The 144179-nt window shown below is 37.5% G+C and overlaps 6 protein-coding genes and 2 long non-coding RNA genes across 14 annotated transcripts in view; 4 read left to right on the forward strand and 4 right to left on the reverse strand.

Annotated features, from left to right (window-relative positions):
* The window catches only part of LOC122005619 (ARF guanine-nucleotide exchange factor GNOM-like), a 5023-nt gene extending 1057 nt beyond the window's left edge, over nucleotides 1-3966 (forward strand). Inside the window, exons 1-2 of the mRNA XM_042560727.1 lie at nucleotides 1-76; nucleotides 167-3966. The exon at nucleotides 1-76 is cut by the window's left edge and continues 1057 nt beyond it. Of these exons, the coding sequence (XP_042416661.1) occupies nucleotides 1-76; nucleotides 167-3730 (3640 nt within the window). The 3' untranslated portion in view covers nucleotides 3731-3966. The remainder of the gene's footprint in view (nucleotides 77-166) is intronic.
* A 14014-nt stretch (nucleotides 3967-17980) lies between these two features.
* On the reverse strand, nucleotides 17981-18980 carry LOC122005620. Of its 2 annotated transcripts, none has more exons than XR_006118443.1 (2): nucleotides 18908-18980; nucleotides 17981-18384 (listed from the first exon to the last, which is right to left on the reverse strand). It is a non-coding gene; the product is annotated as an uncharacterized LOC122005620 (long non-coding RNA). The 2 variants fall into 2 exon arrangements; XR_006118442.1 differs by having other exon boundaries at nucleotides 17981-18394.
* Nucleotides 18981-21913, forward strand: LOC122004277 (ARF guanine-nucleotide exchange factor GNOM-like; the record flags this gene model as incomplete). The annotated part of the gene is made up of 1 exon (XM_042559189.1): nucleotides 18981-21913. A coding segment is annotated over one exon (2472 nt), but the record flags the coding sequence as incomplete, so codon positions are not given.
* Nucleotides 21914-36954: 15041 nt separating this feature from the next.
* Nucleotides 36955-38209, reverse strand: LOC122003666. The gene is made up of 2 exons (XR_006118024.1): nucleotides 37953-38209; nucleotides 36955-37436 (listed from the first exon to the last, which is right to left on the reverse strand). It is a non-coding gene; the product is annotated as an uncharacterized LOC122003666 (long non-coding RNA).
* Nucleotides 38210-39876: 1667 nt separating this feature from the next.
* On the reverse strand, nucleotides 39877-48974 carry LOC122005621 (protein KTI12 homolog). The gene is made up of 9 exons (XM_042560728.1): nucleotides 48705-48974; nucleotides 48079-48182; nucleotides 47101-47157; nucleotides 44986-45071; nucleotides 44609-44694; nucleotides 43586-43701; nucleotides 41491-41541; nucleotides 41336-41422; nucleotides 39877-40184 (listed from the first exon to the last, which is right to left on the reverse strand). The coding sequence occupies exons 1-9, from the start codon at nucleotides 48859-48861 to the stop codon at nucleotides 40017-40019; spliced, it is 912 nt and encodes a 303-aa protein (XP_042416662.1). The 5' UTR covers nucleotides 48862-48974; the 3' UTR covers nucleotides 39877-40016.
* Nucleotides 48975-69691: 20717 nt separating this feature from the next.
* On the forward strand, nucleotides 69692-71315 carry LOC122005622 (CBL-interacting protein kinase 4-like). The gene has a single exon (XM_042560729.1). The coding sequence runs from the start codon at nucleotides 69770-69772 to the stop codon at nucleotides 71066-71068; it is 1299 nt and encodes a 432-aa protein (XP_042416663.1). The 5' UTR covers nucleotides 69692-69769; the 3' UTR covers nucleotides 71069-71315.
* Nucleotides 71316-72205: 890 nt separating this feature from the next.
* LOC122005623 (U3 small nucleolar RNA-associated protein 18 homolog) lies at nucleotides 72206-77826 on the reverse strand. 6 transcript variants are annotated; one of them, XM_042560733.1, is made up of 4 exons: nucleotides 77462-77826; nucleotides 77298-77318; nucleotides 76695-76768; nucleotides 72206-74182 (listed from the first exon to the last, which is right to left on the reverse strand). In XM_042560733.1, exon 4 carries the CDS (start codon nucleotides 74175-74177, stop codon nucleotides 72369-72371), a length of 1809 nt encoding a protein of 602 aa, XP_042416667.1. In that variant the 5' UTR covers nucleotides 74178-74182; nucleotides 76695-76768; nucleotides 77298-77318; nucleotides 77462-77826; the 3' UTR covers nucleotides 72206-72368. The 6 variants fall into 6 exon arrangements, with proteins under 6 accessions (XP_042416667.1, XP_042416666.1, XP_042416665.1 ...); XM_042560732.1 differs by having other exon boundaries at nucleotides 77156-77318; XM_042560731.1 differs by lacking the exon at nucleotides 77298-77318 and having other exon boundaries at nucleotides 77462-77825.
* A 104-nt stretch (nucleotides 77827-77930) lies between these two features.
* LOC122005624 lies at nucleotides 77931-80019 on the forward strand. Its single transcript, XM_042560736.1, has 3 exons — nucleotides 77931-78330; nucleotides 79344-79378; nucleotides 79478-80019. Exons 1-3 carry the CDS (start codon nucleotides 78247-78249, stop codon nucleotides 79725-79727), a joined length of 369 nt encoding a protein of 122 aa, XP_042416670.1. The 5' UTR covers nucleotides 77931-78246; the 3' UTR covers nucleotides 79728-80019.
* The last annotated feature ends 64160 nt before the right edge of the window (nucleotides 80020-144179 follow it).

The following is a 144179-nucleotide window of genomic DNA, read 5'->3' on the forward strand; positions in this document are numbered from 1 at the left end:
CGAGCTCATCCGATGCATCTTCTCACGCTTGCCTGATCTAAAGGCTGGTGCCGGATCTCTTTCTGTCAAGCCAGAGGTACTTACTAAGGAAATAAACTAGGAAAAAGTTTCGGTAGTTTATTTTCATGTTCCCTTTTGAATATCAAATGATGATTTGGTTTTGCAGATGGGTGCAGTTGACAAGGACCAAACTTTTGGGATCAACCAAGAAGATAACGCAAATGCTAGTGTTGGACCTGCGAGCACAGGTGAGGAAGATAGCCATTCACCAGTAGAAGAAGCTCCAAATGGAGAGCAAATTAAAGTAGAACCGTATGGAATCCCTTGCATGTTGGAAATATTCCACTTTTTATGTTCCCTTTTGAATATAGATGAGCATATCGGGATAACTCGTGGAACAAATCAGATAGCTATTTATGAGGATGTGCCACTTTTTGCTCTTGGAATGATTAATTCAGTTATTGAATTAGGGGGTTCATCAATAAACCAGCATCAGAAGTTACTATCACTGATACAAGATGAGTTGTTTAGGAATTTGATGCAGCTTGGGTTGTCCATGAGTCCACTTATTTTGTCCATGGTTTGCAGCATAGTTCTGAACCTCTATAGGCAATTGTGTACTGAACTCAAATTGCAGCTCGAGGCATTCTTCTCTTGTGTTATCTTGAGGGTTGCACAAAGCCGATATGGGGCTACATACCATCAGCAAGAGGTAGCCATGGAGGCTCTTGTGGACTTCTGCAGGCAGAGAACATTTATGGCTGAAATGTATGCCAACTTTGATTGTGACATATCTTCAAGCAATGTCTTTGAAGAATTAGCTAACCTTCTATCAAAGAGTGCATTTCCTGTTAATTGCCCTCTTGCTTCCACACATCTTCTTGCACTGGATGGTTTGATTGCCATGGTTAAGGAGATGTCCAATAGGATTGAAAATGCATCTCTTTCTTCAGAACAAACTACATTAGAACTTGAGGTATTTTCTCCCTTTTGGACATTGAAATGTGAAGACAACTCTGACCCAAACCAGTGGGTAAGGTTTGTCAATCATATGAAGCACATCAAAAGAAGATTAATGATTGTTGCTGATCATTTCAATAGAGACCCCAAGAAAGGGTTAGAGTTTCTTAAAGGAACTCACCTCGTGCCTGAAAATCTGGATCCCCATAGTGTGGCATGCTTCTTCAGATATACAGCTGGATTGGATAAAAACCTTGTGGGGGATTACTTGGGAAATCATGATGAATTTTGTGTGAAGGTGCTTCATGAGTTTGTCCGCACTTTTGATTTCCAGAATTTGAATTTGGATACCGCTCTTCGCCTTTTTCTAGATACCTTCCGGTTGCCTGGTGAATCTCAGAAGATTCAGAGGGTACTCGAGGCTTTCTCAGAGCGATACTTTGAACAATCACCAGAGATTCTTGTTGACAAGGATGCTGCCCTTGTGCTGGCTTATTCACTTATAATGCTCAATACTGACCAACATAATGCCCAGGTTAAGAAGAAGATGACTGAGGAGGATTTTATACGGAATAATCGTCGCATTAATGGTGGAAATGATCTTCCAAGGGAGTTTTTATCAGAACTCTATCACTCAATATGCAGGAATGAGATAAGGACAATTCCTGAACAGGTTTCTGGTTTTTCAGAAATGTATCACAGCCGTTGGATTAATCTTATCCGAAAGTCCAAGAAGATGTCTCCTTATATTGTTTGCGATTCCCGTCCTCTCCTTGATCTTCAAATGTTTACAATCATGTCAGGTCCCACTGTTGCTGCTATCTCAGTAGTTTTTGATAATGCAGAACATGAAGAAATTCTTTTGACATGTATAGATGGCTTCTTGACTGTGGCAAAGATCTCAGCACACTACCATCTAGAAGATGCTTTAGATGATTTAGTAGTGTCCCTATGCAAATTCACAACCCTCTTGGACTCATCTTTCTTTGAGGAACCAGTGACCATATTTGCAGATGACATGAAAGCTAGATTAGCGCTTGAGACAGTTTTCAGTATAGCAAATTCATATGGAGACTGCATACGTAATGGCTGGAGAAATATCCTTGATTGCATACTAAGATTGCACAAATTGGGTCTTCTTCCTGCTTGCATTACCAGTGATGCCGCTGACGATTCTGAAACTTCTCTAGATTTAGTCTATGGAAAGCTTGTTCCTAACTCACTTTCTACCTCTCAAGTTCAAATGGTCACTCCCCGTAAATCCTCTGGGTTGATGGGGAGATTTACCCAGCTGTTATCTTTTGACATTGAAGATAAAAGGTTGGAACCAGATGAACAGCAGCTTGCTGCTCATCAGAGGACACTGCAGATAATAGAGGAGTGTCACATTGACAGTATATTCATGGAAAGCAAGTTTTTACATGCTGATTCACTAATGCAGATTGCTAGGGCCCTTACTGTAGCCGGTCATCCTCAGAAAGTTACCAATTCACCTGATGATGAAGAAACTGCAGTTTTTTGCTTGGAGCTACTTATTGCTATCACATTAAACAATCGAGATAGAATTGGACTCCTCTGGCAAGGTGTATATGAGCACATAGCCAATATAGTTCAGTCTACTGCAGTACCTTGTGCTCTTGTGGAAAAGGCAGTTTTTGGACTCCTAAGAATTTGCCAGAGGTTACTACCTTACAAGGAGAACCTGGTTGATGAGCTTTTAAGATCACTGCAGTTGGTTTTAAAGCTTGATGCACGTGTTGCAGATGCTTATTGTGAGAATATTACTCAGGAAATCGCACGGCTTGTGAAGGCTAATGCAACCCATATGAAATCTCAGGTTGGTTGGCGGACCATAATTTCACTGCTTTCTATCACAGCTCGCCACCCAGAAGCTTCAGAAGTGGGTTTTGAAGCACTTTTGTTCATTATGTCTGAAGGAGCTCACATTTCACCGGCCAACTATATCCTTTTGATTGAAGCTTCACGTCATTTTGCAGAATCTCGTGTTGGACTAACAGATAGATCAGTACGAGCAATAGATCTAATGGCAGAATCCTTTAATTGTCTTTTTTGCTGGTCTCGTGAGACTAGAGATGCTGGTGAGGAAGCTGATAAAATTTCAGACGGAATTAGAGAGATGTGGGAAAGGCTTATCCAAGCACTGAGAAAGATCTGCCTGGATCAGAGAGAGAAAGTAAGGAATCATGCTTTGTTATCTTTGCAGAAATGCCTGGTAGGAGCAGAAGGAATGTGCCTGTTACCCTCAACATGGTTGTGGGCCTTTGATCAAGTTATATTTACTGTGCTTGATGATTTACTGGAGATTGTACAAAACCAGTCGCCAAAAGATTACCGGAACATGGAGGGCACACTTACGCATGCCATGAAGTTGCTATCAAGAGTGTTTTTGCAGCTAGTTCAAGAGCTTTCTCAGCAAAGTAGTTTCTGCAAGCTGTGGCTAGGGGTCATTGAGCGGATGGAGAAGTACATGAAAGTTAAGGTGAGAGGTAGGAAAAGTGAGAAACTACAAGAACTGATTCCTGAACTTCTCAAGAACATTCTGTTGATCATGAAATCAAAGGGAATCCTTTCAGAAAGGAGCACCACAGATGAAGATAACTTGTGGGAGTTGACATGGCTTCATATAAACAATATTGCACCTCTATTGCAGTCTGAATTGTTACCTGTTCAGGAAATGGAACAATTACATTCAGGTGTTCAGGCTGATCTGAGTAGCCCTAGGCTAGTGGCTGAGCCCTCTGTTGGTTAGGCTGGAGTTGTTGCGAGGTCCTTCTGATTCATTTTATTGTAAGAGGCATAAAAATTCTCTCAAAGGGGGCGCTCCTGTTTATTTCTCACATGTGGTGGTCATCAACTTTTAGACACTTATGGTGTCATGTTCTTTTGGATCATTGATTGCTTGAGTGAAGTCTCATTGCGGGACGATCATAGCTGAGTCTTAAGCTGAATTGGTTCTCTTTGACTACCATGTAAAGTTTGGAGTTTGTTAAAGATTTGGATGAGCAAAGAGGTACTAATGGATTAAAGGCTAAATTTTTCTGCCAGTGACTCCTCCAGATGCAATCTGTAAGATCATCTCTGCATTCATCTTTTTTACGTCGCATGCTTTTGTTTTCTCAATGTCAATATACTTCTTATAGAATGTGAATTAAAATTAATTTTTGGTATTTCTGATATCATTATATGTAATACAGGCAATTTGGCTCATCTTTCTAAGATGTCAAACAAATTTTGTCTATTTTCAGTTCATTGTATCCTGCAAATTATGGTAGTTGAATATATATATATATCCTGCACACTCCTCCTGGACAACACTCACAAGTCTGGGCGCAGTTGCCCCTATTCACTTTTGGGAATCGGGCACCCAGATGGGCATTCGGACGCCTGGACTTGTGAGGGTCGCTTAGGAGTGTTTAGGATAAGGGTGTGTTGGCTAAACAATCTTTATATATAATGTAGTTAAGTCGTATGTTAATCTAACTTGGTACGATTAAAAATATCCAACATGTCTATTGGTTTAGGTGATCAATTTTTCATTTTCTAAGGTTGTGTTACTTGAGTAGAAAGGAACATAAGTAGAGATACCCTTCCACTGTTTAATTTGGTAGATAAACAAGTCTAGCAAATGAAGAGAAACACAAAGATTTAGTGTGATGGCCGGTGGAAAACTTCCGTGGAGCTGGGCCAGTCACCCTAGGATTAGTCGGTGTAAGCTGGATACCTGGTGTCAACTAAAAAAAACACACACACAAGTGCTCCTTTCTTCTCAAGCTCTTCCTCCCGAAGGACAGGACACCTATGGGCTATGGTGCAGAAAAACATAAAAATGCAAACAACCTATAAAGCTCTGGTGAAGAATACAAAGTACAATGATTTGGTCCTTGTTTTCTCCTTCCCTTTTCTTCCATCTCTCAGGTAAAGAAACTTGGCTTCGTCCCACATCCTTTCCCCTCCTTTTCTTCTTCCTCCTTTGACCCTTCACCTTTCCCATCCACTGGAGTAAAACAGTATAAAAGTTGGTAAGGTTTAGTTGCAGTTTGAAGATGTAATTTATTAAGTAGGTAAAAGTCTTCAAATCTGCTGCCAAGTCTTGACTTACCTTACAAATTGTGGATGAGTCCCATCCTGATTATTTCAGTAATAAATTTCTTCAACTATTCTCCTCGTCTCTTCTTCATCATTTCCAACCTCTCTTAGAAACACTAGTTCTTAATGGAAAGCCACTTCTTGGTGGTTGACAATCTAAGTTGTTTGATGTGGGTTTGCTTAGCAGATTATTAATTGACATAGTTGTAGATTGTTAATCGAGGTAGTTATCAAAATCATACGATTCATAATACATATTATATGATTCGATATGATCCACATATAAAACAATACAATTCTTACATACGAATTGAAAATAAAAAGTACCATGATGATAATTTGATCATCATCTGAATCTTATTTAGACAATTCTAAAAAAGAAAAATCATTTAAAGTTAACCCGATCAAAACCAAATTCAACCTGTTAAAAAATAAATTAATTAAATGCAATATAGTATAAACTAAAGCAGAATAATATAAAAGGAAGAAAAGAATAATGGATTTTGTATTATGCTATAGAGGTATGAACACAATGAGATCTCAAAGTTGACCATGTTATAGAAGGAAAAAATATCTTATCAAATAGAGACACAAAATTGATGATAGCCAACTGTGAATTTGACACTTGAACAATTATTGAGAAGAATAATATTTTGTCATGTTATCACGCTGATATATAAAATGACAATGAAAATGATATTTTAGTAATAACCTAGAAGTAGTACCATGTCTAAGTTGCTTTCCATTTGATTTGATGACAATGATTTCTCTATGTCAAGCATTTGAAAGGAAAATTCATATTACTCATTTTATTTCAATTCTTAATGAAATGAAACAAATATTAATTTATGCTTTGTCATTAGTGGATAACATGAACATATATATTTTGGTTATGAATCAATATCAATTTTACTCAAGTTGAGTGCAAGTAGCTGGATTCAAGGTGTAGATATTGGATTACAAATTGTAATGAGTTAAGTTTTGAAGTTTGATATTCCAAATGAAAATAAAGAAAAAATTGAGACCATTGAACTTGCCCACTTAGAAGTATGTTCATTTGTTGAATTATTTTCAAAGCAAACAAAACCTGTGATTTTTAGGTACCTTGGAAACTTGATTGGCATTTATGTTTGATTCGGTACATAATGGTTGTTACAAAAACATAACACTTACAGTTGCTCTGTGTGCTTCCCTTGTTGGTGCCTTAATTTCTATGTATAATATTTTCTCAAATTATTTCTGGACAGGAACGCTTGAAAATATTCCTGCTTTTGAGAGGGCTGTATTTCAGTCCTTGAGTCAGAATATTTTTTTGACCATTTTCTGGAATTAAACATATAATTTAACCCCCTCTCTCCATGATTAAGGAAATTTTAGTAATGAAATTATCACTGGATTTCAACACAATTATTATGCAGGCGATAACTAGTTTCAGAGTATATATATTTGTAGAACAAGCCTTAAACTGAGATGGCAAGCCTGAAGATGAGAGGTTCCAACCGGAAATAGCTTCTCAGATAAAATTGTTACCATTCTTTTTAATTTTGTTTGACTCGACTATATATCGGCAGTTGCCGTAAACATTAAAGGACGACGCTTTTAAAATGAAGAATACGTATGTATAAGGCTAATTGGTAACTTTAGAATATATTTTTTGAGTTTTTAATTAAAAGGTTGTAATTTAATAAGTCTACGAATATATATATTTTTTTCAAATTCATACAAATATCTATAATTGCGATTTAGCATGTCGGATCACACTTGTTTGATGAGTCAGGACCGCACTTGTTTGATCCGTCATGCACTATATAACAATAACATTCACAGCTCATTCATATATTATAACCGTTACTATCTCATCAAAATACTTATTATAACAATAAATCTCTTTTAATCATATTCTTTTTAATATTAATTCTTATTATTTATGAATTTTACAATCCACTCAATTATTTTAAAATTATATCATATTAAATAAATATATTTTAAAATATTTAAATTATTATTATTTTTTAATAATAATCTTATTTTTTTAAAATAATTTTACTGTTTTAAAAAATAATATTAAAATTTTATTATTTCAATCATTTGACTTTTTATAAAATTCATAATTTTTTAATAAAAAAATACACAAATGTTGTAGGTCACTCCACGTTTGCTTGAACACGTTTAAGAACCCTTCATAATTGGTTTAACACCAAGAGGGTATTATAACACCTTATTAATACATCACATTGTGGATGCTCTAAGAGTATCCACAACCTATTTTCATTATAACATTCATCACATCATCAAAAAGTACGGGATCCATTGTCACATACTCATTATAATAATATATTTCATTCACCCATATTTATTATAACATTAACACTCATTATTTATAGGTCCTACTGTACACTCGATCATCTTAAAATTATATCATATTAAATAAATATATTTTAACATATTTAAATTATTTTTAATAATAATCTTATCTTTTAAAAATAATTTTACTATTTTTAAAAAGTAATCTTATCATTATTAATTTTAAATTTTATAATTTTTTAATAAATAAAATTTAAAAAAAACAGACATGGCGACTGGCCATGTTATTTGAACGCCTTCGGAGTGTTATAACACCCTTTCACATTGATATTAACTCCAAGTAGGTATTATAAATACCCCATTAATGCCTATTAAAATTTCTTATTAAGATAATAATAGATTTGTTTAAAAAAAATCAAAAAGTAAAAATAAAAAAATAATAATAATAGATTTTTTTTAAAAAAATTAAGCATCGATGTTGAAATGAAATAATAATAAAAAATTTAATTATTAACATACAATATGATTTTTATGTTTCATCATAGGCTCCCGAGGTTACAGGGTTAGGTCTCCTAACAACATCCACAATAGAAAATATTTAGAAAAAAAAATATATTTTTTAAATATCTTTTCCTCTTGAATATTTATAATTGGTCGAGCATATTTAAAAGGTATTAAAATCATCGGATATAAATTTATGCCTAATAATTTCTCTTTTGTGACATGCAATTGAGTTCGGATCCTCTGTTTTGAAATCATGTGTCACTTCTATTTTGCTCGCCGATCAGATGAATTAAATCACATCTTAAAGATGTTGCACACATCTCAAAGATATCATGACCGCTTGATTGATAAAGGAATATGAGGATATATAATTTTGACATAGAGGATCCGAACTACATGAAATTGGGTCCACATTTTGTGGACAATGGTATTTTTTAAAAAATCAATCACTTTGGAAAATTTTTAAAAAATGAACGTTGCTTTTATTTTATTTTTGAAAAATTTAATCAACGTTTTGGAAAAATCGAAAAATGAATTTGCCAACGTTCATTCTTGGGAAGGTTGTGCAACGTTTGTTCTGTGTCCTATATTCATCATTTTTTCCATTTATTTCTTATTATAAAAAAATAATTGAAGATCTAAAATTTAAAAAAAAATGGATAAAACTTTTGGTGATTATTTTAGAAATTTATTTAACTCTCTAAATATCGATGAAAATTATACTGAAGAAAATTCTTAAGTTCGTCTTAATGTCCTCCGTCTTCAATTTTCATTTCTCACTCAACACTCACCTAATTTCTAATCTTTTCCATATCCATTACCATATTATCATAATTTTTAAAGTTATCCAAATTCTTTCTGATAACTCTCGAGCTCCATTTTATGCATGCCCCCTAGAATATTGGTAGAGTAGTTAATATTGTTGGTGCAATATCCCTTAGGTCAAGGTTGACTAATTTGACCAAGCTTGAGTCTTGGTCATAGTTTCAATGTTTGACAATACATGTAGACACATGGACAATGCAGGTGCAGTTGTTCATATGGGGAGATTCTGATCAGGGACTGATCAGGGTGAATGAAGAAGAGTCAAGCAGGTCAAAAATGTGAGTGAAGCTAGGTGGAAAAGTCCTAGTGAGTGAAGCTAGGAAGATGGAAAGTCCTAGTGCTTGGCAAGGAAGGAAATCCAGATGGATCAAGGATGATCGGACATAAGTCCAAGTAGTCAAAGGATTAACTGGATACTTGAGGAAATCCAGATGGGTCAAGGTTGACCAGACATGGGAAAGTCCAAGTGGGTCAAAGGGATTAACCGACACTGGTGGAGAGTTCTGCAGTCAAAGGAGTGACCGAGAATGATGTACCAACAGTCAAGGTTGACCGGATGTTGGTTCGAGAGGCTTGGGACTTGGTTTTGGGCTGGATCGATCGCTGGATCGATCCAGCCTTCCTAGTGAAAAGAGCCTCAATCGATCGATCGATTCAGAGGTCCCAATCGATCACCGATCGATTGGGAATCGATCCGTGGATCGATCCAGCGTCGATCTGAATCGATCCATCCCGATTGATTGGGAGTTTTTGAATCGACGGATCCGACATCTCTTCACCGATTCATTTTAGATCTCCAAGCTCAGATCGCCAGTTCTTGAAGGATCTTGGAGGTTTTCCAAGTCAAGAGGCGGATCAAAGCCAAGAAGAGAAGTTAGGGTTAGGGTTTTCTGTACTCATTGTAAGCTTTGTGCTTGTATTTTGTTTCCCTTTCCTTTCTTCTTGTACTGAGAGTATTGTAGGGCTTCTCCGCCTTTGGTAGTTACCATAAAGGAGTGTTTCATAGTGGAGGTGTGTGTGTGTGCGTAGATCCTTGGACTAGTCACCTCTTGTGAGGTGGATACCAAGTAAAATCCCAAGTGTTAGCGTTGTATGTTGTTTCTTTGTATTTCCGCTGCGCATTCTTGAAGAAACAAGCAATGAAATTAATCTCGGTCAATCACTAGAGATTCAATCAAATGAATCGAAAAGATCTAGCGTTGATGCAACTGGCAGTGATAAAGGTACACCTTATGCAACCCCCGATTCACAATTTCCTCCATTCTCATATGAAACTACGAACGCCGATATTATTTTCAATCAAGTACCAGAGATGGGCAACGAGTCAGATGAAGACCATAGCAAGCCAACAGTCATGGAGCAAATCACATTTGGCTTCAGTGAAAAAGATCATGAATAGATATAATAGAATCTACAATAAATAGTACAATGATCAACCAACTGGATAGAGGGACGATGATTTGATAGTGCAAGTTCATGAATATAAAAGTACTTTTAAATCTACTTTCCAATATAACATGTGTCGAGGATTGTGAAAGATAGTCTAATATACGCACCTTAATTCTCAGAACAACGGACTGCAAAGAAAGCAAGAACATCAGAATTATCAGATACACATACTGATTCTTCTAATCCTAACACAATTGTTGATGTGGATGACAGAGAAGCCCGATCTCATCCAATAGATTAGAAGGTAGTAAAGAGGAAAGATAAAGAAAAAGTAGGCATAATTAATGAATTGAATCAGGCTATGCAATAATCAGTAGCACATTTGGAGGAGTATAATAATAATAAGAATGGATCAACTCATCCAAGTACATCAACTTCTCATAATGGACGCACGAGATATAAGATAAACAACTTTAGAATCATCTAGTGATATGTGAATAACCGAAGAAAAGATTGAACATGTAATGAATTTGTTTATTGTATTAATTCTTTGTTTATTTTATTAATTGTGATTTCTTTGATTTATCATTATGTGTCTTATTAATTTAATATGGTTTATAACTTTGTATTTTAATATAGAATTTCTAAAATATTTGTATTCCGATGCTATGCTATTTTTTTTAATTGGTAGGTTTTGTATTATTTTTTAATAAAATATTAATATTAAAATATTTATATTAAATAATTATTATATTATATTAAATAATATGTGAAAAATATTTATAGATAAATAATAGAGAAATATATTAAATTAAAAAATATAATTAATTTTATTTAAATATAAAATTAGATATAGATTAATAAAATAATTCTAGACTTATAAATATTTGTTGATAAAATATTTGATTATGAAATTAGAAATATTTAATGGGTGAGATCATAAATATTTAATTGGTAAAATATTTGACGATGAAATTTCGTATATTTAGAGAATGAAATATTTAAAAAGTAAAGTGGGGGTCTAAGTTTGAATTCCAACTACGGTATAAGTAGATGTTTTTTTAATTTTTTGAGATCATTGACTAATTAGATGGCCTGTTTTCTAATTACAACAAACATTTTTTTTCCTTTTTCCTATTCTACAGTCTCACATCTCAATATTCGAAAGAAAAAATAATACAAAACTACTAATTATAATCATAAAATTTAAATTTAAAGTTCCTAAATTTAACACCGTAAAAACTCTTACAGTATAAATATTGGGAAGTGAGATTTGGTACGAACAAATTTAATTTGTTGGTTCAAGATCAATAACTTTGTCTTCCTTTCCCTCTGGGAGGCATAGCTTAAGGGCAAAGGCAACAGTGAACTGTGATTGCAAAGCATAATCAATGTAGCTAAGTTTTTAAATAGTTGTGCCAAGGATTGTAGGATCGAAAAGAATTTAGATATTTCCATAATGACATGATATTGTCCACTTGGGCTCTACCCAAAAGGCCTCATGCCAATGGAGGTATCTTTTTCTTATAAATCCATGATCTTTTCTATGTGTTTTCAATATGGGACTATGTTTGTAACCTTGCAACCCCAACAATCCCCCCCTCAAACAAAGGACCATGGGCTTCCCACGTCCGATCCTCGACCCACCAGGTCTTCCTGCCCCTCGGTCTACTCGACCTACTAGGACTTCCTGCCCCTCGGTGAGCCCACACTTTCTTTTTTCGAGGTCAATATTGTACTCACATGGTTCAATCAGACCATAGCTCTTGTGCACAGTCGGCGGTTAAACCTTCTGGCAGTCCGGGCTCTGATACCAATTGTAGGATCGAAAAGAATTTAGATATCTCCACAATGACATGATATTGTCCACTTTGGGCCTAAGCCCTCATGATTTTGCTCTTGGGCTCTATCCAAAAGGCCTCATGCCAATGGAGATATCTTTTTCTTATAAATCCATGATCTTTTCCATGTGTTTTCAATATGAGACTATGTTTGCAACCTTGCAACCCCAACAAGGATGCCATAGAAGAAGCTCCGGGGGTTGGGTGTCGTTGTTAGGCCTTCCAACAATCGACTAAGTATATGGAATTCAAGACTCAACTACAGCATGACTCGATAATGCTGACTATCAAGATTAGTTTCCACGTGAACTTTCTTGTTTTATCCTGGTAGTTGGTGGAAACTTTCATGTACTCGAATCGATCATCTCTAGAATCAGTCGATCTGAAAGCATGAATATCTTATATCAACTAAGAAAATGCCATAGAAGAAACATGCTTAACACACCTAACAAATTTTGGAGTAAATCCGACTTTATTTGTGTTAAAACATGAAAAATATAAAGATGAAAATGATGAAAAATCATGTGCTAAAAGAGAGAGGAAAAAAAAAATAAAGGGTGTTTGGTTTGAATATTTTCTATTTTTATTTTCTGTGAAAATAGAAAACATGTTTGGTTGATAATTTTTACATCTATTTTTTAGAAAATGAGATATCGTTTACCATAAAATTAGAAAAATATCTAAAAGTCATTTTCTGATAAAAAAAGAAAATGCAGTTGAAAAAAAGGCAAACGTGGTCGAAAAAAGAAAAATGCGGTCCTCAGCTTATCACACATTTTTTTCCGCCTCTCCCTTCCTCCTGTGCCTCCCATGCCCTAAAACGCCGCTTCCGCCACTCCTCTCCCAATTTCTTCTCGTGCCCTAACTTCCTTTCCGTCACACTGCCGCTCCTTCTTCGTCCCCTGTTGCTCACGCACCGCCAACCCTTGGTCGATCCCGCCTCCCCATCTATCGAGCTTACCTCCTCGATATTTTCACGCGGTCCCTTCCGTCTGTCGCCTCCTCGACAAATTGCGTAAGCATTTCCTTTCGTCTGTCGGGTTCACCTTTTTCCTTCCATCACTATCTTCTTGCGGTGTCGCAATTCCAACCACAAGCATTTATCTACATCCACCTCTATTTAATTTATTCCGGAGCGTGTAAGCATCAAAGCCATATTTGCAGTTTGTTCCATGGCAAATTTTCAACCTTTGACTTAATCTCGTATGCTATTAATCTTTAACATCATGCATCTTGTTCCTTTGGCTCAAACAATTACTTCTCTAATGCAAACTGATTATGTTTTGAGTTTCCACATGAAGATGAGAGTGGATCAAAGTTGAATGATAACTTTTGCTTTCTGAATTTTTATAGCCCGTGAACGAATTGCCAAGTTTAATCGTTTTGTAAAATATCGTCATGACTTGTAGAGTTAATCTTGTATTGAAATTTGAATCATACTATTGCCATGCGTTGTTTAGAAAGAGATCCGACCTTTTCCCCCCATTTTTCCTTTTGTTGTTCTTGTTATTCTTCATTTCTATTTGTGCCCTTAAACATGAAGGCAATTTTTTTATTGAAGACATTATGGGAGGGCATAATCCCGGTATTGAAGTGGAGAAATATGAGTGGTCAAAGGCTAATGTTACCATGTTTGTTGAGATCATTTACGATAAAGCGAAGCAAAATAAGTTACAAGCATCTACCTTTAGTAATACGATTTGAGAGGAGATCAACAAAGAATTATATCTAGCTACGAAGATGAATTATGGTGTAGATAGGCTCAAAGGTAAATGGAATCATCTACGCACCGGACAATGACTTTTTACAATATTGCTTGCTCATACTTGTGTGACAATGGATCCAACCGTCGATAAAGTGAATACTCCAAAGGAAATGTGGGCAAAATTTTATATGGTAAATGCTTTTATCCATTCAAATATATATTTTTATTGTATGCTAGTGTATAATAAAATGCTTTCCTAATCAATGGTATAGAAAAATAAAAAGGAGTACTAAGGCAATACGAAAGGAAGGCTGTGATCATTTCCACATTCTTAATGAAGTTTTCGGTGGGACAATTGCAACAGGTGATATAGGCAGGGCTTTTACTCAATTACCTCCCACATCTGATGAAGAGAGAGAGCTCGAAGAAGCATTCAGTAATAGAGGTGTTAACTCATATGTTGAAGTCATTGATGATGATAATGAGGATGTTAAAGGGGAACCTAATAATTGACAGCGTCATGTTGCAGAATCATCCAATAGTCGTCGACATAAAGATCCTAAACTTTCATAAATTGAAAAATATGAGGCTTGTATGGACAAGTGGAGTAATATCATGCAATAGTTGAGTGGAGAATTTATTTTTAGGCAAAAATACCTAGAGTTGAGGGCTGCTAAGTTAGAACGTTAATAAGATATATCTTGCTCTTCTGAACTATCGCTCAATGATCTTTACTCTATAGAGATGTGCATGCAGATTTTAACTGAGATGCATAATTTATCTATCAAAGCGTACACAAAAGCTATATGTGTTTTCCTTAAACTTGGTCTGCATGAAATTTTCATGAAAATTCTATCAAATAGGAGAGCTGAATGGTTGGATTGCTCAATCTTAAGCACGGTTGATTACCTAGTCAAGACTATTTAATGTTAATGGAATTTGTTTGATTTCATGGTTTGAATATTTAAGACTTGTTTTATGTTTTGGAATTTAATGTTGAAGTTTAGTTGCTTTTCAATATGAATTGTTTATTGGATGTTTATGAGATGAATAAAAAAGGCAAACGCCATGCGGGGTCCTAAGGATCCATCAGACGCAATTTTACCTTGCTTTTTGCAAGAGGTCGCTTCAGGATTGAACCGTGACCTGGCCACAAAACAACACTTTTCTGCTGCACCAAGGCTCTTCACTAAAAGGACAGCGGTGCACGAAGCTCCCGCCATGCAAGGTCCCGGAAGGATCCATTGTACAACCTTACCTCGCTGGTAAGACGTTGTTTCCAGGATTCAATTTATTAGTAATTTTATACATGTGTGTGTTGATTTTAATATTGGTTTGTTACAAATCATGTCAAGTTCTGATGATGAATCTAATGAATTGGGTTGTTATATCAATTTGCTAATAGTTTTGGGTATCACAAATGATTTTTTCATGACATGATGACTGAATATCTTGGATACATTAATCGAATGTCGTGTTAGACTTTATCTCTTATTAGGAGGATGTAGATACAAGAAATACTTGATGGTAACCCCAAGTTTGCTTTCACAATTTTCGTATGTCAAAATATGTGTTTGTGAATTTTTGTAGAACATTAAAAGAGATGAATCTATTGCAAGATGACAAGAAAGTTATAGTTGAAGGTGTCGCTATGTTCTTACTAATCATCGGCACAACACACGACATCGGATATGCGCAAATCGATTTCAACATTCATTGTACACCAGTAGCAAGTGGTTTAAACAAGTTCTACCATATGAACACAATGACGTCCATCCTCACATATTGAACAATCCAAAGTAGTTTTTGTATTTTAAGGTACATATTGTACACAAATGTGTCTACTTACATTAACAATATATCCTTAGTAACACATTGTGCATTTTGGAACTATCGATGGGACTCACGTGTCGGCATGGGTACCGATATCAATTCAGACATCTCTTCGTGGTAGAAAGGTTATTGTTATATAAAATGTGATGCTTGCATACGACTTAAATATGCTTTTCACATTTGTGTATATTAGTTGGGAAGGGACATCAAATGATTCCAGGGTATTCATAGACGTATTGACAAGGCATGAAAATAATTTTCCTAAACCTTGCGATGGTAAATAGCATATAAAACTCTCTACATATATTCATGTATGTTGATGTTTTACATCATTATTATGGAAACACTATTGCAGATCAATTTTATCTTGTTGATTTTGGTTACCCAAACATGTCGGGGTTTCTCGCTCCGTATCAAAGTCGATGCTATCATTTGCAAGATTATCGGGAACAAGGCAAACCAAGGGGGAAGGAAGAGTTATTCAATTATAGATACAGTATATGTCACAATATTATAGAGTGGTGCATTGGGGTACTCAAAGCAAAGTTCCACATTTTAAAAGATATGTCAAACTATCCAATTACTAAGGCAAAGATTAATTCCAGTTGCATGTTGTACTATGCATAATTTTATACATCGATATCATGTAATGGATAATTTGTTTATGAAATACTCTTATGATGATATGCTCACGTCAGGAGTCGAAGGTGATTTTAGTGATCAAGAGCCAATTCCAATTGATCTAAGCCAAACAACTTAGATGGGGCACATAGTGATGAATTTGCAAGTCATATGTGGAATGATTATATGGAGCATCATCCATAATTAGCTTTGTATTTATGTTGAATATATTTGAATATGTAAAACTAAAAACAATATGTTAGGACATATATATTAATATATGATAGAGTTTTTATATAAAGTGGAATAGACTCAACCTCTTGTTGATTTTATATTTATATACAAGTCAACTAATTCACTCCATTTGTGATTTTTTTAAATACTAAAAATCATTTCAATTAAGAAACTGAAAAAAAATAATATTCCATCTTTGTTTTTTTTTCTCATAATATTTTGCTTACCATTTTCCATACTAATATACCAAATACATTTCCAACTTTCTTTTCTATAAAATAAAAATACAGTCTATCATACCAAACGTATTTTCTATTTTCTAAAAACTATATTAGAAAACACAAAAATAGAAATAGAAAATAAAAAGTAGAAAATAAATTTTTTTTTACAAACCAAACGCTCCATAAGTAACCCCAAAGAACTTAATTTTGAACAATGAATATAACATATAAAAGAAGTCTGGTGCATGAAACTCCCACTAATGCAAGGTCTCAGACAATGATCGGATCATACAATACAAGTCTATTATACGTTACTTTATCCTACATTGAAAAAAGTGATTTCTACGACTCAAATTTGTTATCATAAAGTCACATAATAGCAAATTTACCGTTGTACTAAGACTCTCCTTAGATAATGAATATAGCACATAATAACAAAAATATACTAAGTAACCATGCTTTGTAAGTACAAGATTCAGTAAATTTATATGTTGGCTAGCTATTTGGGTAACACAATTTCCTAGTAACTCGTATAGTTGTCAATATTGTTTCTTTGTATAGTTTATTGATTCTAGGGAAATTAACAGTTATGTTATTAATATATGGTTTGTGTCATTAACACAAGATAAATCCTTATTATGATGATTGAATATCCTTGGTTATGACATATATGAAAATTTCATTGTGGAGGAAAAAACAAGCTTTCTACATTGGCATTTCTGCTTGAATTTTTGTCCCCAGAGGGAAAAACTATCAAGTGTTGCTAAGTGCCACAGGTAGAAAGTTAAAAAGACTTCCTGGAATTTTTTGGAATAGTATATGGTTGTTAAAGACAAGATAAACTGCAAACATCTCGAATTGATTGTTATTACTGAACTGCAGCTAAGGTATTTAAATGATCTGGTTCAAGGATCTCATTCTATGTTGTCCAGAAATTTGAAATCCAAAATACAAAAAACACAGATATAGATATCCATAAATCCATAGGATGCCTGTAACACTTTTCTTGTTTTAACTTCCTTTGGCTCTGACATCATCACAATACAAATATACCAATAAAAACAAAACACTCAGTTTCATACTCAAATGCCAAAAACTCAGTCTTCTGTTTGACCTGGAACTATGTACCAAATGCAGATGTTATTGTGTACCAATTTTCAAAATAGCATAGTTCCTAAGCAAACATAGTTAGTAAAGTGATCGAATGGAGGCATCAATTTCATGTGAAAAATGCAATAATATGTTTTCCTTCCATTTCATTTAATCACTCACTTTGTAAGTTTTTGTGCTTTCCTGTTAATTCAAGTAATCAAAATTGTCATTCTTGCAGTTGTACGGAAGTTAACTACAGTAATCAAAACCTTTAAATAGACTGAAAAGTTCAGACCTGTTATAATTGCTGTCTAAATCAGATGGGAGATAGTCAATTTATACATCATGAATGAATGGCTTATTTGAGATTAATGATGATGAAAAATAAAACACCCAGTTTCAGTCAAATTATATTCAGCTGAGCAGCATTTGCAAATCATACAAAGAAAGGACACACACACTAAACATATAAACTGAGAGACAGAGAATCCAAGTGATAAACTGAAAATGTAATAAGATGGCTTACCTCTGCTGGGTCAAGATGGAGATCGTCCTTCTAACAAAAGCTTACAGCAAGCCTTGCAAGGCCTAAAACAACAAAAATATACAATTGCAACTGCCAAGTTGCCAGGGGCCATATCCATCTCAAAACATGTTAATCTGTCAGCCTTGGATCAGCTTCTCTGAGGATTCTGGAATCTGGCCAGATAATTTATCTTATTTGACTACAAGTAATTGATTCCCTGATCTGGAAGTCCCTACAATAGTTACACAACAATATATTAGGACTAGTACCAATACCAAGAAGCTTTAGAACGATTGAAATGCCTACTAAAATTCTTACAAATAGAATTAAGCAAAGCCTATATAGGACTGTCTTTTGAAGCTGAACAACTAATGAGAAAATTTTGTGTATAAATTATATAGAGAACAAACTCATTGAGAATTTCAAAAAAAAATGAGGATTTTTCCCCCATCGATAGCTAATGTTAGAATTGACAAGTGGAAGTTTTTCTTTGTATCTTTCTTTCTTTTTTACTTTCAGTATTTTTATTTTTTTTAAAACTTTCTTAGCTTTCGTTTCACCCAAAATTTCAGAAGAGTTGAATGCATTTACCATATTGACTCGAAGAGGATAGGGATCTTAAATTACTTCCTCAAAATAAGGAAATTCGGGGTTAGAAAGAAAAGGGGAATTTTCAATGAGTCGTAGATTCACTCTGCACTGAAACAATTGAAATCGCTGATACTAACAGTGAAAAGAAACGCACGGATGGCGCGGTCGTAGGATGAAATTCTCGATCTCGGCTAGATCGTGCTGCAGAGGACGCAGGGCTGTTTCTTGTGCTTCATGAGTTTGTCCGCCCTTTTGATTTCCAGAATTTGACTTTGGATAGCGCTCTTCGCCTTTTTCTAGATACCTTCCGGTTGCCTGGTGAATCTCAGAAGATTCAGAGGGTACTCGAGGCTTTCTCAGAGCGATACTTTGAACAATCACCAGAGATTCTTGTTGACAAGGATGCTGCCCTTGTGCTGGCTTATTCACTTATAATGCTCAATACTGACCAACATAATGCCCAGGTTAAGAAGAAGATGACTGAGGAGGATTTTATACGGAATAATCGTCGCATTAATGGTGGAAATGATCTTCCAAGGGAGTTTTTATCAGAACTCTATCACTCAATATGCAGGAATGAGATAAGGACAATTCCTGAACAGGTTTCTGGTTTTTCAGAAATGTATCACAGCCGTTGGATTAATCTTATCCGAAAGTCCAAGAAGATGTCTCCTTATATTGTTTGTGATTCCCGTCCTCTCCTTGATCTTCAAATGTTTACAATCATGTCAGGTCCCACTGTTGCTGCTATCTCAGTAGTTTTTGATAATGCAGAACATGAAGAAATTCTTTTGACATGTATAGATGGCTTCTTGACTGTGGCAAAGATCTCAGCACACTACCATCTAGAAGATGCTTTAGATGATTTAGTAGTGTCCCTATGCAAATTCACAACCCTCTTGGACTCATCTTTCTTTGAGGAACCAGTGACCATATTTGCAGATGACATGAAAGCTAGATTAGCGCTTGAGACAGTTTTCAGTATAGCAAATTCATATGGAGACTGCATACGTAATGGCTGGAGAAATATCCTTGATTGCATACTAAGATTGCACAAATTGGGTCTTCTTCCTGCTTGCATTACCAGTGATGCCGCTGACGATTCTGAAACTTCTCTAGATTTAGTCTATGGAAAGCTTGTTCCTAACTCACTTTCTACCTCTCAAGTTCAAATGGTCACTCCCCGTAAATCCTCTGGGTTGATGGGGAGATTTACCCAGCTGTTATCTTTTGACATTGAAGATAAAAGGTTGGAACCAGATGAACAGCAGCTTGCTGCTCATCAGAGGACACTGCAGATAATAGAGGAGTGTCACATTGACAGTATATTCATGGAAAGCAAGTTTTTACATGCTGATTCACTAATGCAGATTGCTAGGGCCCTTACTGTAGCCGGTCATCCTCAGAAAGTTACCAATTCACCTGATGATGAAGAAACTGCAGTTTTTTGCTTGGAGCTACTTATTGCTATCACATTAAACAATCGAGATAGAATTGGACTCCTCTGGCAAGGTGTATATGAGCACATAGCCAATATAGTTCAGTCTACTGCAGTACCTTGTGCTCTTGTGGAAAAGGCAGTTTTTGGACTCCTAAGAATTTGCCAGAGGTTACTACCTTACAAGGAGAACCTGGTTGATGAGCTTTTAAGATCACTGCAGTTGGTTTTAAAGCTTGATGCACGTGTTGCAGATGCTTATTGTGAGAATATTACTCAGGAAATCGCACGGCTTGTGAAGGCTAATGCAACCCATATGAAATCTCAGGTTGGTTGGCGGACCATAATTTCACTGCTTTCTATCACAGCTCGCCACCCAGAAGCTTCAGAAGTGGGTTTTGAAGCACTTTTGTTCATTATGTCTGAAGGAGCTCACATTTCACCGGCCAACTATATCCTTTTGATTGAAGCTTCACGTCATTTTGCAGAATCTCGTGTTGGACTAACAGATAGATCAGTACGAGCAATAGATCTAATGGCAGAATCCTTTAATTGTCTTTTTTGCTGGTCTCGTGAGACTAGGGATGCTGGTGAGGAAGCTGATAAAATTTCAGACGGAATTAGAGAGATGTGGGAAAGGCTTATCCAAGCACTGAGAAAGATCTGCCTGGATCAGAGAGAGAAAGTAAGGAATCATGCTTTGTTATCTTTGCAGAAATGCCTGGTAGGAGCAGAAGGAATGTGCCTGTTACCCTCAACATGGTTGTGGGCCTTTGATCAAGTTATATTTACTGTGCTTGATGATTTACTGGAGATTGTACAAAACCAGTCGCCAAAAGATTACCGGAACATGGAGGGCACACTTACGCATGCCATGAAGTTGCTATCAAGAGTGTTTTTGCAGCTAGTTCAAGAGCTTTCTCAGCAAAGTAGTTTCTGCAAGCTGTGGCTAGGGGTCATTGAGCGGATGGAGAAGTACATGAAAGTTAAGGTGAGAGGTAGGAAAAGTGAGAAACTACAAGAACTGATTCCTGAACTTCTCAAGAACATTCTGTTGATCATGAAATCAAAGGGAATCCTTTCAGAAAGGAGCACCACAGATGAAGATAACTTGTGGGAGTTGACATGGCTTCATATAAACAATATTGCACCTCTATTGCAGTCTGAATTGTTACCTGTTCAGGAAATGGAACAATTACATTCAGGTGTTCAGGCTGATCTGAGTAGCCCTAGGCTAGTGGCTGAGCCCTCTGTTGGTTAGGCTGGAGTTGTTGCGAGGTCCTTCTGATTCATTTTATTGTAAGAGGCATAAAAATTCTCTCAAAGGGGGCGCTCCTGTTTATTTCTCACATGTGGTGGTCATCAACTTTTAGACACTTATGGTGTCATGTTCTTTTGGATCATTGATTGCTTGAGTGAAGTCTCATTGCGGGACGATCATAGCTGAGTCTTAAGCTGAATTGGTTCTCTTTGACTACCATGTAAAGTTTGGAGTTTGTTAAAGATTTGGATGAGCAAAGAGGTACTAATGGATTAAAGGCTAAATTTTTCTTGCCAGTGACTCCCTCCAGATGCAATCTGTAAGATCATCTCTGCATTCATCTTTTTTTACGTCGCATGCTTTTGTTTTCTCAATGTCAATATACTTCTTATAGAATGTGAATTAAAATTAATTTTTGGTATTTCTGATATCATTATATGTAATACAGGCAATTTGGCTCATCTTTCTAAGATGTCAAACAAATTTTGTCTATTTTCAGTTCATTGTATCCTGCAAATTATGGTAGTTGAATATATATATATATCCTGCACACTCCTTACTCTGCACACTCCTGGACAACACTCACAAGTCTGGGCGCGGTTGCCCCTATTCACTTTTGGGAATCGGGGCACCCAGATGGGCATTCGGACGTCTGGACTTGTGAGGGTCGCTTAGGAGTGTTTAGGATAAGGGTGTGTTGGCTAAACAATCTTTATATATAATGTAGTTAAGTCGTATGTTAATCTAACTTGGTACGATTAAAAATATCCAACATGTCTATTGGTTTAGGTGATCAATTTTTCATTTTCTAAGGTTGTGTTACTTGAGTAGAAAGGAACATAAGTAGAGATACCCTTCCACTGTTTAATTTGGTAGATAAACAAGTCTAGCAAATGAAGAGAAACACAAAGATTTAGTGTGATGGCCGGTGGAAAACTTCCGTGGAGCTGGGCCAGTCACCCTAGGATTAGTCGGTGTAAGCTGGATACCTGGTGTCAACTAAAAAAAACACACACACAAGTGCTCCTTTCTTCTCAAGCTCTTCCTCCCGAAGGACAGGACACCTATGGGCTATGGTGCAGAAAAACATAAAAATGCAAACAACCTATAAAGCTCTGGTGAAGAATACAAAGTACAATGATTTGGTCCTTGTTTTCTCCTTCCCTTTTCTTCCATCTCTCAGGTAAAGAAACTTGGCTTCGTCCCACATCCTTTCCCCTCCTTTTCTTCTTCCTCCTTTGACCCTTCACCTTTCCCATCCACTGGAGTAAAACAGTATAAAAGTTGGTAAGGTTTAGTTGCAGTTTGAAGATGTAATTTATTAAGTAGGTAAAAGTCTTCAAATCTGCTGCCAAGTCTTGACTTACCTTACAAATTGTGGATGAGTCCCATCCTGATTATTTCAGTAATAAATTTCTTCAACTATTCTCCTCGTCTCTTCTTCATCATTTCCAACCTCTCTTAGAAACACTAGTTCTTAATGGAAAGCCACTTCTTGGTGGTTGACAATCTAAGTTGTTTGATGTGGGTTTGCTTAGCAGATTATTAATTGACATAGTTGTAGATTGTTAATCGAGGTAGTTATCAAAATCATACGATTCATAATACATATTATATGATTCGATATGATCCACATATAAAACAATACAATTCTTACATACGAATTGAAAATAAAAAGTACCATGATGATAATTTGATCATCATCTGAATCTTATTTAGACAATTCTAAAAAAGAAAAATCATTTAAAGTTAACCCGATCAAAACCAAATTCAACCTGTTAAAAAATAAATTAATTAAATGCAATATAGTATAAACTAAAGCAGAATAATATAAAAGGAAGAAAAGAATAATGGATTTTGTATTATGCTATAGAGGTATGAACACAATGAGATCTCAAAGTTGACCATGTTATAGAAGGAAAAAATATCTTATCAAATAGAGACACAAAATTGATGATAGCCAACTGTGAATTTGACACTTGAACAATTATTGAGAAGAATAATATTTTGTCATGTTATCACGCTGATATATAAAATGACAATGAAAATGATATTTTAGTAATAACCTAGAAGTAGTACCATGTCTAAGTTGCTTTCCATTTGATTTGATGACAATGATTTCTCTATGTCAAGCATTTGAAAGGAAAATTCATATTACTCATTTTATTTCAATTCTTAATGAAATGAAACAAATATTAATTTATGCTTTGTCATTAGTGGATAACATGAACATATATATTTTGGTTATGAATCAATATCAATTTTACTCAAGTTGAGTGCAAGTAGCTGGATTCAAGGTGTAGATATTGGATTACAAATTGTAATGAGTTAAGTTTTGAAGTTTGATATTCCAAATGAAAATAAAGAAAAAATTGAGACCATTGAACTTGCCCACTTAGAAGTATGTTCATTTGTTGAATTATTTTCAAAGCAAACAAAACCTGTGATTTTTAGGTACCTTGGAAACTTGATTGGCATTTATGTTTGATTCGGTACATAATGGTTGTTACAAAAACATAACACTTACAGTTGCTCTGTGTGCTTCCCTTGTTGGTGCCTTAATTTCTATGTATAATATTTTCTCAAATTATTTCTGGACAGGAACGCTTGAAAATATTCCTGCTTTTGAGAGGGCTGTATTTCAGTCCTTGAGTCAGAATATTTTTTGACCATTTTCTGGAATTAAACATATAATTTAACCCCCTCTCTCCATGATTAAGGAAATTTTAGTAATGAAATTATCACTGGATTTCAACACAATTATTATGCAGGCGATAACTAGTTTCAGAGTATATATATTTGTAGAACAAGCCTTAAACTGAGATGGCAAGCCTGAAGATGAGAGGTTCCAACCGGAAATAGCTTCTCAGATAAAATTGTTACCATTCTTTTTAATTTTGTTTGACTCGACTATATATCGGCAGTTGCCGTAAACATTAAAGGACGACGCTTTTAAAATGAAGAATACGTATGTATAAGGCTAATTGGTAACTTTAGAATATATTTTTTGAGTTTTTAATTAAAAGGTTGTAATTTAATAAGTCTACGAATATATATATTTTTTTCAAATTCATACAAATATCTATAATTGCGATTTAGCATGTCGGATCACACTTGTTTGATGAGTCAGGACCGCACTTGTTTGATCCGTCATGCACTATATAACAATAACATTCACAGCTCATTCATATATTATAACCGTTACTATCTCATCAAAATACTTATTATAACAATAAATCTCTTTTAATCATATTCTTTTTAATATTAATTCTTATTATTTATGAATTTTACAATCCACTCAATTATTTTAAAATTATATCATATTAAATAAATATATTTTAAAATATTTAAATTATTATTATTTTTAATAATAATCTTATTTTTAAAATAATTTTACTGTTTTAAAAAAATAATATTAAAATTTTATTATTTCAATCATTTGACTTTTTATAAAATTCATAATTTTTTAATAAAAAAATACACAAATGTTGTAGGTCACTCCACGTTTGCTTGAACACGTTTAAGAACCCTTCATAATTGGTTTAACACCAAGAGGGTATTATAACACCTTATTAATACATCACATTGTGGATGCTCTAAGAGTATCCACAACCTATTTTCATTATAACATTCATCACATCATCAAAAAGTACGGGATCCATTGTCACATACTCATTATAATAATATATTTCATTCACCCATATTTATTATAACATTAACACTCATTATTTATAGGTCCTACTGTACACTCGATCATCTTAAAATTATATCATATTAAATAAATATATTTTAACATATTTAAATTATTTTTAATAATAATCTTATCTTTTAAAAATAATTTTACTATTTTTAAAAAGTAATCTTATCATTATTAATTTTAAATTTTATAATTTTTTAATAAATAAAATTTAAAAAAAACAGACATGGCGACTGGCCATGTTATTTGAACGCCTTCGGAGTGTTATAACACCCTTTCACATTGATATTAACTCCAAGTAGGTATTATAAATACCCCATTAATGCCTATTAAAATTTCTTATTAAGATAATAATAGATTTGTTTAAAAAAAATCAAAAAGTAAAAATAAAAAAATAATAATAATAGATTTTTTTTAAAAAAATTAAGCATCGATGTTGAAATGAAATAATAATAAAAAATTTAATTATTAACATACAATATGATTTTTATGTTTCATCATAGGCTCCCGAGGTTACAGGGTTAGGTCTCCTAACAACATCCACAATAGAAAATATTTAGAAAAAAAAATATATTTTTTAAATATCTTTTCCTCTTGAATATTTATAATTGGTCGAGCATATTTAAAAGGTATTAAAATCATCGGATATAAATTTATGCCTAATAATTTCTCTTTTGTGACATGCAATTGAGTTCGGATCCTCTGTTTTGAAATCATGTGTCACTTCTATTTTGCTCGCCGATCAGATGAATTAAATCACATCTTAAAGATGTTGCACACATCTCAAAGATATCATGACCGCTTGATTGATAAAGGAATATGAGGATATATAATTTTGACATAGAGGATCCGAACTACATGAAATTGGGTCCACATTTTGGTGGACAATGGTATTTTTTTAAAAAAAATCAATCACTTTGGAAAATTTTTTAAAAAAATGAACGTTGCTTTTATTTTATTTTTTTGAAAAATTTAATCAACGTTTTGGAAAAATCGAAAAATGAATTTGCCAACGTTCATTCTTGGGAAGGTTGTGCAACGTTTGTTCTGTGTCCTATATTCATCATTTTTTCCATTTATTTCTTATTATAAAAAAATAATTGAAGATCTAAAATTTAAAAAAAAATGGATAAAACTTTTGGTGATTATTTTAGAAATTTATTTAACTCTCTAAATATCGATGAAAATTATACTGAAGAAAATTCTTAAGTTCGTCTTAATGTCCTCCGTCTTCAATTTTCATTTCTCACTCAACACTCACCTAATTTCTAATCTTTTCCATATCCATTACCATATTATCATAATTTTTAAAGTTATCCAAATTCTTTCTGATAACTCTCGAGCTCCATTTTATGCATGCCCCCTAGAATATTGGTAGAGTAGTTAATATTGTTGGTGCAATATCCCTTAGGTCAAGGTTGACTAATTTGACCAAGCTTGAGTCTTGGTCATAGTTTCAATGTTTGACAATACATGTAGACACATGGACAATGCAGGTGCTGTTGTTCATGGGAGATAATGGCGATCCATCAATGAAGAAGAGTCAAGGTCAAAAATGAGCACAGATGGAAGTCCTAACCGAAGGTTAGGCGGATGGAAAGTCCTAGTGAGTGAAGCTAGCGAAAATCGTGAGTGAAGCGGTGAAAGTCCTAGTGAGTGAAGCTGTCGGATGAAAAGTCCAGTGAGTGAAGCTAGGCGAAGGAAATCGGTGAAGCGGTGAAAGTCCTAGTGAGTGAAGCTAGGAAAACCCAGTGAGTGAAGCTAGGTGAAAGCTCCGGTGAGTGAAGCCAAGGAAATCCAGATGGATCAAGGATGATCGGACATCCGGTGTTGGGAAGTCCAAGTAGGTCAAAGGATTAACTGGATACTTGGCACGAGGAAATCCAGATGGGTCAAGGTGACCTGACATCCGTGGAAGTCCGCAAGGTCAAGGAGTGACCGATACTTGACACGAAGAGAAAAGTCCAAGTGGGTCAAAGGATTAACCGACACTTGGTGGAGAGTTCTGGCAGGTCAGGAGTGACCAGATGTTGGAACGATGTCAAGGTTGACCGATGTTGGTTTGAGAGGCTTGGGACTTGGTTTTGGCAAAGCGAGCCGGATCGATCGGTGGATCGATCCGTGAACCTGAGATCGATCGATCGGTGGATCGATTCAGAGGTCCCAATCGATCACCGATCGATTGGGACGCTAGCCAATAAGCGCTGGATCGATCCGTGATCGATCCAGCGCTTAGCGCGTAGGCGATCGATCCGTGAATCGATCCAAAGCCTCCCGATTGATTGGGAGTTTTCGAATCGATCGGGATCCCACCGTTTTTAGCTGTTGAGCGTGCGTCCTTCAAGATCTCTTCACCGATTCATTTTAGAGCTCTCGCCACTCCTCCACTCTCAAAGCTCGGATCGCCAGTTCTTGAAGGATCTTGGAGGTTTTCCAAGTCAAGAGGCGGATCAAAGCCAAGAAGAGAAGTTAGGGTTAGGGTTTTCTGTACTCATTGTAAGCTTTGTGCTTGTATTTTGTTTCCCTTTCCTTTCTTCTTGTACTGAGAGTATTGTAGGGCTTCTCCGCCTTTGGTAGTTACCATAAAGGAGTGTTTCATAGTGGAGGTGTGTGTGTGTGCGTAGATCCTTGGACTAGTCACCTCTTGTGAGGTGGATACCAAGTAAAATCCCAAGTGTTAGCGTTGTATGTTGTTTCTTTGTATTTCCGCTGCGCATTCTTGAAGAAACAAGCAACGACGAGCACCTAGCACACGAAGAGCTATTCACCCCCCCCTCTAGCTACTTTTCGGTCCCAACAAATATTTCATGTAACTTTCATCTCATGAAATTAATCTGCTTCCGTCACTGAGGATTCATTCAAATGAATCGAGAAGAGCTTAACGCAACTGACACTGATAAAGCTATAGAAATATCTCATGCAGTCCCCGATTTATAATTTCTATCATTCTCATCTGAAATATGACTTGATGATATTATTATCGATGAAACAACATCAGATGCAGATTATAGCAAGCGAATAATGTGGACAATAGCAGATGATAAGCTCATTGCAACGGCTTACATAATCATGAGTGAAGATTCAGTTGTCCCCAGGGCGTAGCACAGATGGGGAGTGCATAGTTCTGTGGCTGAAAGGTCCAGGGGTCGATCCCCGGGGTGTCACTGCTTGGGGTTAACGTCTCCGCTATGCACTTTCCACCTGTGTACCTGCATTTACCTCCCTCCATATCCGTGGGACCGGCTCTAGGGGGGCCGCTGATGTGGCGGTTCCACATGAGTGAAGATTCAGTTGGTCCTCTCGAGGTGGTGCGATGGTTAAGACATGGGGTGTTGCCACATGAGGTCTTGGGGTCGAAACTCGGCGTGACCGAGCATAACCTCCCCCATGTCTTGGCCATTTGCACTAATGACTAGTAGTCACCCGTGATTTACCTCCTCCGTGTTGGCCTAGGGACGGGTTGGCGGGGGCGCTGGGGGCGAGCGAATCGCCTTTTGCCACATGAGTGAAGATTCAGTTACCTCCCTCCATATCCGTAGGACCGATTCTAGGGGGCCGCTGATGTGCGGGTTCCATATTTTTTTTATGAGTGAAGATTCAGTAGTTAAGAATGCCTAGAAGAGTGGGTCTTTTTGGAAACGAGCGATGACATACTATAATACCAATCGATATAAGGGAGCTAAAAAGAGAGCTGCGGATAAAGTAAAATCACATTTGGCTTCAGTGAAAAAGATCATGAATAGATATAATAGAATCTACAATAAATAGTACAATGATCAACCAACTGGATAGAGGGACGATGATTTGATAGTGCAAGTTCATGAATATAAAAGTACTTTTAAATCTACTTTCCAATATAACATGTGTCGAGGATTGTGAAAGATAGTCTAATATACGCACCTTAATTCTCAGAACAACGGACTGCAAAGAAAGCAAGAACATCAGAATTATCAGATACACATACTGATTCTTCTAATCCTAACACAATTGTTGATGTGGATGACAGAGAAGCCCGATCTCATCCAATAGATTAGAAGGTAGTAAAGAGGAAAGATAAAGAAAAAGTAGGCATAATTAATGAATTGAATCAGGCTATGCAATAATCAGTAGCACATTTGGAGGAGTATAATAATAATAAGAATGGATCAACTCATCCAAGTACATCAACTTCTCATAATGGACGCACGAGATATAAGATAAACAACTTTAGAATCATCTAGTGATATGTGAATAACCGAAGAAAAGATTGAACATGTAATGAATTTGTTTATTGTATTAATTCTTTGTTTATTTTATTAATTGTGATTTCTTTGATTTATCATTATGTGTCTTATTAATTTAATATGGTTTATAACTTTGTATTTTAATATAGAATTTCTAAAATATTTGTATTCCGATGCTATGCTATTTTTTTTAATTGGTAGGTTTTGTATTATTTTTTAATAAAATATTAATATTAAAATATTTATATTAAATAATTATTATATTATATTAAATAATATGTGAAAAATATTTATAGATAAATAATAGAGAAATATATTAAATTAAAAAATATAATTAATTTTATTTAAATATAAAATTAGATATAGATTAATAAAATAATTCTAGACTTATAAATATTTGTTGATAAAATATTTGATTATGAAATTAGAAATATTTAATGGGTGAGATCATAAATATTTAATTGGTAAAATATTTGACGATGAAATTTCGTATATTTAGAGAATGAAATATTTAAAAAGTAAAGTGGGGGTCTAAGTTTGAATTCCAACTACGGTATAAGTAGATGTTTTTTTAATTTTTTGAGATCATTGACTAATTAGATGGCCTGTTTTCTAATTACAACAAACATTTTTTTTCCTTTTTCCTATTCTACAGTCTCACATCTCAATATTCGAAAGAAAAAATAATACAAAACTACTAATTATAATCATAAAATTTAAATTTAAAGTTCCTAAATTTAACACCGTAAAAACTCTTACAGTATAAATATTGGGAAGTGAGATTTGGTACGAACAAATTTAATTTGTTGGTTCAAGATCAATAACTTTGTCTTCCTTTCCCTCTGGGAGGCATAGCTTAAGGGCAAAGGCAACAGTGAACTGTGATTGCAAAGCATAATCAATGTAGCTAAGTTTTTAAATAGTTGTGCCAAGGATTGTAGGATCGAAAAGAATTTAGATATTTCCATAATGACATGATATTGTCCACTTTGGGCCTAAGCCCTCATGGTTTTGCTCTTGGGCTCTACCCAAAAGGCCTCATGCCAATGGAGATATCTTTTTCTTATAAATCCATGATCTTTTCTATGTGTTTTCAATATGGGACTATGTTTGTAACCTTGCAACCCCAACAATCCCCCCCTCAAACAAAGGACCATGGGCTTCCCACGTCCGATCCTCGACCCACCAGGTCTTCCTGCCCCTCGGTCTACTCGACCTACTAGGACTTCCTTGCCTAGCAGCAACTAGGACTTCCTGCCCCTCACCACTCGACCTACTAGGACTTCGCCCCTCGGTCCACCCGACCTACTAGGACTTCCTTGCTAGCCGCAACGACTTACTAGGACTTCCTTGCCTAGCTGCAACTAGGACTTCCCTGCCTGATGTCTGGTCCTCTTGATCCGAACATGAGAGCCCACACTTTCTTTGTTCGAGGTCAATATTGTACTCCACATGGTTCAATCGGACCATAGCTCTTGTGCACAGTCGATGGTTAAACCTTCCGGCAATCCGGGCTCTGATACCAATTGTTAGGATCGAAAGAATTTAGATATCTCCACAATGACATGATATTGTCCACTTTGGGCCTAAGCCCTCATGATTTTGCTCTTGGGCTCATCCAAAAGGCCTCATGCCAATGGAGATATCTTTTTCTTATAAATCCATGATCTTTTCCATGTGTTTTCAATATGAGACTATGTTTGCAACCTTGCAACCCCAACAAGGATGCCATAGAAGAAGCTCCGGGGGTTGGGTGTCGTTGTTAGGCCTTCCAACAATCGACTAAGTATATGGAATTCAAGACTCAACTACAGCATGACTCGATAATGCTGACTATCAAGATTAGTTTCCACGTGAACTTTCTTGTTTTATCCTGGTAGTTGGTGGAAACTTTCATGTACTCGAATCGATCATCTCTAGAATCAGTCGATCTGAAAGCATGAATATCTTATATCAACTAAGAAAATGCCATAGAAGAAACATGCTTAACACACCTAACAAATTTTGGAGTAAATCCGACTTTATTTGTGTTAAAACATGAAAAATATAAAGATGAAAATGATGAAAAATCATGTGCTAAAAGAGAGAAGAAAAAAAAATAAATAAAGGGTGTTTGGTTTGAATATTTTCTATTTTTATTTTCTGTGAAAATAGAAAACATGTTTGGTTGATAATTTTTACATCTATTTTTTAGAAAATGAGATATCGTTTACCATAAAATTAGAAAAATATCTAAAAGTCATTTTCTGATAAAAAAAGAAAATGCAGTTGAAAAAAAGGCAAACGTGGTCGAAAAAAGAAAAATGCGGTCCTCAGCTTATCACACATTTTTTTCCGCCTCTCCCTTCCTCCTGTGCCTCCCATGCCCTAAAACGCCGCTTCCGCCACTCCTCTCCCAATTTCTTCTCGTGCCCTAACTTCCTTTCCGTCACACTGCCGCTCCTTCTTCGTCCCCTGTTGCTCACGCACCGCCAACCCTTGGTCGATCCCGCCTCCCCATCTATCGAGCTTACCTCCTCGATATTTTCACGCGGTCCCTTCCGTCTGTCGCCTCCTCGACAAATTGCGTAAGCATTTCCTTTCGTCTGTCGGGTTCACCTTTTTCCTTCCATCACTATCTTCTTGCGGTGTCGCAATTCCAACCACAAGCATTTATCTACATCCACCTCTATTTAATTTATTCCTGATCATGTAAGCATCAAAGCCATATTTTCAATTTGTTCCATGGCAAATTTTCAACCTTTGACTTAATCTCGTATGCTATTAATCTTTAACATCATGCATCTTGTTCCTTTGGCTCAAACAATTACTTCTCTAATGCAAACTGATTATGTTTTGAGTTTCCACATGAAGATGAGAGTGGATCAAAGTTGAATGATAACTTTTTTGCTTTCTTCGTTGAATTCTTTATAGCTCGTAACGAATTTTGCCAAGTTTAATCGTTCTTGTAAAATATCGTCATGACTTGTAGAGTTAATCTTGTATTGAAATTTGAATCATACTATTGCCATGCGTTGTTTAGAAAGAGATCCGACCTTTTCCCCCCATTTTTCCTTTTGTTGTTCTTGTTATTCTTCATTTCTATTTGTGCCCTTAAACATGAAGGCAATTTTTTTATTGAAGACATTATGGGAGGGCATAATCCCGGTATTGAAGTGGAGAAATATGAGTGGTCAAAGGCTAATGTTACCATGTTTGTTGAGATCATTTACGATAAAGCGAAGCAAAATAAGTTACAAGCATCTACCTTTAGTAATACGATTTGAGAGGAGATCAACAAAGAATTATATCTAGCTACGAAGATGAATTATGGTGTAGATAGGCTCAAAGGTAAATGGAATCATCTACGCACCGGACAATGACTTTTTACAATATTGCTTGCTCATACTTGTGTGACAATGGATCCAACCGTCGATAAAGTGAATACTCCAAAGGAAATGTGGGCAAAATTTTATATGGTAAATGCTTTTATCCATTCAAATATATATTTTTATTGTATGCTAGTGTATAATAAAATGCTTTCCTAATCAATGGTATAGAAAAATAAAAAGGAGTACTAAGGCAATACGAAAGGAAGGCTGTGATCATTTCCACATTCTTAATGAAGTTTTCGGTGGGACAATTGCAACAGGTGATATAGGCAGGGCTTTTACTCAATTACCTCCCACATCTGATGAAGAGAGAGAGCTCGAAGAAGCATTCAGTAATAGAGGTGTTAACTCATATGTTGAAGTCATTGATGATGATAATGAGGATGTTAAAGGGGAACCTAATAATTGACAGCGTCATGTTGCAGAATCATCCAATAGTCGTCGACATAAAGATCCTAAACTTTCATAAATTGAAAAATATGAGGCTTGTATGGACAAGTGGAGTAATATCATGCAATAGTTGAGTGGAGAATTTATTTTTAGGCAAAAATACCTAGAGTTGAGGGCTGCTAAGTTAGAACGTTAATAAGATATATCTTGCTCTTCTGGAACTATCGCGTTCAATGATCTTTACTCTATAGAGATGTGCATGCAGATTTTAACTGAGATGCATAATTTATCTATCAAAGCGTACACAAAAGCTATAGAAGCTTTCCTTAAACTTGGTCTGCATGAAATTTTCATGAAAATTCTATCAAATAGGAGAGCTGAATGGTTGGATTGCCTCAATCTTAAGCACGGTTGGATTACCTAGCTGAAGACTATTTAATGTTAATGGAATTTGTTTGATTTCATGGCTTGAATATTTAAGACTTGTTTTATGTTTTGGAATTTAATGTTGAAGTTTAGTTAAGCTTTTCAATATGAATTGTTTATTGGATGTTTATGAGATGAATAAAAAAAAAGGCAGCCCACGTCATGCGGGGTCCCGGGGAAGGATCCATTGTACGCAGCCTTACCTTGCTTTTTGCAAGAGGCTGTTTCCAGGATTTGAATCCGTGACCTTTTGGCCACAAAACAACAATTTTACCGTTGCACCAAGGCTCTCCTTCACTAAAAAGGACAGCCCGGTGCACGAAGCTCCTGCCATGCAAGGTCCCGGGGAAGGATCCATTGTACGCAGCCTTACCCTGCTTTTTGCAAGACGTTGTTTCCAGGATTCGAATTTATTAGTAATTTTATACATGTGTGTGTTGATTTTAATATTGGTTTGTTACAAATCATGTCAAGTTCTGATGATGAATCTAATGAATTGGGTCGTTATATCAATTTGCTAATAGTTTTGGGTATCACAAATGATTTTTTCATGACATGATGACTGAATATCTTGGATACATTAATCGAATGTCGTGTTAGACTTTATCTCTTATTAGGAGGATGTAGATACAAGAAATACTTGATGGGTACCCCCAAGTTTGCTTTGACAATTTTCGTATGTCAAAATATGTGTTTGTGAATTTTTGTAGAACATTAAAAGAGATGAATCTATTGCAAGATGACAAGAAAGTTATAGTTGAAGGTGTCGCTATGTTCTTACTAATCATCGGGCACAACACACGACATCGGATATGCGCAAATCGATTTCAACATTCATTGTACATCAGTAGCAAGTGGTTTAAACAAGTTCTACCATATGAACACAATGACGTCCATCCTCACATATTGAACAATTCAAAGTAGTTTTTGTACTTTAAGGTACATATTATACACAAATGTGTCTACTTACATTAACAATATATCCTTAGTAACACATTGTGCATTTTGGAACTATCGATGGGACTCACGTGTCGGCATGGGTACCGACATCAATTCAGACATCTCTTCGTGGTAGAAAGGTTATTGTTATATAAAATGTGATGCTTGCATGCGACTTCAATATGCTTTTCACATTTGTGTACATTAGCTGGGAGGGGACATCAAATGATTCTAGGGTATTCATAGACGCATTGACAAGGCATGAAAATAATTTCCCTAAACCTTGCGATGGTAAATAGCATATAAAACTCTCTACATATATTCATGTATGTTGATGTTTACATCGTTATTATGGAAACACTATCACAGATCAATTTTATCTTGTTGATTTTGGTTACCCAAACATGTCGGGGTTTCTCGCTCCGTATCGAAGTCGATGCTATCATTTGCAAGATTATCGGAAGCAAGGCAAACCAAGGGGGAAGGAAGAGTTATTCAATTATAAACACAGTATATGTCACAATATTATAGAGCAGTGTATTGGGGTGCTCAAAGCAAGGTTCCACATTTTAAAAGATATGCCAAACTATCCAATTACTAGGCAAAGATTAATTCTAGTTGCATGTTGTACTATGCATAATTTTATACATCGATATCATATAATGGATAATTTGTTTATGGAATACTCTTATGATGATATGCTCACGTCGGGATTCGAAGGTGATTTTACTGATCAAGAGCTAATTCCAATTGATCTAAGCCAAACAACTTAGATGGGGCACATAGTGATGAATTTGCAAGTCATATGTGGAATGATTATATGGAGCATCATCCATAATTAGCTTTGTATTTATGTTGAATATATTTGAACATGTAAAACTAAAAACAATATGTTAGGACATATATATTAATATATGATAGAGTTTTTATTTAAAGTGGAATAGACTCAACCTCTTGTTGATTTTATATTTATATACAAGTCAACTAATTCACTCCATTTGGTAGATATTTTTAAATACTAAAAAAATCATTTCAATTAAGAAACTGATATTTCCTATATTAAAAAAATAATATTCCATCTTTGTTTTTTTTTCTAAATAAGAATAATTATTTTGCTTACCATTTTCCATACTAACATACCAAATACATTTCCAACTTTCTTTTCTATAAAATAGAAATACAGTCTATCATACCAAACGTATTTTCTGTTTTCTAAAAACTATATTAGAAAACACAAAAATAGAAATAGAAAATGATTTTTTTTTTACAAACCAAACGCTCCATAAGTAACCCAAAGAACTTAATTTTGAACAATGAATATAACATATAAAAGATAGTCTGGTGCATGAAACTCCCACTAATGCAAGATGTCATACAATGATCGGATCATACAAGTTTATTGTACGTAACTTTATCCTACATTGAAAAAAGTGATTTCTACGAACTAAATTTGTTATCATAAAGTCACATAATAGCAACTTTACCGTTATACTAAGACTCTCCTTCGATAATGAATATAGCACATAATAACAAAAATATACTAAGTAACCATGCTTTGTAAGTACAAGATTCAGTAAATTTATACGTTGGCTAGCTATTTGGGTAACACAATTTCCTAGTAACTCGTATAGTTGTCAATATTGTTTCTTTGTATAGTTTATTGATTCTAGGGAAATTAACAGTTATGTTATTAATATATGGTTTGTGTCATTAACACAAGATAAATCCTTATTATGATGATTGAATATCCTTGGTTATGACATATATGAAAATTTCATTGTGGAGGAAAAAACAAGCTTTCTACATTGGCATTTCTGCTTGAATTTTTTTTCCCAAAGGGAAAAACTATCAAGTGTTGCTAAGTGCCACAGGTAGAAAGTTAAAAAGACTTCCTGGAATTTTTTGGAATAGTATATGGTTGTTAAAGACAAGATAAACTGAAACATCTCGAATTGAATCTTATTACTGAACTGCAGCTAAGGTATTTAAATGATCTGGTTCAAGGATCTCATTCTATGTTGTCCAGAAATTTCAAATCCAAAATACAAAAAACACAGATATAGATATCCATAAATCCATAGGATGTCTGTAACACTTTTTATGTTTTAACTTCCTTTGGCTCTGACATCATCACAATACAAATATACCAATAAAAACAAAACACTCAGTTTCATACTCAAATGCCAAAAACTCAGTCTTCTGTTTGACCTGGAACTATGTACCAAATGCAGATGTTCTTGTGTACCAATTTTCAAAATAGCATAGTTCCTAAGCAACATAGTAAAGTGATCGAATGGAGGCATCAATTTCATGTGAAAAATGCAATAATATGTTTTCCTTCATTTCATTTAATCACTCACTTTGTAAGTTTTTGTGCTTTCCTGTTAATTCAAGTAATCAAAATTGTCATTCTTGCAGTTGTAGGGAAGTTAACTAAAGTAATCAAAATCTTTAAATAGACTGAAAAGTTCAGACCAGTTATAATTGCTGTCTAAATCAGATGGGAGAGAGTCAATTTATACATCATGAATGAATGACTTATTTGAGATTAATGATGATGAAAAATAAAACACCCAGTTTCAGTCAGATTATATTCAGCTGAGCAGCATTTGCAAATCATACAAAGAAAGGACACACACACTAAACATATAAACTGAGAGACAGAGAATCCAAGTGATAAACTGAAAATGTAATAAGATGGCTTACCTCTGCTGGGTCAAGATGGAGATCGTCCTTCAAACAAACGCTTACAGCAAGCCTTGCAAGGCCTAAAACAACAAAAATATACAATTGCAACTGCCAAGTTGCCAGGGGCCATATCCATCTCAAAACATGTTAATCTGTCAGCCTTGGATCAGCTTCTCTGAGGATTCTGGAATCTGGCTAGATAATTTATCTTATTTGACTACAAGTAATTGATTCCCTGATCTGGAAGTCCCTACAATAGTTACACAACAATAAATTAAGACTAGTACCAATACCAAGAAGCTTTAGAACGATTGAAATGCCTACTAAAATTCTTACAAATAGAATTAAGCAAAGCCTATATAGGACTGTCTTTTGAAGCTGAACAACTAATGAGAAAAATTTGTGTATAAATTATATAGAGAACAAACTCATTGAGAATTTACAAAAAAAAAAAGGAGGATTTTTCCCCCATCAATAGCTAATGTTAGAATTGACAAGTGGAAGTTTTTCTTTGTATCTTTCTTTCTTTTTTACTTTCAGTATTTTTATTTTTTTTAAAACTTTCTTAGCTTTCGTTTCAACCCCAAATTTCAGAAGAGTTGAATGCATTTACCATATTGACTCGAAGAGGATAGGGATCTCAAATTGCTTCCTCAAAATAGGGAAATTCGGGGTTAGAAAGAAAAGGGGAATTTTCAATGAGTCGTAGATTTACTCTGCACTGAAACAATTGAATCGCTGATATTAACAGTGAAAAGAAACGCACGGATGGCGCGGTCGGAGGAGGAAATTCTCGATCTCGGCTAGATCGTGCTGCAGAGGACGCAGGGCTGTTTCTTCGTCTTCATACACCCTGATGCCGCCTCCGCAGCCGCCGCAGACTTTCCGGCGGAGGGGTCGAGGCTGCGAAAGTCCACGCCATACCGTCTCCGACGGGGGGACGGTGTCGGACTCTCCGGCGGGTGCGTTGCGATGCGGCGAAGGGCCGCCGTGATGGGTACAGGGAAGAGGAGGAAAGGGGGAAAAAACTTATAAGTTGTTTTTTCTTAAATTAATTTTTAAAATATGAAAAAGGGAAAGAAAGAAATAAACTTTAAAATAAAAATATATAAACAAATATTTCATCTAAAAAAAATAAAAAATCATTATCAATTCTTAATTATCTTTGAAAGATATATAGTTTGAGTTAAGTTTATTTGTGCTGAATATGTTGGGCTTATCATGAGATTATGGAAATTAAAGTGATTAATTAAGCTTGAATGCCATGAAGAATAAATTACTATGTAACTATATATATAATAATATGGATAGAAATTAAAAATAGATTTAGTGTAAATTAAATTCAAATCAAATCTAACAAATCATATATACCTCTCTAAACAATATAATGAAGACGTAATAACGCACAACAACATGGATATATATTTATTCAAATAATGGATCTTTAATTCAGCATTTTTTTTAATGACATTTTTTACACATTTCACAAGTAGGAATTGTTTATGTTCCACTCGGATCCTCACTTTTCTTGTCAGAAATTAAAAGTCCATATATATTACATATACATCCTGTTCTTGAGGGAAAAAACACATGCAGGAAACAAAGAACACAAACTAACTAACTGATCATCAACCTAACTCACCTGACCTGATCTAAGCATCCGGCTATATTGTTCTTCATGTTCTTATTATACGTGTGTCCAAGAACGGGGGGAAGAAGTGAGGCTGTCACAGCATGACCTAGCAACAATTAACCTCCTCAAATCACCAAATGCATGCATTCGAGATTCCAGTTACTCAAAGCTAGATCATGCTGGCAGCTTCACTCTTTCCCCTGGACACTGCACACCAAGCCAAAGGGAATGAATGGGGATAGAACAAGAGGAACGCAACCCTACACCTCCATGCAAACGTCGTATCGCAGGTGAGAATTTATAGAGCCGAAAAGAGGAGGAAGTGCACATCTCATGCATGGATGCATGCATGCATGCTCTATGCATGTGTAGTGTAGTGTAGTGCATATGATATAATTAACTAGGCAAATATTGGCTCACATGCTGGAGGTGGTTGAGCAGCGTAAAGTGGAATTCATGGCTGAGAGTAAGTAGGATGGTAGGGGTTAGGGTTCGGGTTAGGGTGGCAGTGTTACAGTGTTAAGCGTAGATAGGGATTTACCTAGGGTTGCAGCGATGCATATATAGAGAGGGCGGCCTGTTGCAGGAGTAGTGACTTAGCTGAGCATGGGTAGGGTACTTGATCGTATCCCCCTGCATGCAAATATATTGCTAATATTATACCAGTGCAACTAATAAAAATGGGCATGATGAGTAGGACATTAATTGAAGGCACAGGGATGCTCACTGTTTTGATGTGTGACCGGTGGATCATTTTGCAGAGGTTTCTTATGAGGCTTTTCTGAATCTCGGTTCGTGAATTTATTAATGATGGGCAAATATTGTTGAAGCAGACTGACTGTCCTGTTCTTGTTTTTGTATCTACCTCACTGCTCTTTTTCTTGTTTGGAGTTGGAGATTTTAAGATGTCATAATTGTAAATGGACTAGCTAGTGTAATCCCAATAATTTATTTATATTCTCAATTTACATTTTAACCTATGAACCTCCATTAAGGTGAAGTGATTATTCCACTTGAAGGTATTAAAAATCTATATGCTCTCAAAGATGACTCTAGATTCATCAAAAGATGAAATAGTCATTTTACCTTGATGTAGAAATAATAGTTCGACTACAATTGTAAAATTGTAAGATCACCAATGTGATCATAAAAGTCCCAATAACTTACTCAGCTTACAAAAGAAAAATGGGGATGGTGCTAAGCAGCACCGTTTTCCCTATTTAAGTAGTCTATGAACATTCTCTTTGCGCTCTCTGCGTCTGATGGTGGAGGAGGGCCGCTCAGGCTGTATTGCCCTGTTAGCTTAATGAAGGTGCGTCGAAGGCTGCGAAGCTCGGGCAACCCAATCGGTCGATGAACATCTATGTAGACTGAAGTCAAGGATTTTATCATCAGAAGTAATCATCACAATAAGATACAACTGTGAAACAATCTAAGATCAACCTTCTCTCTTGAAATAGTATGATCAGTCATGTATTCACTAACATTAATAACAATGAAATTTAATAAAACTCTTCTCAACCCCTAGTCATTTGACGATCGGCTATAAACTAATCCCGTGATTTACCTTTTTTCATATAATTTGAGGACAGACGGTTAGAAGTGTCTGGGTCAGCGTAATTACCTTTTGCTACAATAACCATGAAATTTATCTCTTCAATACACAACATCTTCCATTATTATATTATTGTTCACTTGGAATGGAATCATTGATTAGTTGAACCTTAGCTGGATCCTTGGTGCCAATTAAAAATAAAATAAAATACAAATTAATTAGTTGAACCTTTAGTGTGAGAGGGCCACCCTGGAGGGGTCACCAAGGTGATGATTTCACCTTTTCTACCAATTGATCAGTTGAACCTTTAGATATCAAATTTGCAAATATGATATTATCATTAAGCAATTGTTTAATCAGTTACCAAGATGGTATGCTAATAGGACCCATTGACTATAAATTTTAATTATTTGTAGCTTATGCTGAGTTATAGATGCATTGTTCAAAGTGTCCATAAGCATCCTAGCATCAAAAGTTTCCGCATGTCTCTAGAAACTTATGTTCGTCAATATCATCTAGGAAACTACCCACACAAACAACTCAAGTTGTTTTTTCTAAATACTGCATCCGTTATTTATGACGAATTGTAATGGCAATGTGAAGAATTATGTATGACTGTCTTATGCATTTTTACATTGTGAAATGACTTGCTGAATGTATTTCTATTGCCATAAAAATATAGAGAATTAATTACTTATGTGTGACCCTAGGTTGACAAACTGACAGGTCAATGTTCTAAAGTGAAACCATACCCGAATAATAAACAAAAATTCTGAAACGAGGTCACATGGCTAGCAATAATTTCTTCTGTACAAGGAAACTATGCTCAATCAATGAAAAAATGCCAAAAAAAGAAGAAGAAGAAGAAGAAGGAATTATATGCTGGGCAAGATTGAGATCAAGTCTAAATTATCATAAGGTATAAAAGTTTAACCAACAACTAAATTTAACAAAAGGATATGGCAGGTAAGTTATGGCCCATAGATATCCTATTACTTGATCCTGCAAGCCCCTGAGATTGTGCTTCAACAATTATATTAATCACCTCCTGCAAACAAAAACAAGAAAGTCCAGCAGAATATTCTAATATTTTCAAAGAATGTCTTGAAAAAGGACCTGAGTTGCTTTATCCATCTCGTATAGGGAATTGGCATCTGTTGCACGAGCCTGAAAAATTTTCAAAAATCAAAATGAATAGAATATTCTACGAAGGGATTTATTGAGACGATCAATATCGTAATTATTATCTATACCAGAACTACGACAAAACAATGCAATCATACATTATAAAAAGCTAAGAAAAAACAAAGTATTAGTTAGGTAGCCATACTGCCTACTTAAATATTCCTGAACATTTTATCTGATACATTATGTTGGAAATTTTATAGGTACAGAATTTCATGGGGAAAAAACCCAAATCTAAATTTAAAACCATTTAATGTTCCTTCCAAGAACACAATTAAGCCCGTTAGTTCAATCAGGATTTTTTCAATTTTTAAGCTTTTAATAGGTACTTAAATATTATTTTTTTTAAAAAAAAAAAATTAAACTCAGATTAGGACGGGCTTCAAGTCAAGATCAGAAATCTTATACAAGCCTAAATGTCCCAAGTAAAATACCTAAGACCTAATACGGATAAAATCCAAATTATTGGATTAGCTCAGTTGGGTTTTTCACCACCACTGACATCCATACAGGTTCTTTAATAACACCAAGTGATGTTTTCTTCACAAAAAAGCTCCCTAGTGATTGAAGCCCAAGATATTTCAATAACACCCAGCTAAAAGAGGTAGATGAACATGAAGTCCAAGACGTTTCAATAACATTTGGGTGAAAGGTGAATAAGTCTTGATCGGTAAAGAAGCGACCCATTAAAATAAAAAAAAGATAAAAAACTAATCTAGACTCTAGAGAAATGAGAATGTTAACGTGGATGTGTGTAGTTATTGGAAAATATAAAATAAAACATACTAATATGAGAGAACAATTAGGTATAACTCAATAGATGGTAAAATGAATAAAGATTGAGATGGTATTGACATGTCCAATGGCGACCAACAGATTCTATAGTTAGAAGAGTTAATCTATTATGGGAGATTATAAATGGTAGATGGAGAACAAAGAAACTGTTATGATATAGCATAGCATAGAGCTCAATGAGATGATAAGATTAATATAGTCTATGGAAAACAAGTCCTGTTGAGGATGGTTTATCAGTAGTAAACCCTCTGACAGTATATCACCAAGTTTAATATTAGCATAGTGAAGTGGCAGTTTTTTGAAGGTATGACATCCTTTATGAATGCAAAAAGATCACTATCAAAGCCAAAGATAGCTCAGAGATGGATATATGCTATGCGATTTTTGAATCATCTCTGTGATGCTTATTTTCCCTTTGAGCTAGTATGCGGTTCACCAGTGAAAATAATTTCCAGTTTGTTCCATCAGACCTAGTGATTAAACAACTCAGATTAATGTGTTGAGAAACATGGTATCCATAAAAGAATAAGCTTAAATACTTCCCAACATAGAAATATAAACAAGTGTGATAAATGGTCAACCAATATGCTAGTGCAGAGTTGAAACAAATTGAACCGGTTTGGTTTGTTTTTATTCAATATACAGAAATTTAGTGGGGGGAAATGGTCTCCTAAAATGGCATTAAATGGAGAGAAGGGTGGGAAGAAGAGATGCATGTTGATCAATCTATCAAGAAACTGTGGAACACTGTTTCAATCACTTGCCATCTCCTCTATCTACTGCTCCAATTCCAACTAGTACCATACAATTTCAGCTAGTATTTGATAAAGGCAACAGAACATGAATGACTTTTTGGGTCGTAGACTCACCAAACCTGTTTCACAATCAACTCTCCATAATGGAAGTGTTGACAATGAATTGATGGAAATTGTTGATTGTCAAGTCCATGATTTGCCATTGGTTAAATTCAATGGCTCATTGAGTGTAGGACTGAAATGATAATATGCAACCTAAAAAACTAAAGTTGTGATGTTCAGTTATTGAACTATTGAACCAATAATGATAAACCAATATATCAAGAAAAGGATAACTTTTAAAATCAGAATCCACCAACACTAATAGTGAAAGAAAAAAGAAATCTTTCATCAAAAAAAAGAAAGAAAAAAAGAAATCCTGCAGTTTGTTGATATGATGCGGTACAAGATGTCATCATTAATACAAATATACTTACAGTTTGAGTAGCAATGGTAGGTTGAAGAACTTTTACATCTCGGGTTTTTGAATCAATCTTTTTTGTAAGATGTGATACAGCATCAACAATTACCGATGATGACTGTGATATTCCATCTTAAAGGAGACCCAGGAAAAAAATATTAATTATTTTCAAGATAGGCAAGAAAAGCAACAATATGATATGCCAACAACTTGGTCAATGACTTCTCTTTACAACATAATCTATTTATAAACTTTAAGATACATGATAAGACATTTACTGGAAAACTTTTTTCAATGCAAATGCATCTAGAACAGATAGAAAAAATCAGTAAAAGCTTAAACATTTAGGAAAGAAAATACAAAGAGAATGACTAACAAAAATTAGGTTCTTGTCCTTTTGCATTATATATAGAGCTATTACAGATGGAAACCATGCAAGGCAATAAAAAATTTGCCGATGACAAACAGTAAGAGTTTTTTGTTTGCTTGCAAAAGAAACAAACTAACCCTGTTTCAGATTTAGCATTATGCTGAGGTTAGTGTTTACTTGAATAAAAGTAGAAGGAAAGATAAATGACATTATTGTTTTCTTTATTATATTTGGAAAGAAGAGGAGAGGGGGAAGAAATTTAATTCCATCCAATTGCTTCATTTTATCCCACCCAACTAGATGGAAGTGAAGCGAAAGGAAATTTAAGCCTCTATTATAAGCACAATAAATGCAAATGCTGTGATTTTTTTTTCAGTCTCATCCAAGTAAACAAGATGAATGGATAGAATAGAAGAATGCTAATATAATTCATTTTTTCCTTGTTAAACTACTTCCTTTCCCTCCTGCTTCCTCCCCTCCAAGCAAATACAACAATACAAATGTTGTCAATTGGCATCATGCCATGTTAAATCATAATCAGTGAAACAAAGCCCTTGTGTGTAATTTATAATGAATGTTAATAAGCTCTTTATGTCCTCCATCAAGCACAAACAGATATGTCAATTTGTTACCAAAATATTTAGTTCATTTTTTACAAGCAGCAAGTACCTTTAGAAGGAAATAATTCAAAAAGTGGGGAATCCCAGCGGTTCCTTCTTTCAGGTTTCTCGAATCTCTGCACCAAGTCCTCAAATCTGTAATAGAAACATTTATGAATTCATAATTGTGTTTGATGTGGTAAACAGATGGCAAAGTGTAAAGGAAAAGACAATGAAACAGGTTAGAAAATATCTTGAGTGTTCCAGACCAGCAACAAAATTAATTGGTGACAAAACATACATAAGACAATTCAGGAATTTAAATATCTACAACTTTTGTATTAAATTGTTTCATACAGGTTAAAACAATATAATGATTGGTATATAGATAGTATATGAAATGATCATGAAGCACAAATGAAATAACAGGAAGAAATCTCTTCTCACATCTTTGTTTCATATGAAGATTCCCCCATTTCTTCCCGTATTCTATTCCATTGCCTACAGGTATCATCAGCAGTATCACAGAAGACCTGAAGATCAATTGTTAAGGCATCTTCAATCTGGACATCAGGCTAAACTAATAAGAAACTGAAAAATCACAACACTAGTATAAGCCTTCTACTATCAACAAAACTAATAGCATGGCATCTTCCTTGAAGATGCAAGATTAATTTTGGCTTAAATTTTATCAATGATTAATCTCCTTAAAACATTGTATCATAGAAAAACATGTCTTGACTTCATTTTGTTCCATTGCATACAGGTAGTGACAGAGAAGACCTGAAGTTACAATTGTTAAGGAGTTTTCAATATGGACAACAGGCTACACTGATAAGAAACTGAAAAATCACGACACTAGTATAAGCCTTCTATCAGCAAAACTGAAAAGCATAGGATTTCTCTTGGCCTAAGATGCAAGATTAATTTTTGATTTAAATTGTATCAGTGATTAATCTCCCTAAACACTGTATGATAGAATATCTTTAGTTGTGACTGCTTTAACAGCAAAGCAGACAAATAAAATGAAAACAAAAAAACTTCTGCTACATCTGTCTACAAATTCATGATATAAAATTTAAGGATTCATTAGAATTCTGAAATAGCACTTAGAGTAAAGATGGAACCTGCAAGGGAAAACCAAAAAGGAATTCTTTCATATAAAGAAACACAAGCCTGAATTTTCAAAAGATATATATGCAACCTAATTAATCAAATCTGCAATGGGAACTCTCGCTAAAATTTGATAATATTTCTCTAGTAAGTAATCAATGAAATTTGGTAACCAACAATGTATTCTATAAAGCTATGGGGCTGGCCGTGTGGGGCCGCCCGCATATGACCTTTTGCAGGAATATATAGCTCAGACTTGTACATCCGGCATGTGATTTTCTCAAAATGGGGAGCAGAGGCTCAACAAAAAAGGCTCCAAATCTTGGGAAGGGAACCTAACAAATTTATTTGTCAAGATTGATATATTTGGTTAGCTAATTAAGGGTTAAATTTTTTGAATTTAGTCAATTAGAACTGAACCCAAGTTGCAGGGGGTTGATTTGTTTCTCAATGGACTATTTGTGTCTAGAAAGAAGAAATATGGATTTCCAACTAACACAATTAGGCTTGAATTGGTCAGAACTCAAGTTAGGTTTACTTTGGACTTGAACCCGAATCCGGTTTTTTAAGGTGAATCAAACTTGAACCAACTTTTACTGCATAAAAGATACTGATCCAGTTCAGTGGTAGAAAAGTGATAAGTAGGATTTCTTTGACACAATAGACAACATAACACTCATTCTATTGTTTACAATTCCCTGCCCTCACAACCTTCTTCATTTTCTCATTCAACTCTCCAGCCAGCCACCACAGACAACCTCCCATCCCATGTCAAGCAACTGATGCACTCCCCTTCATCCATGACCAGGAGATCTCAATACCTTCCTTGCTTCAAGACATGGCAGCAGAGGACCAGATCTAACTTTCCACTCTACTTCTTCCTCCTTTCTCACTTTTACATTTCTTCTTTATTTCTATTCTCCTACCCTCATGTTCCAATGTCTTCCTCTACTAGATTTGTTTGAGGAAATACAGGAACCCACCGCCTTAGACTCACTTTAATGCATGTATCTCACTTTTAATGCATGTATCTGTGTCATGTCAACACAGGTACAGGAAAGGATTTCCCTGATTCTAACAAAGAGTATAACCACACATAAGTATCATGATAAGAATGTCATATATTATTTCTTGTTTTCATCCCAGTCCTTCTCAGTGACAGGAAAGACAATAATCTGCAACATTCTCATTAATTTTCTAATTTGTAAAATATTCTACAAGAAAATCAGTCATCCGACAGCTCAACTAACAACACATTAAGAATTTCATGAGCAAATATATGGCTAGATAAGCCTAATTAGATTTTTCTTGTAGATAAGAGAGTAACTTAAAAACGTACTAGAAAAAAAAATCATAACAAAGTATTTATCTTTTTCAGTATTTATGCAATACTGGTCTAAAATAGTGAATTTACTTAAGCTCACTAGAGTAGTATTAATAAATGATTACCACGCAATATCTTATTCCAGCAGCTCGAGCAAGGCACCAGAGCTCATATCTATAACCCTGAGTATGAACACACACACAAAAAAAAACAAGGCATGTGTCAGCCATGTGTCCAGACTTTTATCCTAAATTTGCATTAGAAGTTGTGAATTAAGCATTGAAATAATGAATAAGACTAGGCTGAGGATACTACAGTACGGTACAGGAAAAACTTTTATCATGAATAACCTTTCCCATATGCAAGAAAATTTATTGAGAGTTATAAGTAAAATTAAGGATGATAGAAATTGAGTGCATGTCTGTCCCCTTAGCAGAAAATACACAAGATGGGAGATGTGGAATTAAAATTAATGTCACTTTAGTCAACTTTGCATGTTCAGAAAACAAACTTAAGGTCAGAGTAATTACAATATATAAGAATACCACTAGAAAAACATAATTAGAGAGAAAGTTCACAAACGTGTACTAGTTGATAGGAAACAATAAGAAACCAAAGTTTTTAAAGTTTTTTTTTTTTTACTTTTAGACAAACATTGTTATCATGCTTTTACTAGTCATAACAAAATAAAAAAATTTAGACCATTTTTCAGGATAATAGACTATTTTAGACCTTATTTTTAGTAGATTTGGTTATTGTTGGGTCTATAAAAGGAACAATAACTCTTTTGTTAGATCATCTCGTTTTTAATGTTGTTGCAGACCCTTGGTGAGTTTCATGGTGCTACATCATCATGCTAGTTAAGAACCCATCTTATAAATTTGACCGAATTTTATCACATGAAAAATGATTCCAAAACAGTTGGATAAAACACTTGTCTTTAATAATGAGTGCATTGTTCCTAGAGAAGAAAAAAAAAACACAAAATGTGAACCAGTAGAAAGAAACTGACAAGTAAGATAAAATAGATACTAAGTCCAGACATGACTCAGTTTAGCCAAGTTTGATAACAAGCATTAAGATCACAATAATAATGCATTCACCTTAATGTTGTTTAAAGAGTCCACAATTATGATGTTGTTTTTAGATAATGACCTATCAACTTCTGATCTAAGCACACCCCTCAGGTTTTTCTCCATTGGCATATCTACAAATAAAGACAGGAAGCATATGAATTAGTTAATAAATTTCTGAATCAAGCATTAGAAATTGAATTTTATGATATAGCATAGAGTTAGTTTGAACCAAAATCTATAGTTAAGGGTAAATAACACAAATAATGTTGTCTTGTTATACAGCTGCATGTCAAATAATGAGTACATTATACAAAATTTGAAGTTCTCAGCATCTTTCCTTTTGAGGATACAAATTGCAACAAAAACTATTAGAAAATAAAATTCAAGGAATCATACTAAATAACAAATAAAGCATTTCTGAAACCTGAAAATTCATGAAATATGTAACGAGAAAAATTGACACTCAAAAACGTGGGGGCAAAACAATGATATTCTCGTGTGTTTTATTCCCAAAAATTCGAATCATTTTCTTTAACCAGAATTATTCTTCGCCGTTTAATTCCTAAAATAACGGAACAATTGAATTTACTTTGTCGATGGAGAAACAAACCATCCGACACACACATATGTTTCAAAGGGCGCGGAAGGGATACCGGCGTAGCTTTGGTTCCGACCAAGGTGGAGGGAGGACTCGTCTATAATCCTCACCGACGGTTTGGGACCGTCCACGGACTGGATAGCGTCGGCGAGGCAGGCGGCCGCCGTCGACTTACCGCTGCAAGGCTGCCCGCAGATCACCACGAGAGCCATCGAAAAGAAACAGCAAAAACCCTAATCGCTTGAGATCGTGCAAGGGAAGGAGAACGTAGAGTTCACCGAGAGGTTACACTAGCCGACTAATTAGAACTATGAACTTAACAAAGCTTTCGATAGATTTAGTAGAAGTTATTAGGAATCCACCCAAACGCAAGGTACACTGAGGCCTGACTTGATTAACTGGCCCAATTGCATAAATACTTTAACAATTATAATAAATTTAATAAACTAAAATCATACATTTATAATAAATTAAATTATTTTTTATTAAAAAAATCCTACAAAGTTGGTAAATAGGAGGACAGATCTTCTTATTCATAGCAAAGTGGATTAGAGTGAGTAGAAAATTAGACTAAATGATGAATCATTTATAATTATGATCATGTTCACTATTCTCTTATATTATAATTTGGGTCAGGATAAGTGGTTAAAGGTCGTTGGCGGTGGGCAAGTTGCCAGGCAGTCTGGCGTCGAACGGAGGCAGCCTTCGAGTGACTTTCGACCATCCGTCCTGACTCAAACTATAATTTAGGGAGACGATGAACTCAGGAAAGAACCGTAAACAATTGTGACCGGATTGTGGTCACGATTCTATCATAATTATAAGTGGTTCATCTCCTGATCCACTTTTTTATGGATCAGAAGATCTGAGCTTTATAAATAGGAGCATAAGTAATTAACTATAATATTTAAAGTGTGGTTGGTTCAACTTATCATATATAATCTTAGTTATGTAATTATCAGATAATCACATAATTAAAGTTATGAGGAATAAAACATAATCAAATATTATTTGGTTTAATTTAGGAAATATAACAAAAAAAAAAATTGTTTGAAAATTTTAATTAATAACTTAATTTAATATTTTACTTTATTACCCTCAATTATAAAACCAACTATACATAATAATAATAATAATAATAATAATAATAATAATAATAATATTATTATTATTATTATTATTATTATTATTATTATTTAAACTCTATATTTTATTTTATTTTATTTTTTTTTACCTTTTTCTTTATGATCCGATGGTAAGAGGGGACCCGCTCGGCAGGAGGTCAAAGTGGTCAACACCCGGTAGCCATAATGGATGAGTCACTTTGAGAGGTGGCTAAGATTAAGAGTTTTAGGAGGAGCTCAAAAGAGTCTTTGGGATATATGGTAAATGAATCTCAAGCAGACCATGCTTGGGGCTCAAAATGGGTCATCAAATGTGACAAAGCGATTTAGAGACAAACTTGAGTCTCAAATCCAAGAAATTGACACAATTGGGTTGAGTATCATGCATGGAAATATGAAAAAGGTTTCATATTACATGAAAATTAATTTTGGATGTATATATGCCACATAAACCAATACTAGGGATGCATTGTGGTTTAGTATGGGCAAATACACCAAAAGAAAGCCAAAACTAAGACTTTAGGTTAAGATTCAATTGAATAATTTAATTAGTTTTAAATTTTGTGTCAATCTTGGAATATGTAATAAATATATTTTTATATATATATTTCCAAGTAGACAAGGTTAAAATAGACTTCTCTACAAAATTTTGGAAATTTTGGAGGTTTGTAGAATTTCTGGTGCATTTCTAAAGTTGGTCAGAAAAGGTTGATTTTTACAGAAATAGGGTACCGGTCAACTGGTGCAGATACCAGTCAACTGGTAACAGTATTTTTGAGCACAGAATGTCTCTGTAAGATCATTTTGATGAGAGCAGTTGATTGGTGCCGATACCAATTGACTGGTAACAGTGTATTTCGAACACAGAAGACTCTGTGAGTTGAAATCGAAAGGGACAGTCGACTGGTACCTAGTGCAATCAACTGATACCAGGCTGAAAGTATTTTTTAGCATTAGAAAGTGACCAAAAGGATGATAAACATGTATGTAATCTTATGAGAGATTAATACATGATGTTTATGGTCATTAGAGGTTAAAGAGTCTAAAAATTGGGAGATTGTTGGAGCTCTTTTTGATGTATGGAAAAGGAGAAGAAGTTTAGGTTTAAGTGGAAAACCTACACACCTTTGTAAGAAATCCTAGCTCAAGGGGGAGCTTAGGTGAAGGGGAGTGATTGCTCATTTATTAGCAAAGGAGGAGAAGTTTATCTTTGTAGGAAATCCTAGCTCAAGGGGGAGCTTAAGTCAAGAGGGAGCCTAGGGATTTAGGTTCCATTATTTATGCATGAGATGATTTACATATTTATTTGCATTGTTATTATATTTATGTTTCTCTAACTTAAACAAGTTACCAAACATCAACAAGGGAGAGATTGTTGAACAATCTAGGCGCTCTAGGTTTTGATGTTTGAACAAAGGTTTAAGTTAGATTTATTGTTGTATTTGATATGCATTGTGAGTGTATAGGATACAAGTACAACGAGGAAAATCTAAGTGTGATATTGGCAAAGGAGAAAAGTCCAAGGATGAGTCTTGGTGGTGTAAGTCCAAGTATGTAGTTTTACCAACGTAAGTCCAAGTGTGACTTGGCAATAGATAAAGTCCCGGAGATGAGGAGCCTCTTGGCAAAGGAAGACCCGACAACAAGGACAAGGCCGAAGGAAGCTCCAGAAGGCAAGATGTGAAGGATGGGGAGACATCCGAGGGACGCGAGACTGATGGAGAAGGTTAGAAGGCTAGGTCTAGGTTGGTCGAGTAAGGACGAGCGTTAAGTGATTGTACTTAGGAAAAAATCTTATGACTTTATGATTTACTGTAGCAGTACTGTAGTGACACTGTACCAATACTATAGTGACACTGTAGCAGAACTGTTGTGACACTATGGCAGTACCGTAGCAGTCAGCTGGTTACTGTAGCAGTCGACTGGTACACTGTAGCAGTCGACTGGTACACTGTAGCAGTCGACTGGTAGCCGACTGTTGGGTAATGGTCGGCTTCATTTAAAGGACCAGTGAACTGATGCATACACCAATCGATTGGTAGTGGAAAAACAACTTAGTGTTTTCCTCTCGAGCTCTATTTAATAGAGCTCGAGGTGCTTGGGCATGGTTGACGAAATAGAGGTGGTTAACCCCTATTAGTAGTCTTCCAAAGCCTCCAAGCTCTTCTTGTGATCTAAGAGTGTTTGGATCAAGGTTGTGGTGAGGTTTCTCCACCGAGAAGGAGGTTTGAGCTAGCCGAAGGTTTCCGGGGAGTCATCCACCGATGGATTAGGATCGTCCACCTTACGGACAACCCTGGAGTAGAAGTCCTAATCTCCGAACCACGTAAACACCTTGTGTTACGGTTTGTTTTTGGTTTATTGTCTTTCCTTATTGCTTATAGGGTTTAGCTTTCTTCTTGTTAGTTTGTATTTTATTTTCCGCTGTGTACTAACAAGTGTAGGAAGTGATGATTTGGATAAGACACTATTCACCCCCTCTAGCGGACGTCAAGGTCCCAACAAAGCCTTTTACATACTTTGATAGCTCAAGAATTATTAAGAAAGTTAATACCGAAGTTGTTGAATATTTCCTAACTCTAGAGGCCTTTTTATAACTCTTGGAAAATCCTATCCATGGGTGGAAGGTGCCTTTAAAAGGGTTCAAGGCACCTTTAAGTGGATAAAGTTTTATCCACAACTCAACGGCAACAAACGGTTACTTTAGGCTGCTACTGTTCATTGAAGGCATCGTCAAGCCTTTGAATGCATTTTCATATTGTTCACAGAAAGCACCTTCTAAGTCTTTGAAGGCACCTTCGTACTGTTCATCCGAAAATGGTTAACTTCCCTTGTTAACCATTTTTTGCTCCGCTCGCTTGAGTGATACTCCAACAGTCCGAAATTGAGCTCACCTGAACCCAACACCGGCCTTCTCCTCGAGCAGCCTTCCTTCTTGGCTTCTCGTCTCTTGAACTGTCGCGCACGTCCTTCTCGTTCACCGGTGTACTCTTCCATAGCATCTCGTCATTCGAATGCACTGAGCCTGTCGACTCTCTTCCCATGTCATCCTTATTGCTAGCTGCGTCTTCTACTTGACTTCTTGTGTTCCTAAGCTCTTGCACAATTTGACACAAGGATTAAACACAATAGGACATCACTGAACTTAGTTGACCATATCAAAATTACCCCGGAGTACTTACACATGCTACGATGTTATTCTCTTTACTAAAAAGAGCATATGTTTTTCTCAAATTTTAACATCGTATAGATTTTTTAATCTAGACATACCTAATATCTAATCCTGAATTCAACATATGAATATGAATTCCAATCTAGCCTTAAGCAAATTTAGTAAATGATGGGTACATTTACTCCGATCATTGCATAAATGATTTCATCTTGACACAATTATCAAGGCAACCTTAATTTATAAGTATGTCTCTATTCACAACTAAATAAGTTGTCTCATAAGTAATGGTCTTACATCTATTTATACTTAACAAATAGAGATGATTGTCCATGTGAATGGACCAATCTCAACCTGCCAACATGCTCATCGAGACTTTAATCTAAAATGTAACAACATATACATTGAATACATCATGATATTTTACAACGTGTTACATTTTATGAAGTCACAAAGACTTCCCATATCCTTGAAATGACTCTTTAGTCAATGGCTTAGTAAAAGGATCTACAAGCATAGTGCGTGTAGGGATATACTTAAAAATTATCATTTTCTTGTCCACAATATCCGTTACAAAATTATACTTAATTTTATATGCTTACATTTCCTATGATATTTGGGATCCTCAGCTTGACTATCATAGTACATTGTAACAGAACTCCCATTGTCCTTAGCAATCTTCAAATGCTTCAGGAACCTTTTCAATCAAACAGATTGTTGTACAACTAATGCGCAAGTCACACAGCTTCCATTGTCGACAAGACTACACAAGCCTCGCCATATAACTTCTATTATCAACAAAGCTACACAAGCCAAGCCACACAGTTTTCATTATCGACAAGGCTACATAAACATGCTTCTTGCTATTCCATGAGATGACGCCACCATTTAGCAAGAAGGTATAGCCAGATGTGGATTTTTTTTCATCAAGGTCTCCTGCTCAATCTACATATGTACAGCCCTTCAGGCTCATCATAAATCCTTATAAACAGATACAATAATCTGTTGTCCTTTTTGAGGTATTTTAATATCCTCTTCACCACTTTTTGGTGTCTTGATTCTGGTTTTAACTAGAAACGACTAATTAAACCAATAACATAACTTATAGCAAAATGAGTACACAACATAATGTACATTAGACAACTAATAGCACTGGTATATGATTTTTTTTCTACTATTTCTTCAAGAGTCTTGGGATATAATGTTGCAATTCGACATATTGAAGTATTATAATATCTTAGTGATATAAATCTCTTGAGACAAACCCAATAGCCTTTTTGATTGATCTTTCATGATCTTCACTCCTAAGATGTGATCAGCTTCTCTTCAAAAATAATACTCTTCATTTGGGTATATTCTTTTGCAACTAGTTGAGCTTTGTATCGATTAATCGATCTATCCACTTTCCTCTTGGTTTTGAGAATCAACTTATTCCTAATTAACCCTTCGGTCTAGAGAAAGATCGACTAAATCTCAAACTTGATTCTTTCTCATTGACTCTATTTCCTCATCCATTGCAACTTACCTTTTTTTTCTCTAACTAAGCATCTTAATGCTTCCTCAAACCATTTCCGAGGTTTAATCTTATGAACACTTCTTCGTAAGTTCGATTGTTGAGAAGTCAACTTATAACTTGGCAAATCACTCCCACTGAGTTGACTAGACTCAGACATCTCTTTTTGACACCTCTCTTGTTGATAATATCATCTCCTCCAAAAAAAAGGAATACTTTTATCAATATCACCTCTGGTTGAGAACTCTGTTTCAAAAAAAGTCACATCTCTCGAATCTATTTCAGAGATGGTTCCATCTAATTGTTCACCTATGAAAATATAACCTTTGGAGGTCTCATGATATCTAATAAAGATACATTTCTTATCCCTAGGTCCTAATTTTTCATACTTGTGAGAACTATCATGAACATAAGCAGCTGCCCCCCAGGGTCTCAGATTACTTAATCTGATTTTTTGTCTATCCAATGTTCATATGGGGTGGATGGAACTGATTTTGAAGATCCTTTGTTAAGTATATAGGCCCCAACTAATAATGCATCTCCCTAATAGGAGATCAACAAATTATCCTGTGCCATTATAGATCTAACCACAGCTAGAAGAGTTATATTTTTTCTTTCAGCAATCTCATTTTGTTGTGGAGTTTCTAGGACTATTAGCTGTTAAATAATCTCTCAATCATTATACATTGTCTAGAATTGATCAGACAAATATTTTCCTCCATGGTCAGTATGTTAGGTTTTAACCTTAATTGATTCTCAACTTCGTTCAAATAACGATTAAATCAATTTAATGCTTCTAATTTATGAGAAATCAAATATATATGACCAAAATAAGAGAAATCATCAATAAATGTAATGAAATAGGAAGCTTTATGTCTAGCTTTCACATTCATTGGACCACAAATATCCGAATGAATTAATTGCAATAATGATTCATCTCTTATAGTCTTACCAAATGATTTCCTAGTTGCTTTTTCAACAAGACAATGTGTTGGTGCAGTTTGTGTTGGGGTTGCAAGGTTGCAAACATAGTCCCACATTGAAAACATATGAGAAAGATCATGAGTTTATAAGAGAAAAGATATCTCCATTGGCATGAGACCTTTTGGGTAGAGCCCAAGACAAAACCATGAGGGCTTAGGCCCAAAGTGGACAATATCATACCATTGTGGAGATATCTAAATTATTTTCGATCCAACAATTGGTATCAGAGTCCGGACTGCTAGAAGGTTTAACCGCCGACTACGCACAAGAGCTATGGTCTGATTGAGCCATGTGGGTATAATATTGACCTCGAAAAAAAAGTGGGGGCTCCTATATTCGGATTAAGATGACCAAATACCAGGCAGGAAGTCCTAGTTGCGGCTAGGCAAGGAAGTCCTAGTAGGTCGGGTGGACCGAGAGGCAGGAAGACCTAGTGGGTCGAGGATCGAACATGGGAAGCCTGTGATCCTTTGTTTGAGGGGAGGATTGTTGGGATTGTAAGATTGTAAACATAGTCCCACATTGAAAACACATGGGAAAGATCATGGGTTTATAAGAGAAAAGATATCTCCATTGGCATGAGGCCTTTTGGGTAGAGCCCAAGAGAAAAACCATGACAGCTTAGGCCCAAAGTGGACAATATCATACCATTGTGGAGATATCTAAATTCTTTTCGATCCAACAGTTTGCACTAACGGTCTTACTCAAGTTTTGATAAATGACAAGTAAGTTAAGTTAGGTTCTGTTATGATCTAACTACATGATTAACTGTGCAGTACGAAGTCCAGATAGGTCGACGGGCAGACCAAATATCTGGCAGAAAACCCAGCTAAGTCAATAGGCCGACCGGATAGCTGGTACGAAGTCCAGATAGGTTGACGGGCTGACCGGATATCTGGCAAGAAGTCCAGCTAGGTCAACGGGCCGATCGGATAGCTGGCATGAAGTCTAGATAGGTCGACGAGTTGACCGGATGTCTGGCAAAGTGATAAGTTAAGGTAAGTCACTGGAGGAGAGTGACCAAGTGAGGACGCATCCTGATTGAAGGGACAGTAAGCGTCGATCCAGTTTAGGTCCATTTGAGATCCCTAAGCTGAGACCTTTACTAGTTCCTGGTCCTAGGAGGACAGGAACTAATTACTATCCTTTATTAATTATTATTTGTCCTAATACTTGTTTTGTAGATTATTTGGACTAACATTATTTTGTAGGACAAAAGGAGAAAAATTACCTTCGGATGTACAGTGCCGAAGGCGTCTTCAAGCAGTGAAGGTACTTTCGTAATATTCATAGAAGGTGTCTTCCATGGCTATAGAAGGCGCCTTCTGTAGGATAAATTTTGGCCGTAGTCGTGGATAAGTGTCGGATTGGTTGGGATCGAATTTGTCTCATTAGAGGTGTGTTTCATGGCTATGGAAGGTGCCTTTCATGCCTTTTATAAGGTTGTCTTGAGAAGGCATTGAGACACAACATTTATACGAGCTACTACACATTCATTTGAGGTTCTGACTGCTTCTAGGACTTCTGATCACGGCTGGCAGACTGACATCGACACGAGCACTCCCACTTTAATCTTTAAGTGTTGGTAAATTCTTTTGTAATTAATTATTGCAAAAGGACAAGTGCAGTGTGTTGCACTTGTTCAACTTTCATTATACTCGATTCTCTCTTCCGAAGGTACCTACAGAGGTCTTTTAGTGGATTACCCATCGATAGGTCTGCAGGACCTGAGTCTTGGAGTAGGAGTCGCCGAAGGCTTCGAACCAAATAAACCAACTGTGTTTTCTGGTGTTCTTGTGTTTTCTTATTCTTTTCCGCCGCGTATACTTTGATTTCAAAATCAGAAAATGAGTTTTTGAAAATCACATGATTCACCCCCTCCCCCTCTCACGTGTGTATCGATCCAACACAATGCACACATATAGATAAGTGAATCTTAGCCCGAGTGCCCAATAGACCCTCTCTAGCCAACCGATTCATAAATTCTTGTTCTATGTGTTCTAATCTAGCATGTCAAACCTCATTAGTTATATATGCATTACTAGTTAGAGTAATGTCTGAGAAACAACCCTCAAATGCACAATTGACACCTGGTTCTACATCAAGAACCATAAAACCATTTGACAAAAAAAATCATATTCAATTGACATTGAGTCAATCTTAAGTTCAACACTCCGACTATAAAATTAATACAGTACCCTAAATCAAGAAGACCTGTAACGGAAACAAGATTTCGTCAAATTTTAGGAGGATACAGGACATCATGTAGAAATGAAACACTACTACCACAGAGGTTGAGTTTGCAAGTGCTGACTCCTTTGACTATCAATTCTTGCATTGTTTCCTACATAGATCCATTTGTTGCCAGCTGGTACCCATCAGTACTCTACAATTGTAACTCACTCCCGAGCTACATAGTTGGTTGCTTCTGAATCTATAATTCACAAACGATAAGAATCAGCTAACAACACTGAACTAGCAACAAAATGCTCAGGAAAAGAAGACACTTGTATTATTGTTTCAATCTAGTCTTTTTTTTTCCTTTCTTCTTGATTGGGCCTTGTCCCACAGCAGCAACTTCTTTCTTCTTTCCCTTCCCCTTCTTGATGTTAGGATGTATACTAAAAGCCTAGCTTTTGGTATAAACATTTATCTAGAAATAAGAATCACATTAGTCAAATGTCTACATTTATGATAAATGTAGTTGTTCAATTAATTTATATTGTAGATAACATGGTGTGTGGTGTCACACACAGAGGATCATGTTATCAGTACCTTATAAATTATAAACAGTAGCTCACGACCAAAATGGAAAGGAATAAACCATTGTAAGGTCGTAGTGTAATTAGGAATTAGTTTATCTTAACTATATAATTACACTAGTACACTTAGAGTGTATTGAGTAGGACCATTAGAGGTCGTTTCTTTTATACTGACTTTATAAAGAAACAAAGACCTCAGTTATTATGGAAGTGTGTGCTCTTAATCCTAATATAATAACAAGCACATATATTTGATATTTATTTCTTTAATTTATCAATGGGTGAGATTTAGTTCGATGAATCAATAAGCCCGATAAGTTGGGAAATGATATCACTTATAGTGTGTGTTGTTGATTATAGAAGGAAACTGTGTCCTAGAGATACTAGGTTGATAATGTCCCCAAGAGGAGCTCATAAGGATTGTCATGTTAAACCCTGCAGGTGGACTTAGTCCGACATGATGATAAGGTTGAGTGGTACTACTCTTGGATTAAGATATTAATTAAATGAGTTGTCAGTAACTCACTTAATTAGTGGGCATTCGACATCTTAAACACAGGGAGACTAACACACTCATAATAAGAAGGAGCCCAAAATGTAATTTGGGATTGGTGCGGTAGTTCAATAATAGTTCTTTAGTGGAATGAATTATTATTGATGAAATTAAGTTGTGTGTTCAGCACGGGATGCTTAATTTCATCGGGAGACCAAAACCAATTCCTCCTCTCGGTCCCTATCGTAGCCTCTAGTATATAGAGATTTATACCCACCGCATACCCACCTTCTTACCCATCCAATGGGGCCGGCCAAGCTAGCTTGGAACCCAAGCTAGGGCCGGCCAAGACCAAGTGGATGAGCCATGTAGGTGGCCGGCCAAAGCTTGGGTCCCAAGCTTAGGTGGCCGGCCACTAGAATATTAAAAAGAATTTTTATTAAAATTATTTCTTATGTGGATATCATGGTTTAAAAATTAAAAATTTCCTTTTATAGCTTTCTACAAAAGATTAAGAGAAGAGATTAATCTCTTTCCTTATTTGTAGATTAAAAGGATGGTTTTAATTTTTGGCTAAAACTTTTCTTATTTGTAAATCATCTACATGTTTAAAAGAGAGTTTAAAATTTGAAATCTTTCCTTAGTTGTTGATTACAAGGTTGATTTTAAATTTTAAGAAAACTTTCCTTTTTAATCATGCTCATGATTTAAAAGAAAGTTTAAAAATTAAATATTCTCTTTTATAAGTTTTTACAAGAGATTAAGAAAATATTTAATATCTTTCCTTATTTGTAGATTAAAAGAGATTTTAATTTTTAGAGATAACTTTCTTTTTATCCACATGTTTAAAAGAAAGATTTTAATTTATTAAATTTCCTTTTTATAAACCAATCATGAAGGGATTAAATTATTGGAGAAATTTTATAAATTTCTGGAAACAAATTAGGAAGTTTTAATTCTTGTTTTAATTAAAACTTTCCTTGATTTGGGGCTTGAGATGGCCGGCCATTGTATTTGAAAAAGAAAATTATTTTTAATTAAATAATTTTTCCTTTTCAATGGAAAAAGAATTAAGGAAATTTTTATTAAATTTTCCTTATTTGCCAAGACAAAGGATTATAAAAGAGGGGGTAGAGAAGGCTTCATAGTTAATAATCTCTATTCTTTTCCTTCCTCTCCTCTTTGGTTTTGGTGGCCGGCCCTATTTCTCTTCTCTCCTCTTGTTGGCCGAAACTTATCTCTTGGTGGAGCTTTTGTTAGTGGCCGGATCAAGGAAGGAGAAGAAAGAGAGAAAGCAAGCCTCGTTTCTAGCATCCCTTGGAGCATGGTGGTGGTGGCCGAACCTCTTCATCCTAGAAGAAGTTTTGATGGCCGAAACTTGCAAGGAAGAAGAAGGTGATTGGTGGTTTCTCATCTCGGAAGATCGTTGCCCACACAACGTTCGAGGTTAGAAGAGGAATACGGTAGAAGATCAAGAGGTCTTTCTAGAAGGTATAACTAGTAATTTTTCCTTTCCGCATCATGCTAGTTATTTATGGAAATAATACCAAATACAATAGGCTTACTATTTTAGTATTTCGAATATGTTTTTCGATGATGTGTTCTTTTGTTTTATTTTTCCTTGTGATTTGATTGTTCTTTTCGATTAACCTAAAGTTATTTTAGGAAATTAAATATTAGCTTTCCATAAAAGGTTTTGTCTAGTCGGTGGTGGTTGCTCCCATATCCAAGAAGGCCATGTGCCTCGCCACGTCAGTACTGGGAACCAATTATGAAATTAATATTTAATGGAATTAATAACTTAAGGTGACTTGGGTCGAACGTGTTAAGTTCCGCAGGAGATCCAAGTTAAAAACCTAAAAGAACAAATAGATTAAGTTTTGGATCAAACATGTTAAGTTCCGCAGGCGATCCAAAATTTAATTTAAAAGAACACATGGTAGCTAGGAAAAGGTTCAGATCTTTGTACAAATTTTTTGTACAGTGGAACCTCTAGGTTTTCCGAGTAGCAACCAACACTTGAACCATTTATTTTTCTTAGATCCAGATGATCTAACAGAACCAATAGCCACATAGGCTAGTACAGAAATCCTTGCGGATTCAATTCTCTCCGCCTCCAATTTTACATGGCGTGAGACGTCAATGAAAATCTTAATACTCTCACTGTGAGTTAGGGTCTACTTTATGGTCTTCCAAAAATCTGGAAGGGAACGAATAGCTACTTGAACTTATTGTTCATCGGTAAACTCATGATCAGCAGTTTTAAGCTCCCAAATCATATTCGATATCTTCCTAAGGTGTTGAACCATTGAAAGATTCAAACGCTTCTTGTAGCTGTCAAACTTAATCGTCAGTTGTCGAAGCTTGCTCAAACTTATTCCACTGTATTTCTCCATAAGGGTTACCTAGATTGCATGAGCCGTAAAATACGGCTCATATTCAAAAACTAGGCCATCCACCATTAAACTAATCAATATTACATTGGTAATGAAGTCCTTTATCTTCCATGCCTTATAGGCATCAAGATCTCGTCTGTTCTGTGTTGTGGGACCATCTACAGGTTCTTCCATAACCTGTTTTACAACCTCAAGAACTTCTATTTTCTCAAGAACATATTATATCTTGAGCTGTCAAATTTTATAGTTATTCTCATATAATTTCTCTCTGTTATTGAGTTTAACCATGATGTTCTTATTTGCCATGATCTAATATAAATAAATATATTATTTAGTATTTAGTGTAATTCATATGCATGTAATTTATGATTGACTTAATGTTAATTTGAGTTGGTTTACAAAATCAAGTGATAACTATGTTTTTACTCATCATTTGTATAACCAATCAAATCAACATTGATCAATACTAGTACACACATCCTAACTAATGAACTTAATCATTATTCTATCATAAGCCCCCGAGGTTATGGTGCAGCGGTAGGGCATCCAGGTTATCACTCAGGCACCCGCGATTCGAGCCCCAGCTATGGCGAATTTGCAGGAATTTTTCCTCCAAATGGGGCATGCAACTAAAGGATACTAGGGTACTGGGTTGCCTGTTGCGAGCGCTTCCCGATTTACCTTAGTGGCCGGTGGGAAACATCCGTGGGGCCGGGTCGGTCTGTAAAATACCGGAAAATGGCGAATAATGATAAGGGAATTTTCTAGAATTTTTAGAAATTTTTTTGAAATTTTTCGGAGCTTGTATGGCTCAGGTTACGGGGATAAAAATGGGGTCCGGGAAAGCTTCTTTAAGCTACCCCATTTAAACGAGGAAAAGTTGCATTTTTTTCCTTTTCTTTCATTTTCTTTTTTCTTTTAATTTTCTTCTCCTCCCCCGTGCCCTCTCCCGAGCCCTCATTGGCGCCGATCCCTTCTTCCGATTTCCTCATCTCCTTCCCCTCCTCTTCATTTTCTCCATGCCCTAACTGCTCCACCAACCGGCGCCGCATGATTATTCTTCTCCTTCTTCTCCCGAAATTCTTCCCCCTCTTTTGATCTGAGCGTTGGCGCCTCATGCTAGCACCGTGATCTTTATCGCGCCGCTGCCTCCCTCTCCCTTCCAGCGACGCCGACTGGACCGCCCGACACCACCCGATTGTTGGTCGTCGACTCCCCTCTGCCCTAGCGTCGACGTCCCACTCCTGACGCCACAGCGTCGCGGCCGATCGCTAGCCACCCGAGCTCTCGTTGCCGGCTAATTCCATGTGCCCTAACCGCCAGCCACCGAGAGCCCTCCGATTTCCGCCATTGTGCCCTAGTTGCGATCCTCCTTAGCCACCGCCCCTCTGACCCGATGCCCTAGTACCATTGTTGTTCTCTGCCGGTTCACCACCACAGTAACAAGTGGAGTTCGCCTGAGAGAAGGCTGCTAATTTGGATTTGGAGTGAAGCTTGCAAGGTATTAGATTAGCAGGATTTGATTTCATGACCTGTACTGGAATTGTAAGCTATATGATGGATATTTGACCTATACAGTAGGGTTTGGGAATTTTAGTGTGGATTTGGAGGCTAGCGGCTCCACCTAGCTCCGGCCAGCATATCCGGCAGCAACTTCTCCGACTGCGATTCAACAGAGGAGGGCCAAATTGGGTAAGTTGTGCCATGGATTTATTACATTTAGTGTTGGTCTATATTAAGTTGTTGTGATTGACTATGCTTTATAGCAATTCCTAATTGGGTCGGAATAGTTGATTCAGAATTATTATGTTAGCAGGAAAAAAAAATGGGCAACAGTAGATCATCTTTCGATGGTGAAACCCTTTCAGTCGTGAGCCACCATTAGCTACGACAAATTTGGTGAGTTGGTAGGGATAAGTTAGCTATTTAGTTCATGATAGATTTAGCTCACTAGTTCATATTTGACCTAGTTGTACCATGTGTTATGTGTTTGCAGGACTTTGTTTGGAGACAACCGTCTTGATACGAGATTTATTGCGATATAGACTACGTATAAAGGCGGGTACCTCTTGACTTATCTTTTATGATATTGTCAATTGGATATGCATAGTATTTTATAGCTACAAGTAATGATCATGTTTATCTTTGGTATGTCATGGTTTGATACTCATAGCATGTTTTGTTTTGTCGCTTGTTATGTATCCATGTTTATACCTCGTGATTATTGCCATGAGTACCTTAGTTTCTAGAGTAAGTGACATACCATGCTTTACTGAGTTTAGGACTAGATTCTGGATTTTTATTATCTGGCATGTATACCTATATTTTTATATCATATCTGATCTGTGTACCTAGACCCTTTTGCTTTGATCCATGTATATTGTTGGTACATATTTTATAGAGGTGGATATGTTCAGGACCTAGGTTGTTATACCATAGAGGACCTGTATACCCTAGATCTGTGGATTTGACTTACTCGTACTAGGGTACACATTTATATATATATATGGATTTGGTTCAGGATATTGTCATGCTTAGTGTCATGCACCATTTGCATGATTGCATGTTGCGTGATAGGCTGCTCCATTATTGTAGAGCATATCGTCAGTTTCATCATTGTTCGGTGCTCCGTTGGTCCGCTCATGGGTAGCGTGACGCAGCGTGGTAGCACGTCTGTTTGGCTCTGTCGGTGCTCCGTTGGTCCGCTCATGGGTAGTGTGACGCAGCGTGGTAGCACGTCAGGGATCCCTCCCCTTCATCGTGTACCGGGAGATGAGAGCATTGCACTCCCCCACTTATGATTTGAGATAGGAGGACAGGTGTACTCCGACAGCATCCCGTCCACTCGGTCACTCATCAGGAGTAGTGACGTCAAAGTGCACGATTGTCACAGCCCTACCCACTCGGTTTCACCATTGTGTGTGAGATGGCTAACTGGTGTCAGGGGTGACCATGTCATTGGCATCATACGCATTGATGCATTTATTGCTTGTGCTTGCTGCATTTATTTGCTGCATTTGGTTGGATGCATATGTTTGACATACATACAGGATTTATGACACTCTCGGTTTGACGACCCTTTTGTTCTGGATAGGAGTTCCTGGTGAGTACAGCTTCCTCAGTTACCTTTCAGTTTTGCATTTTTCCTATATATGATTAGGAAGTTGTATTCCATGTTTATTGTTGTTAGATATATCTTACTAGACGTGTCTATTGGTATTCGCTGAGTTGTTGAACTCACCCCCGTTGACACTATCTTTTCCAGGTACCAGGTTGTTTATGAAGTCACTTGGAGTATCCTGTCTACTAGTCCCCACGTCACATCAGAAGACCTGTCTCCGCTTGTGTTTATTTTGTTTTGTTATACGAAATTTGTGTATTTGACTTTGTGTTCCGGTTTTGTTTACATAGTGTTATGTTGTTGTGTGGTGTAAGCCTAGCCGGCTAGCAGTATTTTGTTTTGTTTTGTATGGGCTTGTATTTATGTTTTTCCGCTGTGTTGGTTTTGATTTCAGCCGAGTGGGCTGATAAAAATATATATAACTGCGTGGTTGTTGTTATATTTGTCCAACCGTGTAGGCTGAGATTATTAACTGCGTGGTTGTGTATATATTCCAGCTGCATGTGGCTGATGTATATTATGTCTGTAGAAATGTTTCAGATTGTCAGCCATACAGGGGAGGTGCTGTCGAAATTTTCTTCAGACAGGGACTTCCCCGGGGCGTGAAACGGTCACCCCATGCTCGACGTTACCCAACCTGGTTAATCATTTTAATCATTATTCTATCATAATTTCTTTAATTAAATCAACTAATCATTTACTAAGATGAACTAATCATTTATTATGTATCATGTAGAGTAATCAACATATGAATGAACATATCATTCATATAAACATGCTGCATATTGCTAACATATAACAAACTAACATGAACTAAATAGACTAATATTGTTCATACATAATGACAATAACAATAACAGAACTCTAGCAAACTAGATAGGCTAACACCACTCCCACTAGGACAGACACTAGTACAGTGGCCAACATAATCCCCTTCAACCTGGACTTATTTGAGGCAATCTCAGATAGACCAACTTCAAGATTTTCAATTTGATCTATCATCGAAAGTTCTTCAGAATCCTCCTTAGATTCTTCAAGATCCTCCTCTAGATCCTTCTCAAATTCTTCAAGATCTTCCTCTAGGAACTCATGGTGAAGTAGTTCTACCCACAACTACGCATATAAGATTATCCCTTTGGAGAGCCTCCATATTTGGTGTGCTACCACCTTTGTATTCTCCGACAATAAATGAATCAATGCCCATGTCCTGTAATTATTCAGGATTGAAAACTCTTCTTGTTCGAGTTTTCAGGACTGGTAATCATCCATGTCATCTATAAATTGAAATTAAATAAGTCGGTACAAAATTAACTAACGAGTACAAAACCGGCTTAATTTAATTTATACAGGTATAGAACCAATATTATCAATAAAAAAATAAATCTTTTTGATTTTCAGGAGTCTAAATCAACTGACCTATTTGATCAGTCGATTGGGAATCTAGATCTTGAGCTTTGTCTAATGTCCTTGTTAGAACTAATCTAATTGGATAGGGATCTTCTGTACCTATTTTCTATTATTGTTTAATTTATGTCCATTTAAGTCAATCTCAGACTTATTAATCAAACTCTAATCCATTTAATTAAACCAATACCCATTGATTTAAGTCTAACCCATTAGAATAAATCTAATATATTTTAGTTAAACCAACTAATGGTTTAAATCACAGATTGGGTCAGATTGAACCAAACTAATCTGGTCAAATTAGTCTGTATAAATCAACTAATGATTTGAACCAGCTCTTGGTTTAATCAGATCAAATTGATCTGGTTGAACCAACCAATGATTTAAATCAGAACTAGGTTTTTATTGAACTAAAACTGATTTGATTAAATCAACTAATGGTTTAAATCATACTTGGATCAAAAACCCGATTCGATGGGCTGATTTGGATTAAAATAGATCTGGTTCAATGAACTATTAAATAATATATATCATATATTATTGTTATTTTCTGGTTTTTTTATATTTTGATTTTATAAAGCAAATGTGCACATAGATAACTTTTTCTTTTTTGTATTGCAAAAAAACTTTAATTACTGTGTGTGCATGAAGAAACCTTTCGTCTTCTTTGTCACTTTCGCCGCACGCCTTCACGCCTCACGAACCACAACGAATGTAGTCGTCGACCGTCGTCATCCTGGGATAGTTGTCGGCCCTTTCCGACGTCGGACATCGGTCGCTCTTGGTCCAACGCAATCATCGGCGTATGTTTGCACAAAAACAATGAGAGGCGACCCACAACTGCACGGCAGCCACGGGCGCATCCTCGGCTAACCAGGATGCTCTCGTCGATCCCAAGAAAAATGTTGCCAACGACCTTCCACCATGCGAAGCCCGACTTCGATGGAAATCGTGACACTGTCGTATTTTTTCGACCTGATGTAGCACTATTCACAACAACAATGTTTCTACCAGTGAGCGACGCGGTCGCTGACAACATCCCTCTTTCGAGATGTTGTCCCCGACAAGCAATGATCTCCCGACATAGGAGTAAGTTTCATGAATTTTTAGAACTATTGCTCATACCATTGTTGATAGTTCTAAAGTATGAAAAATATATAAATACAAAAACTGTAAAACTCATAGTGATCTCCCATAATAGATCTTGATCTTCACTTTTCATACAAAACGAAAAACTCACGGTGATGCTTGGAGGAGAAGATCGGAGAAGACATCGAAGAATAACTTGTCGTAGGAAGAATGATCATGAACGAATCGAAAAGTTCTTCATGATTCCACGAACTAAATCTCAAGTCTCGGATGTTCTTATTCTCTGCAAGACATACAATCTCGGTAGAATTCTGACAATAGTCCTATTGTGCTTCGATCTCATATGTGTACACAACATAGCAACCTTTTCCTAATGCATACATCCCTCCTTCTCTCTTGCACCACTTGTCTTGGATGCTCTTTTATAGAGGAAGATAATTCTTCCTCTACCTCCGTTAATAGAGAAAGGTGAAAAAGTTGAAAAATGAAAGGTAAGAGGCACCCTTTCACCTCTTAACACCAACAATTTGTCCACCCTTTTTTTATTCATAGATTTGTAACATTAATTGTCAGAACCTTTTTTTTAAAAAAAATAATTCTATCAAGGATTCTTAAAATCACTTGGGACCGTATTCATATCACATCATCTTTGCTGTAATTTAATTAATCTCCTGATTAATCGTTGATAATCGTTGTCAGCGGGTGAATGTTGGTTCGTGAATGATGATGATGGGCGTAACCGATTTAGTATTCGAATAGGATTTACCATCAATGAGGAATGACTTGATTTCTGACCGATGTAAATATTATTTTGAATTATCTCGTAAAGGGTGGAGTTACGATATTAGTTCAATGTAGGCCAATTGTGTCTATCGTCGATAGGCAAATTGTGGAGGGCACCTCTCTCGGTCTAGTTCTAGTGGTAGGCTCGACAGTAGTGTCATGGCTGAAGCTCTTTGCTTTGCAAGTGCGGCGTCAATACCTAATGTGAGAGAGGCTTATTTCAGTTCACAAGTCACAACAAGACCGTAAATCAAGAGATGAGATCTTCTGTCCCGAAAATGTTGTGTCCCCGTGATCCAGCGCCGATCGGACGAATATGACATTTTCATGATGTACACTACATCCTTTAGATGTGATTTAATTCGTCCGATCAGCACTGGAACATAGAGACATAATATTTTCGGGACAGAGGATCTCATCTCAACATTGGGATTTAGCCATTAAATATAGTTCGAAAGTAAATTCACTCAAAAGTAAATTTCAAATGAAGAAAGATGTCAGCGTCATCATAGGTTTAGGGAATTAGGTTTATTTTTTTATTGAACTTCCTTACTCGCTGTAGAGGGCGCCGCAAGTGCATAGGCCAAAGGTCGGAGCAAGGGCAAGACATGTACGGAGACGAAGTTTAATTAGGGCTATGTAATAATATATTTTTTTTATCTGAGTTGTGAAATATTTTATTTTTGTCCGGACCAGCTACCCACATTGGGCTCGTGCTGACTCCATCCCTATCTCGTGCTCCCTATTTTAGAAGACCAGTCGGGTAAAGTTGAATAATTCCTGATGATTTATTCCTTACAAAATATGTAGAACGGTTCTAGAGGAACTTTTAAGATGACGAGATCATCTTTTACCACCAGCTAATGACGATCGTCCATCTTTAAGAGTAAATATAGATGGACCGTCAATTTGTTTAATCAAAGGACAAATTTAAAAGTTATATTAATTCGTGACAAAATTTTAATCTGCATTAATTAAAGACCAAAGGTAATGGCCAAACAAAGATGAATAATTTGGTAACCTTTGACTCTCCCTCCATGAATATCAGTATTAAATATAAAAAGGACCTAAGTAGGACAATAATCAACTTCAGAGGTTTTTTAGATAATTGCCCAAAATAAAATTACATAATTTTAAATTATTTTTATTGTAATTTAATTTACGTAATTATAAAACTTATGCTCATCTTACCATAACCAGGTGAGTTTTAAATATATTTTTACCACTTTTGATAAAATTTTGTTGAATATCAGCGTTGAGAAACATGCTTTAAATAAAAAAGAAATTTAAAGCGAAAATAATTTATTCTAAATGTATTTTTTAGGCAAATACAATTACTTAGTTTAAAATAATTTTTATTCTAATTTAATTTAGTTTATATAATTCAAAGAGTGCTTTGCTTATTTTAATCAAAATGGCATAGGCAATATTAATCAATTTTATAGGTGTTCTAAGACAATTACCTAAGATGATTATCAAACTAATTTGAAATTTGAAGCTGCAATTATTTTATCATTAATTTTCCACCATATCATCATTATGAATATAATTGAAATTGTCACTTATGGTAATTAAAATTTGCTAACTATATATCAAGTCTAATTTTAACAAATATAATTGTTTTAAAATTCAGTCAACAATAATTTACATTTTTAGAAATCATTTTAATGTTGTTTTTATTAAGTTCAAATTTTACAATGAATTATGATTTGTGAAAAATTCATGTTAATATCCCTAAAATTTTAATGATTATATATATGTTAAGGGATCGATTTACCTTAAAAACATTTAGAATTTTAAATCAAATTACTCAATTTTAGTATTTTTTTTACTGAATATGGAAATTAGTCATTTTTATGTAGAAAATAAAAGGTGAATTCTTTTCCTATTTTTTAATCTTTTTAAAATAAGTGAAAGAGAGGAGAAAAAGACAATATATAAAAAAAATATACCAAATTCATTTTTAAAATAGTAAATTAAATATAAATTGTTGATTATTGTACTTGTATATTTATATAATAATATCCCATAGTTTATTAAACTTAAACTCTACTCAATAGTATTTTACATAAATGTCCCTTCAACGGTTATTAATGAATTTAAAGTAATAAATCAGTTAGTGGCTAATTAAAATTATAATCGTATTATAATACAATTAAAAAGTTAAGCAGCATGTAAAGGCATCTTAATGAGGTCTATAAATAAAGGACCTGAAAGAGACCCACCACTTCACCCGATCACAAATGGAGGTGAAGTGGAGGAAGTTTTAGAGCAAGCATCTGATGGGCAGCCGACAACCATCGCCTTCCATTGACACCGACGCCGACGCCGCCGCCGCCGCCAAACGCCGCCACCAAGAGGTGCTCCTCGGCAAGTACGAGCTCGGGCGCCTCCTTGGCCGCGGCACCTTTGCGAAGGTCTACCTCGCCCGCTCCGTCTCGGACGGCGCCGACGTCGCCGTGAAGATCCTCGACAAGGCGGAGATGGTGGAGACGGGGATGGCCGACAGCGTGCTCACCGAGGTCGCCGCCATGCGCCGCCTCTCCCACCCCAACATCCTCAGGCTCTACGAGGTGCTGGCGACGCGGTCCAAGATCTTCCTCGTCATGGAGCACGCCCCCGGCGGCGACATCCTCGGCCGCGTCGCCCGCCGCCGACTCCCGGAGCACGCATCCCGGCGCTACTTCCACCAGCTCGTCTCCGCCCTCCACTACTGCCATGCCCGCGGCGTCGCCCACCGCGACGTCAAGCCCCAGAACCTGCTCCTCGACCGCGACGGCAACCTCAAGGTCTCCGACTTCGGCCTCGCCGCCCTCCCCGACCGGCTCCGGGACGGCCTCCTGCTCACCGCCTGCGGCACGCCGGCCTACACCGCCCCCGAGGTCTTCCGCCGCAAGGGCTACGACGGGGCCGCGGCCGACGCCTGGTCGTGCGGCGTCATCCTCTTCGTCCTTCTCGCCGGCTCCCTCCCCTTCGACGACGCTAACCTCGCCGTCATGTACCGCCGGATCCACCGCCGCGACTACGAGCTCCCTCCGTGGATCTCGCCGCCGGCGCGCCGCCTTCTCGTCCGCCTCCTCGACCCCAATCCCGACACCAGGATGACCATCGCCAACCTATTCGACCACCCTTGGCTCAAGCGCTCCCTCAGCTTGGACTCCCAGCTCGACAACCTCTCGCCGCCCCCTCTCACCGCTGCGCATGCCATGAACGCGTTCGACATAATTTCCCTCTCCTCGGGTCTCGACCTCTCCCCCTTCTTCGACGACGCAAAGGCCAAGAAGGAGAGGCGCTTCACCTCCACGCACACCATCGACAACATCATGGACACGATCCAAGTCACCGGAAGCAAACTCGGCTTCGTGGTGGTGACAGAGAAGTCGGCGGCGACGGCGGTGGGGGGTTGTGGCTCTGTACTCTCAGTGGATGTGTCGGAGGTACTGTCGCCGCTTCTGCTGGTGGAGATGAGACTGCAGCACGACTGCGTCAGCGACGCCGCCGAATTCTGCTGGGAGGACGTGAAAGCAGAGCTCGGAGACGTCGTGTTCTCTTGGCACGAAACAGAGCAGCTAGAATCCTAGCAATCTCGGGAGGAATCCATGGCCACAAACAATGTTTCAGGAATCTGTTCTACATTTTCTTTGCAGTCCCATTTGATGTTTGATAGATTAATTAATTAGCGGAATGAAGAATTGTGAAAGGGATGTGGATTTGAGGAAAGTTCATTAGGAATCAAAAGCAAGGGATCGATTGGCGGCTCAGGCAACATTCTTCTTCTTCCTGTGATCATTGTGGGTATTAAACAAAGCTATCGCTATTGCTTAGTGATTCTCCGTGTCATGACATGTTCTTGGTTGATCACTCTGAATTGATTGCTTTAGGTGGGAACAAGCAGCTTTACTTAATTTTTGTTTTTTTTTTAAATTCAGGTGTCCAACAAATCTTAGAGGTACCCCACTTTTAATTCGTCTAAATTCTAAACACAATTTATGCAGCACTCAAGAATGATTAGATGATCAATAAATATTACAGTTAGATATGTAAAATTATAATAAATATGCACATCAAAATATATATCTATAGAGGATAAGATTTGGTTATCGTATTCAAACCAAGTGAACTTGATTGAAGAATCTATTTCTTGCTATTGTAAGTTGTTTTATAGATAATTAATGCATCATACAAGTTCAAAAAGCATGTTGATGAAAGTGAAGGGCACTAAATAACTGACCCACTTTCATTGGTTTAATGTCTAAATCTCTCATCGCCACCATCCTAAGAAGCAATGTATTGCTCCGGTGATTTGAATTTAGCTAACAAAGTGACAGTTTGCAAGAAAACTGAACACAAAAAACAAAAAGCAATAATGCAGACGACCTCAAATACTCTCAACCGTTGTATCCTTCACGATGATAACAAATGTGGAGAATAATCTATGAAAAAGTAATCAAAGGTCATGAATCAAGTAGGACCGCACTGGACAAGCAAAATTCCCACTTGCAGCAAACAGCCTTGTAGAACCACAACACTATTTTATTATGCTGGAGACATCAAAATCGATATTAGTGATAAGTATTTCTAAAAGCTAAGAACACGAGTTAGACCGATAGTAGAATCTACTGCATACAGTGGTTGCAAGCTAAGCAATCTTATTGAATGTTTCTACTTGATTTATGCAAAATAAAATGAGCAAACCTGTTGTAGTTGGGCAGAGCAAGAACGAGTCAATCATAAAGTTGATAAAATATGGCTGTCAACAAAATTACAAACAAATTTGGTTACATAATCATTAAAGAGCTCAGATGATATTTTATAAGGTTCAGAGAGAAAACTAGATCAAAAGCACAGGCAACCAAAAGCTGTAAATTTTCTTAATGCACGTCATGCATTTTGGTAATGGTGCAACTTGTAGAGAAAAACCTTTCCAGCAGCATTTCCTACTGTCATAAATCCACCTCCAGGGCTGAAATCAAGACAGCGAGGATACTGGATGCTAGATCTCGTAGGAGGATAGTTTGAGAATACATTGTACGATGGGATATGCACCAGCTTTAGACCATTCTTACTCACTCTCGAGATCATAGCCAAAATCTGACTGTCATGGTTGAACTTCATATGATCAACCATTGTTGTTAAATTTTCAATAGTCTTCAATGGCTTTTGCTTTCCCCCAAGAAACTCCTCTCTCTTGTAAACATTAACAATACCACTGGCTGAACCTGAAGCAAACATAGAACTATCTTGTGAAGCACAGAGGGCTGACCCACCTATGCTACCATCGTCAGTGCCCTTGTGAATGCACCTCCTAGTTCTGAGATCCCAGTGATAGACATGTCCATCACCTCCACCGCTCAATAGCTGCTGCCCACCGTCAGCAAAAGCCAGACATCGAGCACTTCCATTCATCTTCAAAGTCCCAATTAACTCCTTTGTTCGGGATGAAACCAAAAGGATGTAACCTTCATTTCCAATGAATGCAATGGTGTTCGAATCAGGAGAAACCTCAAAAGCCTCCAAGCTTTTCTCTTCTCTCCCAGTCAAGGGACCTATCTTACTCGCAGCTGCTTTAACCAAATCAATGCTGTAAAAGAATTTCCTCCTGCCTGAAAGTATAACCTCAGAACCATTGGGTAAAAAGGATGCCTTATGAACAGGGCAATCCTCAATAAAGATACTTTGTATTTGAGGATTGCGCTTTCCATCCACTTGGAAAAATCTTATCCGCCTATCAAGTCCAGCAGTCAGAAGTAATTGACCATTTCTGTGAAACTGAACTGAATTGATTGGACCATTAGAGGGCTCCTCGGCATTAGCATTTACCATCCTCGAGTATTCCAGTAATCCAGGTAAGAGTTTAGTATTGCTCTTTATGACAAGATCATCATTGCTACGAAGAAAATCATTAGCTTCAGCATCCTCGTAGCCATGGGCAATAGTGACACCACTTTCATCATAAGAGTCTTCATCAAAATCACTTTCATGAGCATTCTTACCATCAACATTTGCCCACTCTGTTCCTGGGTTTAGCTTAGCATGTTGAGCCCTCAACCGAGAAATGTAATCTGTACCAGAAATAACTTGCTCATTAGCCTCCTTCCTAAGCTTCCTCAACCTATTCATACGAATTATATTGACCTCTGTCCTTTCCTCCTCCTCATCTATCCATGCAGGTTTTCTCTCTTCTTTGTTGGTGTCTTCTGCAGCCATAGCATGCAGTTCCTCTTCATACACAATCATCTCATTGCTGGTGGACTTATCCATGAAAAACAATGGGGCATCTGCTTTGACCTGCTTCTTGCCATCAGCATTGAATTCCTTCCCAAACTCCAAAGGATTATAAATAACACCAAACAAAGAACTCTCAAGACTCTTCATCTTCTCTTCTGCATCTTTTTGTGCCTTCTCCTTCGAGGCATTCTTACTCTGCCGCCTTTTCATTTTCTCTTGTTCAATTTCTTGTGCCTTTTCGTTAAGTGAAACATCCATATCTATACTATTCTTTGATTTTTTCTTCTTTTTCTGAGAAAAATCATCAGTCTTAACACTTCTCTTCTTTGATTTTTTCAACTTAATTTCCTCAATCAAATCAACTTCCTGAACTTCATCATCCACAACCGCATCAGCTACCTCTGTATCAAGTTTATTGCCCTTCCTTTCATTCAGAAGCACGCTTTGGGAAATTAAGCTCATTTTAACTGCAAAAGGAACAATTTAATTAGAAATCAAACAGTATGATGCAAATATGAAAAACAATATAAATATGAAGCAAATGTAAAAAATCAAGTAAACAATAGATGTAAAAAGACATGTAAAACAGAAAAAGAAGATGCATAAGTACAGTCAATATGAAGGAATGCTAAGTCTGGCATTCAAAATCTGGTGTATCTAAACTAAATCATAACCAGTATCATGTCAAAGATGATAATTACTCGAGGAAGGCTCAGCAGAAAGCAATAAATCAAGTAGCTTTTAACCAGAAAAAAGAAGCAAAATAAACAATCATACTATTATATTCCAAGTACACAAAAAGGAAATTACAACAAAGTGCCTGTGGTTATCAACGTATCATAAGGGTTACCATGAAGAAGTGTGCCAATTTGTCTTACAAAAATCAAATGCATCACAACTGAGCTGCATCATGAAATGGGAAGTGCAGACAAGATAGGATTACAAGATCTATCAGCAAAACATTTGAAAAGGTCCAGACCTAAATAGCCACTGCATTTGGAAAATATGCCATTTAATTAACACAATCAACATGATTTCATTCATAGAAAGTAAGACATTATAATTAAGACACAAGTGTAGTTCATGATGCAAACTTTAGAATCAGCATCCAAACACTTCAGCCAGGAGCATGTTATGCCAAATACTTTATAGCCAAATAGCTTTCAGTCCATAGTTATTAAACCAAACCAGACATAGACCTGATCATAATTGGGGTCACTAGTACATTCGTCGAAATAGTTGGCTAGTCAGTTAGACTGCACGTCAGCTTGAACTTTAAAGCAATCTGACCCATTAGTCAGACAAGTGTAGGATAACTGCAGTGAAAATTTAAATTTCTACATTAGTAATGGATAAGGATCATCATCCTTATACTATAAGAGCACCCACATTGGTGCTAATGTGTGGGTGTTATAACACCCAAATGGTATTACAATCAATGTGGGCGGGTGTTATAACATGGTGACAATCAAAAGCAAATCAACTATACAACAACAGCAACAACAACCAAATTTTATCCCACTAGGTGGGGTCGACTATATAAATGTCACCAAAATTAATTTAAATTGACAATTATAAATATTTTAAATTTTTATATAATCATCTTAACTAATCTATTATGACATTATTAAATGTTATTTATAATATTTTATAAAGATATTAAATATTGCTACTAATATTTATTCACAATATAATACATTCATCAAATAATAGAAAAATTACACATTATCACAATTTAATTATCATTACAATTCCCCACTATAAAAATAGAAACGTTTTACAACAAAAATATATAATTCATTCACCACATCATCATAATTCATCTCATCATCACAAAAGTATAAATATAATACTAATGTAAAAGTATTGAATCCAATGCTAACTAAATACTAACAAAACATTGAGTTTTAAAACTAACAAAGTCTTATAAAATAAAATCTCAACTAATTTACTATCAAACATCTTCAACCATCATATACAAAATCCAAGTACCTATCACTTACAAATACAATCCATAAATTTGTATAAGTAAATTAAACAATGAAAATATAAACCTAATAAACATAATTTAAAAGATTGAATAACATACCAAATGAGAAACATATAAAGTATCATTCCATATGGACTAATAAAAATCTTCGCTTATTGCCAACTGCAAACATATTTCATATTTATTTAAAATTTTAATAACATGATAAATATAAAAAATGAATAATATTTCACTAAAAGATTAAAATCATACTAGATGATAATGTCAAGCTATTATTTCTCCAAGTGTATCCTCAAACCTTTGTAAAAGATCATAAGATCTAATTAAATTTTTTTCGGATTCTAAGACAACTAGTACTTATACTTCACACCAATTTGGTCCTAGTTTTTGTCTCCCTACTATATTTTTTTGGATCCATGCTGAGGAGCACTCCCTTTGCTATAATTTTTGTTAAATAAAATAAACTTTTGATTGAGACAGAACTTCCAATCTACCTGAAAGTGCAAAATATAGCAAAAGTTTTCAAAAGGTGTGGAACATATAATAAAATAGAAATTAAACAAATCTTCCCTGAAAGGTTGTTAAATATTAAAATGCATGTATTCTAAATTTAACACCCATAAATAAAGAACTATGCCACAGGTGAAATTTAAGTATAATAAGAACTCCCATAAATAAAGAACTATGCGACAGGTGAAATTTAAGTATAATAAGAACTGTAGGCCACAAATACAGTTTACATGAAATTTAAAGAGACACAGGATAAGTCTCTACAAATCAAGAATGAAATATCATAAGCTAAGATTTCAACTAATATTAACAAGATTTCCAATTGGCAAATAAAATTTCACAAGGAAGAGAACTCAAGATATAGAGAGATCTTTATAACATAAGGACTCAAGAGGATACAACAATATATGGTATCTCATAATTTATCTCACCTAAGAAAAATCAAAGTGTAAAAAAAACAAAAGGTAACAAGGAAAGACCTTTAAAGCTTCAAGTTTCTTAGACCAAAACTTCCACCGTATGCTTCCTTTAGTCTTTTTTGCCTCTATTGTTCCTGTGATTGAGGAGGGTTTAAGGTTCTCAAAAATAATAAGGAGAATGACTTGGTTATTTAAGGATGCAACTTGGTTAATTTAAGGATGATAAGGAGAAAAATATATAATTGAATTAAATTAAAGGCAGCAAGAAATATCTTGAAATAATAATAATAAAGCAATGCAAACAATGAACTAATACAATTACTAAACTAAAGTCTATGAAACATTTCATCGAGCACCTTGCAAGCATCATCTAAATCGAACTAGATACATAAAATCTAAAACATGGGGAATTAAAGTCAATTACAATTTAATCAACAATGAATTCAAACCAGCATTAAAACATGAACACAAGCAATCAATGAATACATCAAAGAAGTAGATAATCAAATCACACATCATACAAAATGAACCAAGCTTGCTTTGGATAGCTATGATGGAGTTTGAATGTGGGCCGATCTATTGGAAGAATGGAAGATGGACTGAATGGATGAAGAAGATGATGAAATCTTGTCTGATGCGAGAGAAGAAGCTATGATGGGTTACCTTTGAGCTCCTACTTGCTTGCTGTTGTACAAAAAAATGAAAGATAACACGGAAAGACCTTTAAAGACAGATTACCCTAAGACAAATTGACAGTACAAAAAATCGAACACAAACAAGCTAAGGTAACAAGGTAATAAGGTTAATTTAAGGATTCAAAAGCTTACCTTAAGCCTAAGGAATCACGGTGGAGGTAGTGCTGTGGAGGAATAGGGAGGACAAAGTGATGCGTGAGCGAAGGCGAGAGTGGGTTAGGGAGGACAAAGGCAGAATCACGATGGAGGCAGTGTTGTGGAGGAATTGTGGTGGAGACGCGCGATGGAGATCGCCGGCGGTACAGGTCTGCGTTGAGCGTGGGTGAGAGGAGCGGCGACGGCGAGAGCAGATTAGGGAGGAGAAAGGGAGAGGAGCGGCGCGTGAGCGTGGGTGAGAGAGCGGTGCTGGCGAGAGGAAGAAAGAATCGGCGCGGCGCGTGAGGATGGCTTAGCGTTAGGTTACAGTAGGGGGAAAAAAAAAAGATGGGCTTAAATAATTATTATTAAGAATGTTATATATATATATATATATACAGAGATTGTATGCTGCGGTATCTTGCTGCGGCGTTTTTACGGCATTGCTATTGTGGCATTGCTATTGGGGCATTGCTATTGTGGCAGCCACGTAAACTAAGGCAGCCACGATTCCACGTCAACTAAAACCAAAACTCGGCCAAAACCAAAACTCTCCCGCCGCGACACTCCACAGAAAACCCTAGCCGCCCCGACCTCTCCCCTCTCCTTCTCCACTCTCCCGCCGCGACTACCCTCCTGCCCTAGCAGAAGCGAGTCGAGTCCCCGCGCGAAGAGAACCCCCGACCTCTCCCCCCTCCTTCTCCTCTCCTGCCGCTCTGCCGCGCGAAGAGAACCCCCCGACCTCTCCCCCTCCTCCTCTCCTGGCGCGAGCCCTAGTAGAAATGAGTCGAGTCCCCTTTTGCCGCGCGAAGAGGCCTCTCCTGCCGCAAGCCCTAGCAGAAGCGCCTCTAAGTAGCTCTTTATTGGTAACTTTTCCAATATTTATGCGAACTGTAAATGAATTATCTCTGTTTGAGTCTAAGTAGGTCCTCTCCTATGAGTCCTAGCAGAAGCAATACAAGGTGACAACTCATTTCATCAGAAAATATTTTCATATTGACCAAAATTGTCCTTGATTTTTTTTTTCTCTTGCTTGCAAGCGTTATTTAAATTAGATCGTTCCCACATGAACAAATGCAGTGGTATTTTACATAACTTGGTTCCTTTCCTATAAGACAGAAACAGATTAGGTTAGCTTCGGTGCAGAATGAATTATGGTTTGCATGAGAAGGTTGAACCTTTTTTTTTAAAAAAAATATATAAATGTTGAAAGTTTAAAATTGGACAACAACTTGTCTATTGAAGGAGATTATATATTAAAAAAATATTATTTTTATTACATATTGTTCTAGTGAAAAAATATTTATCCTAGAATCATAACCATCGCCAACCGTTGATATATGGACAATCAAAATATACAAGCAATCAAGTCTATGGCGTTTAACTGCAAAGTGACAGCAAGGCAGTGAAACAATCATCAACCATAGCACTTCATCCAAATTATCTGAAAGAATGTGATAACGTTCCTGAACATTGAGTAGATTGATATCAATAAATGACAAGATTTTTTGAAGTCCAACAAGCATAAAGTTTAGGAAAATGCCATTGTACCTTCAGTATAACTGAGAGAATTTTATATGCTTTTTTCTGTAGTATCCCATCTTCATCCTATGATAAACAATAATTTACTTAAATCACATAGTTTTGAGAGAAACTTGGAAATGGTAATTATCAAGACTGTGTGGTACCTGGAAAGCAAGCTCAATAGCCTTGAGCAACGAGTAAATCTCGGTATCATCCAGTCCAGGCAGAAGTGAAGATGCCAAGTCACTTTCTTCATCATTTATTTTGACTGTATGTGCTATAAATACCTAACACCAATTACATGTAGTATTTTGTTTAATTCAACAAATTTTAATTTTTATATTGAATTAAGCAGGGTTGGTGCCATAGCTGGATTTCAATAATAAAATGGTGAGCCATTTGATTTGATTTTAGCTTCCTATTTTAATTTCACAATCTGTATTATAAGATTAGAATTTATTTTTGAAATGTTTATTTATTGTAATGTAGGGAAAAACATATGTGGTTTTTGTTGGACGGAATCCCGGTGTTTATGATAGTTGGAAAGAAACTCATACTCAAGTTATCAAATATAGCGGTGCATTGCATAGATCATATCTCAGTAAAGAGGAAGCATTTAGAGCTTTTAATTCATACAAGGAGAAACAACATGGTTTCTTTGCCCCTACTGTCCAAAAATGTTCAAGCTCAACTTTGGGTTCAACTTCAACTGCATCCTCAAGTTCTAGTGAAAAAATGAAGCAGACTGAAGAACTAGCGAAGTTGATAAAAAGTCAGCTAGATTTAGCTGATGAATATCGTCGTAATGCAGCTAAGATCACCGAGATGTGTGAAGAGATAAAAAAAAATGGACTCTGTTCATATTAGTGATTAATCGGTAGACTTCTTTATTTAGTTGGATAAATGTATTTTATGTTAGACTTTTTTATTAAGTTGGATGAATGTATTTGACAGGAGACTTTTTTATTTAGTTGAATGAATGTATTTGACAGAGTTGAATGAATGTATGTATTTGACATAATTTCCCCGTACATTGCCAAGAACCATTATGACCATATGACCAAAAGACAATCATATATTATCCAAAGTTTTTGTTTTGTGTATATAGCAGCTCCAGAACCATTATGACCATCAAATAGCTGAAAAGTAAACAGAAGTATCAAGTTAATAAATATTCTGCAAGATCACAGAAAATTGGAGTTAGAAAATGTGTTTGCTAAAACAGAGCAATTGAATGTGACATTGCCGCTGAAACTTGCCAAGATGAGATAACGAATAGTATTCAGTTTTGTGTAGCTTGCATTATGGATCTGGACTTTATAGATTAGCATTGTTGCTCCAAAATTTGGAAGGTAAATTGCACAGAAGTAACTCTTCCTGATTCCAATCAGTGCAGCAAGGATTTGAAGAGTTGCTTCTGGTAGATAATTTGCACAGAAGTAACTCTTCTTGATTCCAACAAGTGGATATAAGGAATTGAACAACTGTTGTCCAAGTACTACCTTGAGTCTCTTGACCAAGTGGCATTCAGATTACAATTATCTTGTTTGTCAAAGTTTCTCACCTTACTATCCTATGGGCCTCACTAGTTGGAGACATTAAACTAATATCTAAACACTTGGAATAAAGCAACGCATGCTTCAGGATACAGAAATTGTAACACTGTCAAAAAAAGATTTTCCAACATTAATCATGTAGAATCTGACCACATTAATGCAGAATCACACAAGTATTATGTATTTTAAGCTACCATGTTTGTGCCGTTAAATAGATAAATAGGTACAATCAAACATTTCCAACATTGTACATCTTTCTTACACGAAATAAAATAGGTACAATCAGACATCCAGCCTTAAATCTAAACAAAATCAGCATCCCATTACAGCACAGTTGAAAACGTCTCAAGATTGCATAATGACAAACGTCTCAGTTGAAATCAGCATCCCATGCCTGTAAAAATCAGGACAAATAAAGGATGGAGTTAAGTATGAAATAGATAAATAAACAGACAATCATTTAGTGCAATTTTAAATTCAACATGAATCCAAGATAGCTTGTAAATTAATGGATTACTTCTGGTTATTCATCACCAACACAAATCTCAAAATCAAAAATAGGAAAAGAATTAACCATCAGTATTTTTTTATTATCATTTTACTAGTATTACCATTGCATTGGGGATACTGAGATCAAAACAACACATTACTTTACAAGTCAAAAGTGGGCATGATTGTTTTTTTCAGTACAAGGACTAAATTTATTGGTACAAACTAAGAGATAGAGTTATTTTAGTTGGAAAATCAATGGATAAACTCAATATAAGAGGATGAACAAGTGGGCTAGAGTGTGTTGGATACAAATAATAATAATAATAAAACGCCAATGAGCACATATGGATAAACTTTATACAATCCAACTTCAACAGCCATCTCGCCGTCCACAATCATGTCCCCATTGGACAACGACGCATCTCCCTAACTCTGCAACTGACACTACAAATTTTATGCTATGCTGGATAAAGCACTCACCAGTAGCATTCAAAACCATGGCATGGGAACCTAGCATTTTCTTATATAAAGAGATGAGATTACTAAAAATTATAATTGGGATCAAGAATGTCTTCAAATCTTTGAAAATGAAGGTGTTATGAAAGATGAACAGAAAATTCGATGCCAAATGGACTTTCAAATAAAAAACCAAGGAAAATCAATTTTGATGTTTGATTTGGACAAACTGCAAAACAATTCAATGAAAACTGAATACTGCAAAAATGAATAAATCATATTTAGATGATGTTAAAATAACATATTTCCCTATATTTCCTAACAATATAAGAGTGGAATGCCAGGGGAAATCATAATGAAGTTACTTCATGAAGAGACATAATTAAGCTAATATACAATAGTAATATATGAATTGTGGAAGATATTAAACCACAAAGAAATGCACTAAAGATATCAAACATACAAAGAAATGCACTAAACCAATCAAACATACAAACAAAGAAAATAGATATACCAACCATAGATAATTACAACATCTTAGCGCATGTTATTAGAACCTGTAACAATAAAGATAATTTATTAAGTTTATTCTCTCAATAAACAATAAACCACTATAATTTAAAAAATTAAAACTTTAATAGTACCGGCTATATATCCCAAATCCAGTTCATATGTGTCGTCAAGACTGATATGATTATTATCTTCAATTGATCTGATAATTGGCACATTGTCATATACAAAAGATAATAAAATAAATTTATTTGCAAGAAAAATTGAATCGACACATACCCTTGTTGCAAATTGGGACAGTTACGCTTGTCATGTGACACTCCTCGAAGTCCGCATCCACGACAAAGCCTAGAATTTGATGTTGATTTCTCCTTTGATGATTTTAATCTCTTTCCACATCCCTTAGTTCTTACTACAGAAGGATCAATAATACTAAGAGTCTCATCCATTGAATTTTTTTCTTTGACTTCTATCACTGCATGTTGTATTAATGGACATCTCTTGAATTTTGTTGTAGATACAATCAAATTGTTCCTCCAAGAAGGTTGTTCTCTCATTACTCAAAGATGCATCATCAACTAACACTGAAGCTTTATAGGATAACCTCGAGTGCCTCGACATCAAATATCTTTCTGAATCTGGATCATCAATGACATTTTGCTCTCCTAAAGCATACATTGCTCCAACTTTTGCATATCGCGCCCATCGTTTGAGTATATACATATCAGGCAAATGAAACACTTGGTTGACACGAAAAAAAGCTAACATATGTCTACATGGAATGCCCTCAAACTCAAATTTTCTGCAGCTACACGATATGTAATCCCTTTGTTTGTCATGCATGAGCACTCTTGATTTTGAGGAAGAGGAACTTTGAAATTTCATCACGTGGTAAACCGCTGAGACAACTTCTGTAAATGTTTGTTGCACATAATAACTATGACTCTCGATCATTTCACTTTGAAACTCCAGCCATTTCTTTTTTATGTACAGCTTAACCATTTGACTTTCCATTGGCCAGGTCGTATTAACTTTGGGATTCTCATTCATATCAATATGGTCCGCAACTAACTCGTTGTGTCTTTGGTGTCTCAGTGCTCTATTAAAACGTGTGATAAAATCCATTAATGAGTTCTTATTTGAGACATATTTCTTGAAAAATGCATGTGATCCTTCAGATCTTTGGCTACTTGACATTCCCGCAGAAAATACATGACTAAAATATGCTGGCACCCATCTATGTCGCAATTCATACATCAAGGACAACCAATCATTCTTCTCTAAGTTAGCTTCCTTGATAGTCTCTTCCCATGACTTCTCAAAATCATCAGGTGTTGTAGAATTTGCAATGATGTTCTTTATGCTGTGATAATGGTTTCGAAAACTTAAAGGGTCTAATTTTTCTGGGAATTTGTTCAATATGTGTCATAAACAATATCGATGCACTGTTTGAGGCAAAACCTGTGTAATAGCTTTTGTCATTGCAGGATCCTGACCAGTGATGATAATGTTTGGTGCACCTTTAGGCATGGCTTCTAAGAACTTTGTAAGCAACCAAACAAAAGATTCAGTTTTCTCATCACTAAGAAACCCACAACCAAAAAGAATTGTCTGATGATGATGATTAACTCCTACAAATGGTGCCAAAATCAAACCATATTTGTTGGTGTTATAAGTTGTATCAAATACAATAGCATCACCAAATACACTATATGCCCTTCTTGATACATGATCAGCCCAAAAGCACCTACTAAATCTGTTATCTGAATCAGTCTCGTAGGCAAAGAAAAAAGCTGAATTCTTCTCCTGCTCAGATGTAAAAAAACTCGATAAGTGTTTCAGCATCAATACCCTTTTGTTCATCCCTTAGATTTCTCTCAAAGTTTCTAATATCAGTTTCTGTACAACCTACCCGTTCAGGGCCTCCATACTCTATCTCCAATAAACGAATTTGTTGACAAGTTGGTACATTGGCCTCTGAAAATTATTTTGTCAATGCTTTTTTGGCTGCAGAAACACTACGATGTGAGCGAAGCAAATGCACCTTTGATGGAGTTGAGAGCGGATGATTATGAGCTTCTATAAAGTTACAGATAATCCAATCGGGTCCCATCTGTTTCTTGACAAATGCAATATTTGCCTTACAACCCGTTCTATCTGTGCCACGTGCTCTTTCCCTTATTTGTTGATCAGGGTTTGGATGTTTATTGTGTCGCATTAGATCTGTATGTCCTTCTTTAAAGCATACAATTTGTTTCCATGTGACTTCATTTGTCATTTTGTTTTTCCTGCTCGTGCTATTCCTTGAACTAAATCCGGCTTCTCGTGCATATTGGTTATAGAACGAATATGCATCCTCTAAAGATGAGAATTCCATTCCAATTTTTGGCTTTCGATCATCTGCAACTTGGGGAATGAATTCCTTATCATCAACTCTATTTTCTTCCATTTCTAGACGCCCTCGCATTATATTTGACAATAGATAAATAAATAAAAACTGTTTAAATTAACAGAATAAAACAAAGGTGATTCTGATATAGACACAACATCAAATCATAAACAGGATATAAATAAAAACTGTTCCAATTAACAGAATAAAACAAAAGTGATTCTAATATAGTAGATGCATGATTTCCTAACGGAACATCAGCTAAGTTAAACATGGAATTGAATGTCAAAAATACAACTATAAGTTAAATATAGTACTGTTTAGGTTTCTAGTACTTGAATCTCAAGTTAAATGTTACCTCTCCCATTAGTGACATGACAGAAACAGATGCAATAAGTATTCACACACAATTGTTCTTTAGTTAAATCTATACAACCCAAATTGTGCCCAGGTTCATCTTACTGACTTCATGGGCTGTGCCTAGCATGGCCCCTGACTGCCTGTGCCGTGCTTCATCTGGAATGACACAGAAATGAACCAAAGAGAAATCTTTGATGGAATTACCATCAATACATCATTACAACTCGTAACTGATTATCCTTTGTTTTGCTTTTCTACATACTGTTTATTAAAGGAGCAGAGCAAATTTTCATATTGACTGTGTCCCTTGGCTCTATAAATGAAGTATTCAAATACCATAAAGTGATTATTTGAACGAGATTGGAAAGATATTAACATTTCTAATGTGAATTGCAGATAGAACTGATTTGTCTGTTAAATGCAAGCAATAATCAACATTTTCTTTCATTATAGAAACCTTAACGAAATACAAAAAGAGAGAACATTAGAGAGCAATAAAGACCTACTTAGACTCAAACAAAGATAATTCATTTACAGTTCACATAAATATTGGAAAAGTTACCAATAAAGAGCTACTTAGAGGTGCTTCTGCTAGGGCTTGCGGCAGGAGAGGCCTCTTCGCGCGGCAGAAGGGGACTCGACTCGCTTCTGCTAGGGCTCACGCCAGGAGAGGAGGAGGGGGAGAGGTCGGGGGGTTCTCTTCGCGCGGCAGAGCGGCAGGAGAGGAGAAGGAGGGGGGAGAGGTCGGGGGTTCTCTTCACGCGGGGACTCGACTCGCTTCTGCTAGGGCAGGAGGGTAGTCGCAGCGGGAGAGTGGAGAAGGAGAGGGGAGAGGTCGGGGCTGCTAGGGTTTTCTGCGGAGTGTCGCGGCGGGAGAGTTTTGGTTTTGGCCGAGTTTTGGTTTTAGTTGACGTGGAATCGTGGCTGCCTTAGTTGACGTGGCTGCCACAATAGCAATGCCGCAAAAACGCCGCAGTAAGATACCGCAGCATATACAATCTCTGTATATATATATATATATAAGATCAAGCTTTGTTTTTTTTAATTTTTTTATTTTTTATTATTTTAAATAAAAAAAATTAATTAAAAAATTAACATTTTCTTATATAAATTTCTAATACATTAATATATCCCCTCAACATATTACAATACTCAATAAATACTTAAATTAATTTTATTTTAATTTTTTTTAAAAAAACCAAACACTATAATCTAATTGAGAAACCTGAACCCCAGAGGTAAAATCTAAAAAACAAAATAACTTTGATACTATAATCCAAAGCCTGAACCCTAAAGGTAAAATCTAAAAAAAAAACTTTGATACTATAACCCAAAGCCTGAACCCTAGAGGTAAAATCTAAAAAAAAAAATAGCTTTGATACTATACCCAAAGCCTAAACCCTAAATAGTTTTGATACTATAACCCAAAGCCTAAACCCTAGAGGTAAAATCTAAAAAAAAAATAACTTTGATACTATAACCCAAAGTCTGAACCCTAAAAATAAAATTTAAAAAAAAATATTTTAATTACTTTTTTTAATTCAAAAATTAAAAACAAATAAAAAAAACTAAAACCAGTTGAATCCTGCGCGCGCGCACAGTCGCGCACTGTGTGGGCGCGCAGGATATCAACTGTGTGTATATATATATGTCTAAAATGATGTTCTTATATTTAAAATAATTTTTTTATACCATTAAAAAATATTTATAGTGATATTTAAAATTAAATGTCATAAAGAAAATATCGTAATATATCATATTTTTAGTAATGAATCAATCACTTTCTTAGTAATGCTCCATAAATTAAATCATCTATAGTCAATAGAAGATATTCCAAGATCGTCAAAATCGATGTCGACAATTTACATACATTGCGATAGTCAATTGGCAATTAGCTAGATACAAAGCTATCTTTATAATGGTAAGTCTAAGCATATCCATCGTATACATAATACCATTAGACAACTACTCTTAACGGGAGCTATCACTATTGACTATGTGAAGTCAAATGATAACTTGGCAAATCCATTAACCAAAGGGTTAAACAAAGAGTTAGTTGTAAGATCATCGCAAGAGATTGACTTGATGCCAATGGGAGATGTTGGTGCAAAGGAAACACAACCTATGCAGACTAGAAATCCCAACAACTAGGTTCAAAGGGACAACCTAATTGTACCGACAAGATTTCTCACTATGGGGGAACGACCTAATGGATCAGTGAAGGTTGGAGGTTGAGCACACGACTTTTAATGATCCAAGTAGAGTAATGTGGAATACTCTTAAGAGATCACCTATGTGAGAAAAAAGTGGAGCCGTTTCGAAGAGAATTGGAGACACAATTCGTAGAATTTCTCATAGAACCAAGTGTGTTCATAGCCAAGAACAAACACACTCATAAGAACTGAGTTGTATTAGGGAGAGTCTTGGGTGAGATATGTTAATACTTACATAGACGACGGAATAGTTCAAGGACATCATGTCTACTGTCAGCTAATAAGTAAACAGATCTTCACAAGAAAAGATTCAAAGGGTAAAACCTATCTGTCTTATACTGGACTTAATGGCTGAATGTTATTACATACCCTATTTCCATTCATGTAGGGATTGTTGGATATATGTGAATAGAGTAGAGGTGAAAGAGGAAAGAAGTCCTATTGTGAATGAGACTTTAGTCCCATATTAGGATTTTCCAGGCATATTAGTTGGTTTATATTGATTCACATACATTGATGATATGAATAAATACTTGGGGAGAGACTCTCTCTCTCTCTCTCTCTCACGCGTGAGTGCAGGGGGATTGCAAATCCAGAGCATGGATGCTGGACCGATCGGGAAAAAACCTTGCCCAAGCAAATAAACCAAGATTAATGTAGAATATGTAAACAGTCGAGTGAAATGTTGGTGTTTCAAAAGCTCAGCGAGTAATGATCATTAATCAGTCATTAAACATTGCCCATTGTTCTAAGCTCCTATATAAGGAGGCTGCGATCATAAGCAAAGAGACACACAGAAGAAACTCTATATAAAGGGGGTTCGTCCAAGGCTCAGGGGGTGTGAAATTGGGCGTTGGAGACGAGAGTAAGAGGAGAACATCCAAGGCGGCGGGATTTGGTTTGTGGAATTGCGGAGGGTTTTCCGATCTTGTGATCGCTCTTCCGATAGCGAGTTTCGCCATTACTGATTGCGGATCTGCGGGAGATCGCTGTAAGTTTTTATCGCATTTAATTAATTCGTCTATCATGCATTTAGAACATATTTTCTACATTGGTATCAGAGCGCATAGTTATTTCTAAATGCTTATAGACGAATTATAATATTGCCGTTCGAATGTTTCCTCGTTTTGTCATTTCCCGTCGCCGTTTTGCACGACTAATGTGTCGTAGCATACACGTTGTGCTCAATTTGTAAAATCGCTACCGCTGGATTTACCGGCGATGGCAGTCCGTGGCCGTCGTTGGCATCCTGGCTGGCCGGTTATGTGTTGGTGGCTAGGACAGTCAGAACCACTGTCGGCGATCTCGTCGAGCCTAAAATTGACTGGTTTTTGGTGCTGGAAAGAACCGGCTACCACCGGCAGAGGCTGGCGATAATTTCCAGTTTGACCGGCGACCGTGTCCGTCGCGGCGTGGGCGGTTTACGAGGTGTGATTGAAGAAGGCGGCGTGGCAGCGTGTGCGGCGTGCGCAATGTGTACGATGTGCACGACGAGCGGACGTGGGTGCGGCGGAGAAAACGGAGGCACGTTGTTCGTTTTTTTTAATAGGATAAGTTCTATTTTAAAAAAAATGAAAACGAAATTTTTTAATTTCGAACAGAATAGAGAATTGGTTTCATGCATAGATTTTAAAGCTTACGTGTTAAAAAAAAACGTGAGTGAAATTGCTGCATGCAATTAAATATAAAAAAAAATGAAACTTTTAGTTTCGTATATATTTTTTTTTATATGCAAAAAAAAAAAAATTTAAACTTCTGTGTTTAAAATTTTTTTTTATATGCATGGTCAAATTAATTAAAATTAGGATTATTGGTTCATTTTTTAATTAATTATATGGGTTTAAATTGGTTGGTCCAATTAGACCCGGTTTAGATTAAATCATTGGGTTTAATTAAACCAATTTGATCCAATCCCAAATTAATTTGGGTTGATTAATTAGACTTGGACCAAATATGATCAAATGACCAGATTTGTTCTAATGGGTCAGATTTTATCAAAACAATTAGATTTGTTCTAATTGGTCGGACTTAAACCAATGGGTATTTGTTTGATCAAACGGACCTGAGTTTGATCAATAAGTCTGAAATTGATAGAAATGGACTTAGAGAAAAAGTAACAGAACATAGGTACAAAAATCCCTATCCAATTAGATTAGTTCTAATTAAGGACAAAGAACTGAGCTTAGGATCTGGATCCCTAATCAACCGATCCGATGGATCTGACCAATTAGATTGGTTCTAATTGTCGACTTGAACTCCTGAAAATCGAGAAGATTTGTTTTTCTTGATTTATTATGTTGGTACTATGCCAGTATAAATTGAAATAAGCCGGTTTTGTACTGGTTAGTCGGTTTTGTCTTGACATTATTATTCTTCAATTTTAGATGGCACGGACGATATGCACAATGACTTCACGATGTGCGACTGAATGAGCTACGTGAGGAGATTCAGGAGATCGAGTATGACTCATATCATGGAGTCGGATGGCATGTTGGATGTCTTGATCGATTGTTCTGGAAACTCGAAAAGAAAGAGTTTCCCATCCTCAACAATTACAGGATCTGGGTTTTGATTCGTTCATTGCGGTAAAATTCCTAGGTGATAGCAGACTATATTTGGGGGCTCTCAGAAGGATGAATCACATATGGATAGTTATGTGAGGAGCTGCTTCATCATATGACTGAAGAGGATCCGGAAGAGTTCGAAGAGGATCCGGAAATGATCGAGGAGGAACCAGAAGAGGATCCAATTGTGGATCCAATAGAGAGCCTTGAAGCTGTCTTGCCTGGGATTACCCCAAATGAGTCCAGGCTGAGAGGGATTATATTAGCCACTGCACTAGTGTCTGTCCTAGTGGGAGTGGTAGTTGCCTATCTAGTTTATTAGAGTTCTGTTATTTTTATTGTCGTTTTGTATGAACAATAGTTAGTCCATTTCATTCATGTCAGTTAGTTATATGTTAACAATTTACAGCATAATTTTATATTAATGATATGTTCATTTAGTTATGCTGTTTGCTTGACATGATGCATGATTAGTTCATGATGTATTAAATGATTAGTTCATTTGTTGGGATGTATGTAATAGAATTGATTAATATTAATTTGATTGGTCATACGGATGATGAGTGAAAACATAGTTGTCACTTGATTTTGTAAACCAACTCAAAGTAATATTAAGTCAATCATAAATTGCATACATATGATATACACTGAATACTAAATAATTTATTTATTTATGATAGATTATGACAACCAAAAACATAATAGCTGAACTCAACAAAGGTGAAAAACTTAATGGGGATAACTATAAGATCTGGCACCTCAGGATACAATATGTACTTGAGGAACAAGAAGTTCTAGAGGCGGTAAATCAGGTTATGGAAGTACCTGTAGATGGTCCCACTGCACAACACAGACGAGATCTTGATGCCTATAAGGCATGGAAGAAAAAGGACTCCACTGCAAAGGGTATATTGATTAGTTCAATGGTAGACGACCTAGCTTTTGAGTATGAGTCATATCTTACGGCTCATGAAGTCTGGGTTGCCCTTAAAGAAAAATACAGTGGAGTAAGTCTGAGCAAGCTTCGACAGTTGACAATTAAATTTGACAGCTACAAAAAGCGTTCGAACGTATCAATGGTTCAACACCTCAGGGAGATGTCGAACATGATTCGGGAGCTTAAAACTGCTGGTCATGAGTTGACTGATGAACAACAGGTTCAAGCAGTTATACGTTCACTTCCAGATTCTTGGGAAACCATGAAGCAGACCTTAACTCACAATGAGAGTATCAAGACTTTCACTGACGTCTCACGCCATGTAGAATTGGAGGCGGAGAGAGTTGAATCTGCAAGGATTTCTAGACAAGCCTATGTGGCTGTAGGTTCTGTAGGATCATATGGATCCAAGAAGAAATGGTTTAAGAAAGGGAAGGGAAAGAAGAGAAAAACTGCTGTTGTGGGACAAGGCCCAATCAAGAAGATAGTCAAGAAGACTGGAAAGAAACCTAAAAATAAGTTGACTTGTTTTAACTGTGGCAAAAAGGGCCACTTTGCTCGGGAATGCACTGAGCAGAAAAAGGTAAATCCAAGTGTGTCTTCTTTTCAAGAGTATTTTGTTGCTAGTTAAGTGTTGTTAGCTGATTCTTATCCTTTGTGGATTATAGATTCGGGAGCAACCAACCATGTAGCTCGGGAACGAGTTACATTTGTTGAGTACCGTCGGGTACCAGCTGGCAACAAGTGGATATATGTGGGAAATAATGCAAGAGTTGAAGTCAAAGGAGTCGACACTTGCAAACTCAACCTACGTGGTGGTAGAGTTTTATTTCTACATGATGTCCTGTATGCTCCTGAAATTCGACGGAATCTTGTTTCCATTACGTGTCATCTTGATTTAGGGTATTGTATTAATTTTTACAATCAGTCTGTTGAACTTAAGATTGACTCAGTGTCAATCGGATATGATTTTTTAACAAATGGTTTTATGGTTCTTGATGTAGAACCAGATGTCAATTATGCTATTGATGGTTGTTTTTCAAACATTGCTTTAACTAGTGATGCAGATATAACTGATGAGGTTTGGCATGCTAGATTAGGACACATAGGACAAGAACGAATGAATCGGTTAGCTAGAGAGGGTCTATTGGGCACTCGAACGAAAATTCAATTGTCTATATGTGAGCATTGTCTTGCTGGAAAAGCAACTAGGAAACCATTTGGTAAGGCTATTAGATCTGAATCAACATTGCAGTTAATTCATTCGGACATTTGTGGTCCAATGAATGTGAAGGCTAGACATGGAGCTTCCTATTTCATTACATTTATTGATGATTTCTCTAGGTTCGGTCATGTGTATTTGATTTCTCACAAATCCGAAGCATTAGATTGCTTCATTCGTTATATGAACGAAGTTGAGAATCAAACGGAACGTAAAGTTAAGACTTTATGCACTGACCGTGGTGGGGAGTATTTGTCTGATATGTTCAAGACAATATGTAATGATAGAGGGATTATTAGACAGCTGACAATCCCTGGAACTCCACAGCAAAATGGGGTAGCTGAAAGAAGAAATAGGACTCTTCTTGAAATGGTTAGGTCTATGATGGCGCAAGCTAATTTGCCAATCTCCTATTGGGGAGATGCATTATTAACTACAGCCTATATACTTAACAAAGTGCCTTCAAAGTCAGTTCCATCTACCCCATATGAACGTTGGACAGGCAGAAAACCAGATTTGAGTAATCTGAGACCCTGGGGGTCAGCTGCTTATGTTCATGAAAGTTCTCACAAGTATGGAAAACTAGGGCCTAGAGGTAAGAAATGTATTTTTATAAGATATCATGAGACCTCCAAAGGTTATGCTTTCATAGGTGAGCAACTAGATGGAACCATCTCCGAAATAGACTCGAGAGATGCGACTTTTCTCGAAACAGAGTTCCCAATCAGAGGTAATGTTGATAAAAATGTTCCTCTATTTGAGGAGGATGAGATATTATCAACAAGAGAGGTGTCAAAAGGGATACCTGAGTCTAGTCAACCGAGTGGGAGTGATATGCCGAGTCATGAGTTGACTTCTCAACAGCCCAACTTACGGAGAAGTGTTCGTAAGATCAAACCTAAGAAGAGGTTTGATATTGAGAATGAGGCATTGGTTACACTTCCAATTGACGACGACGAGCCTCAATCCATTGAGGAAGCATTGGGATGTAGAGTTAGAGAAAAATGGAAAGCTGCAGTGGTTGAAGAGATGGAGTCCATGATTCAAAATCATGTTTGGGACTTAGTTGATCTTCCTCCGGGCCGAAGGGCTATTGGGAATAAACGGATTCTCAAAATAAAGAGGAAAGCAGATGGATCGATTAACAGATACAAAGCTCGTTTAGTTGCAAAAGGATATACCCAAATGGAGGGTATTGACTTTGAAGAGACATTTTCTCCCGTAGTGAAATTTGTATCAATAAGAGTTATTTGGCCTTTATGGCACATTATGACTTAGAATTACATCAAATGGATGTAAAAACCGCTTTCCTTAACGGTGATCTTGACGAAGAAATCTATATGGTTCAACCAGAAGGTTTTATTGTTGAAAGCCAAGAGCAAAAAGTATGTAGACTTAGAAAGTCTATATATGGGCTAAAGCAAGCGTCAAGACAATGGAACATAAGATTTAACGAAGTTGTTTTATCTTATGGTTTTGAAATGATCAATGAGGATCATTGTGTTTTCCTGAAACAGGAAAAAGGAAAGTATGCCATTTTATCATTATATGTTGATGATATGCTGATAGCTGGAAATGACATAGGATATGTGAATGAAGTCAAGAAGTGGCTATCATCACAATTTGATACAACAGATATGGGAGAAACTGAATACATCTTAGGGGTGAAGATCATAAGAGATCGTTCTAAAAGACTTTTGAGTCTGTCACAAGAGTCTTATATAAATAAGATGTTACATCATTTCAGCATGTCTAATTGCAACATAGAACATACACCTATTGTGAAAGGTACTGTGTTGAGCAAGAGTATGTGTCCTAAAACTCCAAAGGAAATAGCTGAGATGAATAAAAAACCATATGCCAGTGCTATTGGTAGTTTGATGTACACTATGTTGTGTACATGTCCCGATATCAGCTATGTTGTGGGCTTGGTCAGTCGCTTCCAGTCAAACCCAGGACCGAGACACTGGAAGACAGTAAAAAGGATATTCAGATATTTGAAGGCGACAACAGATTATTGTCTCTGTTTTCAAGGATCAGATATGAGTCTGAAAGGTTATTCAGATGCAGATTGGGCTGGAGACCTGGATGATAGAAAATCCACATCAGGCTATGCATTCTTGCTAAATGGTGGCGCCATCTCCTGGAATAGCAAGAAACAAGCTTGTGTAGCTTTGTCGACTATGGAAGCTGAATATGTGGCATGTTCAGCAGCTGTGCAAGAAGCAGTCTGGTTGAGAAGGTTTCTGAAGCATCTGAAAATTGCTAGGATAGTGGGAGTCCAGTAACTGTCTACTGTGACAGTCAAGCTGCAATAGCTTTTTCCAAAGATCCCAAATATCATAGCAAAGACAAGCATATAGAAATTAAATATAATTTTGTAAGGGATATTGTGGCTAAAAGAAAAGTCATTCTTGAGTATGTCCCTACACGTGTTATGCTTACAGATCCTTTTACTAAGCCAATGACTAAAGAGTCATTTAAAGAACATGTAAAGTCTTTGGGACTTCGTAGAATGTAACAATATTGAAATAACAATCAAACTTTGTGTTATGATTGTGTAATTTGCCATAATTTATTCAGTGTATATGTTGTATTTGTTACATTCATGTAAGATCTCGGTGAGCATGTTGGCAGGTGGAGATTGGTCCACTCACATGGACAATCATCTCTGTTTGTTAAGTATAAATAGGGGTAAGACCGTTACTTATGAAACAGCTTACGTCTCTGAAATTATGAAATTAGAGACAGATTCATAAGTTGAGGTCGCCTTGATAATTGTGTCAAGATGAGATCATTTATGTGTAAATAATGATCGAAGTAAATGAACACACCATTTACTGAACCTGTTGAAAGCCAGATTAGAATTCATATGTTGAATTCAAGATTAGACGTTAGGTATGTCTAGATCAAAATCTGTACGATGTTAAATTTGAAGACAACATGCACTCTTTTTAGTAAAGAGAATAACATCGTAGCATGTGATTCATACCACATGTGCTATTGCGACAATAAAGGTAGTAGGAGAATAAATCTCTGTTTCTCTACTATGTGAGACCTTTGAGATTATATGTTAATCTTAATTTTTTGCCTTAGTGACTATTTAGCTGTCTACTTGAAGTTTTAACCAGTGTCTGCTACTTTAGCGTGTATCTTATGGCTATGGATGATTCGGTCTATGGAGCATAACTAGGAAAGCGACTGATTAAAATGAATTGATTCTAGCCAAAAAGGAAGATTAAATATATTTACATCTTTTGTTGTTATTCACTGGTCGACCCATTTCTGTTATGTACGGAAATGAATGTGAATATTGGATATGGAACATGCTCATGACATAATGGTCATTATAAGGGATTAGAGATGTTCATATCGATGTAAATAGAAATTATTTAATCTGGGTAAATAGCAAGACATGGATATCTTCAAGATAATGGTTGTGTGTCACTTGAAGATTGGATGGATTCTGGATAAAGGCTATGTGCCACCAGGAAAGAGGCTATGTGCCATGAAGAGTGTGTCTCTAATTTATTTGAGCAGCTAAGTAAAGTGTAACAACTTTATTAGCATTGATTGCTCAAAGAGCAGCTAAGTCAAGGTGTAACAATCTTCTTAGCAACTATCGCTCAGTGTGCTTGCTGTCGCACGAACCATTTTCTCTAAGTATGTATTGGATGTTCTCATATGGTCTATGTGACCAAACTCTCTAATAGTCTATGTGACTTATTAAGTCTTTGTGACTTACCTGAATGAACTAGTCTTAGTGACTTACCTTGGACGAGTGGGAGATGTTGGAAATGGGGATAGTGGGGAACGTGGCCCATGTTCCCCACTACACATAATGAAAAAGTCCATTATGCCCCTAGTATATTTCCCTATATAAAGGGGTTCGTCCAAGGCTCAGGGGGTGTGAAATTGGGCGTTGGAGACGAGAGTAAGAGGAGAACATCCAAGGCGGCGGGATTTGGTTTGTGGAATTGCGGAGGGCTTTCCGATCTTGTAATCGCTCTTCCGATAGCGAGTTTCGCCATTGCCGATTGCGGATCTGCGGGAGATCGCTGTAAGTTTTTATCGCATTTAATTAATTCGTCTATCATGCATTTAGAACATATTTTCTACACTCTAGAGTGCATCTTTCGTTCGGCGGTGCACCCGTGTATCATGGTTAACCGTTGTATTCTGGTTAACAGATAACCCGAGAAAACCTCGAAGCATAGTTAGAGATGGAGTGAATCTGTTTCAAGGAAACTGTGTCCATCACAAGCCTCGGTCCGCTCTACCTTTAGGCCTCTGTGCCCTTATCTGCTCGGCTGCTTTGCTTTAGGCCGCTCCGCCCCTACTGCTTGGCCGCTTTGTCTTTAGGGCACATAGCCTTTAGGCCTTTTTGCCTCTGGGCTGCTCTACCCCTTGCTGCTAGGCCGCTCTGCCTTTAGGTCGCTCTACCCTCTGTCGCTCGGTTCACTCTGTCTCTTGATCGACTCTGCCTCTTGGTTCGCTCTGTCGCTCGGTCGGCTCTGCCTCTCTGTCTGCTCGGTCGGCTCTGCCTCTCAGTCGGTTTTTCGTCTCGGTCCGCTTTGCCTCTCGATTCGCTCTGCCGCTCAGTCGGCTCTGTCTCTCAGTCCACTATGCACTCTACCACTTTGCAGTCTATAATCATCACTTGGCAGAAACTAACTCCGTTAGCAGCTAGAGATTATCTGCTCAAATCATCTCGATAGATAAATTGAATTTAATTTGATGTAATTTAAATTCGACTAATTTCTCAAAATATCTAACAATTTGTAATGGAGATGAATGTTTAGGGCCCTTTATTAAGTATTTAACGAAGAAATCCTTTAAATGTAGGGTTTGAGTCTTACAATGCCATTGTTTAAAAGTCAACAAGTCTCAATAGATAACCTTTAATAGCCATTAGTGCTTATGAAATCTACCATTGAGATGGATGTTGAGATAGAAGTAATGATGTGAATGTTTACCGACCTGATGACTATTGAAGTGGAAGTTTAGTCAGATTTGCATAGTGTGGTTGGACTTGCACGCACAAGAGCAAATGTTAGATAGTGCGCCAGAAGTTATTTTCAATAAGAACTCTCTAATGCTTAATTCACTAATGATGTAGTGGATAATATAAAGTATGAAGATTAGAGTTTCATTATCATTAGTCTCCAAATGACAAATGTACTTGAGTATTTATGGGTATGAGATGATAGATGTGCGTATAACCACGATCTCTGGAAAGTTATGAATCATATTTAGTCATTAATCATGTATTAAGGACTTTTAATTAAGCCAATTACCTCTATTAATACCAACCGTTCGACCATTACTAACTAAAAATGTTGATTGTGAAGAGGTTGTTGCATGATTATGAAGAGGTCGTTGTTGGGATTGTAGGCTACATCTATTTGTGGCCAATACAACTAATGATGATCCAGAGAGAGCTCAGAGATTGAGCTTGCATGGGAGAATCAGCTTAGAAAGGGAAAGATTGAAAAACTTGTAGTGGAGAGCTAAAGAAATTGAGCTTAGAAAATTGATCTCCTCGATACAACTAATGACAAGAAATGCGGTCTCCATTAATGTCGATCGTTCGACTATTACAAGACATAAATATGATTGTGAAGAGGTCGTTGCAAGGATTGTAGGCTATATTAATTTGCTTGTGGTCAATAACAACATAGGTGGTAGTACTTCTATCTTAAGAAGACCCAAAGAGAACACGGAGAATTGAGTTTGAAGGGGAGAGGTTGGAAAATTAAACTTAAGGGAGAGCTTGAGAATTGAGCTCATCAATACAATTGATGATGTTTACTTTCCAACCTCCATAGATGCGAAAAATTGAGCTCAGAAATGGAGAGTTCGAAGAACTCAAAGTGGAGAGCTCAGGAAAGAGAGAGCTTAGGTTGAAGGATTGAGCTCAGAGGGCAGAGCTCGAAGAATTGATCTAAGATAATCTATGCATCATCAACTTCGATAATGTATGTATCAACTATCTTTTCATCAACTATTAGATAATCTATGCTCGCTAACTTTTCATCAACCTTAGATAAACAATGTACCATCTAGCTTAATTGCATCAGCAACTATGAAGCCCTAAAGGCATCCCTCATGGTAACTGATCCAGGGATAAAGTGGGACCCGGATGATAGAGGAACCGATGACACACGGGGATCAGAGTCAGCACAGTCAACGTCCCAGGCTCAGTCGGCCGAGCGGAGTCCTCGCTCGGCTGGGCGGTGGGCACTGCTGGGCGATCGGCGTACTACCCGGACGACAACGTGACAGCCTAGCTCAGCGCTGGGTTTCCAACGCTCAGAGGCCAAGCGGAGTCCCCGCTCGCCCGGACGGCGGACACTGCTCGATTATGCATGGTGAGGCAGCTACGCGTGGCGAGGCAGAAGCAGGATGAAGCACTAGTGGCGGGCGGGCCTCCCGCTCGGCTTGGTTACTCTCTCAACAGTGTCGGGCCGTAGCCGAGCGGACCTCCCGCTCAGTCTGGTAGACGACCAAATAGCAGAAGGGAGTATCTTCCTCGGGGCAGGTGTCGTCGACAGACGGCATGGTTGGCGGCATGGTCAGGCAGAGAATCGTACGGTGGAAGCTTCCACTGTCGCGTCAGGGATATGCTCGGTCTGTTAAGGTATGGCGTCAGACACACTTTTCTGACACACTCATTACAGGTATGCTTTGAGAAGCGTGCACATTTTGGTAAGCGTGCACGCGCCTTCAGGAGTCCTATATAAGGACTCCCAAACTTCAATGGAGGTATGCGCGATTCACCACTGTAACTACAATATTCGTTACTCTACTTCAATTTCTTGCCGCTGGGAATTAACTTGAGCGTCGGAGGGCCGTCGCCGGGAACCCCTTCTCGGCTCGATTTTGTGCTTGTAGGTTCTCGGCAAAGGTCTACACCATCCCGGAGTCTATGTGAAGCCAACGGGGAGCGCCACGTCCCCAGCGACTATCGTCTCAACACTCGGATATGATCAAATTGACGTCGTCTGTGAGAACCCACCTGAATCCGAGCCGAGAAGATGGAGGAAGCTGGACGTTCACACACCGTGACGCTCTCTCCAGAAGAACTCGACGTGCTCATCCAGGCGCAACCGGCAAAGATAGTGGAGCAGCAGTAGAAGGCGCAAGCCGAACGACTTACGCAACAAGCCACCTCGGCATCCGGCGGCCGAGCGGCGTTGGAAGACCGACCAGAGTAGTTTTCTACCTGGGCGCAGAATAAGGGGTAGACCGGTACGCCAAGAGAGGTGCCGCCCGCCCCAATTCCATTCCATCGGGCTCTATTCCAAACTCCCTCCGAGCTCACCCAGGCCAACCAAGGATCATCCGATGAGGCTCTCGCTCGGGACGTCAAGAAGGGCAAGGCGCCTCAGACCGATGTCTCTCCCGAGCGGATCAATCGCCAGTTCTCAGAGGTAATTCTGCAGGATCTGCTCTCGATGCACTATGCCCCCTTGCAATTGGAGAGTACAGTGGTGCGACTGACCCAGATGACCATCTCGGTAAGTTTGATAACGCTGCTACTCTCCATCAATATACTTACGGAGTTAAGTGCTGAGTCTTCCTCACTACCTTATCCGGCTCGGCGCAATGATGGTTCCGGAGGTTGCCAGACGGATCGATTAGGAGTTTTAAGGACTTTCGAATGGCGTCCTCCACCACTTCACCTGTCATGCCCCGAGGAAGTCCCTGTCCGAAGAAATTTCAGCAGCACCTCTCCTGTACGGGTGACAATCTGAAACATTTATACAAAGCCCTCAGGGCCACATATACCTCGGCCAACACGGCCGGAAAAATAACAGAAATAAAAATATAACACAAAGTCATCCACGCAGTTTATATCATCAGCCCACTCAGCTGGAACAAAAATCCAAAACATAGCAGAAAAACGATAGAAAACCAAAATACATGACATGCTAGCTGGCTAGGCTTACACCACACCACAAAACACCACTCCGGAAACAAAACTGAAACACAAGCTAGATACACAAATACCAAAGTACAAATGGACAACCGCGAAGACAGATCTTCTGAGGTGACATGGGACCAGCAGACAGGATACTCCAAGCGACACCATAAACAACCTGGTACTTGAAAAAAGATAGTGTCCACGGGGGTGAGTTCAACAACTCAGCGAATACCAATAGACATGCCTAGCAAGATATATCTAACAGCAATAAACATGGAATACAGCTTCCTAATCATATATAGGAAATATGCAAAACTGAAAGGTAACTGAGGAAGCTGTACTCATCAGGAACTCCTATCCAGAACAAAAGGGTCATCAAACCAGATACACAATATGCCTCCGTCAAACAAATACATCCACCAAAATGCAACAAATAAGTGCAACAAATACAAGCAAATAAATGCAATAAATGCATATGATGCCAATGACATGGTCACCCCTGATGCCAGTTAGTCATCTCACACACAATGGTGAGACTGAGTGGGTAGGGCTGTGACAACCGTGCACTCTGATGTCACTGCTCCTGATGAGTGACCGAGTGGACGGGATGCTGTCGGAGTACACACATACTCCTACCCCAAATCATAAATGGGGGAGCACAATGCTCTCAACTCCCGGTACACCATGACGGGGAGGGATCCCTGACGTGCTACCACACTGCGTCACACTACCCATGAGCGGACCAACGGAGCACCGAACAGAGCAAAACTGACGTGCTACCACGCTGCGTCACGCTACCCATGAGCAGACCAACGGAGCACCGAACAGTGATGAAACTGGCGATATGCTCTACAATAATGGAGCAGCCTATCACGCAGTATGCAATCATGCGAATGATGCATGAAACTAAGCATGACAATATCTTGAACCAAATCCACATATATATAAAAATGTGTACCCTAGTACAAGTAAGTCAAATCAACAGATCTAGGGTATATAAGCCCTCTATGGTATAACAACTTAGATCCTGAACATATCCACCTCCATAAAATATGTATCAACAATGTACATGGATCAAAGCAAAAAGTCTAGATACACAGATCAGATATGATATAAAAATATAGATACACATGTCAAATAATAAAAAAATCCAGAGTCTAGTCCTAAACTCAGTAAAGCATGGTATATCACTTACTCTAGGAACTAAGGTACTCATGGCAATAATCACAAGGTATAAACATGGATACATAACAAACGACAAAACAGAACATGCTATGGGTATCAAACTGTGACATACCAAATGCAAACATGATCATTGCTTGTAGCTATAAAATACTATGCATATCCAAATGACAATATCATAAAAGATAAGTCAAGAGGTACCCGCCTTAAATGTAGATCATGCCAATGTAACTCCCACATCGTAACTCCCACATCGAGACGCTCGTCTCGAATCAAAGTCCTGCAAGTAATGTGATATACAATTTAGCTAATTTTATAAACAACAACTAGCTAAATCCAACCCAACTCAATTAGGGAAAACCTTAATCGATCCATCATAAATTACCTAAATCCACAACTAACCAAGCAACTGCAGGTTACATCATCTCCAATTTAATCCGATACAAATGCATATCCTCCAAATCCTCATAGAAATACAGCCAAAACTCCACACATAGCTTACCTTGAATCAACATTCCTAATCTGATAATAAATCTCCATTTAACCGTAATAATTCTGTCGCCACATAATTAGCTACCCTACTAGCATTCATTCAGATTAAGTTAGAAATTGCAGTACTCATACCTTGTTTAACCCAATACACCATAGCTGTCGGAGCTCTACCAAGAAGGATGGTTGTCGGATCTCTACCACTGGAATTCAGTTGCCAACACTGCAAGGGCCACTGCCAAGATGCATCATTCCCAGTAAACACCACCTCCCGTATTCTCAAACCTCTACACCTCAAGACTTAAAATCAAAATCTCTTACCTATGTGTCGGCAGTTCCTTTCCCAAGCAAAGTCACCACAAGGGGCTGTTGAGGTCGGCAGAAAAAGGCTCATCAGCAGTCGCTCGATTTTCAGGGCACGGACGGAAGAGGCAACCATTAGAAAGCTAATCACCACAACCTTGGCCAAATCTAGGTCTCGGACCCTCCCTTTGGCCGAAGAATAACTCGTGCGGAGCAGTAATCCGAAGAGAACCTTTGGTGACGCTATAGATGAGGGGTTTGCAGTGGTTGTGGCGTCCGATCTGACCTCACACGAAAAGGTGACGGCGTCGAGTGGCCCTTAAGTACCGGCGGTGATGGATCAGGAGAGGAAAAAGGCCGGCATCGGGTGGAGATGGTATCAACGACACTAGAGCACGGCGACTAGGGCACAACACGAAGGAGACGATGATAGATCAGTGCTGATACTTGGGCCCATTCTCAACCGGCCGGCGATGCTTGTGAGGTGGAGGTCAGCGTCTGCGGTGAGGCGGCGACATTGGGTAGCGTGGGTGCCGCGATGGAGAAGAAGGGCTTCGGCGCAAGTGAGGGGGAAAAAGAAATCGTGTAGTGTGGCAAATGAAACCTAGGTATTCTTATTAATACTTAGATTAATCAATTCCAACTTTCGGCTCAATTAAACCAATCAACTCCTAATTAAATAGGTATTCCAAAGAGACTTTTCTCTACCCAACCAATTCATCCCCTCAAAACATGTCATACAAACTCCGTTTAAATCCCAGGAAATTTCTAAAAATTCCTGAAAAATCCAATAAGATTATTTGTCCAATAACCTTATTATTTAAATATGATTTGGGTGCTGTATTTTACATCACCAGTAGTAGGCGCTATCAGAAGATGAGTGTCAGCCTATTCTCCATGAAGCAGGAGCCCAGAGAGACTCTCCAAACCTACATTCAACGATTCAACCAGGCAGCCATGGATATCCCGATAGTTTCATCCGAGACCATGATGCACGCCTTCACCCAAGAACTGACCGATGGGGATTTCTTCCGTTCGCTCATCAGGAAGCCGCCTCGCGATTACGACTATATGCTAAAAAAGGCAAGCGAGTACATTAACGTGGAGGAGGCCTAGGCAGCCAGAAGGAAGGAGATGCCTACTGAGCCACCAGCATCAACCAAGCGGAGGCAGTCGGTCAGTCACCCACTTAGAGGGCCTTGAGCCGAGGGGATGAGGCCATATCAAGAAGCTAGACCATGCGTCGTTCAGCATGTGGCATCTGAACGGCCGAAGGCAAGGGGAAAGGTATGGACTCCCATGTTTTGTTCCCTACACCAGTCGGCTAGTCACAACACCTGTGACTGTCGAGGGTTCGCCCCAGTTGTCTCGCCAACGCCAAGAAACTATCGCTGCCGATCACCCTCGCCCAACCAACGGCATCGGCACCAGGACACCAGGCGACGAGAGGTTAGGCAATCATCCGAGAGGCCACATCACGGTGATCAGCCCTGGACCTCTCATGAGTGAGCTAGACCATCCGCACGGGAGGAAGAAAAGAGAAGCAACACTGCTCGGGGGGAGATCAATATCATAGCAGGGGGGCCCATTGGCAGAGATTCTAACTGGGCCCGGAAGTCGCACGCCCGGCAGCTAAGGATCCACACTGTAGGCTGTAGCAACGAGAAGGCGAACAGGTCCGAAATTAGCTTCGGTCCGAGGGACCTCAAGGGAGTTGAAATACCGCATGCCGACGCTCTCATTATCAAAGCAGTAATAGCCAATTATACTATTCACCGCATATTTATTGACACAAGCAGCTTGGTCAACATCATCTTCAAGAAGGCATTCGACCAACTCCAGATTGACCGAGCCGAGCTGTTGCCCATGACAACCCCACTGTACGGGTTCATAGGAAACGAGGTGCTGCCGGTTGGACAAACCAGACTAGCCATATCGCTGGGAGAAGAGCCGCTCCGAAGGACGCGGGCCACTAACTTTATCGTGATGGACGCCCCCTCCGCCTTCAATGTGACCCTGGGTCGCCCATGTTAGAGTGTATACTAAAAGCTTAGCTTTTGGTATAAACATTAATCTAGAAATAAGAATCGCATTGGTCAAATGTCTACATTTATGATAAATGTAGTTGCTCAATTAATTTATATTGTAGATAACATGGTGTGTGGTGTCACATACAGAAGATCATGTTATCGGTTCCTTATAAATTATAAACAGTAGCTCACGACCAAGATGGAAAGGAACAAACCATTGGAAGGTCGTAGTGTAATTAGGTATTAGTTTATCTTAACTATATGATTACACTAGTACACTTAGAGTGTATTGAGTAGGACCATTTGAGGTCGTTCCTTTTATACTGACTTTATAAAAGAATAAAGACATCAGTTATTATGGAAGTGTGTGCTCTTAATCCTAATATAATAACAAGCACATATATTTGATATTTATTTCTTTAATTTATCAATGGGTGAGATTTAGTTCGATAAATCAATAAACTCGATAAGTTGGGAAATGGTATCACTTATAGTGTGTGTTGTTGATTATAGAAGGAAACTGTGTCCTAGAGATACTAGGTTGATAATGTCCTCAAGAGGAGCTCATAAGGATTGTCATGTTAAACCCTGCAGGTGGACTTAGTCCGACATGATAATAAGGTTGAGTGGTACTACTCTTGGACTTAGATATTAATTAAATGAGTTGTCAGTAACTCACTTAATTAGTGGACATTCGATATCTTAAACACAGGGAGACTAACACGCTCATAATAAGAAGGAGCCCAAAATGTAATTTGGGATTGGTGCGGTAGTTGAATAATAGTTCTTTAGTGGAATGAATTATTATTGATGAAATTAAGTTGTGTGTTCGGGGCGAACACGGGATGCTTAATTTCATCGGGAGACCAAAACCAATTCCTCCTCTCGGTCCCTATCGTAGCCTCTTGTATATAGAGATGTATACCCACCACATACCCACCTTCTTACCCATCCAATGGGGCCGGCCAAGCTAGCTTGGAACCCAAGCTAGGGCCGGCCAAGACCAAATGGATGAGCCAAGTTGGTGGCCGGCCAAAGCTTGGGTCCCAAGCTTAGGTGGCCGACCACTAGAATATTAAAAAGGATTTTTATTAAAATTATTTCTTATGTGGATATCATGGTTTTAAAAGAGAGTTTAAAAATTAAAAATTTCCTTTTATAGCTTTCTACAAAAGATTAAGAGAAGAGATTAATCTCTTTCCTTATTTGTAGATTAAAAGGATGGTTTTAATTTTTGGTAAAAACTTTTCTTATTTGTAAATCATCTACATGTTTAAAAGAGAGTTTAAAATTTGAAATCTTTCCTTATTTGTTGATTAAAGGAGGATTTAAAATTTTAAGAAAACTTTCCTTTTAACCATGTTCATGATTTAAAAGAAAGTTTAAAATTAATAATTCTCTTTTATTAGTTTCTACAAAGATTGAGAAAAGATTTGATATCTTTCCTTATTTGTAGATTAAAAGAGATTTTAATTTTAGAGATAACTTTCTTTTTATCCACATGTTTTAAAAGAAAGATTTTAATTTATTAAATTTCCTTTTTATAAACCAATCATGAAGGGATTAAATTATTGGAGAAATTTTATAAATTTCTGGAGACAAATTAGGAAGTTTTAATTAATTAAAACTCTCCTTGTTTGTAACTTTAGTGTGGCGACCATGTAAATTGAGAAAAGGAAAATTGTTTTTAATTAAATAAAATTTTTCTTTTCATGGCAAAAGAATTAAGGAAGTTTTTAATTAAATTTCCTTATTTGCCAAGACCAAGGATTATAAAAGAGGGGGTAGAGAAGGCTTCATGGTGAACAACCTCTATTATTTCTCTCCCTCTTTTCCTTGGTGTTGTGGCCGGCCAACCTCTCTTCCTCTCTTCCTTTTGGTGGTGGCCGAACCTTCTCTTTGCTTGGAGCTCTTGTGGTGGCCGGATACTACTTGGAGAAGAAGAAGAAGAAGGAGAGAAAGCTTGTATCCCTTGGAGCTTGGTTGGTGGAAAAAGATCTTCATCTTTTGGAAGCTTTGTGCTTGGCCGAAACTTGAAGAAAGGAGAAGAAGGTGCTTTGGTGGATTCTCATCTCGGAAGATCGTTGCCCACACAACGTCCGAGGTTAGAAGAGGAATACGGTAGAAGATCAAGAGGTCTTTCTAAAAGGTATAACTAGTATTTTTTCTTTCCGCATCATACTAGTTATTTTTGGAAATAATACCAAATACAAGAGGCTTACGATTCTAGTATTTCAAATATGTTTTTCGAAGTTGTGTTCTTTTGTTTTATTTTTCCTTGTGATTTGATTGTTCTTTTCGGTTAACCTAAAGTTATTTTAGGAAATTAAATATTAGATTTCTATAAAAGGTTTTGTCTAGTCGGTGGTGGTTGCTCCCATATCCAAGAAGGCCATGTGCCTCACCACGTCAGTACTGGGAATCAATTATGGAAATTAATATTTAATGGAATTAATAACTTAAGGTGATTTGGGTCGAACGTGTTAAGTTCCGCAGGAGATCCAAGTCAAAACCTAAAAGAACAAATAGATTAAGTTTTGGATCAAACGTGTTAAGTTCCGCAGGCGATCCAAAATTTAATTTAAAAGAACACATGGTAGCTAGGAAAAGGTTCAGACCTTTGTACAAAATTTTTGTGGAACCTCTAGGCTTTCCGAGTAGCAACCAACAATTGGTATCAGAGCTAGGGTTTTGCCTCTGTGTATTTGGTATTAGTTTAATTATGCACATGTCATACATAATTTAGGCAGGTTAATAGTAGGATGTGCTAACTTTGTGGATGTAGGATCCAACTATTATGGCTTATAGTTATTATGTGTGTGATTGGACCCTTGGACATGTCAAGGGCATTTATATGTGTGTGCATGATTGTATTATAAAATACAGCAGGAGCTGTATTTAGTTTTATTAGGATTTTATTTTGATCTAGATACATGTACATTCCTTTTATGGAATATAGGATCAAAAATGTAAAATTCTATTTATGTCGCGGATCGAATCTTGCAAAGCGTGGAACCTTCTAAGGACCAGAGGCGCAGCGGAACTAGGAGCAAGATGGATGCGACAGCTAGACCCGGTGGCGGTGGCCAAATATGGCAGCAGCTTGGGATGACAACACACGGAGGACAACTAGAGATAAAAGCCATAATAGTTGAAAATTAGATTTTCTATTTATTGCTTTTATATTGTGCTGTGTGTGCATGTTGGTTTACATATTTAGTAGGCTAGCATAGTTAAAATTCCTCATTTATAAATAACTAAGTGGGAGAGGGATTTTTAAGTAAATCCCATGGTCTCCATTACTGGTTTGTAAGTGATGCAAACAAGCTTGCGCGTTGGCTCTGAGTGCCTTCCTCCATAACGGATGAGCTTGTTTGCGGATCACTAGAACAGACTTCCATTTTTGGATGACTATAGGAAGTTAATTAAGAGCGTGTGATCTTCCCCAACGGAAGGGGCATAATCTTATTAATGGACTTAGTGTCAAGTAATGGTATACACTTAGACACATTTAATAGTATCCTCCCCAACGGAGTCACTACTATCACTTGTGTGACCAATGGGAAACCAACTATTGATTTGTCATAAAATTAGATTGGCAATATAATAAAATTAATAAACCCCTCTTACAAATGTTTGAATTTGTATACGTCCACACTAACGTGGCATACAAGATTCATGGTGTTTGAGGTAATTTTATTTGTCAAAAAGTTATATTGACAAGATAGTCAATGGGTAAAACCCTCCTCTTACAAATGATGAATTTGTATACGTCCACACTAACGTTGCATGCAAAATTCACGGTGTTTGAGGTGTTGGTGAATTTAAATAATATTGTTTGAGGAATCAATGTTATTTTAAATTCAAAGAGTTTTGACCAAATATTTGATCAAAGACAGATCAACTATTAATTTTATTCATCATAAAGTAAAGTTGACGAGATAATAAAATTAATGAATAAAATCTCCTCTTCGATTTTGTATACACAAAATTCATGGAGATTTTAAGGAGTTGATCTTGACCAAATATTTTTGTGATTCTTAGGATGTTTGTCAATCCCCAGTAGTCATACTATAGAAAAGACTTAGTAGTCCCAATTGTAATGATTGAAAATAGGACTTGGACATTAAGGTAGACTGTCTTCTAAGAACTAAGAACAATTTAGGTGTATTTAATTCATTAGTTGAAACATGTCTAGTGGTGTTATCTACCAGAACCTGGAGTGTAGATACAAGATGCCATTAATCATGTCTGCAATTCATTGCAGGGTTCCAGGAAACCCGACAACTAAATGAAAGGTAAATCACCATCCACATGGGTACTACTATAAAAGTGGTAGTTGTTGCAGTGGGAGATGTTTATCCTTTGATAAGAATAAAATATGGATTTTAAGTAATTGTCTTTACGTACCAAGTTTAGAAAGAACCTGATTTCAGTTTCTAAACTATTATAGATATTGTGTCTATTTTGATAACAAAGTTGTTATCAAGAAAAATAGGGAAGTTATCTATTCTGGTATGATGGTTGACAATTTATAATCCAATAACTCCCACGATGCAACAAATGGAAATTAGTAACACATCTTCTAATTTTAAGAGAAAGCAACCTTCGGAAATGAACCAATTATATCTTTGGCATCTAAAGCTAGGTTATACTTGAGTAGGATTCATTGGTAGCTGATGAACTTTTGGGTTCATTGATAGTGAAAATCTTTCCAACCTGCGAGTCTTACTTGGAAGGAAAATAACCAAGAAGCTTTTAAGTCCAAGGGGTATGGAGTCAAAGATATGTTGAAATCGGTTCATTCTGATTTGTGTGATCCTATGACTATCAAGACAAGAGGTAGTATTGAATATTTTGTCTAATTTATAGACAACTATTCAAGATACAAATAAATTTACTTAATGTACCGCAAGACTAAGTACTTTGATTAGTTCAAAGAGTACAAGGTTGATGCGGAGGAATAAAGTACAAAGTCACTATGGAAGATCGTAGTGGCAAGTACCTCTTGAGAGATTTTAGGAGTCACTTATCAGAAGTTGGATTTCAATCCTAACTAACTGCATCTGGTACACCCCAACAGAATGGTGTAGTAGAAAGAAGGAAAAGAACTCTTATGGAATAATTAGATAGATGATGAGTTATTAATAAAATTACCAAATTTGTTTTAAGGATAAACTCTGAAAATGAAAGTGAACATAGTGCCTTCCAAGTCATAACTCTCTACTCATATAGAATTGCTGAATAGGCGTAAGCCTATTTTGAAGCATATTCGGATTCAGGTAATCCAGCATATATGTTAAAGAGAGATAATGATAAGTTGGATAGGAGTTCACTTGTTTGTAAGTTATCCTAGATAAACAAAAGTAGGTTTATAGTCTTAAAATCAGAAGGTCATTAACATCAATGACTGATTTTTAGAAAAGGACTATATAATGAACCACGTGCTCATAAGTAAATTTGTTCTTAAGAAAATAATAAAGACATGTCTAATCTAGTACCAACTGTACAAGATGAGATACCACAAGAAAACTGCAACACGTATCACAAATGATACACAATTGCAGAAAATGCCTTGTCGTAGTGGGAGGGTTGTTAAGCAACCTTAAAAGATTCATGTTTTGGGAGAGTTTTTGAACTCGATCCCTGAAGGACATGAACCCGATCTCCGGACATATGATGAAGCACTCCAAGATAAATATGAAGCATCTTGGCAAAGAGTAATGAATAATAGAATTAGAATATATGTATTCTAATAAAATCTGAAGCTTGTAGAACCACCAAGTGGTGTAAAAGCCTTTGGGTGTAAAAGGTCTATAATAGAAAAGAGGGATAGACAGGAAGGTAGAAACCTTCAAAGCAAGGCTTGATGAAAAAGGAAACTTTTTCACTGGTAGCCATGCTTAAGTCTATCCGGATTCTTTTATCTATTTGGCAAGTGGATGTCAAGACAGCATTCCTTAATGGAAGTCTTGAAGAAAGCATCCATATAAAGCAACCAGAAGGGTTCATTGCAAAGTGCTAAGAGCATCTTGTGTGCAAGCTCAATCAGTCTATGGACTGATACAAAGCTTCAAGGTCTTGGAACATCCAGTTTATCAAAGTAATCCACACCTATGGATTTATTGAGTAAACGGATAAAGTTTTGTGTATACAAAAGATGTGATGGAAACGTGGTGGTATTTCTTGTACTATACGTAGATAACATTTTTGGTAGTTGGAAACAATATCAAAATGTTGTCAGAAGTAGGGGTATGGTTGTCCAAATAATTCGATATAAAGGACTTGGGAGAATGTATATATTTTAAGATCAAAGTAATAAGGGATCACAAGAAAAAATATATTTATTCCAAGCTTGATACATCGAAAAAATCCTTGCTCGTTTTAAGCATGCAAAACTCCTCAAAAGGTTTCTTACCTTTTAAGCATGGAGTGTCTTTATCTAAAGAGATGTCTCCGATGACATTAAAGGAGATTGAGGACATGTAGGCAGTTCTTTATGCTTCGGCAGTTAGACAACCTAATGTATGCTATGCACGAGATCAGAAATTTGTTTTGCCAAGGGCATAGTTAGCAGATATCAAAGTAACCCTTGACAAGGACATTGGACTGCAGTAAAGCATATATTAAAGTACCTTAGAGGCGCTAGAGATTATATGCTAGCTTACAAGGCAGTTAATTTGGTCCTAGTGGGTTGCATGGATTTTGGCTTCCAATCGGATAGGGATAATAATAAGTCAACCTCGGGGTTTTGTGATTACTTTAGGAGGTATAGTCATAACTATGGAAGAGTGATAAGCATAGGTGTTTTTCTGGACTCCACCATAGAAGCTTAGTATATGGCAAGCCTCTGAGGTAGCCATAAAAGCTGAATGACTCAATAACCTCAAGATAGACTTAGATATGATTTCTGGTTTGTCCAAAGATTGTTACAATTTAATGTAATAATGTTGGTGCAGTATCAAACTCGAAGAAACCATAAGTCTATAAGGCAAGTAAACACAATAGAGCGCAAGTACCACCCAATACGAGAAATCGTATAAACGAGGAGAAGTTGTTGCTGCCTAGATTGCATCAGGTGATGACCTATAGATCTTTTCACTAAGGTCCTTAAGGCAAGAGCTTTTGATGGGCATGTTGAAGGGTTGGGAATCAGATGTATGGCAGCAGATATGGCAACTTAGTCTTTTAGTATAAGTGGGAGATTGTTAGAGTGTATACTAAAAGCCTAGCTTTTGGTATAAACATTAATCTAGAAATAAGAATCGCATTGGTCAAATGTCTACATTTATGATAAATGTAGTTGCTCAATTAATTTATATTGTAGATAACATGGTGTGTGGTGTCACATACAGAAGATCATGTTATCGGTTCCTTATAAATTATAAACAGTAGCTCACGACCAAGATGGAAAGGAACAAACCATTGGAATGTCGTAGTGTAATTAGGTATTAGTTTATCTTAACTATATGATTACACTAGTACACTTAGAGTGTATTGAGTAGGACCATTTGAGGTCGTTCCTTTTATACTGACTTTATAAAAGAATAAAGACCTCAGTTATTATGGAAGTGTGTGCTCTTAATCCTAATATAATAACAAGCACATATATTTGATATTTATTTCTTTAATTTATCAATGGGTGAGATTTAGTTCGATAAATCAATAAACTCGATAAGTTGGGAAATGGTATCACTTATAGTGTGTGTTGTTGATTATAGAAGGAAACTGTGTCCTAGAGATACTAGGTTGATAATGTCCTCAAGAGGAGCTCATAAGGATTGTCATGTTAAACCCTGCAGGTGGACTTAGTCCGACATGATAATAAGGTTGAGTGGTACTACTCTTGGACTTAGATATTAATTAAATGAGTTGTCAGTAACTCACTTAATTAGTGGACATTCGATATCTTAAACACAGGGAGACTAACACGCTCATAATAAGAAGGAGCCCAAAATGTAATTTGGGATTGGTGCGGTAGTTGAATAATAGTTCTTTAGTGGAATGAATTATTATTGATGAAATTAAGTTGTGTGTTCGGGGCGAACACGGGATGCTTAATTTCATCGGGAGACCAAAACCAATTCCTCCTCTCGGTCCCTATCGTAGCCTCTAGTATATAGAGATTTATACCCACCGCATACCCACCTTCTTACCCATCCAATGGGGCCGACCAAGCTAGCTTGGAACCCAAGCTAGGGCCGGCCAAGATCAAGTGGATGAGTCATGTAGGTGGCCGGCCAAAGCTTGGGTCCCAAGCTTAGGTGGCCGGCCACTAGAATATTAAAAGGATTTTTATTAAAATTATTTCTTATGTGGATATTATGATTTTAAAGAGAGTTTAAAATTAAAATTTCCTTTTATAGTTTTCTACAAAGATTAAGAGAAGAGATTAATCTCTTTCCTTATTTGTAGTTTAAAAGGATGGTTTTAATTTTGGTAAAACTTTCCTTATTTGTAAATCATCTACATGTTTAAAGAGAGTTTAAAATTTGAAATCTTTCCTTATTTGTTGATTAAAGGAGGATTTTAAATTTTAAGAAAACTTTCCTTTTAACCATGTTCATGATTTAAAAGAAAGTTTAAAATTAATAATTCTCTTTTATTAGTTTCTACAAAAGATTGAGAAAAGATTTGATATCTTTCCTTATTTGTAGATTAAAAGAGATTTTAATTTTTAGAGATAACTTTCTTTTATCCACATGTTTAAAAGAAAGATTTTAATTTATTAAATTTCCTTTTATAAACCAATCATGAAGGGATTAAATTATTGGAGAAATTTTATAAATTTCGGAGACAAATTAGGAAGTTTTAATTAATTAAAACTCTCCTTGTTTGTAGCTTTGGTGTGGCCGGCCATGTAAATTGAGAAAAGGAAAATTGTTTTAATTAAATAAAATTTTCCTTTTCATGGCAAAAGAATTAAGGAAGTTTTTAATTAAATTTCCTTATTTGCCAAGACCAAGGATTATAAAAGAGGGAGTAGAGAAGGCTTCATGGTGAACAACCTCTATTATTTCTCTCCCTCTTTTCCTTGGTGTTGTGGCCGGCCAACCTCTCTTCCTCTCTTCCTCTTGGTGGTGGCCGAACCTTCTCTATTGGCTTGGAGCTCTTGTGGTGGCCGGATACTACTTGGAGAAGAAGAAGAAGAAGGAGAGAAAGCTTGTATCCCTTGGAGCTTGGTTGGTGGAAAAAGATCTTCATCTTTTGGAAGCTTTGTGCTTGGCCGAAACTTGAAGAAAGGAGAAGAAGGTGCTTTGGTGGATTCTCATCTCGGAAGATCGTTGCCCACACAACGTCCGAGGTTAGAAGAGGAATACGGTAGAAGATCAAGAGGTCTTTCTAAAAGGTATAACTAGTAATTTTTCTTTCCGCATCATGCTAGTTATTTATGGAAATAATACCAAATACAAGAGGCTTACGATTCTAGTATTTCGAATATGTTTTTCGAAGTTGTGTTCTTTTGTTTTATTTTTCCTTGTGATTTGATTGTTCTTTTCGGTTAACCTAAAGTTATTTTAGGAAATTAAATATTAGATTTCTATAAAAGGTTTTGTCTAGTCGGTGGTGGTTGCTCCCATATCCAAGAAGGCCATGTGCCTCGCCACGTCAGTACTGGGAACCAATTATGGAAATTAATATTTAATGGAATTAATAACTTAAGGTGATTTGGGTCGAACGTGTTAAGTTCCGCAGGAGATCCAAGTCAAAACCTAAAAGAACAAATAGATTAAGTTTTGGATCAAACGTGTTAAGTTCCGCAGGCGATCCAAAATTTAATTTAAAAGAACACATGGTAGCTAGGAAAAGGTTCAGACCTTTGTACAAAATTTTTGTACAGTGGAACCTCTAGGCTTTCCGAGTAGCAACCAACAGCCCAACCCTCAACTAGTTTCAGGCGATCGTCTCGACTTTCTGTCAGAAAATAAAATTTCCCGTCGAGGACCAAGTAGGAGAGGTCTGAGGAGACCAGCTAGCAGCTCGGCGTTACTAGGTGGAAATGGTCTGCTCTGAATCCAGATCCGCATGGAAGACACCCCGGATCGAGGTAAACGCTATAACCGAGAAACCTCCCACTTTAGTTTATGAGGAAAAGGAGGAAGTGCAGATTCATCCTTGCCGATCGGAGGCCACCACCTTCATAGCATCTGACCTGGAGGGGGAACAAAGGAAAGAGCTCATCAAATGCCTCCAACAAAACCACGATGTCTTCGCATGGTCAACACACGAACTGCCCGGCATTTCCCCAAGCGTAGCTCAGCATGAGCTCCATGTCCAACCGGACGCCTGGCCAGTAGAGCAACGGAAGAGAGACTTCGGTGCTGAACAGAATCAAATAGTCCGAGCGGAAGTTGAGAAGCTCCTGGAGGCCGACCATATATGCGAGGTGCAATTCCCGAGCTGGCTAGCGAACGTAGTGCTCGTTTCCAAGCCGAACAACAAATGGAGAGTTTGCATCGACTTTCGGGACCTGAACAAAGCATGCCCAAAGGACTTTTATCCTCTGCCCAGAATCGATCAGATGGTAGATTCAGCCGCCGGGTGCGAGCTAATATGCATGTTGGATGCATACCAGGGATACCACCAGGTGTCGCTCACCCGCGAGGACCTGGAGAAGGTTAGCTTCATCACGGTGGACGGCACCTACTGCTACAACATGATGTCGTTCGGCTTGAAGAACATTGGGGCCACTTACCAGCGTCTTATGAACAAAGTATTCAGGCGGCAGATCGGGCGCAATATGGAGGTATATGTAGACGATATATTGATTAAATCACTCCGAGCTGTCGATCTATGTGCAGATATAAAGGAGACCTGCCATACGCTGCGGACGTACGAAATCAAACTCATCCCCCAGAAATGTCTGTTCAGCGCCAAGAGCGGACGTTTCTTGGGATACATTGTGACCGAGCGGGGCATTGAGGCTAATTCCAGCAAGGTGAAAGCGCTACAAGATATGCTACCACCAACAAACCTAAGGGAAGCACAGCGTCTTACCGGTCGGATAACATCATTATCAAGGTTCATTTCAAAGTCTGCTGACCGAAGCTTGCCATTTTTCAAGATTCTGCGCCGAGCCACAAAGTTCCAGTGGGACGAGGAGTGCGATCGGATGTTCGAGGAGCTCAGAGCCTATCTTAACTCCTTACCAGTGCTAGCCAAGCCAATAGTTGGTGAACCCCTCAAAATTTACTTGTCCTCGACCGATCACGCGGTCGGCTCGACCCTGGTACGGCTGGACGACGAGGAACAACCTGTATACTTCTTGAGCCATATATTAAAAGACGTTGAATCCCGCTACACCGGTCTCGAGAAACTCGCCTTTGCATTGGTCCTCGCTGCTCGGAGGCTCCGTACGTATTTTCTCGCGCATACCATCATAGTGAAGACCAATAACCCGTTGAGCAGGGTCCTCCTTAATCCAGAAGCGTCAGGGCGGCTGATCAAGTGGACCACAGAGCTCAGTGAGTTTGATATTCAATATCAGCCCCGGGCAGCCATAAAGGCACAATCCCTGGCAGACTTTGTCACTGAGGTGCAGGACCCCGAGCCCGAAGTCACCTTGAAGGTATATGTGGATGGGTCTTCCACCCGACAAGGGAGTGGGGTGGGAATATTACTAATCTCCCCCAGAGAAGAGTGGATGCAGCTGTCTGTTCGGTTGGACTACCGAGCAACCAACAATGAGGCCGAGTACGAGCTCTCATAGCCGGGCTGCAAGCCGCTCGGCACGTGGGCGCCATCAGAGTTTTGATTCATTTGGACTCACAGTTATCCACCCAGCAACTCTCCGGAACGTTCGAGATCAATAGCGCTCGGCTCAGGCTCTATGCCGATGCTTTCGAGAAGTTGAAAGCGAATTTCCAGGAGGTGGTCATAAAGAAGGTTCCCCGAGTGGAGAATCAGGCGGAGGACGAACTAGCGAAACTAGCCAGCTCCATATCGTCGATCGACATTCAGCAACCGATCGACCAAGTGTCCCTCGTGGCCCATGTTGACCGGATGGAGGGACTATCCTTTCCCAATGACTGAAGAACGACGTTGATAGAGTTTCTACGAACAGGAGCTACGCCTTCCGATCGGGAAGAGGCTCAACTGCTGAGAAGGTGAGCGGGCAGATTCACATTAATCGGACAACAGCTGTACAAGAAAGCTTTCTCCCGCCTGCTCCTCAAGTGCGTCGGGCCGAAAGACATCAACTACATACTGCAGGACGTACAACAAGGCTCCTGTGGTGGACACCCGGGCGGCCGTTCGCTAGCAAGGAAGATTTTGCTGGTTGGATACTTTTGGCCGACCCTTCAAGAGGATGCCACTCGGACCGTATCCACTTGCCTGTCCTGCCAAAAGTACCACAATCTCTCACACCGCCCGACGGCGGAAATGAAGACGTCTGCAGTATCCTGCCTGTTCGATCAGTGAGGCCAAAATATATAGTGGGGCCCTTCCCCATGGCGACTGGTCAACGAAAGTTTTTACTCGTAGCCGTCGATTACTTCTCCAAGTGGGTAGAGGCTGAGCCGCTAGCCAGGATCACCGAATAGATGGTCAAAAGGTTCATCTGGCAACACCTTATTTGTTGGTTCGACATCCCATGCTGGCTCATCTCAGACAACGGAAGACAGTTTGTCGGTCAGCAACTCAGAGAGTGGTGCAAAGGATACGACATCCAGCAGGCCTTCACCTTAGTGGCTTACCCCCAAAGCAATGGGCAAGTCGAAGTGGCCAATCGAGAGATCCTGTGGATTCTCCGAGTTTGACTCGACCACGTCGGGGGCAGTTGGGTGGACGCACTTCCAGGCATATTGTGGGCAATCCGAACAATGCCAAAGGAGGGGACGGGTGTCATGCCTTTCCACTTGGTATATGGGGGCGAGGCAGTCATTCCTGTCGAGGTCGGCATAGAATCTGACCGATTGCAGCAGTACGACGCGAACAACGCCGAGCGGAGACAACTTGATGAGCTTGACTTGGTGAATGAGGCTCGCGTCAAGGCAGCCACTCGGCTGATGGCTTATCAGCAAAGAATGAGGCAAAGCTACAACCAGCGCGTGATCCCCCGAGCCTTTCACGTTGGCGACCTTGTATGAAAGAAGGTAAAGTCAGTCGGCGTCGTCGACAAGCTGGAGGCTCCTTGGGCTGGACCATTTAGGATCGTGGAGAAACTCCGCTCGGGATCTTACTATTTAGAAGAGGAAGACGGACGGCGACTGGAACGTCCATGGAGTGCGAACCATCTCCAGCCGTACCGAGCTGGGTGAAAGGTGCGCCGATGTATTTTGTACCGTGTATCCCTTCTTTATCCTACGTCTTTTGGCTGCAGGGTTAAAATTGAGAAGCAAAGAATTACAAAATCAGAGCCGAACCGGCGACTATAAACATCCGGCCTGAAGACCATCGAGCGGCGACGTTAAACGCCAGAGCCGAACCGACGGCTATAAACACCCAGCCTGAAGACCGTCGAGCAGTGACGTTAAATGCTAGAGCCGAACCGGCGGCTATAAACACCCAGCCTGAAGACTGTTGAGTGGCAACGTTAAACGCCAGAGCCGAACCGGCGGCTATAAACACCCGGCCTGAAGACCATCGAGCAGCGACGTTAAACACCAAAGCCGAACCGGAGGCTATAAACATCCGGCCTGAAGACCGTCGAGCGGCGATGTTAAACGCCAGGGCCGAACCGGAGGCTATAAACACCCGGCTTGAAGACCGTTGAGCGGTGACGTTAAATGCCAGAGCCGAACCGGAGGCTATAAACATCCGCCCTGAAGATCGTCGAGCAACGACGTTAAACGCCAGGGCCGAACCGGAGGCTATAAACACCCGACTTGAAGACCGTCGAGCGGCGACGTTAAACCCCAGAGTCGAGAGGCAACTATGAAGCTCCGCCTTCACACCATTTTAATCTAACATGGGTCTCCGGGAAAGGAGGCGATCCTAACTCGATTGCCGAGCAGCAGCTCAAAGATAAAAAACGAGGTCTTGACGAATTTAGTAGCGACCGAGGGAACAGGTAATCCGCTCGAATATACACAGCTAGAGAACAAGCAATGGAAGACCTAGAAAGAGTTCGTTAATCAAAATAAGCCGAACAGCGAGTACATATATCAAAATAGGCCGAACGGCAAGTTCATATCAACAACTTCACTCTAGATAATTAAAGACCTCATCTGGGATCATGGTAAGAAGCCCAGCGTGGTCACAGACAGGAATGGTGAAATCTTCAGGGAGACGACCCTCTGCCTTCAGATAATCGGCCGTGGCATTGATGGCCAGCTCGAACAAACGAACGAGCCGAGCGCTCGCTATCTCAATAAACTCTGTCAAGCGGATATAGTTTTACCGCAGGACGACATCGCGGGTTGGCTCGGCCTCTTGATATTCTTTGAATGCAGCTCGGAAAGCCTCTAGCGCATCCTGAAAGTTCTTTAACTTCTCTCGCAGGGCAGTCGCCTCTGCCGAGCAAGCAGTCTATTCAGCGGTCAGCAGATCCGCCAACTCCTGGACCCTCCGCGCAAGGGCCCGGGCATCAGTGTTCTTTATCTCTAGATCGGAGATAGCCGTGTTCTTCCTGGTGTTGGCCTGCTCAATCTTTTTGTCATACGTCTTAACCTTGAGCCGATCCACCATGGTCTCTAGGCCAGAAGATTTGTGTTGCTCGGCCTCCAGCAGTCTCTTGGTCTTATCAAGGTCTACCTTCAACTCGACATAGGAGTGGCCTTGAGGGGGAGCCCCACCAAAAACCTTGAGCTTCTTGAACTCCTCTTCTAGGAGCGCCAGGTGGTTGCTCACTGTAATACTCTCCACCTAATACTACAACAAGATCAGAGGGGAAAATCAGTGCCGAACGGAAATAAAAAAGTGAAGGTTATGATAAGAGTTACCCCGGTGGCCTGTTGTATGTGGCTGTTGTCGAGCAGCCCCGGGGGCATCAAAGCAACGCGCGCCCGAGTGTCCTCCCAGACCTTCGCCAGGGGCCCTCGGATGGTTATCTGGTGTTCGGGGCCCGCTAGCCGGTCGGTCGCCTGCAGATTTTCCTCCATCGGTAGATGCAGTATGGCCTTGATAATCCTGCGCCCACTCGGGGTAGATTGAGCAGAGGCTGAAGGGGCAGAGGACTGGCCGATCGGATCGGAGCGGATAAGAGATCGCTTGATTTTACATTGAGCGGGAGGGAGTGAGCTAAGGGGCTGGACGGCGATGGGGTCAGAAGGCCAATCGCCTTGAGAGGGAGTCCGGTCGGAAGATAGAGCTTCCACCGCCACAGGAGCCAACGGAGGGGGAATGTCCGTCTGCTCAGACACACGCACGGCTGAGGTGGCCGAGCGGGTGGATGTGCCCGTTCGGCGGTGTTTGCATCCAACCAACGGAAGTTCGTCACCAGAAGACCCGGCTTCCTCGGCCTAAATGACCGGTTGAGTACCTGACGGAGCGGTCTCTCCTGCCGCATCGGTAGTGGCGGTTCGAGCGGCAGACGCATCGCCCGCCGTCTGCGCCTCTTCGCTCTCGCCTTCATGAGAGCCGACCGGAGCGATGCCGAGTCTCTCCGCCTCCTGCGCTGCAACTGTCTCTATCCCGGCAGCCTTGCATTTTAGCATGCCGAGCACCACCGACTTCATCATGGTGGCAACTGCAAGAAAGAGAAAAGAAATCAGTTAGACCCAAAGAAAAAAAGAGAAAGTTATTTCTTACCAAGGCCGCCCAGAAGCCTCGTTCGATTCGGGCTTAGGCCGAACATATACATCATTCCTTCAGGGAGCAGCTTATGGATATCCAGCTTTAGCCTAGCCAACAGGTTAGCTGCGTTGAGGTAGGCCGACTTGGTCCTATATTTCTTCAGGTCGGGCGGGGGTGGCAGGGAGGTATGCCAATTGGTCCGAAAGGAAGGCCGTTCGGAGAGACGCAGATAGGAAAAGTAATCCTTCCAATGCTTATTGGAAGAGGACATTTTATCAAAAAAGACAAGACCGATCTGAGACTGAAACAAAAAGGTACCTAGCTCGGACTGCTTCGGATAATAAAAGTAATGAAAAACTTGAGGCCTCAGGGGAATGCCGTGCACTCGGAAAAGCACAACTACGCCGCATAGCAGCCGAAAGGAGTTTGGAACGAGTTGGGCGAGCGGAATGCGGAAGTAGTTGCAGACTTCTATTATGAAAGGGTGAATGGGGAATCTAAGGCCAACTACGAATTGATCTCGAAAAAAGGTGACAGTGTCGACCGGCGGGTTGTGAGGCCGATCGGATGACTCGGCTAAAACTATCTCGTAGTCAGGGGAAAGATTGCAAGCACCTATCAGACCGACGGTGTCACCTGAGTCGAACTGACTCTCCATATTGTGGTACCAAAGGCCGGGAGAAGGGTTAGAGGAACTGGCCATGACCGGGAAACGAAAAGCTCGGTGGTTTCACTGAAGGATCAACGGGAAAAGTCCGACAGGGGCAGGAACAACGCATAGAAAGGAAAGGCAAAGCATGAAGGAATGCTACAACAAGGTAGAGCAACAAAGAAGCTTACTAGAAAGTGAAACGCAAAGGAGAGGTGTGCCGAGAGTTCGCCGGAACGCCAAAGGAGCGAGTCGTCGGAGCACTGGGCACAAAAGAAATCACCAAAGCACGAAGGTAGCAACAATGGAACAGAAGTCGACCTCGGGATTTTATAGAAATGGAGCTTGGCCAGCCGGAGCCGTCCGATCTAGGTCACAAGGATCGAGGATTGCATCCGGCCGTGGAATTCAAACCGTCGCCTGTCCTATCGGAGCTGACACCCTCGCCGTACGATGACGGCGGCGACGCCACGTGGCGTTAGGTTAAAGGGCGGCATTTAATGGAGACCATCAATCGGCGTGGCCGCGTGCTCAATTTTAATGATGAGGATCTGCACGAATACCGAGGGGATTTCGATGACGACAGCTTTGACCCGGACATGGAGCGATAAGATTAACAGGTACCGGCACACTCCCCGCCGAGCGACCGCTGAAAGTTCGGCCGAGCGGATCGCCCATGCCCACCTTAAGCATTTCATCATCGCGGTCGAGCGGCCGACCAAACACTAAACCAATTTATCCAGTCAGTTGGACTTACACCCTCCTTCGACTAGACTTGAAGGGGAGGCATGTGATCCAAGGGTAAAGTGGGACCCGGATGGTAGAGGAGCTGGCGACACGCGGGGATCGGAGTCAGCACGGTCAACGTCCCAGGCTCAGCCGGCCAAGCGGAGTCCCCGCTCGGCCGAGCGATGGACACTGCCGGACGATCGACGTACTACCCAGACGACAGCGCGACAGCCCAGCTCAGCGCTGGGTTTCCGACGCTCAGAGGCCGAGCGGAGTCCCCGCTCGGCCGAACGGCGGACACTGCTCGATTATGCATGGCGAGGCAGCTACGCGTGGCGAGGCGGAAGCAGGATGAAGCACTAGGGGCGGGCGGGCCTCCCGCTCGGCTCGGTCACTCCCTCAACAATGTGGGGGCGCAACCGAGTAGACCTCCCGCTCAGTCTTGTAGACGACCAAATAGCAGGAGGGAGTATCTTCCTCGGGGCAGGTGTCGCCGACAGGCGGCATGGTTGGCGACATGGTCAGGCAGAGAATCGTACGGTGGAAACTTCCACTATCGCGTCAGGGATATGCCCGGTCTGTTAAGGTATGACGTCAGACATGCTTTTCTGACACACTCATTACAGGTATGCTTTGAGAAGCGTGCACATTTTGATAAGCGTGCACGCGCTTTCAGGAGTCCTATATAAAGACTCCCAGACTTCAACGGAGGTATGCACGATTCACCACTGTAGCTACAGTATTCGTTACTCTGCTTCGATTTCTCACCATCAGGAACTGGCTTGATCGTCGGAGGGTCGTCGCCGGGAACCCCTTCCCGGCTCGGTTTTATGCTTGCAGGTTCTCGACAGAGGTCTATACCATCCCAGAGTCTACATGAAACCAACGGGGAGCGGCACATCCCCAACAATCATCGTCCCAGTACTCGGACATGATCAGTAACTTTAGGCTTTAATATCATTTGTTAAAATTGCATGTCCTTTGGTACCATTAAATGAGGTTTTGTATTCCACTTTAGCATCGTTTGCTAGATTCACTACGTCAAATCATATATTTATAAATCCAAATCTGATGTCCCTAGAATACAGTCTCTTGATAAATCGCACAATGCATTTTTCTCTCTTTCTAAAATAACATAAATATACAAAAAAAACGATAGAAATATTAATATAGTTCACAACCAATCTACCTTCATTAAAAAAAATTAATTTTATATGAAATGAAATAAAAGTTAAATTAGATAAGATCGTGTGTCTGGATCTTATATGATATCCTTTTTAAACACCCTTTCACAAAATTGATGGAGATAGTCGGAAAATTTAAGAGGTCGATCGAGCTTTGATCATATCAAATTATTGATGGATGAAAAATTAATAAGTCTGAGATGTTTTTACTATAATTGCTAGCTAATAACCAAATCTAATAAAAAAGCAATAGACTAAATCTAATAATCAATTTTTCTCGCAAGACCCTTTCAAAAGATTTAAAATAGTATTTTTCTATATTATATTTATTGTATTAGTCGACACAATTATGTATGTTTTATTTCATCTGCTATTTTTCCGGTAATAAAAATTGTCGGTCTGCCTCTGACATTTCTTCTAACGGACTGAGTAGTTTTATATTTCCGCTATTAGGAATACATTCACCTCCAGTATTTTTCCTATCTTGAATAGGGTTGCCACTCAAATCCCTCTGGGTCGAGATAAAAGCATCTCTGGCATATCCTCTGTCAGGTCCGTGTTGCCTCCTACATTTAGTTTGTCTCGGACGGATTGAATTGCTTATATTTTCTTCGTCTGGGACGAAGTCACCAATTAATCTCTCACCTTGTATAAGTGTGGATTGAGCACATATTTCCTCTATCAAAGAAAGAGTTACTTACAACATACATTCTTTTACAATAAAATTCCTCTGTTTCCTAAAGTCACCTATAAGCTTACAATAAAATTCCTCTGTTTTGGATAGAGTAGCTACTTCCCTCCCTTCTCAGCATAATCACAAATTGAGCTCTCCATCCTCTCTCGGAAGGTCGACTTGCTATATTCACTTGACTCGAGGGTTTTCATTGTAGTCTCATTAGGGAGTCAACGTCCTCACATCATGTTCTATTTCATTGTTTTGTTTTTTAATATAAATTGTAGCTTTTCCTTTCAGGTCTATCTAGAGGTGCTCCACCTAGTCACCAATTACTCGGTCTCTTGCTCTTTTCCTCGACTCCTATTGTCTCAATCACTTGGCCCCTGGCGTCAAGGATCTCAGAGTTGTTTATGCACCAAATGTCTAGTCAGTTGGACTACGTCCTCCTCAACTAAAAATGAGGGAATGCTTGTAATATTGTAGAGATGGTAGGGGCGATGTGGCAGGACTCGATCAATGTAGGGGCCCTGCAACATGCTTCATGATTTGGTCAATGCAGATATCCAGATTTAGTCAGAGCAAATATTATCAATTTCTGACCACTCGAGCCAATCCGACAAACCGAGTCAAGACTTCTCAACCTCCCGACTTCTCGACTTCCTCGCCTCCTAGCATGCCAAGTGACACGGCAGCTATTAATATGAAGGGAGACCGTGGTTACAATGATACCTTTAATGGGTGTATACCTTAGCCTTCTCCATGAGATACTTCTCTATATATCATATGATATATCATTAGATGTACTTTCACTATATTCTTTATCATTGTTATCGTTTCCTTTTGATTATTCTGTCTCAGGCTCCTTGATGACTTGTTATTCTCCGCAAATACATTATGCCATGTCACATGAAAAAAGCGATCATCGCTTGGGTGGGAGGGGGGATTTCTAAAAGGAACATTAAATTGATAGATATACAAAAATTAATAAGTGATTTTTTACTGTAATTGTTAGTTAATTGACGTTGTAATGTATGTAAAAAAGGTAATAAATTAAATCTAATCATTAATTTTTTTCATAAGATTTATTCTTTAATTAATTTTCTTAAGTAAAAATTTTAAATTCCAACTCTAAATTAAATTCTAAATTTTAAATCATCCTACCGTTTTAATGTGAAACAATAAATAAAAAACATTGAACTAAATCTAGGAATGGTCCGTCTGCTGAGACTCGGTGTTCGACGGTCTCCACTACTCGATCTCTCAGTCGCTTAGACGTTGGGTCCGCTCAATCGATTTACCAGCTCTATCACTTAGCTGCTCTATCTTACGGTCCGCTCTATCCACTCTACCATTCTACTTGTTCGGCCACTATATATATAGTCATCACTCAGTACTTAATAGAAATTAGTCATCATTGACGGTTTGAAATTATCTATTTAGGTCATCTCGATATATAAGTTAAATTTAATTTAATATAATTTAAATTTAATTAATTATAGATGATGCGACAGATATCCCAATGAGAATCCAACTTAATAAGAAAATTCATACTATCCATCTCATCAAATAAATCAATACTAAGAACAGAATGATCTTTCATAGGATAATTGACCGTATCAAAAATATTGAATTGCATAACTGTGTCTCCTATCTCCATAAAAAGAGTTCCTGCATGTATATTAATTTTTGTCCTTGTAGTCTTAAGGAATGGTCTGCCAAAAATTAGTTGGGACTTATTTGCTAGCAAAATGTAGAAAAAAGCAAGAGATGCAAGCTCTCTCACCTTAATCAAAACATCCTCTATCACTCCAGCTGGATGTAGAGTTTGATTCCGAGTGTCGAGTTAAAAGTTATGATCATTTAAAGTTCAAAGGGTCATATTAGGTCGATCCTGCATCACATGATATCTTTCTAGAGCTCACTTCCTCTCCCTCGAATCCCTACTTATGTTATGGCGAGCTGTTGGATCCCGAGCCAACTTTCTGAGAATTGATCTTTAAAGCCGAGTATTGTTTGACTTTGGGCCTAATTTTAGAGCCCAACTTCTTTTTCCTTATGAGCCCAACTCAGTCAACCTACCTTCTATAATTACATATTATTATGAAGTATCATCGACTATTAGATAATCTATGCTCGCTAAACTTTCCATCAACCTTGGATAATCAATGTATCTTCTATCTTAACTACATCTCCTACTATAAAGCCCTAAATGTATCACTCACTCCATGATAATTTTAGGCTTTAATATAATTTGCTAGGATTACTAGTGCTTTGATATGGTTAGATGAGATTTTGTGATCACTGTAGCATCATTTGATAGATTTATTATGTCAAATATATACTTATAAATTCAAATCTAATGTCTTTAGAATACATTCTTGGTGCTAAAAGCGATTTATGTTTGATAAATTATCAAATTTGAATATACTTTTAATGTCATGTATATATGAATCTGGACATTCATATAAACCCTTTCACAATCCAACTGGCCATCACAAAAAAATCTACTATCACATCTCCTCCATATAAAGTGGATTAAAAAAAGGTAAAGTAAGATGTCTCACCTTGCCAGTAGTCATCCACATCTATAATACCATCAAAAAACCTGAAGTATCCATCATACATGGATATCTCATGTCCCATGTATGTGTAGTCAATCTCTAATCCTCCTTCATAAATCCGTGATAGATGGACATCTAAAGAATAGATGTTCTTGTGTCTCCTATGTTTGTTTACAAAAAGTACATTATTATCAATCTCTAGAATGCATTCTCTTGATAAACCACACAATGTATTTTTCATCTCTTACATAAACATGCAAATAAGAGATAGGAATATTAATATGGTTTATATGCAGAACAGAGTAAGGGTCGATTTTCGATGAAGTTGAATGAAATACCCTCCCATATGATGACTTACTTCAGTTTTCTAATTTACTCTCCCAATAGTGTGGAGTAGTCATGGGACCTAAAGTAACATATTTTACTTTTTAAATAATATCATAGCTATTTTACATCAACTAAAAATAATAATTTTATATAAAATAAAATAAAATTTAAATTAGATAGTCGAACCTTATGTGAAATGTATCTTAAACTTATTTCAATGGAGATAAATAAATTTTATTAAATTATCGATGGATGAAAAACTAATAAATGTTAGATTTTTTTTACTATAATTCTAAGTTAAAATTGTGGGTTTGTTTAAACATTAGAAGTAAGACGCTTGAAGGATAAAAATGAATAAATATTTTACTATAATTTTTAGTTAATTGATGTTTTAGTAGATGTAAAAAAATAAATAAATAAAAAGGTAATAGACAAAATCTAATAACAAATTCATCTCCTAACCTCCACGCTAGGGCTACAAACGAATTGAACTAGCTCACGAGCTTTTCGAGCCGGTTCGAAAAATATTCGATTCATATTCGAATTTATCGAATTTGAACTGAACTCGAACATGTTCGAACTTTTTTTTAAGCCGAACTCGAGCCCAAATTATATTATTTGAGCCGCTCGCGAGCCGCTCGTGAACCTTAATATTTATTAATATAAGTTAAATATATATTAAATAAATAAATTTCGAGCCTTTCAAACCTATTTTTGAGCAATAATTTGAATAGTTCACGAACATGTTCGAATATTTCGAGCCGAACTCAAACCCGAGCCCTAATTCGAACTGAACTCGAAAAAAACATTTAAAATTTTTTAAGCTTCAAATCGAGCTTGAACTCGAATATACATATTTCGAGCTGAATTCGAGCCTTAAATTTTTCTACATATTCAACTCGATTCAATTTGTTCATACCCCTAGTCCATGCTAAGATTAACCCAAATATTTATGGTTAATACATCTATATAATTAATCAAATAACTTATTCCTTAAATACGTAGAAGATATTTAGAGTGGATATTTCTCCAAATATCCCTAATTTAAAATATCTCCTACTATTGGAAGGAGATATTGTGAGGAGATTTGAAATCAGGTGGAATTTGGAATATTTGAGATTGAGATATTTAATTATAAGATTTGAGATATTTAAGGAATTAGAGATATGATTGATGATGTGAATATGTAAAGTATAAATATTTAAGAAAAATATTTGGTATAGTATTACTAAGGATGTTCTAAGATTTATTCCCTAATTACTCTCCTCGTCTTATTAAACCTGACCCATGCTGTTTTTTATACGGAGACAGTTTGATTCCGACGCCTGACGGACCACAACAAGCAATGCGTCGCCCTCAAGCAATGCGCCGGCTTGAACAGGAAGGCCGGCTGGAGGACCGCCTCACTTCCCTCCACGATGACCTCCTTATCTGCATCCTCTCCTTCCTCTCCATCAAGCAATGCGTCGCCCTCTCCGCTGTCAGCCCCCGCTTCCGCCTCCTCCTCCCCTCCATCCCCGGACTCGACGCCTTCCGCCTCGACGTCGACCTCCCTTCCGGCGGCGTCGGTGTCCACCAAGAGCTCACCTTCCCCCGTGCTCTGATCCGCCAATGCCACGTCGTCTTCCGGGACGACGTCCACCCAGAGTTCATCTTCCCCGTGGAGGTGGCACATTTACCCAAACACCTCAAGCAACTGCTCGTCGACAACCTCGTCGAAGCGGGCGTGCAAGACCTCATCCTCCAAAACTTCAAGGGTGAGGGATGGTTGAATTTCAGCGACAGGGATTGCAGTTTGTTCGGCATCAAGTCGCTGAGGAGCCTCTACTTGGACGGAATCCGGGTGTCGAAATACTCCAATTGCCTCCCCCTCTCGCCCTTGGGCTGCACCCTCCTCACCTCCCTTACAATGAAATTCAGCGCCCTTTGCGATGATTTCCTCGGCAACCTCTTCGCTTCCTGCCCCTTCCTCGAGACTCTGCAACTCACCAGTTGCTATGCGCTCGATCACGGCACGAACAAATTAAGCTTCCACTCCGCCTCCATCAAACGCTTATTCCTGTCGTTCCAGATCGACATGCTTCCCTCCATCATCGACGTCCGCGCTCCACAGCTCGAGTCGCTCATCGTCCCGGTCGTAACCACGCTGTGCATAGAAGCCCCCAAAGTCCAGAACGCGTCGTTCCTTCTCTCCCTACAGCCTTTGGAAGATCCTCCAGGTGAATTGAAGAAGCTTTTCAGAGCTTCTTTTCGAGGGGGAGCCGCTCATCTCTTGCTGTACTGCAGCAAAATCCCAAACGTGAGAAAAGATGGATAGATCAAGATGGTTCTTAATTTTCATGTATACTCTCTTTGATTGATATATACACATCTATATTTGACAAAACTTACTTTAATTGACAGATATTAATAGCAGCAAACGGACGTGATGAAGTTAATTCGATCTTCAAGCTTGATTTTAATTTGAAAGATCAGTTGTCTACTACGATATTGACCGAGTTGTTGAAGAACTGCAATGATTGCCGTACCAAGTTTGATATACATGTAAATCCTACGCGTATGCAGAGCAACAGTGAAACAATAAACGAACAATTGCTCCATGGCTCGACAGGATTGGAGCTGATCAACTTACAAATGTTGATGTCGGAAACGATATTTGAAGAGTTTCTCTCAGATGAAGAGAAGATACGATTTAAGTATAGAGGATTTGAAATGCTGAGAAGGCGCATCAGCAAAGAGCAGTTCATGGATATATTAGCATCAGAGGAGTCTCTTTTCAAAGTATCTTCCATTATCAATAATTGTATTGAAATGAAAATTTAATGTTTTTTTTCTTTATTAATTTTTGAAAGACTACATTTAGTTTGTTGGATAAATTTATTTAGTTTTATTAAAAAAGTATTAGGAAAAAAATAAATAGTGTTTTGAATGTATAGATTAGTTGCATGAAAAAATTAAGAGTTTTTTTCCTAATTTTTAAGGCCGTATCAGAGTCGAATGCTTCATAAATCCTAAATTTTATTTTACCTATTAATCATAGATTTTGACTGTCAATACGACAATACCAATAAAAAAAAATTACATCTACCGTATTGTTGTTTGTGTAATTGAGGGTATAAACAAGATCGACCAGATTTAGCAGTGTTAGAATTTTTTTTTATTTACTTATCAAACTTATTCATTTTTTTTAATTAAAAATCTTATCAACCAAGCTATCTTACAAATAAAATTTAAATTGAAATTGATTTCTCTAGATCTATCAAATTGATGACTTAAAATATTTTAGAAAGTTTAAAATTTTAGCCTGGGACAACGATGCAATGGTTAGACGCTTCAATGGATAGCCAAGGCATCTGAGATAATTGAGTTTACGGTGCACTGCAGAGATTTTACTTCCAGTGAGAAGAAGACCTAAGAATACTAGCTATTTGAATGAGACTCCATTAGCACTTCCCGATTTACTTTGGTAGTCGGTTGAAAACTTCTGTGGAGACTGGTCAGCCACCTTTAAGATTAATCTATTTGAAAAGCTAAATACATGAATTACAAAAAAAAATTTAAAATTTTAACATGGACAAAATCAACAGAGTAGAATAAATTTGTTTATGTTGTCTTAAAGTAAATTAGAGGGGTTTGTTGTGTCAAAAGTAAACAAAAAATTATTTTAAAAAAATCTCCAAATATTTGATAGAGTTCATTGATAAAGAGTTTTTTTTTTGTATCTTGAAATAAGGAGATTGAAAGAGATATTTTAGACTAAATTGATTAATATTTCATCAATGGATTATTAAGGTGGTGATGCTTTGATTAAAATAGTACCGAGGTGGTGATAATTTGTCGAAATTAATATTAAGGTGGTGATACTTTGACTAAAGTTGTATTGAGGTGATGATGTTTTGATGAAATTAAGTGGTAATGTCAAAACTATATCAAAGTGTTAATACTTTGTTCAAAATAGGAAGGTGATGATATTTTAAGTTTTAAACAAAGGAGTACCAAAATAATTCTTAATTTTATTTTATTTTAATTTTTTATAATTACTATTAAAAAATAGATTTTTTTTAAATAATTTTTTTCTTTTATTTTTTTTTTACTAAATTAGAGATTTTTTGTTTTTTAAAAAATATATAATGTAGAATCGAACTCGACATGAAAAAGGAATATAAATAGATTTTTTTAAAAAGAAAATATTAAATAAATCAATTAGATTAATCAAAGTTAGCACAACAGAAATAAAATTTACATTTAATTAATTCAGACAAAGATAATTAAAACATGCAATAGATTTTAACTATCATTTTAAGCATGTAAGTTGATCAATCAAATCAAAAGTATAAACACACAGTAATTATATAATATGATTCTTATTTCTAAATTTCTCTTAGTCGGATAAACTTACAAAAAAAAAAGAATCTAAAAATTAATGTATAATAAAACAAATAATGCAACATTAAAACAAATGAAAATGTTGTTCTAGGTGTTATCGATTAGAAATAAAGTGTACATTGCAGCTTGTCGCAGCATAGAAGACGAACGAACACTTAGAGTACAAAAACAAGAGTGAATTCTATGTAAATGAGCTATTTTTAAGCTCTGTCTTGAAACTCCCTAAATATCACTCCTTCGGTCACTTGTATTCGTGTTGACATGGTTACAACTTCTATATACAACACAACCCGCCCTCCGCTCTTCTCCGGCGAAGACTTCGATTACTGGAAGGGCCGAATGGAGTCATACCTCCAAATTTAATTCGAGATGTGGATGCTCATTAAGACTGGGATCACACTTCCACTCGACGGCTCGGGTAAACCGGTACCATGCGAGAACTGTGACGCAAGCATAATCAAGAAGGTCGAGGCCAACGCCAAAGCGACCTGCACCCTTTAATGCGGCCTTACCAAAGAAGAGCTTAACCGAGTCGGGCCATTCTCAAGCGCAAAAGAGCTATGGGAAAAACTGATCGAGCTGCACGAGGGCACTTCCGACACAAAGGTAAGCAAGCATGATTTATTATTTAATAAATTGTTGGTTGATACTCGGAATATCGTACTAGTTCCCTTGTACAAAAATTTTGTACAAGTTCTGAACCATTCCTAACAACTTATTGTGTTCTTTAAAAATTAAATTAGGAATCGCAAGCGGAACTTAACATTATTGATTCCAAATTTAACTTATCTATTTTTAGAGGTTTAGATTTGGATCGCAAACGATACTTAACATTATTGATTCAAATCCACCCATGTTACAAATTTAATTAAATATTAATTTCAGAGAATGACTTCTAGGTTAAACATGGTGAGGCATTAGACCTTCTTGGGTATGGGAGCATACACCACTTCCTAGACAAAGCCTTTCAACGAAATTTAATATTTAATTTCCTTATAGTAACCCTAGGTTTAACCAAAAGGAACAATCGAATCACAAGATCGAAAAAAAATAAAAGAACACAAACTCGAATCACAAATTTGAAACCTAGAATCATGCCTCTTGTGTTTGGTATTTCAAAATATATACAAAGAAAACTAGTATGATGCGGAATAGAATTACTAGTTATAACATTCTTTGTAAGCAACAAACTCTTGATCTTCTATCGTATTCCTCTTCTTATCTCGGACGTCGTGTGGGCGACGATCTACCGAGACGAGAACCACCCAAGCTTCCTTCTTCTCCAAGCAAGTTTTGGCCACCACAAGAACTCCAAGAGAAGATGAGGTTCGACCACCACCACCAAGCTCCAAGGGATGCCAGAAACAAAGCCTCCTATCTCTCCTTCTTCCTCTAACAAAATCCGGCCACCAACCAAAACCCTTGAGATGAAGATGCCGCCGGCCAAGGAAGAAGAATAGGAGATGGAGAGGAAGAGAGGGGCCGACCACCAACCAAGGAAGAGAGGAACCAAAGAAGATAGATTGTTGTAAGGTGAGACACCTCTACCCTCTCTTTTATATTCCTTGGTCTTGGCAAATAAGGAAAGTTATATTAAAACTTCCTTATTCTCTTTGCCAATGAAAGGAAAGTTTAATAAAATTTCCTTTTCAAACTATATATGGTCGACCACCTTAATCCCTCCAAACAAGGAAAGTCTTAAACACAAAATTAAAACATCCTGATTTATTTCCGAAAATTTTAAATAAAAAGTTATCTTTTAAAAATTCCCTTCATGGTTGGTCATAAAAGAAAATTTTTATAAATTAAAATCTCTCTATTAAAATATTTGGATGATTTACAAAAAGGAAAGTTTTCTCTAAAATTAAAATCTTTCTTTCAATCTACAAATAAGGAAATATATCAAAACTTTTCTTAATCTTTTGTAAAAACTATAAAAGGAAAGATTTAATTTTAAAACTCTCTTTTAAAATCATGAGGATGGTTTCATAAAAGGAAAGTTTTATAAAAATTAAAATCTTCCTTTTAACTACAAATAAGGAAAGATATCAAACCTTTCACTTAATCTTTTGTAGGATGCTATAAAAGAAAAGATTTAAATTTTAAACTCTCTTTTAAAACCATGGCTTCCACATAAGAAAGATTTTAAAAATTAAAATCCTTTTTAATTTATTTTGGCCAGCCACACCAAGCTTGAGTTCAAGCTAGGGTCGGCCACCTAATGAAACCAACTCACCTTGGTTTGGCCAGCCCTAGCTTGGGCTCCAAGCTAGGCTTGGCCGGGCACCTTAAGGTGGGTAAGAATGTGGGTATGAGTGGGTATAATACTTTATAAATAAGAGGCTACGATAGGGACAGAGAGGAGGAATTGGTTTTGGTCTCTCGATGAAATTAAGCTTCCCGTGTTCGCCCCGAACACCCAACTTAATTTCATCAATAATAATTCATACCACTAAAAAAATTATTATTGAACTAACGCACCAATCTCAAATTACATTTTGGGCTCTTTCTTATCATGAGTGTGTTAATCTCCCTGTATTTAAGATGTTGAATATCCACTAATTAAGTGAGTTACTGACAACTCACTTTAATTAATATCTTAGTCCAAGAGTAGTACCACTCAACCTTATTATCGTGTCGGACTAAGTCCACCTACAGGGTTTAACATGACAATCCTTATGAGCTCCTCTTGGAGATATTATCAACCTAGATTACTAGGACACAATTTCATTCTATAATCAACAACACACCATATAAGTAATATCATTTCCCAACTTATCGGGTCTATTGATTTATCGAACTAAATCACACCCTTTGATAAATCAAAGAAATGAATATTAAGTATATGTGTTTGTTATTATATCATGATTAAGAGCACACACTTCCATAATAACAAAGGTCTTGTTCTTTTATTTAGTTAGTATAAAAAGAACTTACCTTAAATGGTCCAGCTTAATACACTCTGAGTGTACTAGTGTAATTTTATAGTCAAGATAAACTAATACCAAATTACACTACGACTATTCCAATGGTTTGTTCCTATTCATCTTAGTCATGAGCAACTATTTATAATTTATAAAGAACTGATAATATTATCTTCTGTGTGTGACACCACACACCATGTTATCTACAATATAAATTAATTGAACAACTACACTTAGCATATAAATATAGACATTTGACCAATGTGATTCTTTATTTATAAAATAAATGTTTATACAAAAGCTAGGCTTTTAGTTTACACTTTAACAATCTCCCACTTATACTAAAAGACTATGCTGCCATAAATACTGCCATACATCTGATTCCCATTCCTTCATCATACCCATCAAATGCTCTTACCTTAAGGGCCTTAGAGAAAGGATCTTCTCGTTATCATCTGATGCAATCTAGGCGACAACAACTTCTCCTCGTTATACGATGTCTCGTATTAGGTGGTACTTGCGCTCTATGTGTTTACTTGCCTTATGGGCTCGTGGTTCCTTCAAGTTTGCTACTGCACCATTTATTATTACAATACACTGTAATAATTTTAGGCAAACCAGGAATCACATCTAAGTCCATCATGAAGTTTCTGAGTCATACAGCTTTTATGACTTCCTCAGAGGCTGCCACATACTTAGCTTCTATGGTGGAGTCTGAAAAAGCATCTTTGCTTTACACTCCTTCATTGTTATGGCTCTACCTCCTAAAGTAAACACAAATCCCGAGGTTGACTTACTATTTGTCCCTATCTGATTGGAAATCAGAATCCGTGTAACCCTCAGGTAGCAAATCATCTGCTTGGTAAACCAGCATATAATCTCTAGTCCTTCTCAGGTACTTCAATATATTCTTAACAACAGTCCAATATCCTTGTCCAGAGTTACTTTGATATCTGCTAACCATGCCCACGCCAAAATAGATATCCGGTCTCGTGCATAGCATACATTAGGCTTCCTACAGCTGAAGCATAAGGAACTACCTTTATGTCCTCTATCTCTTTTGATGTTTTCGAAGACATCTCTTTAGATAAAGCTACTGTATGTCTAAAAGGTAGAAAACCTTTTTTGGAATCTTGCATGCTAAAACGAGTTAGGATTGTAGCTCAGCACAACATTCTTTTCTTGTAATCCCTTATTACTTTGATCCCGAGAATACGTGTGCATTCACCCAAATCATTTATATCAAATTGCTTGGACAACCATACCCTTACTTCCGACAACACTTTGATATTGTTTCCAACTATCAAAAATGTCATCTACGTATAGTACAAGAAATATCACCACGTTTCCATCACACTTCTTGTATACACAAGACTCCTCCGAACACTGAATAAATCCATATGACTGAATTACTTCATTAAACCGGATGTTCCAAGATCTTGAAGCTTACTTCAGTCCATTAATCGACCGATTGAGCTTACAAACTAGATGTTCTTTGCCCTTTGCTATGAACCCCTCTGGTTGCTTCATATGGATGTTCTCTTCAAGACTTCCATTAAGGAAAGCTGTCTTGATATCCATTTGCCAAACCTCATAATCCATATGAGCGGCAATAGATAAGAGTATCTGGATAGACTTAAGCATAACTACTGGCGAAAAAGTTTCCTCATAATCGATTCTCTCTTTCTGAGTATACCCCTTCGTAACAAGTCTTGCTTTGAATTTTCCACCTTTCCGTCTGTCCCTCTTTTTCTTTTGTAGATCCATTTATATCCAATAGCTTTTACACTATTTGATGGTTCTACAAGCTCCCAGACTTTATTAGAATACATAGATTCTATTTCAGAGTTCATCGCTCTTTGCCAAGATACTACATCTTTATCTTGGAGTGCTTCGTCATATGTTCGGGGATCAGGTTCATGCTTACCAGGGATCAAGTCCGAAGACTCTCCAACATGAATCTCTTAGGTTGCCTCACAACCCTCCCACTACAACGAGATGTTGTCTGTTGTTGTGTATCATTTGTGATACGTGTTGCACCTTCTTGTGATATTTTATCTTGTACTATTGGTATTAAAATAAATGTGTCCTCTCTAATTTCTTCTAGAATAATTTCACTCATGAACCTATGGTTTAGTACATAATCTTCTTCTAAAAATCGAGCATTGGTGCTTACAATGATCTTCTGATTTTTAGGATTATAAAACAAACCAACTTTAGTTCCCTTAGGATATCCCACAAACAGACAAACTTCTGTACGTGATTCCAACTTGTCAGTATCTCCCTTCAGCACATGTACTGGACTACCCCATATCCGGATATGACTCAGACTAGGCTTACACCCATTCCACAATTTCATGGGAGTAAAGGGTACTGATTTAGAAGGTACTATATTCAGAATGTACACTGTTGTTTCCAGAGCATATCCTGAAAACGTATTTGGTAATTCTGAATAACTTATCATCGATCTAACTATTTCCATAAGAGTCCTATTCATTCGTTCTGTCACACCATCTTGTTGGGGTATACCAAGTGTAGTCAGTTGGGGTTGAATCCCTACTTCTGATAAGTGACTCCTAAATTCTCCTAAGAGGTACTCACTACTACGATCTCACCATAGTGTCTTGATACTTTTACCTTGACGTTTCTCCATATCAGCCTTGTACTCTTGGAACTTATCAAAGCACTTAGACTTGCAGCGCATCAAGTAAATGTACCTGTATCTCGAATAGTCGTCTATAAAAGAGATGAAATATTCAAAATCACCTCTTGCCTGGATAGTCATAGGTCCATACAAATCAGAATGAACCATTTCCAACACATCTTTGGCTCCTTACTCCTTAGACTTAAAAGACTTCTTGGTTATTTTTTCTTCCAAGTAAAACTCACATGTTGGAAAGTTTTCCACTACCAATGAACCCAAAAGTTCATCGGCTACCAATGAATCCTACTCAAGTTAATATAACCTAGCCTTAAATGCCAAAGATATGATTGGTTCATTTCCGAAGGTTGCTTTATCTTATTAGAGTTAGAAGATGTGTTATTTAATTTTCATTTATTGCATTGTGGGAGTTATTGGATTATAAATTGCCAATCAACATACCAGAACTGATAACTTCTCTATTTTTCTTGATAACAACTTTGTTATCAAAATAGACAAAATATCATTCCTTAAATAGTTTTAGAAACTGAAATCAAGTTCTTTCTAAAACTTGGTACGTAAAGACAATCAAAGTTTTATTTCTTTCAAAGGATAAACATCTCCCACTGCAACAGCTGCTACTTTTGCAGCAGTGCCCATGGTGATTTCCCCTTAATAGTTGTTGGGTTTCCTGGAACCCCTGCAATGAATTACAGACATGATCAGTGGCTCCCGTATCTACACACCAGGTACCGGTAGATAACACCACTAAACATGTTCCAACTACTAGAGAAAAAGATATACCTATATTGTTCTCTTCCTATGAGGATAGTCCGCCTACAAATGTCCAGACTGCTTGCAAATGAAGCATTTGCCTTTTGGCTTCTTCATTCCTGCTTTTAGTCCAGTACCTAGAGATCATACAGTCTTATCTGTCAGCCTGATTCTAGTGTCCGAAGAGTTCCTTGAGATTGTACATTATGTCATGGCCAGTAGGCATGGTCTGATGCTGATGTTGCAGCACATTTGATATAAAAGTCAAATGTAACTCCGCGCCATCTCATCTGCCTTGACCCATTTCCTATGATACTCAATCTCCTCTTGGCTAGAATATCTATTAGTCACATTAGGGCAGACCTCTAACAGTACAAACTTATAGCCTTCAACAGTTAGAACAATGTCCAGGTTTCTTTTCCAATCTATATAATTGGGACCAGTAAGTTTGTTCTCTTTTAGTATAATAGCCAGTGGGTTGAAAGTCATCCTAAGAATCATAAAATAAACTTTGGTCAAGACTCTAAATTTAGAATAATATTGATTCCTCAAACAATATTATTTAAATTTACCAACACCTCAAACATCGTGAATTTTGCATGCCACGATAGTGTGGACGTATACAAAATCAAACATTTGTAAGAGGAGGATTCTTGTCAACCTAATTTTATGACAAATAAAATTAATAGTTGGTTTTTCCTTCGGTCGCACAAATAATAGTAGTGACTCCGATGGGGAGGATACTATTAAATGTGCCTAAGTCTATACTATTACTTGATACTTAGTCCATTAAATAGGATTGTGCCCCTTCAGATGGAGAAGATCACACGCTCCTAAATAATTTCCTATAACCATCCATAAAGGAAGTTTGATCTAGTGATCTGCAAACAAACTCATTCGATGGGAGGGAGGCACTCAAAGCCAACACGCAAGTCTGTTGCATCACTTACAAACCAATAATGGAGACCGTGGAATTTATCTACTAATCCCTCTCCCACTTAGTTATTTAAGGTGAGTAATTTTAACTATGCAAGCACACATCACACATCACAGCAAATAAAGCAACAAATATGGAAAAATAATTTTCCAACTATTATGGCATTTTCCATCACTGTCCTCCGTGTGCTGCCAACCCTAGCTGCGACCATTTTTAGCCACCGCAATCAGGTCTTATCGCCGCATCTATCTTGCTTCCTTTTTCGCGACACCTTTGGTCCACAAATAGTACCACGCCCTGCAAGAATACGATCCGCGATAAAAATATAATTTTACATATATCAATCCTATATTCCACAAGGGAATGTACATGAAGCCTAGATCGAACAAAAAAGTAAAATCCTAGGGCTAATACAGCTCCTGCTGTATTTAATAAATATAATCATGCACACACATAAAAATGCCCTTGACATGTCCAAGGGTCCAATCACACACAATCACAATAAGCCATAATAGTTGGAGTCTACAACCACAGAGTTAGCATATCCTACTATTATCCTGCCTAAATTATGTATGACATGTGCATAATTAAACTGAAAACCAAACACACAGAGGCAAACCCTACCTCTGATACCAATTATTGGTTGCTACTCGGAATATCGTACCGGTTCCCCTGTACAAAAATTTTGTACAAGTCCTGAACCATTCTTAACAACCTATTGTGTTATTTAGAAATTAAATTTGGAATCGCAAACAGAACTTAACATTATTGATTCCAAATATAACTTATCTGTTCTGAGTGGTTTAGACTTGAATCGCAAACGATGCTTAACATTATTGATCCAAATCCACCCATGTTACAAATTCGATTAAATATTTATTTCTGAGATTGGCTCCCAGGTCAAACATGGCGAGGCACTAGGACTTCTTGGGTATGGGAACATCCACCACTGCCTCGACAAAGCCTTTCAAAGAAATTCAATATTTAATCTCCTTATAGTAACCCTAGGTTTAACCAATAAGAACAATCGAATCACAAATTTGAAAAAACAAAAGAAACACAAACTCGAATCACAAATTCAAAACCTAGAATCATATGCCTCTTGTGTTTGGTATTTCAAAATCTATACAAAGAAAACTAGTATGATGCCGAATAGAATTACTTGTTATACCTTTCTTTGTAAGCAACAACCTCTTGATCTTCTATCGTATTCCTCTTCTTATCTCGGATGTCGTGTGGGCGACGATCTACCGAGACAAGAACCACCCAAGCTTCCTTCTTCTCCAAGCAAGTTTCGGCCACCACAAGAACTCCAAGAGAAGATGAGGTTCGGCCACCACCACCAAGCTCCAAGGGATGCTAGATACAAAGCCTCCTATCTCTCCTTCTTCCTCTAACAAAATCCGGCCACCAACCAAAACCCTTGAGATGAAGATGCCACCGGCCAAGGAAGAAGAATAGGAGATGGAGAGGAAGAGAGGGGCCGACCACCAACCAAGGAAGAGAGGAACCAAAGAAGATAGATTGTTGTAAGGTGAGACACCTCTACCCTCTCTTTTATATTCCTTGGTCTTGGCAAATAAGGAAAGTTATATTAAAACTTCCTTATTCTCTTTGCCAATGAAAGGAAAGTTTAATAAAATTTCCTTTTCAAACTATATATGGACGACCACCTTAATCCCTCCAAACAAGGAAAGTCTTAAACACAAAATTAAAATTTCCTAATTTATTTCCGAAAATTTTAAATAAAAATTTCTCTTTTGAAAATTCCCTTCATGGTTGGTCATAAAAGGAAACTTTTATAAATTAAAATCTCTCTATTAAAACATGTGGATGATTTACAAAAAGAAAAGTTTTCTCTAAAATTAAAATCTTTCTTTCAATCTACAAATAAGGAAAGATATCAAATATTTTCTTAATCTTTTGTAAAAACTATAAAAGGAAAGATTTAATTTTAAAACTCTCTTTTAAAATTATGAGGATGGTTTCACAAAAGGAAAGTTTTATTAAAAATTAAAATCTTCCTTTTAACAACAAATAAGGAAAGATATCAAACCTTTCACTTAAATTTTTGTAAAAAGCTATAAATGGAAAGATTTAAATTTAAACTCTCTTTTAAAACCATGGCTTCCACATAAGAAAGATTTTAAAAAATAAAATCCTTTTAAATTTATTTTGGCCGGCCACACCAAGCTTGAGTTCAAGCTTGGGCCGACCACCTTATGAAACCGACTCACCTTGGTTTGGCCGACCCTAGCTTGGGCTCCAAGATTGGCTTGGCCGACCACCTTAAGGTGGGTATGGGTGGGTATAATACTTTATAAATAAGAGGCTACGATAGGGACTGAGAGGAGGAATTTGTTTTGGTCTCCCGATGAAATTAAGCTTCCCGTGTTCGCCCTAACACCCAACTTAATTTCATCAATAATAATTCATACCATTAAAGAATTATTATTGAACTACCGCTCCAATCCCAAATTACATTTTGGGCTCCTTCTTATCATGAGTGTGTTAATCTTCCTGTATTTAAGATGTCGAATATCCACTAATTAAGTGAGTTACTGACAACTTTCTTTAATTAATATCTTAATCCAAGAGTAGTACCCCTCAATCTTATTGTCGTTTCAGACTAAGTCCACCTACAGGGTTTAACATGACAATCCTTATGAGCTCCTCTTGGGGACATTATCAACCTAGATTACTAGGACACAGTTTCATTTTATAATCAACAACACACCATATAAGTAATACCATTTCCCAACTTATCGGGTCTATTGATTTATCGAACTAAATCACACCTTTTATAAATCAAAGAAATGAATATTAAGTATATGTGCTTGTTATTATATCATGATTAAAAGCACACACTTCCATAATAACAAAGGTCTTGTTCTTTTATTTAGTCAGTATAAAAAGAACTTACCTTAAATGGTCTAGCTCAATACACTCTGAGTGTACTAGTGTAATTTTATAGTCAAGATAAACTAATACTAATTTACACTATGACTATTCCAATGGTTTGTTCCTATCCATCTTAGTCGTGAGCAACTGTTTATAATTTATAAAGAACTTATAACATTATCTTCTATGTGTGACACCACACACCATATTATCTACAATATAAATTAATTGAACAACTACACTTAGCATATAAATGTAGATATTTGACCAATGTGATTCAAAAATAAATGTTTACAAAAAGCTAGTCTTTTCGTATACACTCTAACACTATCAAGGTAGTGGATTTGATCCTTGGGGGCCCAATATAGTCTAAGTCCAACTTGATTAATCAAGTTTGACTTGAGGACCCATGCTTGGACTATGTTTCTATTTGATCTATTTATAATTGACAAATACGATTTGAATTTATGTTTACGCTTAAATCCAAGTCCAGATCTATTGTAAACAGCTCTTTGTTTTCCAAGAATTAGATTAAGATTATTGGAACCCAACGTGAACCGTTCCAACGTGTCCTTAAGTTCTTTAACTTGAGTTTTCAAATTGAAATTTTCTTCCTCAAGTTGTTAGACTTGAGTTGAACTTCCAATTTGAACTGGCGCAGTCAAAGGACTCGAATTAGTCGCTTCCTTATGGGCTGTTACAGCCTTTTGGAGTGACTTGGCCCGGACGTTAGATTTAGCCAATTTCTTTAATAAGTAAGAAGCTAAATTTTTTATATTATTTACATTAGTGCCAGAAATTAGAGATCTTACAGTGGGGTTATACCCTTCGAAAATGGATACGGATCCGTGGCTTCGCTCAGACCCGATTTCTGATTCGCTCTAGTTTTCTGAATCGGACTCGATTTCAGCAACATGTGCTTGTATTGGTAGAGCGAGGAAGCTTGCTTGTTCTTCTTCGTCAGATTTGGATTCATCTGATGACTCGGACCATGTTGCCTTCAACACCTTCTTTCTTCATTTCTTCTGGTTTGGACAATCCGGCTTGTAGTGCCCCTTTTGGTTACAGTCGTAGCAGGTAACTCCAGTCTTTACCTTCGAATTTGATTGAGTCACCTTCTTCTTTTTACATATTTTTCGTACGAGTTTTACTAGTTCGGTAGTAATCTCATCGTCATCTTCTGAGTCTGATTCGTCTTTGGACTCAGGTTTAATCTGATGCTTTTTTCTCGCCTCCTTTCCCTTGCTTGTACTTGCAACCAACGCAATACCTTTCTCGGCTGGACATGCATTAGTCTATTTGTGCAATTCGAATTCGGAAAATAACTTGTAACGACCACCCTTCTTACTACTACTACTACTCTCTAAGAGTGACCGTTACTTATCTACTAACTCTACTTAACCGGTTTATTAAAGATCTCTAGGAAAACCCTACCGAAAAATTTCGGCAGAGTCTCCCCTGTACCGATGACTAAATCATCAATACAAACAAACTATACTCAGCCACAGGCGGCTGGAACATATATCTTCACAACCACGCAGTATAATATCACAAATAAACGGAGGAAACTACCCTAATAATAACAAACAACAATATCACTCCATCAATAGAACCCAACTACAAATGCGGAATAAACTTAATTACAATCTTGACTCATAATAGCATTTAAAGAAAACTAAAGAACTCTAAACAGAAAAGTCTTAACAATTCCTTAGCAAACTCTTGATCTCCCCATAGTCCAGCCATCACACGCCTTCATCACCACCACCTTGTCACCTTCCTTGCTAAATCTTTTCCTTTCCTTTATCTGCAGTAGGAGGAAGTGCAGTCTATAAGCATAAAGCTTAGTGAGCGCTATCTACTCACAAAAACTCGATATGCATGTATATAAATAAAAACATGCTAAAACTGAATGCTAACATGTAAAGCTACTCATGCTCATAAATAGCAAAGGAATCATACTATCTGAAATACTAAACATGTATAGCTAATCATGCTCATAATCCAATGAAGGAATCATACTAACTGAAATACTAAACATGTATAACTAATCATGCTCATAATCCAATAAAGGAATCATACTAACTGAAATACTAAACATGTATAGCTAATCATGCTCATAATCCAATAAAGGAATCATACTAACTGAAATACTAAACATGTAAAGCTACTAAACATGTAAAGCTACTAAACATGTAAAACTACTAAACATGTAAAACTACTAAACATGTAAAGCTAAACATGCTCAAAATCCAATAAAACTATAACTGCATGCTGAGAGCAAATAAAGCTAAACATGCTGAATAATCTAATAGCAAGAAACAAATAAAACTACTACTGCATGCTTCAAATAACAAGAACTAAACTTTCTAATTCTAAACATATTTGAAGCTTGTTTCATTTGTTTCAAAACTTATACTTTAATACTTCAAAATAATAATAAACTTCTTTTGGGCCCGGCATTGTACCACTTTGCGCGCATTCTTAATAAGAATCGAGGTAGCTAATCCCGAAACTACTAAGATACTTCTAGGCCATGCCTAGGGGCAACTTGGAGCCCATCCCTTGGATCTTGTGTCCGGTACATGCCCTTTAAAAGTAAAATACTTTCTTTATAACTTCTTTATACTTGCCCTTACTTGGCATTTAAGCAAACACCTTGTGTGCGCTTTTGATATTCAATATTCTGGAATTGAAATCAAGTCTAAACCTTAGTCTTTCTTGCTTATAGTTCTTAAAGATAGAAACTCATGCTTATGTAATAGCAAAGAAACTAATAACTGCATGCTCAAGATATTCTAATAGCAAAAGAGACTAAAAAAGTATCACCGTGCGCATCTAATGGCAAAGGGAACTGATCATGCTTAATTAGTAGCAAATAGAAAATTTCTCATGCTTTACTAACAGCAAGTGAAAACTAAACAGCAAGAAAATAAATCTAAACAGCAAAGGAAAGTCTAAACGACATGCTGAATCCATTCGAACTCCTTCTCCTCTTCTTTAACAAACAGATTCAAGAATAGAAACTTCAACTCATAGCAGTAAGTAAAGGTATCTGAAACTACTCCTCACTGTGACAAAATGAAATGAAGTCTACATGCTCTAAAGGACTAAACTACCTCATGCTCAGATTTAACAAAGAGATTAAATCTAAAGACATCAACAAAGTGGAGCTAAGTGAAGTCAAATGAAGCAAAGTGTAGCAAAGTGAAGTGAAATCAACCTCACGGCAGCATTAATCCAGAAAATTCTGGAAATTTGCTAGAAATAGTTTTAACTAGAAATAGTCTCTAGTACTACTACTACAGCATATGTTAAATCTATCCTAAATGATAGTAGGGTGACCGGTACATTTTAAAGGTACCAAGAAGAAGATCTTCTGGTTTGGAAACCCTTCTTGTATTGTTCTATTCAAAATCAACCATGCAGATATTAACCGAAATCAACCAAAGACAAGTATTAAAACAGGACAATGCTACCAACTGTAAAATGCCATATTTCCTGCTATAATTAAGTAGATCCCTTTAGGTGATTCACGACAGCAAAACTAATCCCATCATAATCCACAGAAATGCAGCAGATCATTGGGCATGTTGAAACTGAATTACAAAGTAAATTAATTCACAGCAAAATCCTTTACTCAATGACTTACACGACATCTACACAAAAAGGAACCCAATCAGCGACTACATGGCACAAACTACCTCACGGCAGAAAACAAAATCCCTGATCATGCTTCACAGTAAAACTCGAACAAACAAGAAACCACCAAACGAATCGGAACTACTCCTACTGCAGGTGAGAAGCAACTCACCTTAGGCTTTTCTTGAACTTACAACCGACGACAACTTCTAGGGTTTGCGGAGAGATAAAGATCCCGGTGGTTTCTTTGCGTCCGCGAGCTCCCCACGACGAGAGGGTCACGGTGGAGTGAAGACCGGCCGGAAAAAAGGCCTAGCTCCGTCGCCTTCTCCGCCCGAACAGTGGAGTCGCCGCCGCCGTCGCTGTTCGCGAGAGAGAAGAAGATTTTGAGAGGAAATGTTTGTTTTCCGGAAATAAAAAACCTAATTCCCTTTCTTATAACTAGAGTTTTTTTTTATTATTAACTGTACCTTAAATATAATTCATTCTTTCCTTAATTAACAAAACTCACCGGCACAGCTGGTTAACCGATTTTTAACCGAAACAAGAGGT

The sequence above is a fragment of the Zingiber officinale genome, chromosome 7B, assembly GCF_018446385.1.
Source record: "Zingiber officinale cultivar Zhangliang chromosome 7B, Zo_v1.1, whole genome shotgun sequence".
NCBI lineage: Eukaryota > Viridiplantae > Streptophyta > Magnoliopsida > Zingiberales > Zingiberaceae > Zingiber > Zingiber officinale.

Excerpts from the sequence above, each read along its gene's own strand:
- LOC122005621 (XM_042560728.1), bottom strand. The coding sequence starts at position 48,861 with ATGGCTCTCGTGGTGATCTGCGGGCAGCCTTGCAGCGGTAAGTCGACG. Across the intron at positions 47,158-48,078 it reads ACTCTTTAAACAACATTAAG|GGTTATAGATATGAGCTCTG; the intron begins GTGAATGCATTA and ends GTTCATACTCAG. Across the intron at positions 45,072-47,100 it reads CTGGAATAAGATATTGCGTG|GTCTTCTGTGATACTGCTGA; the intron begins GTAATCATTTAT and ends ATTGATCTTCAG.
- LOC122005622 (XM_042560729.1), top strand. The coding sequence starts at position 69,770 with ATGGGCAGCCGACAACCATCGCCTTCCATTGACACCGACGCCGACGCC.
- LOC122005623 (XM_042560730.1), bottom strand. The coding sequence starts at position 74,608 with ATGCATTTGATTTTTGTAAGACAAATTGGCACACTTCTTCATG. Across the intron at positions 74,183-74,565 it reads AATTGGCACACTTCTTCATG|TTAAAATGAGCTTAATTTCC; the intron begins GTAACCCTTATG and ends TTCCTTTTGCAG.
- LOC122005624 (XM_042560736.1), top strand. The coding sequence starts at position 78,247 with ATGAGTCGAGTCCCCTTTTGCCGCGCGAAGAGGCCTCTCCTGCCGCAA. Across the intron at positions 78,331-79,343 it reads CTCTAAGTAGCTCTTTATTG|GGTTGGTGCCATAGCTGGAT; the intron begins GTAACTTTTCCA and ends TGAATTAAGCAG. Across the intron at positions 79,379-79,477 it reads TGGATTTCAATAATAAAATG|GGAAAAACATATGTGGTTTT; the intron begins GTGAGCCATTTG and ends ATTGTAATGTAG.